Source organism: Prosopis cineraria, unplaced genomic scaffold, assembly GCF_029017545.1.
Source record: "Prosopis cineraria cultivar Desert tree isolate PC_DT_omini unplaced genomic scaffold, ASM2901754v1 PC11, whole genome shotgun sequence".
Taxonomy (NCBI): domain Eukaryota; kingdom Viridiplantae; phylum Streptophyta; class Magnoliopsida; order Fabales; family Fabaceae; genus Prosopis; species Prosopis cineraria.
Window position 1 is genome coordinate 4161809 of NW_026555342.1, and position 113413 is coordinate 4275221.

The following is a 113413-nucleotide window of genomic DNA, read 5'->3' on the forward strand; positions in this document are numbered from 1 at the left end:
CTATTGAAAGTTTCGCTCATCCCATAAAATTAAACCTACATCATCATCATAATAATCCAAAAGCAATTAGTGGGATCAACATTTAATATTAATTAATATAAAATGTGTAACACATTCAATGTTTTAAGAGCTGGACCAAACATTGAATTCTCAATTTAGTGGGATCAACATTTAATATTAATTAATATAAAATGTGTAACACATCCAATGTTTTAAAAGCTGGACCAAACATTGAATTCTCGGTTTTTATATTCTAACCAATTATATCGGCAATTGAACTAATAATGTAATAACTAAATAAATATAACATTAAATATATATTATATATATAAAAATTAAATCTATATACCGTATGTCCAATTGTTAATTAAATAACACAATTTGATTATAAATCAACAATATTCCAAATTATAATTTATAACTTGTCAAATATAGGTAGAGCCGGTAATTCAAACCAAGCTTGATGGACGAGCCTGAACCCGCACAAAAAAGTTAAGGGTGAGCTTAGCTATATGGACTTTTTTAAGAAGGTAAGATACTTTAAATCCGATCCAAATAAGCTCAACCCAATAATTTTTGTCTCTATGTAAATGTAGAGTAGATAATTTTGGCCACCCGATGAGCCAGCTCGAACATGGCGGAAAAAAGTTAAGGCTAGGCTTGGCTATATAGCTTTTTTAAGAGGGTAGAATACTTTAATCTCGATCCAAATAAGCTGGCCCAAATTGAGCTCAACTTGAATAAGCCTAACCTGCTCGAATTACCGGCTTTAGATATAGTTAGATTTTAGTTAATTTATATTAGTAGACTCAAAAGTATATACATTTACATTTATAGTTGTCAACATCTTACTAAAAAATGATCTCAAATCATGTTATATACACATGAATGACCCAAAATTGAAGTTGGCTTCTAATAGAGATCTAGTTTTTTTTAAATAAAAAATTGAGCTTTTTTTAATGTCAAGTTTAAAATGTTCACTTTTTTAAAATCATTTTAGTTTTTGACTCAATAGTAACTCAATTTCAATCAAATCCAACTCAACCATCAAATAGATTTCTTGGTCCAAACTAAACTATTAGTGACTTCAACCGACGGTCTAACCATTCAATTAAGTATTATTTTTAAAACAATGAACATGTCACATTATTTTTAAGTCCTAAATTAAATATGGACAAATGTAAAGAAGTTCTTACGTAAACACGATGCACCATATCATTCATGCTTTAAGCAAAAAAACCATATCACATCAGATTATTTTAAATATAAATTGATTCCACCATTAATGATAATAAAATGAGAGAAGACAAAAAATTAAATTGAAAATACTATTTAAAAAAATAAAATCAATGAAAATAATAATATATTTTATTTTTTTTATTGAATTAGTGCACCATGAGATGCTCTAATTTTATTAAATTTAAATAGAGCATGGACGACATGTTGAACTGATTCAATATAAGAATTTCTCACAAATGTAATCCTTCTAGCAAATGAGTTGAGACATTGGCCACAACGTATAGATAATATGGGCAATAATCCTTAGTTAGCATGTCTAATTAAAGAGGGAATTAATTAAAATGAAAAGAGTTATGAGTTAACTATCAAAGCCGTGGTCAAAGTTTGTGCCGTAGCAAATATTCTTCTTGTTGTATGAGTTGTAGCTATTTGACTTATCTTTTTCCCGATAATTCCAAATGTAAATAAATTATAGCAATTATATAATATATTTTTCCATTTTAATAATGGCAAGTTGGCAATCAATCAGCATATCATCCATAGAAAATTTGTATAAAAAGCCTTACTTTTTATAAGCCATAAATAATGCAACCCATATTGAATCAATTAAAAAAATTAGAAGGTACTGAAAACCAAACTTATTATTGAATCATTTAAGACACTAATTCAAGGCCGGGTTAATGGTCAAAGTTGTTAATGAATAAAACATTTCATTAAACCAAATTAAAAGGTACTAAAAATTAGACTAGCTGGTTATTATATCATTTAAAGTAGTGATTAAAAAATTGAATTGAATGGTCGAATCAGTCCAGATTTCATCTCAGTCAGTATGTAAAAATTATTTTTGAGGTTAAGCCAGGTTGGCCCATTTTGGACCAGCGCGCAGTCGGATTGAGAACCAAAATCAAGCAGGAAATTTTTCAAAAACTAAAGTTAAATAGTAATTTCATATTTATTTCTTATATTTAGATTATTATATACACAAATAATTTTTTTAATTTAATTATTATATTACCAGTTTGACCATTAGTCTAATCTGGTGAAACTATATGAATTGTAAGCCGCTGACCTTCCTGATTCAGTATCTGATTCAGTTCTAAAAACATTGATTTGAAGCACTAATTCAAAGGTAATGGTTAAAACTATAATTAAATTATAGTGAAATCAATTACAAATAAGATATTTTATTAAATCAGTTAAGAGATACTGGTTTAATAATTATTTTTAATATAATGAAAACTAGTCTTTATGGCCGCCAGTGTAATTAAGTGTGGAACAATGATGAGGATTGAACCAACACACAAGAAGCTCCTCACAAACCGATAACATATAGGCCACAATGATATAGGCTGAATCAAGTCGAAGTTACTATATATGATAATCATATGGTCAACTCACAGCTCGCTGTTTTCTTTGAAGATTCGTCATATCACATATTGTGACCATCTCTTTTGAATCTCATCTCAACCTTCAATCTAGCATTGATACCATGTGATTTCTTCTTCTCAAATATAAAGTCACGAAAAGTTGGGTAAAGGTAACAATCAGTGCATGTTAGAACATATAAAGCCTCTGCATTCTAATAGCAGTTCTATAAAAATCATAGTATCTAGATTGTCATTTGACACATAACGAGCAAGCTAATCTTCATATCAATTTACTTTTCTAAGAGCATAGTGGAAAGTAATAATCTATTCTCTCATGATCCATGTGTTTTCTTGATTCCATTCCACCATGTTTTTCATGAATGGCACCACAGTGCATTTTGTTGACCATTCAATTGCTGAGGATTCAATATGCATATATAGCATGCGAAGTGCTGAAGAAAACTGAAAGGAATCAAGGTGGAGTCCTCCTTCAGTTTTCCTTCTACCATGATTCATAATTAAAACATTGACCAGTGCAAACCATTTCATCTTCCTGCGTGATTCATGTTATTCTTATGCTAGACTAGCTTCTTTGTGTCTGATGAGGGTCTTAAGCAACATTTATTGCCCATAATAGTATGATTTTCGATATTATTTTATATTTATATTTTATATTAATTATTTTTAGTTTATCATTTTTCTTCTTTTCTTAATAAGGAATAAACGTGATAATTTAGGCTAAACTCAATGGGTCAACTCAAATAAACCTAAAAATTCTTATGCCAAGTTTAAGAGCTTAAAAGATTTGTTACTTTGGACTTATTCAAGTCACTTGGATAAGCCTAAATCTAAACGAGTTTAACCTAAATACTAGAATTCTTTATTTATTAGTAGTAAAATAATATTAAAATAAGATAAAAAATTGAAAATATTTAATTTTTTAAAAATATATAAATATTGAAATTAGCTAAAAAAATAAAAATAAAATAAATAATTAAAAATTTGTGTATTCAAGCCAACCAAAAAGCTAGAAGTGTTAAGGTCAAACTTGGATATATGAGCTTTTTCATATATCCAGACATTATAAGTCTGACTTACCCAAATTATCAGCTATTCAAGATATCATTTACAAATAGTAGAGTCTACTGTCACGGGGTTATTATTCTCTCCCCAAAAGGCTAACCTATTAGGACGTGCGGCGCACCTGCTTATATAGCCAGGACCCTCCTCAAGTCCCTCCAATGTAGGACCTGACAACTCCCTCGGCCAATCCGTGATGCCCCCATCACGGGTGGCCTATCAAAGGGGCCCACCGACTGGGCAAACTCGAGTTTGGCTCTGATATCATTTTGTCACAGGGCCATTGCTCTCTCCCCAAAAGGCTAACCTATTAGGGTGTGCAGCACACCCGCTTATATAGTCAGGACCCTCCCCAAGTCCCTCTGATGTAGGACTTGACACTACTCTCTCTTCTTTTCCACATATAAGCATTGGGAACTTTAGTATTTTTTAAATTTTTTAAAAGTTATGTAAATTCTGAAACATCTTTAATTTTTACTTCCTTCATTTAAAAATGAGAGATATTTTTAACTGAATCTTACATTTAATAAAATAGTTATCTTTTTTTAAACTAACACTATCTTTTCATTAAACAATAGAGGCACTTTAAAAAAAAAAAGGTAATGATTACACTTCAAAAGATAAAAAATACTTAAAAATACCTTACATTTTTTAACGGAGGAAGTATTCCAAAATAGTGAATTAATGATAGTTAAGTTTTTGATAAAAGTTAAAAAAAAGAGTTGTAAATACCATATTCAAACAATTGCAAATAAGATATTTAAGCTTTAAATGTAACTCTTATGTTGTATATAACTATTTGAATTGATATTTGTAACTCATTTTTTCAAAATTTTATCAAAACCATAACTATCAGTAATTTATTATTTTGGAGATTTAACTAATTCTCTCTCTGTTTTTTAACATGTTGGTAATGCTTTTACCCTTCATTTAGATGGAAAGAAAAGTTAAGAGGAAAGAAAATAAAAGGAAAGAGAAAACTAAAAAGAAAATGTTATTATTTACTGTGTTTGAATGAATAAGAGAAAATAGAGAGGAAAGAAAATGAATAAATATCATCATAACTATAATACTTTTATATCAATATATATATATCATTTCTAATGTAATTATCTTTGTAAAAATAAATTGAGAGAATAAATTATATTAAAATTAACATTATTAAATTAATTTAAAATCAAATAAGTTGTTAAAAAATGTAGAAAGCTAAGGACGCAAATTCTGTTTCTATTCCTTAAAATCAAATTAATTATATTAAAATCAACATCATTAAATCAAAATATATTAAAATTAGTGGTTAAAATTAAACTAGTTCTAGAAAGCTAAAGACACAAATTTTTATGGAAATTAAATTTTGATTATTTGTGAGGAATTAATGTGATTGAAGTGGGCAAAAGAGGCAGAGAGAGAAGAAGGTAGGTAATGAAGATAAAAATTTACTCTCAAAATCTTTTCACCTTTAAGGAGAAAAGTTGGGAGGAAAATGTGGTGAGTTCTACATCTCATTTTCTTCCCAACTTTTCTTTTCTCTCACTTTTTTTCCTTCATCCAAATAGAAAAAAATGTATTTTTTTCTCATGTTTTGCTCTCATATTTTATTTCCTCTCATTTTTTTTCTAACCAAACAAAGTATTAGTTACATTGGCCATCTCAGCAAAAAATTTAAAAGTTGCCACCATATCAATCCGGAGACTTGAACCCACGTCAATGTCAACACTGAAACCAGTCGTCTTTTTTTTTTTTTTTAATACCAACGAACCAGCCTTTACTTTACTGACCAGATTAACCTTGGATTTTTAGCTTTCTTTGCACAGCAAGGTTGAGAAAAATCAAATTGTACAGTGAATATGTCCAGAATTATATAAAATATATTTGTAATTAATCAGTGTTTTTATGCATGAAAAGCTATGCAAGCAGAGGAAAACTTTCAAGCCAAATGGGCAATAGTGAATCACAAACTAGCTTAAACAATGGGATCAAAACTGTTGACAGCAACCACTTCAAGCTCTTTCCCGAGTGAATCAAAGCAAGATTTAAGTTGGAGTAAGAGCATATGATCTCTGTCTCATGAAGATAGGCTTTTTTGTCACTTCTCTGCATGCTCTCCTTGTTGAAGCATGTGATCTTGCCACATTCATTGCCCGTCATTTTCTTCCTCAGAAGAGCCTGAAGTGAACTTGTTCATGAGCTGTGTCAGTTCCTTTTCAAACTCCTCCTCCAGCTCAAGCTCTTCCTGCCACAGCTTCTTCTTGAGAGCCAACTTTTTTTCTTCATAAATCTTTACCAATTTATCTCTCTCGGCCTCAAATTGCCTCATCTCCTTGTCTTGGAGCCTTATGAAACTAGAGATTCTCTTCACACTGTTGATTGAAGATAATGGAAAACGACAAGAGTCATTAACTAAGTTCACAAGATCAAGAACTGGATCTTGTTTACTAACCAACAAAGAGTGTTGTTATATTATATGCATTTTGAATGTGTTTGTTCTGCATTATGGTTATGAGAGTCTTTGAACATTGTACAAAATTAAAGTTCCTCACCAAAATGTTGCCATCTTCTCTAGGAGAAGCTTATAATGAACATGGGAGTTCTTACCTTTGCTTGTGGTCCTCATGCTCAGAAAAACCTTCAAAACACTGTTTTACTTTTTCTCGCTTATCCTGCTGCAGTTTCTCAAAGTCATCTTCCTTTGCATCTATAGCTTGTCGAATGACCTGAATTTGTTCTCGAAAAAAACTGTTCTTGTGCATCCATCTAAATAATATATTTCAACTATCAGCCATATGCAATGAGGATTTATTGCACCATCATTCAGAAGGTATCTGCCAGACTACCACTAACCAATAAAAAAGAGAATTGGAATGCATGCCCTTTTACTAACAGCAGATTCTGGTCAGTATACTTTGAATGCTTGCCATCATAATTATTAATATATACATGACGTGATGGAAATTTCTTGAAAAGCCCAATCATGTGGGGTGATTTGAAAAAAAAAGAAGAAAAATACTAAAGGCTGTTGTTAAGTTTCCTCCTTCAATTAGATATATTAAATAACATTAAACTCATTGCAACATTCAGATGCTGACAAAAAAGGTAGAGGTACATCTCCTTAAAATCATGCTCAGGAGGAGGAAAAATAAGAAGCATTTGAATGATTTGAGTCCTTTAAGACAAATACATCATGGCCTCTGCAGAGAATGTTTCCCCAGAATTTTGCTAATCTAGGAATAACTAAGCTGTAAATGCATGACAATCCATCTGAAGAAACATGAAATCCAAAAAATATCAAGTGAGAAAGGGCCAAGAAACCCCCCAAAATATGAAAACGATAAAACCATAAGCAGATTAAGTGAACTGCAGTACTAAGATAAAAAGATAATTTACAGGTTTCAACTAGCAACCATTACTTTCATAAACGTTAACCAACATTCACCAGCAAAAATAGCTGCTATAAAACATCCTCACCAGTATTATTTGTAACGCTTTGTATTATCTTAGAGCCACCAAAGCATCTTCATGGACAATGCAAGCAGCATTCTAAGGGCAAGAATAATCTAATTTTAGCTGCAGAACATTATTTTACCTCTTCCTTGTTCTCTTCATGCTGCATTTTAGTACGCTGTCGTACAACACGGTTTTCTTGTACGGTTCGGCGTAACTTCTCACTGACTTTACACAAAGAGGCTTCAAGGGCTTGTGATTTAATTTGCTCTTTAGTTGCCTTTCTCTTGAAATAGTCAGCCTGCTGTACATCATCATTGATTTGCTTTATCTTGGTCTCAACCATCTCTTGGTACGATCTCATTTCAAACTTCAGTTTTGACTTCCCTAAAAATTCAAAATTGTATAAAGAAAACAGATTGAGAAAAAGCAATCACGGATATAACAAGAACAACAAGAAGCACCTCAATCAAATTGAAACAGATGTATAGAGTTTTCATCTTCATGATTATAATAAATGTCAAAATAAGATGAACGAATTGACGTGTAAGATAGAAAGTGGCTGATTAAGGAGAGGGAAAAAGGACCTCCAGAGTGCCAGTTGAAAACACTTAAATCTTCCATAGAAGCCAAGTAACCAAAAAGCTGGCGCTTTCCACCTGGGACAAATGGACTCTGACAACGATTCCAAGCTTCCCTATCTCTTCCCTGCTCTTTAAAATGCTTATGGAGCCGCACAGCTTCTAAATAACCTGCTACCGATGGCTCAAAAATCAAAACACTCATCCCCCGATGCCCTTGTGGACCGTATGAATGACGAGCCTTCAATGCAGCATATTCGCTGAAGCAATCAAGAAGCTCTTGATTCCCCATTCCAATCCACTACAAGTCATTTCAATAGGGTGACAGAAGATATAGCAATATTTTAAAAAACAGAACAAAAGAACGCTTGCAGAATATTTGAAAATTCGTAGTTAAACAACATATAACTTCACCTGATTGCTTTATATTTGATTAAAAATAAAAAGAAATAAACCAAGACTACAGACTCCTCTCAATTAGCAAACAAACCAATATTCTTTTACCTTGTTGTTTTCATCCTGATCATATCTTGTATTCATGACGACAACCATCGGGGGCCAAACTATTTCGTGATCTTTGACCTGCTTATCTAGACCTTCCCATCTGCCATAGACTTCACCACCCATTGTTATTGAAGCTTTTCGGCTGAGCAACTCCCCTCCAAAGTTTCAGCAAACAGTCGGTGCAGTCTTACCCTCCTTGCTTTTATTGTCCTGGCATGATTCATTAGGGGCTGTAGCCCTTGGTACCAATCAATAGCACCGATACCCCCATAGCATGCAGGGCAATGCCATTGCCTTGCCGATGAATTTATCTTCTCATTGGCGAGGGCATTTAAGTCATCAAAGAATGCCCTGAACCACTTGCTTTTCTTGCGTACTTCATGGCTCTCATCATCAGCATCGTCTAAAGAAAGATCATCATCACTATCAAACATAATATTAGAATCACTGTCATCCCTTTCATCATCATCATTTTCATATTCAACAGTATGGTGGGGTTCCGGGATTCTTTCATCCTTGTATTGATCACTCTTTCCATTCATAGGAGTTGTATCTACTCTGACAGACGAATATGATCCCTTTCCAATTGGAAAACTGCTGTTAGCCCGCTGGCCTTTGCCTTCAGCCCCTCCTAATTCACCATTTCCCCATTTTCCCAGCTTGAAAATTACATTTGGATGTCCCCAAACATTGGAACTAGGATTTTGAGAATACCAAGCTCTTGGACCTCTATCACCAGAGATGTTAGTGGACTGCGTTGAGTTCACCCGGGAATCACCAGTCCCTGACGAATTCAGTTTGATTTTGGCTAAATTCTGGCTCACCTGCTTGATATTGGAACCTTGCACTCTATAAACACTTCCCAACATTGGAAATGAATCGGTATCCTCAGCCATGATACCAGTCTTACCACCTATTCCAGGAATGCCAGTACAGTTATTCCAAAGTCCGTCTACGAATCAAATGATTTAATGTTATAAGAAGCAAATTCCAGAGATTTCAAAATAATGCCTTTTCGTTGGTTTAAAAAAAAATTCCTTCTCTTTTTACCATTGCTAACGTCATCGTTTTCCTCCTTAACGAAAGAACGAATTCAGAAAGGGAAAATTTCTACCGGGAGTTCTCTCTCTTAAGAAATTGATCTTTTAACTCTGGAATCTGTTTTTTGGTATTATATCTATCTTTCTGGGGACAAAGTTGAAACCACATCAAACCGTGTGAGTATTGAAGTAATATGAACAATCTTTTGATGATCAAATAGATATTGAAGCCACTTTTTTAATTGCTAATGTCAGAACCCAATATTGCTTTAATGGGGAAAAAATTCTATCTCTTGAGACCGTAGAACTATAACAACAAAAAAACACGGACAGCCTCCACAATAGGAAACAACGGAAAATATCAGAAGAGAATTCAGTATAGGCATTTGAACAGGCAACTTGAAGTGGAAAGGGGAAAAGGAAAAACAGCGATCAATGCTAACGCATCGATTCAAGATGATCGATGAGCAGAGCAATGCGTAAATTGAAACCATTTGAACCGTTGCATGCAATGCCATATATATAAATGCTGTGAGCATTCAGAGAAGGAAGAGAGATCAGAAAGACAAAGAATGAGAGGCTGAAATGCAGTACCTGATGATACCAAACCAATTGGTGACCACAAGCTGCCTAAAGGCAGTGAAAGAGAAGAAAGGGACTGTGTGATTGATTACGTGAAAGATTCGAACGTCAAATAGCTGAGCTGGAGACTAAAGTATACGCGCCCTTGCAGCGAGTAGCTTTCTATTTGCAGGTTTCAATAGATAAGTCGGTCCACCTCGCAGCTTGAACGCCTTTGTTTGTTGAATTGCTGTCCCCTTCAGATTTCCTTTCTTTCTTTAAAACAAAAATAAATTTCTTTTAAAATTATAACTTTCCGGTTTCCCTTCACTATAAATAAATCTATAATAATCCGGTTAAAAAAATGAATGAGTTATTATAAGTTTTTTATTATATCAACAAGTTTTTTAGCGTGTTGTTTGTAAATTAGAAAATAAAAATAATTAATCATAAGACTTATTATTAAGTATAAATAGGCGTTCCGTTATATTCGCATGAAAAATAAAAAAAATTATTAATATGTGAATAGTATGGTTAATTATGTACTTTTTTCATAATGACAAGAGTAAAATAGGGTTAAGTTTCCATTTTTGTATAGGATTTATTTCCTTAAATTAGTTATGTTATTATAATCTTTCAAATGAGTATATTTTTCTCTATCTTCTTTCTCTCTTCTTTATTTCACCCTTTTTATACTCTTTCTTTCCCCTCCCCTCCTTGTTTCACATTATATATCATATATTATAATAAAATCAGTATTTGATTGAACAAATTAATAATTATATGATAACTGATTGAAACGTAAGCTAACAAGCTTGCTAAATAATAATTATCATATCAAGGTAGAGCATGCCTAACGTGAAGCTAAGAGCACGTTTAACATGAAACTAATGAAACTAACTGCCTTGCCAGATTAGCATGTCCTGGTAGAACATGCCTAACATATGTGAAGCTAAGAGCATATCCAATATGAAGCTAATAATGAAGCCAATTGCCTTGCTAGATCAACATGACATGGCAGAGCATGCCTCACATGAAGCTAATGAAACTAACTACCTTGCTAGATCAGCATATCCTCGTAAAACATGCCTAACATATGTGAAGCTAATAATGAAGCCAACTGCCTTGCTAGATCAGCATGACAAGGCAAAGCATGCCTAACATGAAGCTGATGAAACTAACTGCCTTGCTAGATCAGCATGTCCTGCTACATAAAACATGCCTAATGAACGTGAAGCTAATAATAAAGCTCACTGCCTTACTAGATTAGCATGTCATGGCAAAGTATGCCTAATATGAAGCTAATGAAACCAATCGCCTTGTTAGATCAACATGTCATGGAGCATGCTTAACATGAAACAAAGAGAGCATGTCCAATGTGAAGCTAATAAAACTAATTGCCTTACCAAATCAGCATGTTATGGTAAAGGATATCTCATGTGAAGCTGATAAAACTAATTAACTGCATATTGCTAGATCAGCATGCTATGACAGAACATGTCTAATATGGAGCTAATAAAGCCAATTGGCTTACTAAATTGATCAATATGCCATGCCAGAGCATGTCTTACACGAAGCTAATAAAATTAATTGGCTTGTTAGATCAACATAAGATGGATACTCATGCATTTGTTTCTACTAATCGTCCTAAAAAATTTTAGGAGCGAATTGGATGGGATTAGTATATTCCTCATTAGTTATACATGTCCCTCTTTTCATTCCCAAATTTAAAACAAAAGTAATGAAATAAAAAAAAACCTATACATATTCACAAATTAGAGGAGGGTCCATCTCCAAATTTTTCCAATCTAACCCTATCATTAATTTTGATCATGCCTCTATTCTTTTGAAAAATACATACTTTAATTTGGACAAAAATGGCTTTCTAGGCTCTTCCTTTTTTAATTAAAAAAAATTAAGTGAGTTGGGTCTTGAGGACTTACTAAAATCAAGGCATGACTTAAGGCTTAAAAAAATATTTACATATCACTCACCAATAAAATCATCATATTTGACAGTAAAATTTAATCTCACAACCTTTTGAGTTATGGGTCAAATAATCCTTACCAATTAGATTAATCTTTGTTGGTTAGGCTTTTGTTTTATATCTATGAAAATCCTACTATTTCTCTCCATCTATGTTTACATGAATTGTTTTTTTTTTGCCCGAATTGTTTACTTATTTATGAAATGTGCATATTGTTATAAATAATTTTATATTTTTTTTTAGGCATGATAGATACTATAGTTTATATATTGAATGATTATTGATATTAATTATATAGATTTATTTATAACAAATGGATACAATTTTTTTTCCTGGTTGTATCAAATAGGATTTCAATCCTATCCTCCTTACCATATGAGCCAGCTTGTGTGGCATGGCATGATAAGGGAAAGTGTATATTCATTTACAAATATATATATATATATATATATTGGTATCTATATATCTATATTCTTTGTATTGTTGGCAAAAAAAGTAAAGAAAATAATAATAATAATAATAATAATAATAATTAACATAATAACAATGACCATGACCACAGACATGTATATATTCCAAAATTCAAATAATAAAATCCAAAGTTTGAACATTCAAGCAATTTATGATTGAATATTAAATATAAGCACATCTTTTAAATTTTAATTTATCATACTAATTCAAGTTTTATAGGGCCATATTGGTGATAACTTTTTTGAAGATATTTTTTGTATTAACACAAATTTAAACTCGACCTCCTGTTTAAATAGGCAAGACACATTCCTTTAAGACCAACACGTGTTGGTGCTCTTAGATCAATGGTTTAAATACTTTGGGCCAATACTCAAGCCCAATTAATTTAATCCATTGTAACAATTGCATCTATACTTGTGAGTTGTGATCAAACTTGTTAAGTTCATGGTTTACTCTTTTATGACTGACGTTTTAATTCTAATTATATTTTGAATAACCTCTAAAGGCGCACGTATAATGTTATATTTGGATCTGAAATAGACGGCAAGTGTTGAGTTAATAAACACTACAAAATACGACTGAAAATAGAACGATGCTACACTTTTTATTGATCTATTTATTGTTATAGATTATACAATACTGTCTAATCTCTGTGTTATTTTTTTCATATCCAATATATACTGTCTAATTTCTTAATTTGAAACAAATCACTGTTTATATAGATCAAATAAAGATCAATAAATATGTTTGAGATTTATTTTTTTCTCTCTTCAAAATGGCTTATTGATTGTTTGACATGACAACTGTATATTTAATAATGTTAACTTAACAAAAGTAAAAAAGAAATTTTTTAATAAATGCTAGAGATAGTTTTTTTGTTTTTTTCCCAAACAAGGGATAGCAAGCATTCGCTGCTTATATTTATACCCCAAAAAAAATCTCATTTGCATAATATGAAAATTTGGATTAATCCTTTCAATTAAACCGATAAACTGTTAAATCATTGTCTTCATAAGTTTAAAAAATATATTATTTATAACTAATTTAATTATAATTTGACTACATTTTTAACTATTGTCCTTTAAACAATGTCTTCATTGATTTAATTTTCAGTAGCTTACTTATTTATTTCTTATAAAAAGAATTGGAGTAAGTGTTTGCTTTTGACTATTAATTTATATATTCGAATTAAATTGGTCCTAAGCAAGTGCAATCCTAAGTCTAGGAACATAATCAAGTAATTGAGCCATTTAAATACAATTTTTTGGGATTTAAATGGTTGCAACCAAAAGATTGACGAAATTGATCTGTGTAACCTTATCACCTGTTTCTTGTAAAATCGTTAACAATGGCATAGCAAATATAACATCTTAATTACAAAAAATATATAAAAAGTTTTAATTGAAAATTTGTTCAAAGCACCCAAGCTAAAATGTGCAATTCAAGAGCCTATCAGTGAAAAAGCATGGCTTTCATAGTTTATGTTTGGATGAATATTTTTGAAAAAATCAGTTTAGTGGAACAACTTTCTTATATTTAATATTTTAATCTAACTAAAATCTTTTTTTTTTAAATCTTAAACAAACTAACCCTAAACAAGGGAAATATATTTGAAATTGTAATAGGCCAAACACATACCTAAACTTGTTGAGAAATCTTGTGAGCACAAATTGAACCTTAGTGAAGAGGACTGACTTCAATTCCTTGCCCTTTTACATCAATCAATATTTCAATATCTCATGAAGTGGCCAGAGATACTGTGGGACTGGGCAGTGACAATAGCGTGGGGAACACAAAAAAAAAAAAAAAAAAAAAGATCATGACAATGCCACGTAATTTTAGAAATATGTGATGATATTTATCCATATTAGTATTATTATTGAAAATATGATGAAAACCTATAGTACATATGATTTTTCATTTTTAGAAAAATATAAATTTTTCATAGTACGAATTTAAAGTTTATATAAATTAAGTAAATATATTTAAAATTTATATTTATAATATTACAATAAACTGTTTATGACTGATTTTTTATGAATATAAACTAGATATTTTCTCCGACAATACATGGAGATAATAATTTGATATTTTTTTCCAAAATTCAAACCCACTTTTTTTACTCCATTTAAATCTAATCAAAACAAGCAAAGAAAAAGTCAGCTAAAGCTAGTTCATTTAATAAGAGCAGTATAGGGATAACAATTAAAGATTCAAATTCTTCTTAGATATAAAAAAACTTAAAAAAATATTACTCATAACTCTAGAATGTTATTGTATAAGTTTTTTATATTTTGTATTGATTACATTGTTTGAAATATTAGAAAACAAAAATACTCTTTTAAGAAAAAGAAAAAGAAAAAGAAAAAACAGGAGGTGGCTAAGCTCATGAGCAGCCTCCAGTCACGCGCCTAAATTGGGCGTGAAGCTACAATCCCTTGCTTAACTCTTCAACGAGAAATTTGTCTAATTCCTTACCTTCCACTCTCCCTGGTCCCTTGTACGGACCCGACTTTCTTTCTCTCTCTCCTTCCTCCATTTTCGCTGATCCAATCTCACGGCCTCTTTCTCTATCCTTCCCTGCATTTTGTCGGCATGGATTTAGCATTTGAAAGACAAATATCTCTAGTGCGTGCCCTCTTAGTCGTCTTTGTAGCTTCCCTACTCTTTTTCACCGCCAATGCTTCCATCCACATCTACGATAAGGAGCCCTTCAAAGAAGTGGGCAATGCTTACCTTCTCTCCGGTGGCAGTGAAGGTATCGTTGCTTCCCTCAATGCCGCTCCTCCGTCGGACCCGTTGTCCATCAATGACGGCCATTCTTACATCCGGTAATCTCTAAATCTTAGTTCATTCCTACTCTTAGTCTCTGCTTGTGATTTCGATTTGTCAAAATATGCCCTCATTTCTCCACAAAAGCTTAAGTTGCTATGCGTCAATTGTGGCAGCCAAGGATTAACTGAATACTTTGTCATAAAGGTTCTGATAGTATGTTATAGACGGTTTTAACTGAATCTTAAGCTGTGAACTGAAGGGGTTATGCGTAGTTTCATTATAATCTCTCACAGGGTTGGATCGAAAACAGGGTGTTATGCGATTTTTCCCCAAAGCTTACTTTCGTGATTTAAGTGGATTCATTGTATCTGGCATTGATACATGGCTGAAGCTGTTAGGCTTGCACCAATATTCAAAATTTTCGCTCTTTGCTTAATTTTGAAGGCTACAAGGCTACACTTTCAAAATGAACTAAATGAAACCGATTCCTGATCATGAGCATAACGAGTCACGAAAAAGTAAGGACAGAAAGAAACTACTCACATGGATCAATGGAGGGAGTTTTTAAACTTATTTTCGAAAGACACTTTTTCTCTTCATTGCTCTGGAAGTTACTATGCGCATGATTGGGGGTAGCGCTCAATAGAGGATTAAGACTAAATCCTCATACTTCCTCTTATTTCATCCTGTCCTAATAATTTAGTCTGCTATAATTTCCCAATATTGGGGATGCTGCCATGCTAATTAGGGCAACTTTTTGGTGAGTTCCTCTCAGCTTTGCTCAAATTATTTCTGGAATCATTACAAAGAACTCAGAACACATGGATGTTCAAAAAAGTAAGGACAGATATTAATGCATGAATAACACTGATGTACATGTATTCTTGGAAAATTTGCCAACGGGATAATTTTTATTTTTTACCTCTTTGAATTTGGTATCAAACGTGAGGGAAAACACTAACTTTTTTCTGTTGGATATTAGATTTGAGGATATCACCTTTAGGAGAAGCAAAACTGCTGCCAAACGCATGAAGCATATTACTGGGCTTGTACAGATTATAATTTTTGAGGCTGCTGATCGTAATGATATTGGCGGTTCTGCATATGGTGGACAACGGGCAATATGTTGCACCCCTGATTTAGCTAAGATGGAAGGCTGTAAGCAAGGGGAGGTTATCAGGAGACCTTCTGCAACAGACATTAATTGGCCTGTCATTTTAAATGTATACTTTATTGGAAAATCCTTAACTACAAGTATAAATTATACTGTAGTTCCCATCACGAAGACTGGAATGTATAATTTGTTTTTTGTAGCATGCAACCCAAAGCTCAAGGACATGGTAATGAGTGGGAAGACAATCTGGAAAAACCCTGATGGGTTCTTACCTGGTAGGATGGCCCCTTTAAAGAAGTTCTATGTGTTTATGACAATTGCTTATGTATGCCTTAGCCTTGTTTGGTTTCTTCAGTACACAAGGTTTTGGGATGACATACTGCAGCTTCAGCACTGTATCTCAGCTGTTATCGCTCTTGGTCTGCTTGAGACGGTTTTTTGGTATTTTGAATATGTCAATTTCAATAATTCTGGAACGAGACCTGTTGTACTCACGACATGGGTTGTCACAATTGGAGCTATAAGAAAAACAATATCACGGCTTCTTATTCTCATTGTTTCAATGGGTTATGGTGTTGTGCGACCCACTCTTGGTGGTCTTACCTCAAAGGTTATGTTACTTGGAATAACTTACTTCCTAGCATCTGAGTTACTGAATATTGCTGAATATGTGGGAACCATCAATGATGTATCAGGAAGAGCAAGGCTTCTTCTAGTCCTCCCTGACGCTTTCCTGGATGCTTTTTTGATATTGTGGATTTTTACATCTCTTTCAAGAACTTTGGAACAGTTACAGGTTTCCTTCCCTCCTATTCCTATTATTTAGCAGTGTTCTACCTCTAAGATTTGACTTTCTTACTTCTTTTTTGGCTATCATTTTTTAGGCAAAAAGGAGTTCTGTTAAGTTGGATTTATATAGAAAGTTCTCTAATGCATTGGCAGTAACAGTGATCTCCTCAGTTGTTTGGATAGGATATGAGGTAAGAGTTATTATCAGCATATGTTAATCTTACAAAAGAAAATTGACACCAGGTAATCAATAATTGATTTTCATGTTTTTTGTTTACACTTTGAATTATTGCAAAAGAAGAAACGAAAGCAGTCTAATCCTTACTCTGATATGAATTTACCATTACTTTTCATATTTTATTTTCCTTCCATAACCTTCAAATTCCTGTGGATGAAGTAAAATTTTTCTAAAAATTGTGATAAACTACGATCTCTTGTTTTATCCTCCTGTTTGCTTGATTACAATAGCCTCTAAATAATTGTACAGTTAATTGGCCCTATGTGTTGGATGAGTATGCAGTTGCTATACATCTGATGGGAGCATTGTCATTTGTCTGGCAAGGCTCCAGATAGCAACTTTAACTGTCTCGGGATTCACATGGGGTATAGTTGTGGTTAGATAGTTAGATGCCCTTGTCAATGTTATCAAATGCATAAGGTGAAAGCAGTCTTTTTCTGGGATATACTAGCCAGTTTCTGGAAGCAACATTGCACCTTAACTGATTTGCATTGAACTAGGTTGGATCATGACCAACCAGTTTTTGAAAGCCATTTTGGGCCCCAACTAATTTGGATTGAACTAAGTTGGATCATGTGAGTGTAAAGCAGTCCTTGGAGCAGTTTTCTTTATTCCCAAGCCTCCAACTCAAAGGCTTTGTTTAGGAGAATCAAATGCCGATCTACTTGAGCTGATTGCTGTCTGTAGGTGAAAATAGTCTTTTAGCATCATAAAAAACACTCTTCATTTTTTCAACCAATAAATACTTTTCCTTTATCAAAATGGAAATAGTCTTTGAACATTTATGAAAAAAGATAGTCGGCTATGGGAATGGGAATAGGGGTTTTGTGGGAGTGGTGATATTTGTTAAGCCCCGTACGAAATGTGATTTGTTCCCAGGAATCCAAAGATTCTGCTAACTTCCTGAAGAACTTATCTCCAGTCCCTATATTGCATTGTATAGTTGCTAGCATTTTGTACTGCCATTGATTATGAAATTTTAGTTGATAAAACTACCTTTGACCATGTATCACATTTTCATTGGACAACACACACACACACACAAAAAAAAGGTTCACTAACTGCATGGAAGCTGAAAAGATCAATATCAAAGGATTACTAATAATTAGCAACCATACTAGTAGGCTCCTCAACCTAGCAGAGGAAACCACAAGAGCACATACATTAGGAGTAAAAGTGATCAAATGGGGCAAGAATTCAACAAAACCAGACTCAACCGGCCAACCTTGAACATGACAGATTTTCTTTTGAGTGAAGGTACAATGGGATCCCCATATATGCTGGGAAACATGAGCAAGGAGTGAAGGGTAAGATATGCCATGAGTGGCCATGTAATTAACATGGATAGCACAGCATGAGAACTATCAGGTCTTTGGAGGATTGAAGGACATGTGTTGGCTATTTGTGGGTTTTTCTAGTAGTTTGTTAGGGAATGCTTAAATGTGAAGGAGTAGCGAACAGAAAGTCTTGGGAAAAATATGGAGTGGATGTGGAGATAGCTGGCGTCTCAAAGGCCTTGTACTGTTTTTTCTTTCCTGCATATTTTCATGCCTTCTGTCTGGTAGCATCCCTGCCATGATGGTGATGTGAAACAGTGAAAGGAGGGGGTGGGGGAACGAGCAAGGAGGGAGATGAAGAAGAATAAGAGAGAACTTGATGGAGACAGTAGCTGAAATACTCAATAACTTCATTCAATAGACTAAAAGAGAATACAAACGAATAGTTGTGGGGCTTATTTGTGCAGCTCTATTCAAAATCCTAGTTAAACTGCCACAATCCTAAGTTATCCTTATTCAAAATATATCTGAAAGATAATCAAGATAAAATATTCTCATTAAAAGAAAACAAAGCATTTTAATTATCTTAGAGTGTGTTTGGATTAGCGTTGGGTAACAGAGTTTGGATAAAATTGATTTGAGTTTGATTTTAGGCAAAATTGATTATTTCTCTATATTACTTCGCTAAGGATGATTGTAATGTCATCTCTATCTCCTGCAATGTGGTATTCTTCTTAGAATTCTTTTGAAAGAAACATTCCAGGAGTGCGTTATGCCTGCTTTCAATTCTCTTTGGCTTCTATTTATTGATGTGTTTTCCATTTTGTTACATGAGGTATCTCTTTATATAGTGATAGCTTCTTATGAAGTATTCTTTTTCGTATGGAGTTTATTTGTGTAAGCACGCAACGTTTGATTTATTATTTGAAGTGCCATTACCGTTTGTTACATTTCACTTCTACAGCTATACTTCAAGGCCACAGATCCTTTCAATGAGCGGTGGCAGAGTGCTTGGATCATAACTGCTTTCTGGGACATTCTAGCATTTTCATTGCTCTTTGTTATTTGCTATCTCTGGGCCCCATCTCAAAGCTCTCAAAGGTTCATTCTTTTTTCAAACTCTAAGTAGTTATTATATTATTTCTTTCCCGCTTTTATCATTGACTATATTCTGTATAGAAATGAATCAATGATTTTTTAAATGGATTCTTGCAAATTGGCTGCATGTTGTCCCCATTTACTTCTCTTCTGCTAAGCATAAAAGAGTGCCTTGTGCTAGGAGAAAACCATGCTTGGGATCCAGAGCATTCTTCTCTAAAAAGATTGTGATTCTATACTTTGAAATTTGATGAACTAGACATATTACTGAGTTAGCCAGACTGTGATGGATCTGTCTGGCTACAAGTTGGACTTTGTACAAGCATCACATCTTGAAAAATGTTAATGATTATTTGTGTGATGCTTAGACTATATTGGATCTATTTGGCTACAAGTTGAACTTGGGCATGCAGTTCTATGGATGGTCTATAAAATTTTCCCTGTTCTTTCGCTTTTGGGGCTGGTGAATTTTAAAAAAGGAGCGTGGGGACCAGTGAGGATTTGAAGCAATAGGACTGTAGCGTTGGGTTTCTTTTTATTTCTTGTTACTTCGCTCATATAGTAATTAAAATTTTGCATTCCTTCCATGATATTAATGTTTGAGTAGTGATCAGTGTGTGCAAGTGTAAAATCAAATGAAAGCTACCCCAGTTTTGGATTATCCCAAGCAAAGGATATTTCTCCTGCTAATTTCTCACTTCTTAACTTGCCTATCTTGAAATAATTAATGAGGCTTCAAATTCACTTGAAAAGATGACATTTGGCTTTTTCTTGTTGAAATGCTGAGGCATATTGTAGTAGCAAGACTGGAAAGCATAAAACGTGGTGTGCCTATTGATGTTGGAATTTCTAATTCAAGTGGCCTAAGGAAGAGTCTTCCATATTCTTTTGAGCTGATATACTCGTGTCCAACCATGCACAGGTATGCATATTCTGAGGAAGTGGGAGATGAATCTGATGACGAAGAAGCTCGATCCCTAACAAAGCACGAAACTGAGCTAAGCTCAGTCAAGCTAGAGAAGAATGTTGGAAATGATGAATCTTTTGATCAAGAAGACGAAGTAGAGGAAGATAAAAGGGAATAGAATCTCCCAACAACTTCACTGTTTTGCCAACTAGGTTAAGTCTCGCATTTGTGCCACACCACAACACACGAGCCAAAAGGTGTAGTAAAATTGTTTTTCCCCTGTCGGATTAGAGAGATGGAACAGCTCTGATATGCTTATTATTATTATTATTATTTAAAGCATTTCATTGTACCATTATGTTTGCAAATAATGCACAGCATGCATTCCAAATGGTGGTGATGAATCTGTAATGTCAGGCCCTCTTCTCACCTCGGACATGGTTGTCGCTGTCCCAGATTGTTGAGATCCGAGTTAAACAAGAAGGAACAGGGTCAATGAAGGTTGACCAAATTAATTAGATCAGGTTACATCTAGCACGTAGGGTCTGGTCTTGTGGTTTGATTATTGTTGTTGTTTTGTTAGTAGCTATCCCACTAATTATGGTGAGCCCTTTTTATTGTGAAAACTAGAATAATTCTTCTAACTTGCTCCTTTTCTTTCCTGACAACAAAACAAGAATTGCTTTTTTATTCTCTTGTTTTCGGCCTGGACCAGTAGCTCACAAATGAAAAAAATAATAATAATAACAGATATCCCAGAATCATCAGGTTATGCATCTGATCTTTTTTTTTTTTTTATTTAAATGTTACATAATGTATTCAATTTCATTTCGAAAGTGTTGAAAAATAGAGGCAGTCATTTTCTATATTATTTTAATCACTCGTTTAATAAAAAATTGTCATTTATTTTCAGGGGCATTATGGTCATTTCATGAAAATATTTAATGTCAGATAAAAATTTAAGAACTTCAAAATAATTGTGGTCTTCTTTGGTTATTTGCCTATTTTGCTTCTCTATCAAATCGTTGTTAGAAAACATTACTCTGCCATCAAATTGGAATAGGAGGTTACTGTGTTGGACAGCCAAGAAATTGATGGAAAGAAAAACCATTTTCTTTTCCTACCATGTCAATAAAGAACAATCAGACAAAATTGCATCGGAGGTTTTATTATTATTATTATTATTATTATTATTATTATGTATCTGACTATTTTTCATAAACTTGACCGAGCATAAAGTAGCGTTGAACCAAAGGTGCCCGGGGAACAATTTAAATTCTAGCTGGAAATTTTTTTTTTTTAACAGATATGAAGCATTGTGCACGGTAACTAAATCCCTAAAGTGCAAAGCCCCTTCTCTGCTGACAGAAATTATACATCACAAATGTTTTAAAATTTGATTGCAAGTTAATTTTATTCTTTAATTTTAAATATTTTTTTTATTATTATTTTAACGTTAAATTAGTTATCAATAAATTTTACTATATTTTAATATATTTTTTTTGTTAAAAATCATTTTTATTCCTTAAACTCTATTCAAATGATCATTTTTACCTTTCAATTTAAACATTTTATAATAAAAAACATTTTAAAAAAATAGAAGGCTCACTAACAATCAATTATTAGTGAAAAAATGATACGGTGGTGAGGAAAGAAATTTTTAAAGTAAAAATAAAAATTAACTCATAATTAAATTTAAAAAAGCATTTGACCTTTCATGTACAATTCATAAATAAAAATAACTCTTAAAAAAAAATAATGCTAGTACCATTTTTTCCCATCCACTATAAAGATAATGTGATTGACTACAGAATAACTGGGATTATATTAGAAGAAAAACAGCTCAATAGTCGATACAAGATCCAAAGATTCAGAAGCAAACAAAATTGAAGCAAAATAAAGCCATATCTAGCTACTCATGACTCAGCTTTGATGACATATTCAAGATTAAAGAACTTGGGGCTGAGGAAGTGATGGACTAATTCTAGAAATTAGGCCTAGGAATACATGTATAGGTTACAAAAATATGCTCACGCCAAAACCCCAGGACACCAGAAGAGAAGACCACACAAGTTACGTTGCCATTTAATCAAACAGCAGATAATCTTCGCCAACTTGAAATTCTAATTGGTTTCAACATCTGAATCATCTGGTCCTTGTATGTACAGTTCAAAATCGTCAGGACTCCATCTGCATATCAGATGGAGCTTAAATGTAGCCATCTGAATCCCCAGTAAACGCTGCCAAGAAAATCAATCACATGTTAGAACGTGCAGAAAACATCCAAAAATATCAAAATTACAATGCGTTATTCTATTAGCAATGAAAATCATACTGTTAGGACCTAAGTTGCAAATGAATTCACACGCATCAGCTTTGGCAATGTTGGGCATGCAGAACCGACAGAAAGGGAAAGAGGAAGGAAATGTGATAGGAAATGACCCTTGCCCACATGGACCCAAAAAAATCCACAAACCAGCAATGAAATCCATCATTGATATGTAAAATCCTCTTTTTTTTTTTTTTAATAAACACGCAGAATAGGTTTCGCCTACAGTAGAGATACCTCCCTCAAGGCACTGAGAACAATAAATAGACCTCTCCCAATTAAATTACTACATATACAAGGGCTGGGGTTTAAAACTCCAACCACTTGTTTAAATGACAAGAATCTCTAACATTCATGCTAACTTCAGTTGATTATACAATCACCATTTACCAGAGATGGCTATGAGGAGGGGAAAAGAAAGTAAAAATGATGGCATCAGAGTTAGATAAAATCCGAGAAACTACATGCTTCCATGATGCACCTATAATGATGATAACCCCGGACAATCAAGTTGTTGAATGTCAGGTAACAAAACAGCAAAACTAACCAATATGCGAGATGCCTCAGGTGACAATGGCTTCCCCTCCTCACAAACAACAAAATCTGAGATAAGTTCCACCACTCCTGCAATTTATAACATTGATCATTGATAAATCCACATTTACATGTGCTTTTGATTCATGTTTGGGGAAAAAAGGAAAAAGGGTAAAAAAAAATTACACTAATAAGTACCTTTATTTAACCGTACAGGCATGCCTTGCTTCCGTAGAAATGGCTCCATCTCATGTGTGAACTGCTCCAAAGGACCTTCTTTGAGTTCCACCTAAAACATTTTAATGATTGAATATCATTTTGTAAACAAATTACACGGACATTTTGCACTATCCTGTAGCCAAGGACATGCACATTCTGCTTTCTATGGAGTATCACCAAACAAATATAGCACTGGTAAGATGTAACCACCATAACCTTGTCACGTGGAGACTCTAATCAAATGATATTCATCAAAATCAAAGTGTGCAACTTGTGGCACGACTTAATGGATGAATAGAGCACACAAACTAGATTTTCTCACTGACCCAGCACAACTGAAACAAATATCTAAAGCCACTTCCCTACACTAGCCAATGCACCTTTAAAATGAAAGCCTATAGCATGAGAAATAACCTTTTCAGTTGCAGTGCTTCCCGTTCTTGCAAAGTCATATTCCTCAAACTCATTAAATAACCTGCAAAACACAATTGGAAATGTTTGGATTAGTTCTGTTTCTACCAAAAGGTGGATCAAACTGGAGTCTTGTGGATCAAAAGTTATCTCTTTGTTAGTTTCATGACATTGAGAAGAGCAAAATTTTACCTTTCGACTTCTTCTTTTGGCAAGTTTGTGAAAAACATTCCAGCATCTCCTCGTAGAAGCTAAAGTAAACATAAACCAAGAAAGATAGCATCAAAATAAACTAAGTGAAAGACCACCAAATGAGAAATTGGCCTATAAATAATGACTACCTTGGAAACCTTATGAAGACCAGGTCTAATCTCATCAGCAGCAGAATGACCAAGGGCAACCTGCATGACTTTGTTTGATCCCAAGAAAAACCTGAAAGTTAAGCGACAAATAGCAATAGAAAAAAATTATTCACCGTTGTATGATAAGCCTAGATATTTCACAAAAACACATACTTCCCTAAGTTGTGGGTGCCTTAAAATTCCACAGAAAGATAGTATGCAATGGAAGTCTAGAACCACTCAAAGAGGTAGAAGAGGCAACTCATAAGACAGTTTCACAGCCAACATTATCATGAGGCTTCTTTTTAGACTATAACTTGAGAACTAAGGAATGGCTTTTCACTCAATTTTCTAAGAAATTAATGAGGTGTCTCAATCAATAAGTAACTAGTCCAACTCTAAGGTTTAAATTAGTTTGCGGCAATGAAAAGTACAATAACCATAAACGTTTTTGGCCTCTTCCAAAGCTTCAAATAAAAAATATGAAGAAATCAAAATTACCTGCTGGTAGATTTCAGCTGCTCCCTGAACTCCTTGAATTTTTTATTTCTCATGTTTTCAAAAGAAAACACATACACTGAACTGTATTTTTCAGCAGCCTCTTTTATCGCATTCATTATTGCTTCTTTATGTTCCCTCCCCTTTTTCTTTGTCTTTGAGAGTGTGACTGCAGTTTTTTAAACCAACAAACAAACAAATTTAGTAAGACACCATCAATCACAACACACACCTGTAAACCACTTGATTTTAAATTCCCATGTCTGCTTTTATAAAACTGGTGGATCGTTATAGTTCTGGTAGGTAACTGCCAAGTTTAGCCCATGACAAGTTAAAGCGAAAACAAAATCGTCTCACCAAGAAGCCACAAAAACGTGGATTGTTGATGCGAGGCTCAGAACCAAATTTACAGTCCAGTTGATAATGTTGAGAACAATTTATATTAAACTTAAGATTTCACGGAAGGAGGCTTCTAAACTACACTCATTGCAGCCAAAAGTAAAATAAGTTTATAAATTTCAAATATCTTTGCTGTTTCAACCTTGTGTTCAGATAAACCTTTTGGTTCACTAAAAGGTGGTTGCTCCTATGAAAGCAGCCGGGAAAAAAAGCATAAATCTCATGCGGGTTGTTGGCCTCGTTTAATCTCTCACATATCTCAGTAAAGAAATGATTCGAATTTTATCAATGAAACCAAAAAAAAAATTAATAGCGTTAACAAGACTCCCAATTCCCGCGTCAACCGAAGGAACAAGAACATTAAGCATAGAAAACCAAAAAGAAGCTCAACAGAAACAAAACCTGCTTTATTGCGTTTAGACTTCGGCATTTTTGGCAGCGGCGACCTTTGGGTTCTCAGCTAGGGCTGATATTCACTGCACTTCAGTCTCAGAGGCTAAGAAGATGGTTTATTTGTATTGTATGGCAGACAGCTTCGTAGGGTTTTGCAGGCGGCTCCCGTCTAGACGATGGCTTGAGGTTAATAAATATAATAAACAATTTATATCCTTAATTTTTTAATTTAATTTTATTTTTATTTTCAATTTTCCAATTTTTTTTAATTATCAGAGTTACATTTTGTTAAATTATTTTTAATTAAAAATAAGAATAATTTACATCATTAATGAAAAATAATTATTGACATGTCAAATTTAGACACAATCAATCAACGTTCATGTTTGGATTAACTTCTAACCTCAATTAGAGTGGGTCAAACTGAGATTAGAATATAAAAAGGTTAAAAAATATTGTTTGGATTATAAAAAATCATCAATCTCAGTTAGAGTTAAATGGGTGTTATTTGAGAAGCCATCAGCGTTGGCTTTTTCCTCCTCAGCATTGTGTTGATCAATGGCCGTTGTAAGCATTGATTACCTTTTAAATTTTTATGCTTTCTCTCTCTTCTCATTTATCTACCCTATGAGCTCTGCTTTTCATCCTTACTATGCATGTTTTCTTTCTCCTGTGACCTCGCAAGCAAAACTTTCTAGATCTATTTCACCTTCATTGCTCATAGGTGGCTAATCTCCACCATGTTGAAGCAAGTAACCTTCGGTCGATCTCCAGCTTTTTGTCATCCCTTCTTACATCCAACGTGTCCCTGCTCGAAAGTGGTTTTTCTCCCTGTTCTCTCGATCTCTACCATGGTCCACTAAATCTGCACTTTTAGTCGCCAAATCTACTCCTCGTCGCTTGTCTTTGCCATGTAAGCTTCTTATTTTCGCCTCCTTCCTTGTCTTCCTTGTCGTCATGCTTTACCAAGCCTTCATTATCTCTTTTTCATTGCCTACTTCTTGTTGACTAAAACAAGGGTCATTTTTTGGTCTGCATTTTTTGGTCTGTTGCATTTCCTGGTCTCTTGCATTATGCATGAGTGAATGGACAACTATGCTCGACTCCTTGAATGAATGGTCTCTTTCCTTTTTCAAATGCTTGGTGATGATCCTTGGTGGAAGTTTCTATCATCCTTGGCAAAAGGAGAAGCTTATCATTTCTATTTTTATTTTTGGCCTGTTTTTTTTTTTTTTTTGCTTGTTCTATGTTTCTGATGATCACTAGTGATTCTTGTTTTTTTTCCTTGATTGAAAGCTTGGTGTATATCTCATGACTGAATGCTTGGTATTGCTTCATTTTCATGTATGCTTGATGATTCTTCTTATTTTCATATGAATTATTGTGGAGGAAAAAAATCTAGTAAACTGATACTTATATGCAAATATATTTATTGATTTTATAAGTTTGTGATGGCTAGCTAGTCTATAGAACAATGAAAAGCTATGTGAAATTCAACCTCGATATTCAAGGATGTCCTGGAAATTGGGGAGATATTGTTTGTACCATTTGCTACCCAGACCCAAATAGAGGATGATGATGATGAAGATGTATACCATCCCACCATTGATCTTCAAGAAGAATTTGGTAATAGTAAAAAGGAGCTGAATTTATCTAACATTGCAACACCTATGGGGCTCACTGATGAACTATTGGGATTGAATGTAACCACAAATACTAGTGGAATTAGTGGTGATGGAAGTCAAGGCAAAAGAGGGTTGGAAGAGTTGGTGGGAGGAAAAGCAAAAAATCTTACCTCAATAAAAATAGCAAATGTTATGAGTGAAATAGATAAGGAAAATAAAGCTAGAATAAAGATAGTGAACAAGATTTTGATAAATGACATAAGCGTTTTTAAGGCTGTGGCTCACCTAAATGAACTTTCAGAAGTTTTTGGTGATAAAGATTTGCATCGAAGATGTGTCAATCTTGTTCTGTATAAGCCTATATGGGATGCTCATTGGCAACTTAAAACTCATTCTGATCACTTGGTCAATTGGTTGAAGCATCAAGTCCACAATCCACCAATTTTATTTCAAAAAATACATTTGGATGAATATTTATATAGGTTTATGATGACTTGACTTGTATTTGACTTGTAGTTGCTTTATTTTGACTTGTAGTTTGCTATGTTTATAATGACTTGGTTTATAATGAATATTTAACTCTTATCTAATACTTATCTTATGCTTTATTTTTCCTATTGTTGAGTGATAGTTATATACTATTTATTTTATATTACATATGAATGATACTTACATACTATTTATTTTATATTTATATAAATAATATTTACATACTATTTTACCTCAAGTTGAAAAATCATAGAAGATTTGAATGAATATATATTAGGTTGGAATGAAGGTTGGGATGAAGATGTGGTGCATCAACTACTTCCCTCATTACAACAAGATATAACTGAGCAAGAAGAAATATGCCAATTAGTTAGTGAATATGTGATGCCATATGTGCGTAAAGAGCCACGAAAAACTAGCAGGCAAACAGGGCACATGTGAGTCAATGAGATTTTGCAAGGTCATCATGCTCATTGTTATGAAACGTTTCGAATGAAAAAACAATTGTTTAGGCAACTGTGCGCGACACTAATTGATTTTGGTCTAAAAAAAATGAGAGTTGAAGAAATGGTTGGAATGTTTTTAAACACTGTTGGACATGGAGTTACTAATAGAATGATACTGGAACAATTTCAACTAGGGGTGTTTAGCTTGGATCCGTCCTGATTGACCTGGCATTGTCTCGACCCAAAAATAATCGAGACGAGACTTTATGGGATGAAATAGGAAAGGGCTTCGGGACGGGACGGGACACGAGATTACCATTGGGACTTCCCATCTCGTCCCGAATATTATATATATATCTATATTATTTTTTATTTTACATATATTAATTATATTAATATAATTTATACTTATATTAATTATAATTTCAATACTTACAAATTTTTATTTAAAACTAAAGTTTTTTATATTGATAATTTCAATGACATGGAGTAAACATAGTGATATCTTTTTTTATAATATATTAATTATATTAATATAATTTATTATATATATATATTTATTTAATAACTTTTATTTATAAAGTATTTCTTGTTTTATTTTCAGAAGAGTAATTAGCTTAGTATATCTCCACTAAAGTAGAAGAATAATTATTTGATATTGTACTTGACTTGCTGTTGTTGCCACTCTTATAGCCTAAACATCACTTGTATTTGCTATTACAATGTATAGTTGTGATTAATATAATTCAATAATTGACTTTAAATTGTTGTGATTTATGTACTTATGTTGTTTTGATTTTAAACTTAACAAATTGTATGATTTAAAATTTGAATGAATGTTATTATCTAGATCTTTCTCCAATATTATCTGATTTATCAGGATGGCGGCACGTCCCGATTTTATCCCAATTCCATCTTAACTCCTAATAGGATGGGATGACTTTTAAGACGGAACGGGATATGAGATCAAAACTCAATCTCGATCCTTTTTTCAAGATGGGACACGGGATAAAGGTGTCTCGGTTCCATCCCATCAACACCCCTAATTTCAACAAGGAAAAACTGTCTACAAAAATTTTCACAAAGTATTAACTGCGTGCCTTAACCTAGCCAAAGCAAATATAAAGCTGCTTTATCCTTTGTTTCAATGATGCCATTTGAAAATTCAAAATGATCCACAATATTGGCCATTCTTTAATGAGCTATAGAAGCAATTGATGGCACTCATGTGCCATGCGTGGTTAGTATTATTGATCAAATCAAATTTATTGAAAGAAAAGGATATACAATACAGAATGTCATGGCTGTATGTGATTGAAATATGTGTTTTACTTTTGTGATTGTGAGATAGGAAGGTAAGGCTCATGATGCCCAAGTATTTGATAATGCTATATCAACTCTTTCAATAAATTTTTCACATCCACCTCCAAGTATATTTTATTAAAATTACTATAATTATTATTGAATTAATTTAATATTAGTCAAATTTACAATACTTTTTTTTATTTAATAGGTAAATATTATTTGGTTGATTCTGGTTATATTGTGGTATGAAATGTTTCAATAAAGTAAGGCTTTTAAAAAATGCTTTATATTGTGGTCTAAAAGAAATATATATAATTGAAAATATCAAATATGTGAAAATTTTTAAGAAATTAAAATTTTAACCAATTTTTTTAAAAATATAAATTAATTAACAATAACCTATATTATTATCTAAAGAAAGTATATATTAAAAATAAAAAATTACATTAAATCCAAAATTTATTATCTTAGTACTGATTTTATTTTAAAAAATAATACCCTATTACATATTTTAATAAAAAATGATTTTAAAAAAATAAATATTATTAATTTTTTTAAAAAATAGAATTTGTTTAATGTTGTTACTGACACGGTCTCTGCAGGCAACATCATTTATTTTGCTTTTTTTTTTTTCAAAAATTTGATTATAAAAGGAATATTTTTCTGTTCATCTATAATATATTTTCACCTCTAATTACAAAGAATTAAGATAAGATAAAAAGACTAAGATAAGGTAATTTTAAAAACACTAAATTGGAATAAATATAATTTTTAATTCCCATCAAGTGCATCACCTAATCCTATGCCAAACCAAATAAGAACCAAGCAGGCTTAGGCCAACGCTCAATACCATATTTGTTCACCTCTAAAACCAACTTTAATTATATTAAATTTCTGAGTTAATATCATGTGATAAGAATTTCGAATGTTAAAATGCTAACACGTTTGAAACATTGCATTGCATCCCTTGGAACTTCGCAAGGCATTTTCTTTCCCCAACGAATTTCGGTAGACATACAATATCACTATTTTGAGTTGTTTCACACATCACTGGGATTATTGGGATCAACTTGTGAGAAACAAACACCAAATGAGCTCATTCAATGGACATTTTCTACTAGGAGAAAGGAATGTACAACAAAATAAATTACAGAAGGAAAATAATAATAATGACAATCAAACTTTTCCTATTTCTTGAAAGTAATATATGTAAATGTTACTGAATCAATCATTTTCTGTCACTAAGCTCCACTATAAACCTAACAGACACTTCCATCTCCAACCTCCTTCCTTTTGTTGTGCACGGTTTCTTTCCCCACATCCTCTCTTATGTGTGTGCTTCTCTCCTCCTTCGCCTCCTGCTCGAGCGGCCAAATAAGAATCTGCCACGGCCATGGCGACTGAATCGGCTAACCTGCGAACCACCAACACCTTCACTATACCTATTATTGGCATCACCTTGATCAGAGAAATAAGCTCTACCAGCAGGAGTTGCATGGTAACCACTGGCCTGATTGGATCTTCCATGGGATACCAGCTCAGGCCTCAGTTGTCTGCCAACGTTAGGTTCATTCCGTTGCCGAACCGCATGATATAGCAAAAGGAAATTCATTGCCTCCATGCCCATATCAAACCTTCCACTTCTTTCAGCAGCACCAGCATTAGAATCCCCATCTTCATCTTCTGAAGTGAGACTATTATGATTTCCTTCAATGACATAATCTCCAAAAACCATTGCCCCAGGCATGCTTGATGTTACCGTGCTGATAACATCTTCTCGCTCACGCTCCCACTCGAGCAATCGCCATTTCTGTTCATGATCAGGATCTACTGCACGTGGATGTGCTGAGGGATGCTCCATCCGCACATGTTTCTTCAATTCCTTGTAGTTCCCAACAAATGTGCAGTTATCCTGCATGCAGCTTCTCTTCTTTGCATTAAGGTACTCTCGTGCATGTTCCACAACAGTCCAACCTTTTACCTGACCCCTACATAGAGGGCAAGCCAGCTCTGTGATGTCACTCTTGTCAAGAGGCAAATTTGACGACACAACTTTAGTATAAGCTTTCTTGTACTGCTCAAGGCAGTTAGAATGACGAAGACTGGTTCCACACATATAGGGACGACAACCCTTGTCATGGGAGGAGCAGAGTAGAAGTACAGCGTTGTGTGGATATTCCATGCACACAGAACATGTCACATTTTCCCAATCATTGGTATCCATGTCAGTGGAGCACTTCTTTGAGCATAAAGTCTCACAAAAGTTCTTTTTGCACGCAGGCAGAGGGTATGGAGTAGGCCGAAACTGACGGGAAGCAATTGTGTGTCGACCCCTGCTTCCTCCTGCCATTTCCAAATTTACAGAAGTTGCAGAACCTGAAATTTTTAACGAACAGTGATGGGGGACAATAAGTAGATACTTCTGGTTACATATTTCTGATGTAAATTGTGAAAGGATCAATGATTTGATGCATGAATTTTAAGGGTTTGTCAGCTGTATGAAAGTATTCAAAAATTCAAATATGTAAATGCAGCAACACCAGAATATAGGACCGCAATACAAAGCTTAGGGTTAACTATCTCAAATTCATGCTGCCCACAGACAGCAATCATATCAATAGTAACTAACTCAAGCATTTATCCAGTTCTGTTTCGGAATCAGCATCATGAAAACATAATATCTTTCAGTAGTGAATCCAAAATCTTGTGAAGTAGATCCAGAGAAAGGAAGTCCAACCCCATAGAAGCAAAACAAGAAAGAGGAGGGGAAAAAGACCATTTCCCCCCACATTCTACAACCACGTGTACAGTTTCTATGCTAAACCTCAAGCAAAAGATCCATTGTTAGAATTGATGCCTCTTATCCCCAAATGAAGACCCGCCTCACAGATGAAAGTGTGCTATCCAAATATACGCGAGTTTTCAAAGAAGACTGTTCAAGTTAGGACACCTCTCTTTTTGGCCTTTTTTTTTTTTTTGGAGTAATCGTTAAGAAGTGCATCAGCAATAAGTTAGGTGCATACGGACACAGAAACAGGTAAGAAGCAAGACAGTGGAAACAAAAGACAACAGATACAAACCAATGGTATGGAAGAATTTCACACTCTAAATCTACAAGGTAATTTTTCAACTAGGATGAATTTAAGCTTGATTGTAAAGAGTCACGTCGTAAGTGTAACAAAACATCCTGTAGAGATATTACCAAAAAAATTAAGTCCTGAATGATAACTTCTAGTGTTTTAAAGTGTATCTTCTTTCAGGCATACCAAGCTACGCAATAAGGCAAAGTGCACCAATCAAGAACTTTCAAAAAACCATCAAAGCCTTCCAAAATAGCATTAAAATGTGCAGTTTATCCCAAATGATGAAAGAAACAGGCTCAGTTGTTGTGCAGTTCAGAAAAAGGTGATCAATAGTTTTACGTGTTTGTCTTTCTATGCATATATCTGCCTAGCACCTACCAATAGTCGATCCATCTATTCTTCCATTCATCCAATTTGACTTTCCATCTACTAATACGGTAACAACAATAAAGTCAGACGTTATATCCTAATCACAGATGCTAAACGAAACTTAATCTACTAGTGTTAAACAAAATTTCTTAAATGCATTTCCCATTGGTCATGATACAAAATAGTAGATGACTTCTACAGTCATAACATTCATGCTAAAGTTCCATTTTTTTAGCCATATTTAGGCACCCCTCTCAAACACAGCAGTATTCAAATTGACCTTTTTTTTTTTTTTGGCATCAAAAGAAGGGCAAAACGAAAGTAGGCCAGGAAACTCCTCACTCCAAGAAGAAAAATCAGTTGTCTTTGCAAAGAAAAACTTGCCAGTCTATTTGTCGGAGTATTTGATGTCTGAAAGCAGCAAGTTACTTTAAGCGACCATGCTGTATCTGGATTGAATAGAAAGAAAAGAGAAAAATAGAGAATCATATATATTGCCCAAAAGGAAGTAGCGTGCTAATGAGAGAAACTTGCAAGCAAAGACAACCAGCAAGACCAATAAAATATAAACTAGAACATGAAGGCTGAGTATGAAGCACATGTCGCTAACTTCATCCATTTTGAATCCAATCAGAAATTTATAATTAAATGCAAAATCTATGACCGAGCTTATCATGGTAAATCAAATGCCGATTAAATAAAAAATGCCCATCTGCTTGAAAGCCGAGAAAACCGCTAACATTTGATAAATGCACTTCAAGCTAATTTCACAACCGATTTTTCCAGCAACCCCACTTAGATAGATGAATCATTTCCTCAATAAGCCTTTAAATAAGTACATAAAACAAAAAAGATAAAACTTGAGATGAATTGGATATGACAATCAGTTCAGCACCAAAACTCAATAACCAGTAACCAAGCGAAACGCTAAGAGAATCTTTCTGGAGGAAAAAAAAATGAAGAAAGAGACGGTAGATAAAAGGTCGTACCACCAGGCAAGTATGGAAGAAAAGAAACGAAAATTGAAAACGGAGGGAAATCAAGCGAATTTGAAGCGAGGTTTTGGAGATAGAGAGGAGATTTCTAGCACGAATCGAAAGGTAAGGCGATGGAATCGAGGGGCAAGAGTATAATTGGGCGAGAAGAAGGAGAGCGCTAAATCTCAGGTCCTTCTTCAGTTCGCGGAAGTTGGGAGGGAAATGAAATGAAAAGATTTTCGACAATCGCGAGTTCGAGCCATTTCTATACGTCTCTCTCTCTCAATCGAGCGAGTGCCAGATCACGTGCTGATATAGGTAGTGGAAGCTACGCTCTCATCTGCTGATTTCTTATTGGTCGCTGCACGCAATCATAGCACGTCACCGGAAGGAAATGCGGAACTTGAGCGACACGTGGTCTGTCTCTGTCCAGTTTCGCTCACATGATGCCATCCTTACCTTAGAATGGACCATCTTCAATGTATCACTTTTGAATGCTTTAATAATAATTTTTATGTTTTGCGTTGAATTTTCCAAATTTTAATGTTTTAAGTTGAATTTAAAAAAATATTACCCTTATTTTTTATAGTTTTATCAGATTTTATTTATTTTCAGTATTTTCAACTATTATAATTTCTATAATTTAATATTATTAACAATTTAAAAAACAAACATCACCTAATCTTACTTAAATTATATAGATTCAAAATTCTGCAAAAAAAATACAGAGATTAAAATCAAGCTTGATGAAATTATAAAAATTAATGGTTATATTTTGCCATCTAATTTTATGAAAAAATTTAGTTTGATTCCTTAATTTTTTATAAGATATATTTTCAACACTCCTATGCTAACGTGATAGGCTTTATTAATGAAAATTAATATTAAACTTTTTTATGTCGACAAAACAATGAAACCTCTTTTGTAAGTTGATGTGGCTGATCACGAAAAGTTTGAAAAAGTATGTATCATATAGTTGAGGCTTGGTTTGGTGAAGGAAGGGACGTCCTGCGTAAAAGAGAGATTGGAGGGGTATTCTAATGAGAACAAAAATTTTGTTAATTACAAAAAAAAAAAATCGTGAATTCGTAATCTTAAAATTCAATTGGAAAATTGTGATACCCAATAGAGATAGAAATATGAACCAATTTGGACAATATGAGTATCATATAAGTTGGGAAAAATATGAATTAAATTGTGTTTAACTCATTTTTTTATGAATTATCAATATTATAATTCAACTCTTGAGGTTGGTGTATTAAATGGACAAACCTACCAATTCACTTTCTTCTTAATTTATTTTTTCATTAATTTAAAAAATACACCTAAGTCATGATGAGTTCTATTCCTTCATGATTCATATACAAAAATATTAACTTATAATATTTACGCAAAATATTAATTACGCTTTGTCCATCAATTTATCAAAGTGGTTCAAACTTTTTTCTTTTAATTTTTAATTTTTTTAAAAATAATATGAGTTGAACAATCCAATAAGTTAGCTCAAGTCAGAAAAATATTTTTTTTGGGTCAAATATTTTTAACCCAACTCTCATGAGCGATTATTTAAGTTGATTCGTATAACCTAACCCATAATGATTATTTGTGATTTTTAGAAGTCTCTATTTGTGTGTGTGCTGCGTGCGTGCGTGCGTGCATTTTTTGGGTTTAATTATTTGTGACTTTCGCTATTAGAGGCATTAAAAAAAAAAAAAAGAATAGTGATGCAAAGCTGTTTCAGGGCCCAAGCCGCGCGAATTAATCTCGCAAGTGGCCCGTCAAGTGTAAGCGGGAAAACGAAAATCAGGTCGAAAATTAAAACACACTGCGAAGCTCTGTGTTGCCGGAGATGAGGCCTGCCGGTCGCCATCAACCCAAAGAATCGCTTAAGCCACCGTCGACGCCAGTGGACTTCTATCACCGCCAATTTCCCGGCCGAGATTCCGATGCCAGTTTTGCTAGCAGCCGGCCATCTTCCGCAGGCGTTGGCGTCCGCGCCACCACCGTCGACCTCTACAAAGAACGGTCGTTCCAACAATCCGCAGTCTCCACCATCAATTCCTACCTTGCCTCTCTCTCCTTCCCCATTTCCTTCAAATCCACCTGCCCGTCCGCTAAAGACATCACTGAAACCCTCAAATTCCTCATGTCCCGTCTCGATTTTCCCGCGACGAAGATGGAGGATGGCTTGCCGGTTTTGCTCAAGTTCCTCAATTACCCTTTCAAGCTCAACAAATCGTTTCTTAAATCTCCCGCTGCTCCTCACCAGTGGCCTGCCTTGTTGGCTCTCATTCACTGGCTTGTACAGATTGCGAGTTTCAATGATCACCTCTCGTCGTTGCGCGAGGCGTCATCTTATGCTGAAGAAAATGTTTTGAACATGTATGCGCTGAATAGCTATTTGCACTACATTAGGGGGGATGATGATGCTGTGGATGAATTGGACCGTCAATGTAAAGAGAAGTTGGAGAAAGAGAAAGGGTATGCGGTGGAGAAAGTTAAAGCAACGGAGGAAGAGATGGCGAAACTTGCAGTAGAATGTGAAGAGTTGAGGACAAGGCCATCTCAGAAGGAAGTGCTTGAGAAGGAGAAGAGTATGTTGGAAGATGATGTGAACAAGTTCCATAAGATGATTGAGGAATTCACAGTGAGGATAAAGGAGGTGGAGAGGGTTTTGTCAGACAAAGAGAAGCAGCTGGATGCCAAGGTACAAGAGAACAAGAAGATTTGTGAGGAAAATGAAGAGTTAAAGAAGAGGGTTGAGTTGCAGACGTTTAATGCAAGGGATATGGAGAGGATGAGGAAGGAATTGCAGGCTGTTGAGAGGGACATTGCAGAGGCAGAGCTTGCTAGGAATGCTTGGGAGGAGAAGTCGTGGGATCTTGAGACTTCTCTCGGGCACAAGGTTAATGACCTAGAGGCACTAGTATTGGACTGCAACCAGGCCTTAAGGAGGTTAATTCTGTTATTATTAAGTTAGATATTCATTTTCTAAGGTTATTTTTTATTTCAATGCTATCTAAAACAAAAGAACAACGGGGCTTTGTAGCCATAACATCCAATGACAGTTTTACTAAAATGAAACGCTTTTGCTGTTTTTATAGTGTGAATGTTATTTCTAGCATCTTGATGTTAGATATATCTAAAATCAGCTCAAAATGCCCTCACGCACTTGCATTTCTAGGTTGAAGATTGATAATGGTATTCAGTATCAGTTGAATGCCAAGGGATCTACACCTGCTGAGATCATGGGTTTAGATCCCAAGTTGACACTAAAGCGTTCACTAAACTCCTTGGCCGATGACATAAAGAAAAGTTCTATGAAAAAGCTGGAAGAGTCAATCTCCCTTCAACAAAATTGCAGCGAAAATGCTGCTAGGATTGAGAGGAAAAGAAAGTTAGATGACGAGCTGCTGTCCAAAATCAATGAAGTAAGTGGATCATTTTTAAAACTTTAGACAGTGATATTAATATTTAATTTCTTCTTAATGTCTACTCTATTGTACTCCATTCATCCCAATTTATAATAATACACTTTTAGACAAAAACACACACACCAATAAAACTCACTAAATAAACTTTAAAACATTACATTTTCAGAACAAAAATATAAATTTCTACAAATGTCCTTCATTTAATGTTCTATTTGTGGAAGAATACTAAAGAGAGAGAATATAATTAGAAGGGTAATATTGGAAAAGCATCATTAATGAACCTCTTCCAATTTTATCTTCTAATTTGAAATTGAGGTAGTATTATAGAGTGTGCAAGTTTTTTTTTTTTTTTTTATGTGGCCATGTATATAGTATTCTAGTATTGCAAGTTAAGATTCCAACTTATGGAAGTATAGGCATGATTGCTATAACAGATAGACTATTTGAGCTGGATGGATGATACTTAACATAAAACTGTGAAGTCCTTGAGATTAGATTGGTTTGCATGTGATGGCATCCCTAATAGGTATAGTGAGTAAGGTAGAGAGATAAATATTATGTTTGCTGTTCTTTTATTAGAATTTCAGAACATTTAAAAACAATATATATAATATAAAATGCCAGATTTAAATTAGGTTGGTAGTGCTGGCAGGCAGTAAAGGTCATTTTGGAGATTAGTGGAAGGGTAGGGTTGTTGCATTCTGTATATAGGTGGCTTTGTGGTCTAAGTTGGTGGCTTTGTTGTCTAAGTCGTAACTCAAGTAGAGGTCAATACCTGCACGTAGAGATGTAAAGTTGCCTGCCAATTTATACTCATTCTTCTTAGCAAGCATTATAATGGTTGGGAGAAAACGCGAACTTTTCAAAGTGGAATACTGTATAGTATTAGATAACTAATTCAATTGATGCTCAATGCTGATCTTCCCTTTTTTGGCAAAATTTTTGTTGTGCTCTTGTGTTCTTCGTTGGTATTAGAATGGTACTACAAAAAATCTTGCTGTGCAAAGACTGTAGTTTGACCTGCTGCTGCTGTTGCATGATGATGTATCCATCAGATGGAAGCTCAACTGTACAAGTTAAAGAAAGAAACAGAGGAATACATATCTAGATGCGCGGCTGAAGCAAAGAAAATGTTGGAGGATGTTGATCGAGAGGCTCTTGACCTGGACATGGTGGAACGGGAGGCAGCTGAGGTTCTTAAGGTAATGCCTTGTTTGCTGTCTATATTTTTAAAATCAAGTGAAAGGTCAAGAATTCATATCGCCTTCCTAGACCAGGGTCTCTGTCACTGTTGTGTTTTAAACTTTCAGTCAATTTAAAGTGGCAAGCAATGCTCACTATTAATAAAGTCCACAGTGTGAATGGAGAAATATTATTGAAAAGAACCTCCCTCAACCAACAGTGTACTTGTTCTCCTCACCCCTTGGTACAACGGTATATGTAAATAGAAAGTGGTTAGCGATGCCATTTAGATGGAAATAATCTTCATTGATCAACGTACTTTGTTCTCTTCACCCCTCTTGGTATGTTGCTATATAGAGAAGATGGTTAGCCCCGCAACTCGCCTCCAACTAACTACCCTCGTAACTTTCTAGCTAAATTCTCTTATGATCTATTATTCATACCACATTCTCTTCTTTTGGACAAGTTTTGGATTAATCTTATTGAATTGAATACGGAATTCTAATGTTGTAATGTTTTTCAACTAATTTCTTTTCTTAGTTTTAAATCATAGGGAGTGAACATATGATTGAGTGTTAATAGTTTTGGATTAGCTCTAGTTTTTGTTTTTGCTGTTTCTGCGCTATGCCTATTTTGTTGTCCATGTGGTTTTACTTTTGGGAGAGTATCTGGGCAATTAGCTTTTATCCTGATTGAGTATATTCCATGCCATTTTCAGTTTTTTGGCAAATGGTGTAGGAGCACGAAAATAGGTAGAAAAAACATAAAAGCTGTTTAAGGCTTAAGCGGGAGATTTTGACCATATGGTTGCCTAAGGACAAGGAACATGAAATGAATTATCAGCAACAGTTTCTAAATTCAATTCTCAGCCACCTTGTGTTTGTGCCAAGCTTTGGGGGCCAAAAAATAAAAGGTTGCACCCACTGTAATGTCTACCGGTTGACCCGCATTTAAATCACAAATATATATATTTATATATATATATCCAAATGCGTGTAGATTATGGATCTGTAGTTCGATCAGATTCATTGAAGTGCCATCAAGCCATTGTAGAATTTTGTTTAGCTTACAACAGGGCAAATTCAAGTTCAAACAACTTATGTGATACTTTTTCATTGCATCTAATAAACACTCTTGTCTGTCAAGGCCTCGAAATTGAAGTTGCAAGAAGCGAATAAAGAAAATGAAGAAGAAATGCAGAGGTGCGCTCAGGAACTTTTTATGCTGGTTGATTCAGTCTCGAAGTTCAAAGAATATATGGGATCCAAAATTTCAGAGATGAAGAGTGATCTTTCAGATACAGCAGTTGCTGTCTCAGATGCATACAGGGGCTCGTTCCCAGCACAGTTTGGTAATATATTCGACTTAAACCGTGTCAAGTGACTTCAGAAAACAAGTGAACCATTATTGTGTTAATACGATGCTTAGCAAGATTCTTTCTGCAAACTAAAAACGATGCTCTGTTGATTGATACCTTGTTAAATCAAGATTCACTTTTAAAGTCTGTACTATAGTTTCTGGGTATGTTTTCAGAGGAAAACGACTGCAATGATTGTACTATTGTTATCCTTGCATGTTTGAATGTAATCGTTTATGACATATTAAAATGACAACATTTGCAAAATATTAAATTGATAGCAATAATCTATCAATAATCAGAGTAGAGCTCAAGCGACTCCTATTTAACTAAAGTGCTGAGAAAACTTTTTATCTGATCCAAAATCATTTGTCAGCCATACTCCAATTTTTTAACCCAAAAAACCAAAAAAAGACAACTGTCGTTCCCGTCAACAACATGAACTTTTGATCGATTGGTTAAAATTTAGGTGAGGATTTCTTGATCTATTTAATTTTAGTCAAAGCTTTTGAAATTTTAAAATTTTATTGTCCATATGAGAGATTGAAATAAAATTAAAGAATCAGCTGAAATGATTTTATTATTCTTGGTGAAATTAGATGTGTGAATAATTTGTGTGAAAAAAATGAACAACTAATGTATGGACACGAAATAATTTTATTATTTTTAATGAAATTAGGTGTATAAATGACGTGTGTGGAAAAAGTGAACAATTGATACATTAAAAATAAATAATTGATATAAATAAAATTTGTAATTGTCATTAAAAACACAACAATATTATGAATTTATGCTTTTATTTTACTGATATCAATTGTTCATTTTTTTTTTATATAAGCTGTTCATGCTTTTAGATTTACTTATTTATATTTATTAGTGTTACATTGTTAATTAGAGTTGTAAATTTCACCTACATCAATTATTTATTTTTCATATGTCAATTTTTTATTTTTCATATATCAAGTATTCATTTCATTAATAACAATAAAGTCATTTCAATTAACTCTTTAATTTCATTTTATTCTTTCACATGTACATTGAAATTTCAAAATTTGAGAAGGTTTGACTGAAATTAAGTTGGATCAAGAGATCTTCACTAAAATTTTCCTTTGGTTTTGTGATTTAAATTTGACAAGTTATAATGGCCAAAATGAAAAGGAAAATAAACTTCAATCTACTCTCTCCGTCCTATTATAAGGTATTTTTTAAAAATATTTTTTCAGTTCTAAATAATGCAAGACATTTGATGAGGAATTTATTACATTTTTTAATATTATTCATATTAAAATTTTCAACTATGAAACATAATATAATATAAATTTGTAAACCTTTTATTTAAATAAAGATAAAATTAACAATTTATTATAATTTCTAATGAAATTAATAACTAAACTATCATTTTTTATTCTTAATGAGGCCGTCATCGCAAATAATTGGATCAGTACCAGCCCGCCTCTTTCTCAAAACTTATCATCACTTGGGTGTGTTTTGTTTGAGCCTTGTGGGATTTGTGAACTGCCATTTCTTTTTTATTTCTTTACTTTAAAAAAAAAAAAAACTTTTTTCCCTCCAACGTGCGAGGGATTAAATAGGGTTTTATTTATTTTATAGAAATTTTATTAAAAAAAACTAAAAACTGCCCTCTACAATACACGGGATTAAATAAAAAAAATAACAAAAAGTTATAAAGAAACAATTGAATTGAAAAAAAAAAAGCAATTGTGGATATGGCATTGTTATATTCATTGTTATTAATTTTTTAAAAAATTTGAGTGTTATTTAAAGGTTACTCTTTCCAAAATAATGCACCTTATGCATTAAATAATCTTTTATTATCATAACTAAATATAAAATAATCTTATCCTCTTATCTATAGTAAAATTTACTGGTCATGGAACAGTGAATATAACAATGCCATATCCCCAATTGTTTTTTTTAATTCAATTGTTTCTTTATAACTTTTTATAATATTTTTTTAATTTAATTTCATGCGTTGTACAGGGCAGTTTTTAGTTTTTTTTTATAAAATTTTTATAAAATAAATATTTTCTTATAAAATTTGAGTGTTATCTAAAGGTTACCCTTTCCAAAATAACGCACTTTATGTATTAAAAAATCTTTTATTATTATAACCAAATATAAAATAATCTTATCCTCTAATCTATAGTAAAAGTTACTGTTCATGGAACAGTGAATATAACAATGCCATATCCACAATTGCTTTTTTTTTTTTTTTCAATTCAATTGTTTCTTTATAACTTTTTGTTATTTTTTTTATTTAATCCCGTGTATTGTAGAGGGCAGTTTTTAGTTTTTTTTAATAAAATTTCTATAAAATAAATAAAACCCTATTTAATCCCGTGTATTTTTTAGTTTTTTTAACAATGCCTTATCATCACTTTTTTTTTAACTTTTTGAGCCAATTTTTTTTTTTTCCTAGTTCACCCTATTTAATTTTGCTACGCTCCACAATGAAACCCTCGATCGCTTCACTCTGCATGGTCCAGCCTCTTGCTCTCGCTTTGCCTCTCTCACCGTGCGTCGTCTGAGCGTCCTCATTCCGCCGCTGTGTTTCCGTCAGGCATTTTCCGGTCAGTTTCCCTCTGCTGTTCTCGCAATCGTCATTCTTCACAAATCCATTTCTTTTCTTACTCGGTTTTCCGTCGATCTTGGCTCCTTTATTTCTCAAGTTGAATGGTGTCTATGGTTCTGATTTCTAGTCATGGCTTTGATTTCGCTGATGGTGCTGATTTACAGAAGATTCAATGCAATATATATCTGATTTACTGAATATTTGCTGATTCTTATGCTGGTCCTGCATCTTCTGGGAGCATTTGCTTTAGGTTTATACTATGTGCAGTTGTCTGTTCCGCGTTTTTTTTCTTTTGCTGAATCGAAAAAAGAAAAGATCAAGTTTAATGCACATGAAACAACATTGGATAGAGAATTCAAATGTGCGTATGTGCAGTTGGGCACAAGACGCGTATAAAATAATAAAAAAGAAGCAAAACAAAAGACTGTAGCAAATGTTGGATGCTGCAAGTCTTCCAACTTAATCGAATATGATTTCACAACTATTGTCTCTCTATGTTTTCATGTCCTAATGTTCATTTTTCACATTGGATTTATTTTATTCTGTATTGTGACTAGACGGGGCAATGAATCTAATAATTATGGCTTTTATATATATGAAGATTGTTTTATATTATTTTATTTTGTATATATATATGTGTGTGCAAATTGTTTTTGTGTTATTGTGTTTATGCTTGTATTTGTGATTATTGTTGCTCATTTATTGATCTGTTTTATGCTTTTTCACTTGCTTTATTAGATGGATTTGGAAACTGAATATCTTTCAGTGGTGCAATAATGGCTTAAATTGTGTCGAAAGCAATAGCTCTACTTAGGTGTGTTATTGCACAAGTATATGAAAGTGAGATTTATCCTAAAAAGAAGTTACAATTTGAGTAACAAGAGAAAGAAGATGCATGGAGAAATAATGAGTCGAATAAGTAGTTGTCTATCTGTTTAAAATATCATTAGAATCTGGTCTACTTGAGTGATATCCACATGAATTCTCACTTTTTTTTCAGGGTAAATCTAAAATAGCACTGCAGAGAACTATTCCTTTCCCAAACTATGAGAAGATGATATTATATGGAATAGATAGAGCCTATGGAAATGAGGCGGAGACAACACGTGAGTGGAGAAAGAGACGTCGTTCTATAGAAGAGGTCCCTAAAACTGTCAATGATATTGATAACCTCATCTCACAAAACAAAGTTAAAATTCCTAAACAAGAGCACTCATCCACCACTATTAATGGTGCTTGCATCAAGAGGATAAAGAAGGTGGCTAAAGAGAAGGATAATAATATTAAGGAGCTAATAGGGGCAATACGTGCTGTGACTCAGGCAATTGAACAAGGAAATATGATACTAGCAAAAATTTGCAAGCCTGTGCCACAATTGTCAAGTGAAGAGCTTTGGAAAATGCTTGAAGAATGTGGGTGTGATGCTAAAAGAATACCTGACATATATTGCTTTCTTATGTGTGATGTTGATAGGTTAAGGGCAGCAATTCAATGTCCAATTTCAGCACGAAAGCAAGTAATAATGATGATGTTCTCTGGTTCTAATTAGATGGTCCTTCAATAATTCATGATGACATTAGTTATATGGTTTGTTACTCGCCCAAAATGCGGCTCCTAAGCATTGAATGATGAGTTTTGTTGAATGTACTAAATATGACTTGCTATATGATTTTTGTTTAGATGGTAATTTTATTTCATTTTTTAGAAAAAAAGATATTCTTTTTGTTAAAAAGTATAGAATATTTTTAATTGAATTACACTCTCAATGAAGTAGTTAGTTTTCTTTTAATTAATATTATTTTTTTTTTATATTTATTCTTAAATGTAAAGCGACTTATTGATTAGAAGCATTTTTGGTAAAAGTTTATTAATGTCTCAAAACATTAAAAATATTTTATATTTTATAATTTTTAAAAAATATTTTATATTTTATATTTTTTAATGGGATAACTACTACATTAAAATTTAGTTGTGACAATGTGTTTTAATTGCACATATTGCTCATCGTCTTTATTGCACGAACAATCACTTCAGCCTCAGGTTAGTGTTTGATTTTATTTTTGCTCTGGCATATGGATTTTTATTTAGGTTTCATTATTTGATTCTGTTCATCTAATTTACATATATTAAAAGGAAAGAAACATTATTATTATTCTCAAGCTACTGGAATGATAAAAGGAGAGACAAACGTTAAATAAAAGGAAAAAAATAATGACAAATGGATATTTAATTGTCTGTACATACATTTTAATAAAAATTTATATCAATTTTTTAATACACATATGAACTATTTTTAGAGTGATTTCTTAAAAATGATGCAATTTGAACAACTGAGCTTAATGTAAAATTGATTTACATGCAAAAAAGGTAAAAAATAAAAGAAAAACTTTTACACAAGGATATAATGGTAATTCAGTTATTCCATTCATTCCTCTCCCCTCCTGATCCACACCTTGGAAGTCTTGAACCAAAGTCTGGGTTTTCAATTCATAATCACGGCAAATCCACATTAAACTAGGCCACTTGCTTAATGGTAATAGAATAATTTTAAGGCTTAAATTCCAAATTAATTTTTTTCAATTAGAAACATTACATACCCACAGCTGTGAATGACATCTATAAAACAAATGCCTTGAAAGAAATATCCAAATGCTTTAGTTTTACGAATAACAAAACTAGAAATCAAGAATCAGATTAGAAACATTACAAGTGTTATTATACACACGTCTTAATTGCAAGTAAGTGATGAATTCCCACCAATGCTCTAATTACAGAAATAGTCCACATAGGTACATAGAATACACACACGTGAAGTGACCGCTTTTCCTTTGGCCAACTCTTTTTTTTTCCTTGAATATTAAGCCAAGCCTAAGCTTGATAACTAGAGTACAAAGAGAAATCTAGTTCGCCAAACGATTGGCAGGTACTTCAGAATAAAAGATATTAAAACAATCAATAGGGACTGTCTGCATAACTTGCAACTCAAAGCTACCATGATGGGCACTCCTAGCCAGTTGGTCCACACACGGCCAACTCTTTCTTTTGGCTAACAAGTTTGCTTTGACAGCTGAGATCACAGATTGTAATTTAAATACAGTTCACAACCTGAACCACACCTTCTGAGACTGCATAACTTGTATGCAAAAGCAATCACACACACAAGTTCTTGATCTGACCTTTGGGCAAATTGATCTACAAAGGCAAATAAACCAAGTCAACTATGAGATCATCAGTGACCTAGTTTACAGATTGAAGTTACTTGAAAATTTCCCGGTGAAAAAGATGTTTTCTCCATTGCTTTGGAAAATGAACTTCAAAAGAAAAAGTGTTTGAAACCTGCAGGCTGAAAATTACGCACAAGATAGCCATAATTCTCATTGTGTAGTAAACTGCCACAGAGCATTCGGTCGAGGATGAACAAGTCTTTCATCTCCTTGATGAGTGTCTAGTCCCCACACTGATATGAAGTCGCTGCTTTTCATTCTGCAGCGAGCTGACGTCAATGTTGAACATTGAACTCTTAATCTCACACCCCCCCCCCTTTTTTTTTAATTCTACCTTCACTAGAGGCAAGCACGGTGGGTAAGAATGTAACCAAACTAGCTGAATATTGAAAGGCCCAGCTCAGTAGACATCTGCATACCTTCTATTGTATTCATCTTTCATCTGTATTCCACTGGCCTAATGGCTAATGGTATGCTCTAAGAGAATGGAGGAGAATAGACGACAGAAGGTGAAGGAAGGATTGATTTAGAATAAAATCAAGGGGAAGGTCTGAGTTATCCTTCTATTTCTATCCTCTTCCATAATCCTCTCCATTCAATATAAGTAATTCTGGCATGTACTTGTCACACAACCAGTTAGAGCTGGGAATCAATGGAGACTTACCAAAATGGGTGTGCTAAGGGATACCTCCACCTGAACACCCCACTTTGACAAGCTCTCATTGGCTTCTAGCCTGTAGATTAATTTCTCAGTCAACCCAGTAAGGCAGTAACCGTATCCCTTCATGCTCCATTTAGTGAAAATGGTGGACGTGTAGACCTTCTTGGTGGCAATACACAAATGCCAGATTGCTAACCCACAGATAGAGCACCCTCAAGACCGTAAATTGTTAATATGCGGAGAAGCAGGACTCATAGGAGATAGAAATGGCCTTTTTACAAATGAATGATCCAATAACTGGACTGCAGTTGGCCTTTCATTAGGGTTAACTTGCAGGCACTTGAGAATAAAATCTCGGGCATCTTTTGATAAAGATGCTGGAACAGGAGGAGGTTCACCTCTACCAATCCGAAATAAAGCTTGCATCTGATGTGACAAAGAAAAAATATATCTATCACTAGTCATCCAAGGTTAAAGAGAAGCATAGCCTATCTAACTTAAAGGTCTGAAATCCGAATAGCCAAGTCAACTAAAATTCTGAAGGAAATTTGTAAGAGTAGGAAAGTAGAGGCAAAGGAGGAGAAAATCCAGCCAGTAATAGATCAATCAAGGAGAAAGGGTAAAATAACCAAGCTTCAGGATAAATAAGGGGACATATTGAGAAATGTTAGACATACTCCTTCCAGATGAGAGTAAGGAGGCTGGCGTGTCAACATCTCCAAAACTGTGCATCCCAAGCCCCATATATCAGCTGCTAGGCCATAACCACGGCTTTTCAGATTTACAACCTACAATCAAACAATTTAATTCATAACAATCACATTTAAGCTCGTGTAGTGTGAAAATTTATGTAACAGTTATAAAAAAATTCCAGTAAATTACAAAGGAGACGAAATAAAATCATTTGAAGATTGCGAATGTGAACTCTGGCATGAGAAAAATAATGGAGCCATATGATTAAGTTGAATAGTTTAGAGATTTTCTACTTACTTTTTCTCAGCAAATCAGAACATTTTATAAAATGCAGACCAAGGCTAACAACTGAGCTAGACGGCTATGTCATCTCATTCTAGTTCATCCATTTGCACGAATTAAATTTTAAATTATAATAACAAACAAATTGTGCAAGGGCAGCAGCTAACCTCAGGGGCCATCCAATACGGGGAGCCTTTGCTTGATTTAACATCATTCATAGTGGTTGCCTGTTAATATAGAATGATCAATATAATGTATATTCAAAGCAGCATTTTGATTTGCATCGATAAGACCATCCTTTTTAGCTCAAGTTAAAAAAAGCAGGGAGCTGAATGGAAAATTTGTTTCCATGATAAAGGGTACCTTGGCTAGCCCAAAATCAGCAAGCTTTACTGACCCATTTGCATCAACCAGTATATTAGCACACTTGATGTCCCTAAAAGTCATTCACCATAAAAACTATCACTTGTTATCCAGTTCCATCCAAATATGAAATTCCACAATTTGATATACCAACATGTGCACGCAAGGAGCCACCTCAGTTCCCCCCAAAACTTTTAAGAGTATCTCTCCCTAGAACATTAAGCGCCAAATAAAATTCACTTGAACCTTTCATGCATCAATGAAATATCAATAGCCAAGCCAGCTACACTTCCTACCTAACCTAACCTTTTATCATATTGCTCACAGGCATCAATATAGTATGCTCAGTTGGCCGTAAAAAAAAAAAAAAATCAACATAGTATGTTCACTCCTTACCTGTGAACCACATTGCGATCATGAAGATACTTTAACCCACTTAAAATCTGCCTTGTGTATGAAGAAACTTGAGAGTCCCTCAGACGATACTTTTGATAGAGTTTTGCCAATGATCCTTTGGTTACAAGCTCTAGGAAGATGTATAGCGTATTTTTATTCTAAGAAAGGAAAGTTATCTCATTAGTAACAAAAAAAGGAGAGAAATAACGACACTTGAAATGCAAATGCTATCGAATAATAGAGCTAGGCATAAAATAATTCAGGGAGCAGACCACTGAAAAGGGTACAAGAATTCACACATCACTGAAAGCAATTCCCAGATGTGGGCCAACAAACATCATTTTGAGGTAAAAATTAGAGGAACAAAGGCATCAAATAGCCAGTCAGTTTATTGATATAAATCACGAAGCTGTAAACCCAAACAGAAAAAATGAAGCTAATGAAAAGGAGGACCATAAGGGGAGTTCAAAACTTTAGATAAAGCCAGCTCATACTACTTCAAGAGTCCTACAAAACATGGATAAAGGTAAGTTTATGTCACTTCTTGGGCCAAACATGAGGAAGTTTGTTTTGAATTTGGTTTATTAGAGTTAAGGTCCAAAATGAAAAGTAGGTTAATATTTTAAAATTGAAATGCCAAAAGGAAGAAGTTATGTCCTTGAAGCAGCCCAACAGCGATCAAGAAGACCCTTGGAGATTTACAAATAGTTTCTTATTTAAATTGGCTCATTCATGAACATGAATATATTTTCATCCAAGAATATCATACTACAGGGGAATAAAAGAGACTTTCCAGTTAGCGAGCAGCATACCCTGTCTGTGCCAAGATATCGAACAATGTTCTCATGTTCAAATTGACTCAAAAGATATATTTCCTGAAAGACAGGCCGTAAAAATATTCCATTTAATCAAATTTTCCCATGAAAAGATGGAATAAATAAATAAAGAATAAGCCATCGAAACCAGGAAGAATGAATAACCAGCCTTTACACCTGCTGAAGTTGGAAAATGCTCTGTTTTCCTTGGGTTCCCTGATCCAGCAAAGAAACTTCCTTTACAGCAAAAAAGAATCCATCACTGCAGGAAAAGAAAATGCACGTGTTACTTCTGTCAAAACAAAGTAAAATATAAATCAGGAAGAATGAATACCCAACCAAATGGTTTCTTGAGATATCTTCTGTCTAATGTCTTTAGCAGGTCTTTGGTAATAGAGATTTCAGATGTATAGAGTTTTCGACGGACAGGCAAGTCACTATCTTTTAAAATGTGTATTCATTATGTAACTTGCAACAGTACTCACTACCATGATTTGGTTACTTTCCTCAAACGGACATATGATTACAACAAGAAGCCTTATACGACGCCATTGTGGACAAATGATTAAAAAAAAAAAAGTTCCTAAATCATCGGTTTAGGTTTATTAAAGTGATAATCAAGTTTGCTTGAACATCAAGTTATTTCCAACTATTCATTAGTGTGAGTGTGAGTCGGCTACATGCATGATGCCATTGTGAAACTAGTGAAGGCAAGAATGAAAAACAAGGAAACAAAGGAACTCACTCTGTGAAGCCTTCATACACCGTTCCAAATGATCCTTTCCCTAAAATCTCCCCCTTTTGCCAAGATTTGAAAATGCGTCTAAATGAACCATTTGGAGAGACATTGTAAACCGATTCGTCAGCACCACCAAAAACCTTGTGAACAACGCCATCACTTTCTTCGTCATCACGGGACGTAGATGAAGAAGAATCCGAAATAAGATTTCTTTCCCCATGTCTCCGACTATGCGACTCTTCCCCACCATCAATTCCTCGGTCACCAACCTCATTTGCTCCGACGCGCATTTCATCTTCCTCCCCCGAAGAAATGATTCCCTCATCACGAATCGGTGAATCATTATCAACAACACCGTCTGACAAAGACCTCACTAAATCCCAAGTAGATATCCCGTCATCCACGACCGGCGGCAGCATTACTGGGGGCGTTGAAAGGACGGGAGGCCTAGCACCCTTGATTCCCCCACCCCCAAGAGGCTTAGAATCAGATGGAACGTCACTCTTCCCGAGCTGCCCTTCATCAAGAGGCACTTCAATACCACGATTAATCGAAACCCTAGATTCAAGTTTCACCGATTTCTCATCCTCTACCTTCTTATCCGGTAATTTAGCACTTAAATTATAGCGAGACCTTTGGGCTTTCCAGGCATCAACTGGAATGGCAAAGTCGTCCGGGCCAGAAAGCCCAAGGCTGCGGAAAATCAATTCGAACTCGCCGTCGATTCCCTGGACACGGATGCTGGTTTGTCTCTGAAGAGAAGGGGAAAGATCGAGGGATGAGGGAGATTGAAAATCTGGGGACGAGGAATCGTCGAAGGAGGAAGCTAAGGAGGCGGGAACTTGGTAATCGATGTTCTTCATGGCATTTCGGCGCTCAAGCCTGGGCTTCAGGCGCTTGCGCTTGGCAGCGTCCATGTCTTGAAGGTGTGGATGATTTCTGGGGCGGAAATGTCAGTATCAGAGTCAGGAAGCGAAAACCAGGAACAGCACCGGAGAGACGGCTGAACTGAGAGTGTACAGCATCTTATTTGGCAGATTGCATGAAGTGATTGGGCTGAAAGGTGGAGGAAGAAGAAGAAAGAGAAGTGAGAGGAGAGCGATGGATTGCCACGTGGCGACAGGCGCAGACACCGAGATGATGAGGAAGAGTTGTTGGGAGTTCTATGGTCAGGGTCTGTCACCCTCCCTTCCACTTCCGCCATTCGTATTCTTATAATACTCCTTCTCTTGCAACTCAATTTTGCCGGTCTGACTATAATTAAAGTCGGGAATAAAAATTAAATTTGACGGACCGTTCGTTTAAATTTATTTTAATAAAAATTTGGATTTACAATTTTAATATTTTTTAAAATAATTAGGCTTCAAAGTCCAGCCCTTTTAAACCCTAAGAAAATAAACTCGGGCCCAGGTAATTCGTGAAGCCCATTTTACTATTCACAAAGTATTGTTTTCGTCTCTTTTCAGATAATGTGCAAACATTGATTTATACCTGCAATTGGTTGAATTTTTTTGTGCCATTTTATAGTAATTTTTATATTTTATCTTGTGATATATGTGTAGATATATATTTGATAATAAAAAATTTTAATTAATAATTATTGTAGGTGATGATGATGAAGCTACAGAAATAATTGATATTGTGCCTCCGCCTCCGTCTTTCACAAGTGAATCTACATTTGAGGGTTTTAATATTTTATTTATGGATGATAATGAGGGAGATCTTGATTAAGATTGATGATATTTGCCTTCATCTTATTTACTTTTGTTCATTTTTTAGATTATATAAGACTTTGATTTGATATATGTTAAATTTTAAAATATTCTAAATAAATGTTAATGTTGAATTTTATTTTATTTTATTCTTATTTGGGTTTACGGGCCCGGCCCTGAACCCTATGAATAAGGTTCGAGTTTTAATTTTAAAATAAAATTAAGGTAACCGAATTTTAGGACCTAGGTCCACTCATTTACCAACTCTAACTATAACTTAAAATGGTTAACTTATTACATTTTATTTTAAAATTAAAAATATTACAGTATTTGAGATATATAGAAACAATAAATTAAAATAAATTTTTTAATAATTTATAATAGAAGTAAAATTAAAAATTATTAATTAATAATTTTTATGTGACTCATATTAAAAATTATAAAATTATTATAAAAAAAAAACTTGTAATAAGGACCAAAGGAAATAATAAACAAAGCTCATATCCTTACAAAATTCAAAGCTAAAGGCAAACAAATTGCTGGAAGTGTTTAATAATTAATAATCTCTTTATCATAAAATGTATACAATAGACTCATGTTTATTTCACTTATTATACTTTCTCCATATAAAAATATAAAATATTTTTTAAAAAATTAAATATTAAAAAAATGTAAAGTATTTTTAGTCTTTTAAGATGTAATCATTGTTTTTTTTTTTAAATACCCCTATTGATGAATAACTTTATATTTATTATAGGGTATTTAATAAGGTAAATATGAAAAAATAGAATTAGTTTAAAAATAAAAAATCACTTCATTAAAAGATAAAATTTAATTAAAAATATCTTATATTTTTAAATGAAAGAAGTTACATTGAGAATGCGTAGCCTAATTAGGAGGACAAAGCTACACCAAATTGAAGAGAAAAACAAATAGGCAAATAGCCAACTCTCTCCAGAGAGTATACATCTATCTCATTTTGTAAGTAAATTTCTCATTTCTTTATCATAAAATATTTTTTTGATATGTCAAACATACAGTTAGTATTTATACAAAAAATTCTAGCATACCTATCAACAAGTATTTGATTTGACTGGTAAAGAAACTGTACCACCTTAACTTTAAATTTTAAGTTTGAGTCATGAAAATATCTCAACATCTAAAAGTAAAACTTTGAAAGACCTCAACATGTCTCTATCTGAATTAATTGGAAACGGTTGGCCTTCGAACAGTGGATATTTTATTTGAAAAATTTCAATAAACCTTCCTTTTCTGAGAAACAATTAGAGTTATACTAAGTTCAATATGAAATGCAGTGCATGTGCGTGGCATGTCAATAAATACAGTATTACATTTATGTTACTTAAAATTAAAATATTGACCAAAAAAATTAAAACAAAATGAAAAGTCAAGGTGTCACATGGTTTTCTGACTAGAGAAGAGCAATCATCCTCGTTCGTGATTTTCCATACTTCATTAGCCAATTAAACTTTGTTGACGTGTCCCATGGATCTCAATCTTAGGACTCTCTTCCGTTCGATTTTTTTTTTTTTTTTGCCTTTGGGCCTTGGAGGCAAAGATTTTCCAGGCTCATTAAATCATAGTATTAAAAATCAAACCAAATCAGCTGGGTCAATTCAAAAACTAGTGACCCGATCTCTTGTTCGATTTGAGTTTACTCTTAACCCAGTGAGAGAGTAAATCAATATAACCCGATTAACCCAGGTTCAACCCGGTATAACCCGGTGGGTTGATTGGGTTAACCAGGTTATTATTTTTTCAAACTTTTACCCCCAAAATGATGTTGTTTTTGTTTTTTTTTTTTTTATTTTTCAGAGCTCTGAGTTCGGAAATAAGATAACAAAAAAAAATAAAATTGAAGTCAAAAAATAAAAAATTAAAGGCAGAGCATGCTAAGTCCAAAAAATTTAGTATTTTATTATTATTAGACTTTTGAGTGGTTGGATTTGGTTGAATGTTTTTATAATTAATATTTTTTTATTTAAATTATATTATTTTAATCATGACCGGTTTGCCACCGATTCAACCCCGATTGAACCACTAACCCGTGACCCAATATCATGACCGGTTTAATGACTGATTTGGTTTTACGTACCTTGCATTAAACAATTCAATGCAGAGACTGGTAAACATGTGTAAACGTAAACTAATATTTTAATTTTTAAAGAGAGTTATCTCTAATTGAATCTAATAATGTAAATTTAAAATAATCCTTGAATCTGATCTAATCTAAAATCTAAAAAAAATAATTAAATGTTGTTGTGCTTGCTATATGATGTTGAAAGTTTATCGTATTGTTGTTGCCGCGTGATCACTATTACAACTGTAAAAGGTCCATTTTTTTCAAAAAAAAAAAAAACGCGTTTTCAATTTTAGGGAGAATCATACAATAAACAATTTCACTCTAGGCTCACTACATTTTAATATTACACTATAGGCCCAACAGTTTTTGTTGCAATTTTTTTAAAAAACGAAAGTACAATCTTCAAACATCATGTTGTGCAAGAAAAATTGTACTTTCCTCTTCAAAAAAAATTACAACCAAAGTTCTTGAACCTGCAGTAGAATAATAGAATATATTGAGTTTATAGTGTAATTTTTTAATCTTTTAAAGTCTGCAGTGCAATTCTCCCCTTTTTAAAGTGTTGCTGTATTGCCTTGTTGATGGCGATATCCCATCGTGAATTTCACTTTAGACGACGCTGTAGGGACAGCGAACATATCTTTTTTTTTTTTTTTCCTTCTTTTCCCTTTTATTTTTCTTTTTTTGATCCGAGAATAATGGAGATATTTTTTTAAAATAAAACGAAACATATGACCTCCTTTTTTCTTGTGCGATTGACCAGCTGTAATTTTTTTCTTTTTTACTGTTCACACATGGGAAACGTTAACTCATACAGGACAATTTTGGTATTTATTTTAAGGAAAATACAATTAAGGAATTGAAAGATTTAATTAAATTTAAATGAAATAAAGACTAAATGTTTCCGAAATTTGAAATAATGACCAATGCTTTTTTAATGAATTGGTCTAAAATTAAAGTTTGCTATTTTTGTTTAGGTTAAAAAGTAATTTTATCTTTAAATTATAAATCAAAAAGCGTATGGTATTTTGAACATATTTTTTACATAATGTTCTCCTTTAATTTTTAAAAACATTGTAATATCGCTCCTGATATTAACAAAAATTAAATTTAAGCATTAGTTGATAAAAAATATTACAAAAAAGGATAAAGAAATTATTTCTGTTCTTTTCTATATTTTTTGGATCATTTTTTGTAATTTTTATCAACTAATAACAATCAAAATTAATATTTATTAGTGGTAGAGCCAATATTATATCATTTTTAAAAATTAAAAAAATATTGTATAAAAAATGAATTCAAGGTTCCAAATGCTCCTACATCTATATTTTAACCATTGTTATTTCATAATTTGCAACTATCAAAATAAGAATTTTGCATGTGAAATTCACTAATGTGTGAAGGAGAAACTTGTCAAACATAGTGTCACCATATTTTCATTAATTTTCTTTTCTCATACCCTTATTTGCAAACCTCAAAATAAGAGTTTACAAATAAAATTCATTAATTTGTGAAGGAAAATTTTGCTCAAGTAACTATGTATTTGATAAGTTTTTTATTCACAAATTAGCATTTTTGGTTTAAAAGTTGCAAGAATGAGAGTAGCAAATATTTAGATTAATTTATTATATTGAAGAAGCTTTAGTCTTTGTTTTAAATTTTCAAATCTTTATATTCTTGTTTATAAGTTTAATTCAATCTATTAGTTTAATATGTCATCCCCTTTGTTTTATTTGGCTGTCTTTGGAAGTCTTAATTTTTTTTTATTTGAGTAAATAAATATAAATAATTTGTGAAACTTGTGTTGTTTTGTTTGTCTTATCTGCTTGTAAAAGTTATGTCATTGGGAATCCAGAGGCAGAAAAAGAAAATCGGGAAATAATAGCAGGCCTGCATTTTAAATGTATTTAGGTATGAGAAGATCTTGACTTAACTGACTATACATTATATATTTTTTGCGAAAACAATAACCGTTGCTTTCATGTATATTTTTTAATAAAATTATAAATTTTTTTAAAATTTTATGTTTTATCCAAAATATCCAAATAATTATTCGATGTTCACTGTGGATTTTTTTTAAAAAAAAATTGAAGACGCTAAATTTTGAGCAAGATAAACTTTTGTTACTGATTAGTTTCTTATTTTACTTGTGAAACACGCTTGTAACAAACTAACAATGACATTTTTAAAGTTCAACTTTTTCACAAACAAATTTCCCTAAATGTTGTGCTGTCTATATGTAGCATTTTTGAATTCTTTTTTATAAGAATAATAATTTTGAATTCTTAATTATATATATATATATATAACTTTTTTAACGTGGTAGTGAAATAATTAACTCATAATTTCGGCAAAAAAAAATATTAACTTATAATTAACTGTTGGATTTACATGTAAAATAAAAAAGTTTGGAAAAAGATAACTCTAAGTTCCTACACTTTACTCGCATTTTGCTATTAATCTCTACATTTTTTTGATATTCTAAATCTCTACACTTTATTTATAAAAAAACCTAAAACACTAAAAAATAAAATGTAGAAATTTAGAACATCAAAAAAAAATGTGCAGAGATCGGTAACAAAACACAAGCAAGGTGCAAAATACAAAGTTATACTTTTCCAAAAAAGGTTCAAAATGGATTTATCGTCCTTGGCAAGAACAGGGTTTGTTGTCAAATTCTAAGATGACGACGATAATAAATTACCTAATATAATTTATTAAATTAAAAAGATATGTAATCTATCTAATTTTAAATTTTTAAATTTAAAACTTCAATTTATAAACAAAGAGGAAAAAATGATTCTTTGTGTGCCACAACTACCATTGATTTATGGCTTTTTTTTTTCCTTACCTGAATACCATTGATTCATGGCTTTAACTCCATGCAATTCTCTCAATCCTTAAATTTGATTATCAATTGGGATAATGAAACTTTTATTCTTTTAAGTTTGTGTTAGTTATCAATTTAATCTCTCAAATTTAATTTTTATTAATTTAATTGTTAAGTTTGTCTTAGTTATCATTTGATTGTTTTTTAAAAATATAAAATTATTAAAATTTATTGACATGGATTATGGAATATTATTGGTAGCTATGTAGATCAATGAAATGAAGTATGATTATTTATGTAGTAAAAAACATGCTAAGAAATTTTTAAAAGCAAAAGAATAAAATGCAGTATAATGGATTAGATTAATAAAAAATCAAACTGATTTGAAAGCTAAATTGTTCTCATTTAGCTACATATACGTACTAAATTATCAATATATATACACACACTTTAGACATTAGATTAATTCATGCTTTAATTTGTGTTTTAAATTACTTAAAAGACAAACATGATAATTTATAAAAATATAAAGGATGAAATCGATAAAATTAAACTTAAAGGATTAAATTAATAATTGAGATGAACTTGACCGATCAAAAGTTTCATTATCCCTCTATCAATTCATGCAACTTTAATTTGTTCTTTCTCGTATAAAAATGAAACGGAGTTTCTCTTAATGATATTATATATGTGTGTGTATTTTGTTGTGCAATCAACCATAGTTTGGATATATTTGGATTCATCGCCCTTTAGTTAGTTAAGGTTAATTAGTTTGAACTTGTTGCTGTTGGTTAATGATTTTGTATGAGCATGTTGCTCTTGGTTGTATGAATATAATATTGATTCTCTCTTTACTTTCTTAACATATTCTTTTACAACAATCATTTCACATCTGAATAATTAATGTAACATTTTATGTGGCTCCAATACTCTAAATTTATGGACAACTGAAACTTTGTTTAACTCAATTCCATTAATATTTAGGACAAATCTCAGAGTAATACAGCAGTCAAATTTTTGCATTTTAAATTAGAATAGAACTCGAATAAATCCACATATATACTCCCTCCGTTAAAAAATACAATGCATTTTTAATTGAATCTCACCCCCTAATAAAGCAGTTACCTACTTTTAAACTAATCCTATCTTTTCATATTTACTTCTATTAAATAAATAGGGATACTTAAAAAAAAGATAATAATTATACCTCAAAAGATTAAAAATGTCTAACATTTTTAAACACTAAATTCCTTAAAAAATGCTTTATATTTTAAGGAAATGAGTATATAATTGAGCAATTTAAAGTCACACGTTAATATGGAGATGTGTGTGTAAAATTGATTACAATAAAAAATAATACTGTTTGGACTAAAATTGAAATGTCACTCACCAAAGGTCATAACCTAAAGTGGGCTAAGTAATTAAAGAGTTATGCCCAATCAACAATCTAAATAAAAGGATTAGCCTAAATCTCAAAAGAATAACTCAGTCAAACTTGATATTAGTAAATCTTATTCGGGGACAACAACACTTATCCAAATATTGATATTTTTATGTTTGTAGTTCTTAAATTCATTAGATAGCTTTTACGTGTAGCTTTATTTTCATTTTCAATTCTATAATCCTTTAATATTAATCAAATATTTGTTCTACCAACTCTTGTATATCTTTTACATCCAGATAAACTATAGTAAGGGAGTTAGGGGACACTTTGTTATTATTTAAGATTCAATGTTTCTTGTACGCCTGATAATTTATTGGTCCCAATGAGCAAACATTTGTGCAGATTTTTCTTTTGCACCATGAATGCTGATATAGTTAACTATATCATGATGAGAAATCAAAACCCACAAATATTACAAGGGAAAGAAACAGAAAAGGAATATTATAAAAAATAATCAATCAATATATATGCGCGCGCGCGCGCGCACACATATATATAAAAACATTTACCAATATCAATCAATCCGGTCCTGCCAGTGCCACACTGGCGCATTGTGCTCTATATAATCCAAACTTTTACATACCATTTTACTGTATATTCTTTCTATATTCACTCAACTTTTTGTAAACCTATATAAGCTTAACTCCATGGTTGAGCTAGAGACGATTCATCCCTACTTCCTAGGACCAAAAGGAGGACGAAGATCCTAAGGTACTAAAAGGATGGCTCTCTTTATCAACCCTAGACATAGATCAGCTGACTCATCATCATCTTCTTCACCTCTCTCAACTACATACCCTAGGGCTGAGGAAACGTTTTCAAGACTGATCTGCTTGACATCCGAGAAAATGGTGACGGTTGATGGAAGGAAAACGCAGTTTATCATTAGCAGGGTTGTTGGTGAGATCGAACACAAGCCCTCCTTTAGAATTAGAATTAGGATGATGATGAAGATTAGGGTTTAGGGTTGTGAAGTTACTTGAAGAGACGAAAGTGTTACTATAATTAGGTTGTGATGATGATGAAGAGTCAAGTAACATGAAGGAAGCTGCTGTTGAAGCAGTAGACGCCATGGCTGTTGCACCTACAGGCAGAGGATGATTATGTGTCCCTTCGTACGTTGTAATCAGGATCGACATGTCCTCTATGCATCTTTGTACCTGCAAATATAATGTAGCAGACACATATGTAATTAATGTGATTATATTGGAATAATTAATAAAATTAATTTTGAACAAATAATCCTAAACACAAGGCTTAACTATGTGTTAATATACTGTCTTCACTTTTAATCAATTAATTTTCGATCTGTGTTAGTCTTTGTTTTTTTTTCCTTAAATGCATCCATTAAAGACTACTATATATATTTATATATAAACATGAGATACTAACAAAACTAATTAAAGATTTATTAAGACTATTCAAGAATTAATTATGTTAAAATAAATAAATAAATGATTGTGATTGCTTTGGTAATAAATATAATTGCCATACTGATAAAAATAACCGGATCCAGGAGTAAATCAAAACAAAAAAAAATTATGATTGCCAAAAATATTAAAACCAGCTATGTTTAATTAGGAAAAAAATTATCAAATACAAATGCACTCCCTTTGTTTTTATTTATAGAAAAAATTATTACTTTTAGTTTTTTTTATATATAAGCAAAATAAAATTTTTCAATTGACATTTATTACAGATTTCTTAAATTATCTCTCATAATTTCATCATTCATAATTATAAAAAATAATTAATGAAGGGTATTTTAGTTTATTTTTTTTATTTTGAACATAATTAATATAATTAATTAATTTTTTTAAACCGTGTAATGCGTTTTTTTCTCCTACACATATAAGCATATGTGTTAAAGCTTGAGAGATTCAATAATATGTTGGCAAAAAAATCAGAGAGATTCAATAATATGTTGTTGATTAATTTTAGAAAATCGAAATGTTATATTTTTATTATAAAATGATAACAAATAAATTCTATATCTTAATATAATTTTTATGAGAAATTAAAAATGTAAAATTATTTACCTGCTTCCTTACAGGGCATCCTGGAGCTACAGTGCATCGATAATAGGCACGGGGACATGGATTTCCTTTAGCAATTTTTTGCCCATATTTTCTCCATTGGCACCCATCATTCATCTACAAAAACAAATATAATGAAGCAAGAGATCAATTAATAAATTAATCATTTCGCAAAATAGTCATACAATTACTGATGTCAAATTAAGGACAGATTAATTACACACACACACACACGATTAGTATATTTTAATTAAAAAAACTCACAGTGGCTGTGTCACATCTTGCTCTAACACAAACCCTAGCCTTTCTATTTGGAGTAGACGACGTCGCAGCATGAGGATGATGAGAATTCGAAGAAGAATCAGGCAAGTGATGATGATGATGATGAATCTGATTGATGATGAACTGGTTTTGTTGCAGTGACGACGAAGAAGAAGAAGCCACTATTAATTGTTCTTTGTCTGGATCTTGATGAGGTGCATCACTTGGAGTACTTGACGTTGTGTGTAACCTTAGTGATAATCCCAAATCATCATTCTCACTAATACGATCCTTGATAGAGGCTTTGATGTAGTTTTTGTCGGTGCTGCTCCTGGTGGTGGTGGTGGTCCTTCTTCTTCACTTCTCATGGCAATATTATTATTATTCTTGTTGCCTTGAAGTGATGAGAGAGAGATTTGAGGATCCTGTATGTAGATGAGATCTATAATCATTAATCTTATACGCACGCACACACACATATATCACAATTCAAGGAAGAATATTCTGATTGAATAAACAATATATAATGAAATTAATCGTGTAATACACTCTCCCAAACCTATTTACATATCACTTGCAACAAGTTTCATGAAAATTTTAAAATTTATTAACTTTACCTAAAAATTTAAGGTAAAATGTAACTTTTGGTTCTTGATTTTTTTTTTCAATTATCCATTTAATCACTAAACTTTAATTTATAGCAATTCGATACTTATAGTTTATTGACATTAAATAATTCAATCCTTGTAGTTTCTTAAAATTTCGTCTCTATAGTTTTTTTCATTGATTATAGGTATCCTCCTATTGAAAATAATTCTACTCAATTTCTATAATTCTATAATTCAACAAATTATAAGAATTGAGATGTACATTGAATTAAAATTTAAGAACTAAATTGATAATTGAGAAAAAAATTTAATAACTAAAAGTTGTATTATACCAAAATTGATAAGTTTTTAACTTTGCCACCTCTAAATATGCATACTTTACTAATAGTTAATATGAATAAAACTGAAAGAAAAAATTGTGATAATTAAAAAGTCAACGACACATCTTGTAAATGGGATAAAATAATTCTTCTTTCTCTATCTTATAAATTAAATAGGATTAGAAGAAGTATTAATTAAGTAATTAATAATTACCTTGTTCTTGATATTGTTGAGCTGGATGACTGAGAATTTGATTTGGAGATCATAGTAATTGTTCATGGCTTGCTCCACTACTCTCCTCAACACTTTGTTTTCCTCTTTCATACGATCCATCTCCATTTTTAACATTCTTAGCTCCTGCAAAATTATTTCATTATATTCATCCTTTATAAAAGTGCACAATTAAACATGTACACTATAGCAATAATAAAAATAATAATTCATTCCTCCAAATTAACAAGAACTAACTAGATATGCAGCATGAGAAAATGATAAATCAAAGGGAGAATAATCATCATTATCTATGGCTTGGTTTGTTGACATGGAGGAATTCAGAAAATGATTAATTTGCAACAAAGATTTCTGCGTTTGCTATATATTGAGTGATTTCTATTTCTGTCGGTAATTCATGTTTTTACTGAAATTCTAGCTACACACACACACCAGCTGGTCTATCGTTAATTCACCGTTTTATTTTATTGTAGCGCGTGTTCATGAATAATAATGAAACTGTAAACATATCGCTAATTATACGTACTTATTTTGTGAATATATTGTAGATCTAAATCAAATCAATGAAAATCTGTACAAATTAAAGAGCTAAGATAATTTTGAGAGATAATAAAACTTTTGATCCTCAAGTTTGCTTCAATTATGATTTAGTCCCTGAGTTTTAATAATTATCAGTGAAGTTCTTAAAATTTCATAACTATATACAATCAATTTTTATGATTTGAAGAGAAAACAATGACAGAAGGAAATCACAATTCATAAGAACTGATTGTGTATGGTTATGAAACTCTAAATTAGTTTGATTAATAAAGATGAAATTTAGGGACCAAATCGATGGCAAAAATAAATTTAAGAGATAGAATTTTGTGATCCCTAATTTTGAAAGTATAATTGTACACGTACCTTAGTGGGAGCTAAGTTTTCATGGATAGAAATTTCTTCTTCTTCTTCATCTTCTATTTCACCTTCTGTGATCTGTTCATCAGCAGCTTCTTCTTCCGTATCATCCTCCTCCTCCTTCTGATCATCATCAACGATATTAATTCTCTCTCTCCCCCCTTCTTCTTCAATCTCTTTTTGTTTAGCATTTAGATCAATAATTCCCATCTCTGCAACAGCAAGTTCTTCTGCTTTCTCTCTTCTCATTAATCTGTGTTCTAATCCTTGATCTGATCTCTCTCTCTTGATATAAATACTACTTTTGAGGCACCAAAGTCAATCTCAAATTAAAAAAAAAAAAAGGACGTATATATTCTTGGTACACAAAATAAAGCTGGGAGACGCATCTAAACTTTGACTTTACTTCCCCATTCTTAATTAACCTCCTCTGAACTATATTTAATCAATTAACTAGTCTGTATATATATATACGCACACGAAGTTTCAATCTTCAACAAATATTATTATATCTAGGGCATGCATGTGGGCACACATACTATATATCTCATTTCAATTCAAAATAATAGCCCCTAGGTTTATTAACTGATGATGATTTCCTGTTATAATATAACTAGATCACCTTTTGTGATCTTGCTGTCTAGTTAGTCTAACAAAAATGTTTTGATTATTGATTATTAAACTAGAGGCTAGTTAACCTATACATTCATACATACATACATACATACATACATATATATATATAAAAATATAATAACCCTCTAAAATTTTCCTTGTTTGTATATAGCTTTGTGACTTTTAAAACTTATTAAAAAAAACCCCTAAAATTTTTAGATTTATACAGATAACTCATCTATACTCCCTTGGACTACAATTAGGACATATTTTAGAAGTCATGTTTGGTTAAAAAATATAGGGCATTTGATAGTTTTTATAATTGTTTTTCTATTTATGTATATCTCTACTTTTTTTATTACTCTTTTTTTTAAATGATGCATTTAAATTATTAAAGCACTTATATAGAATATTTAATAAAGGCATAATTAAAAAGATGTAAAATTTTCAAAAAGATTAAAGTTTCAACTAACTCATTTTAGAACCGTAAAGTAATTATAAATACCCTATATTATAATTCAGAGGTAGTACATGTATCTTTAATTTGCTTGTAATTTCACTAAAATAATATACCATAATAGAATTTAATTTAAGGGATTATATGCTTATATAATTTAAAGTTTGAAGGGGTTATTTGTAAAATATATATATATATATATATATAGTTTAAGTGTTCAGCAGGGCATATTTGATCAATAGCGCATATGATGCTGTACTTATGAAATAACGGAATAATTAGCGGCAATATTGTGTTATCTACATAAACTTAAAAGGATACAGGATGATTCTTTGTCAAGTTTTAAAGGTCAAGGGTTTATTTGCACATAAATCAAAATTTAGGAACGTTTTGTGTAATTTAACCTAAACTAAATTATATATATGTCTTTAAATTTTTGTTAGAAGCAAATTGTCAACGTGATTTTTTTTTTCATTCATAAAGTTTGATAATTATCGATCTTATTTAGAGAGATCACAATCCTTTTGTTTGCAACTTATATTCAAGTTTAATGGAGGTTATTTCAGGCAAAAATTTTTAAAATTAGATTATGCCAACAATAAATTTTATTTGGTAAGATATTTACTTATATTTTGAAGATAATTATGGCAAGTTTTGTATAACTTTAACAAAATAGAGATTAGGGAATGCAATTTACTCCAAATACAAAGCAACTAGACTCTAAAATAATTAAAAAGTGAATCACAAAAGTACTACTCCAACTGTTTGACATTATTATTATTATTAATTTATTTAATAATTTGCAAAAACGTATGCTATTTGATCCGTTAATTAAGCCGTCTTCGCGCTTATACAATAATGCCACTACTATTATTATAACATAATTTTTCATTTGATAATTAACATTAGGGTATGGACAACTTAGGAGCTTGCAATTAATCCTCATTAATCCTTGCAAGAGTGAACTTTTCATATCACACGTGTAGCCTCTTTGAAAATAATAAATAACTTAATTACATTTTTCCCAAAAAAGTTGTTATTCTAAACTTTTTTGTAGTTTTTGATAGCTACTTTTCTAAACATATCTTTAAGTGGTGGTTAGTAAAAGCAGTACTACAAGAGAGAGCTTGGCTAAGCTTTCTATTTTCATTTCCTTTTTTAATCATTTCTTGCTTATTTTTATGTATTTGTTTTTAACGTAAGGTAAATTTTCATAAGATTTGAAAAGGTTAAACAAACATAAATAACATTTATAATCACTTGTTCACTTACCCATATAATAGATAATATCATCAATATATCTATCAAAATTATAGAAAGCCGCATCTGCAAGTTGGATTTGGATTTTTGAACTAAGTACACTCACTCAAAGAAAATGTTAATTAGAGCTGTTAGATTTAATCAATACTTAAAAATTATTAAAATACAACATTTTTATGCAAAAATTCAAAACAATCCTCACAATTAAAATATTCCTTATATATATTGTCATATCAAAAAATTTGAAATTTGATAATTTTTGAATATTATATAATAATATCTCTGACAACTATTTGATTAAATTAAATGATTGTTAGCATGCCACGTAAGATGCTCATTGACTAAATATTCATCAAATCTAAATAAGTAAAATCCAAATAGATTATGATAACGTAACTTATCTTTGTACTTTACATAAATTCGTGGAGTTTAATTTTTCAGTTAATTACAAAATGAAATATAAATATCTTCTTTAATATTTTGATCATAAAATTTACTTTTTTAAAGCATTTGACAAATATAATAGATATATTGATAAAAATATTTATCAAAATTTTGAACATTTACTCTTAACTTTTTTCTACACTTAATTTTATGAAACTTACACAAGCATGCATTCAAGCATACGTCTAGCTAGCTAGGAGAACTTTGTGTATGCACTTAATTATATTCAATAAAGGTGAATATTTGATATAATTAAAATCTTAACATATTGAATGAAACACGTACGCATATTCATATCGCATGCATGTGTTTATATGTGTGTGTGTGTGTGTGTAAGAATTTGTTTTGATCTGTTTATTTAACATTGACATTTTAACTTTACACGGCAGATCATGAGAGGCGTGTATCATTCGATCGATGATGATTATATGCTTGACATAATCAAACTCTCTCTCTCTCTCTCTCTCTCTCTATATATATATATATATATATTAACCATGGAATATGAGCTTCACACAAAATCTCACATAACGACCTGGATAAATTATTAAATTTTATTATTCATGGGGATCAGATCTTGAATTTGTCAACTCCTATGTCCGTTCATTTATATTATTATTTTCTTATCATCCCGAGACTAATTATTAATTTAATCTTGTAGTACACTTTATCTGTCTTTTTAGGAAAAAAAATAATGCGCTTCATTGTTAGTATAACTAAAATTTTCAACAAGAATTTATTATATTTTTCTTAAATTTTTCATGACAAATAGATAGTATCATTAAATTAGTTATATGAGAAAAATATACATCAATTATAAGGACATTTTAATACAAAATTTCAATTTCTGACATGATTTTTTGAATTAACTAACTTTTTTTAACTGTATTAATTTATTAAAATTTATTTATATTTAAAAACAGAGAAAGTTCGTACTATTGTCCTCCTCATTATTATAAGACATTTTTTTGCAAATTAGATGAGTGTATTTTTTTAAAAAAAAAACTTGATTACACCTTAAAAACATTAAATGTCTCATATTTTTTAAGATTCGTGATACATTAAAAAAAGCGTTTGCAAGAAAATAAAGCAAAATAATGAGATATTTTTATTTAATAGATTTCTTAATCTATAGTAAGTGCATATTTTGAAATCTATAGTAAAAAGGAGTGCAATAAACATTAGTTTAATTTTCAAATTAATTATATTCTTTAAAATCGATCAATGAATAGATAAAGATATACTATATTTAGCGAATAAAATGATGACACCATTTTAAAATAAAATTAAAATATACTATTTATAGTTGAGTGAAAAAAATGATAGATAGACCAAGGTCCACACTAATGCTATAATTTAATTATTAATTAGAGTAGTAAAACGAGGTGAATTATTATTGAACTACCAAGGAAGAAAGGGAAACAGGACTACAGGAGATGGGATCCTTGGCTATCCATTGGATGTGCCCACGAGATTATATGTAAGATTACCGTGTGTAAAACTAAATCCTTGACAATTAACCATTTGCATTTTTTTAACCCTGGAAAATCAATCTTTTTTTTATTTTTGTACTTTTAATCAATTTGAACAGTAATTACTAAGAAGATTAATTTGGAAATTTTAAATAATGCAACTTTTAAGCCCTTGTATTTAGAAGAATTATCAATTTAGTCTCTCAACAAGTTTAATTTTTATTGTTTCAATTCTTAATGTTTCATAAAAAGTAGTCTTTAATTATGAGAGAAATTAATATCATTAAATTACACTGACATAACTAACGAAATGATAATAATGTGGCAGCTATATATATATATATATATATTAATAATATGGGAAACATGAATGAAAAAAAGCCACATAAACTAAATTAGGAGTTATAAAATAGTAAAATCAATAATACATCAGCAATCAGGACAAGGAAATATGGATTATGTGTATTAATTAATCCATGTGTATATTTCACATTAGCAACTTAAGTTACACGTGAACTTCTTTTTATGGCTAATTTATCTTGCAAAATTTAGAGGACTAATTTGATAAGTGAAGTAAAAGTTGGAAAGAGTGTGTCACACATTTATAAAGTTAACTTTTTAATGTTTAATATTTAAGATTGGAGAGAGTATATCACACACACACACAAGTTTTGATATCTTTTCTTCTAAAAAGATAATAGTTAGGGGTAGAGAGAGCAAAATAGGCATCAAAGTCTACACTATATAAAGCCGGCTTCAATTAAAAGGCTAATACCAATCTTATGTGAATTATAAAATGGAGGGCCATCGAAGAGCAGCCTCCTTGATCTCAATTAGACTTTCTCCTGCGAGAATTCAAATTTAAATCCTCACTGATGTTGAGAGATTTATTTATACTGCTATAACACTAATCTAAGTTAGCTTTATTTTTTTGCCAGGACAATTAATATTGTCAAACTTATAGTTAACAAAAAATAATTAAAGTTGCCAGCTTGAAAGGATCGTGATATATTATTTTTTGTTTCTTTATCTATTTTTATGGGTCTCAAAGGATATGTAAATTTTTTTAATGCTTCCACTTAAAATTTGATATTGTCAGGTCAAACTTCAACATTATCATATATTTGCTTGCAAATATAATTGTTTTCCATACAAGTTTTTTTTTTAATTCATAATATTTGAACTCTCAACTTTAAAAGACAGAAAAAATCTAGTTCTCACTAAAAGAGGTGCTTACATTTAAAACCTATTTTGTAACTTGAATAAGATTATTTTTAATAAAAAGATGCTTATACACAATCCAAAAAAGAAATTCAACTTCATTTTCGTCAACCCAAGCACTATTTATCTTAATGTGATTTTTTTTACGCACAAAGCTTAACAACATATTAAATTTATTACTCTTGAATAAAGAGTCATCTTGAAATTTAATAAATAATAATATATAAAGACATAAAATAAATGAAATCGTGTATGGTAATCAAGAAGTAGAGCTTTTAAAAATAAAATAAAAAAATCATAGTGATACGCGGCCCAAGTGAACACCAAGAGAAGTGGCCATGCACATGCAAGCTTACTTCCTCCAACCCAAGACTTTCCGCTTTTGATGGACTATCATAGTATCATATTCATTTGTACTCCCCCATCCTTTTTATAAATTACATTTGAGAAGATTTTTTTGGATCTTGTGTGTGTGTAACTCTTTTTTTTTATTCTTGTAATTTTAATGCATGATTTTAAAAATATCCTTCAACCACCACAAAAAAATAGCTGATCAATAATGAAAAAATTCATCACTAATCAGTAAAAATTTTCTCACTAAATGAATTAGCGACGAAATTGCAAATTCTGTCACTAATGAATTAGTGACGGTGTTTTTATCGACAGAAATATTTCATTGCTAATTTATTTAGTGACAAAATTTTTTAAATTGGCAACAAAATTGCATTCTGTCGCTAATTTTTGACAGAATAGTGATAGAATTTTTTCGTTATTAAATAAAGATAAGTTATTTTGATTTTGTGATGGAATGTATTCTATCTCTAATCTGTCACTAATTTTTCAACCAGCTTATTTCATCACTAATTCGATCGCTAATTTATTAGGTGGATGAAAATATCATTGCCATGTCATCCAGTGGACTAATGTCACCTCACCACTACCTAGTCACTCAGTGGACTAGTGTCACCTCACTACCGTGTCACCATCACGTCCTAGTCACCCAATGAACCAGTGCCATTTCACCACCACATCACTGCCATGTCAAATATTATTACCTTCAATTATGCCTTGGTTAGGTTTGAACTTGTAACCTCATACTTCAATATGTCTTTGCGTCCACCTTGTTGTCAGTTGAGCTAAATGATATCTTCAATTATGATTGATAAATTAAATATATAATACTTCACCACACACATATATATTAATAAATATATTATTTAAATTATTATTAAATATATTATTTAAATTTACTTATTTTTTTAACATTATATTTATTTATTAATATGGAAAATTTAATTTATACATAATAATTATTTCTATTATATTTTATTAAAAAATTATTTTTTAATAAATTTAATATTAAATTGAAAAATATTTTATTATCATTATATATGATATTGTAATTTATATCTATATAATTTATAATATTATAAATTTTTATTTTATAATTATTTTATTTTTGTTTTTATTTTTAAATAAGAATAATTAAGTATAGAATTTAAATTATTACTAATAATATACAAATGATTTAAAATAATAAATTATTTTAAATTAAAATTTTAAAATTATTTATTTATAGTATAATAAAAATTATTAAATAAATTATACATAAATATATATTATAAATAATAAAATTAAATTAAAATAATTGTAAAGGAATTATAACAGAAAGCTTTGTAATAGAATTTTCCATCACAAATTCTGTCATCAAATTGAAATAAGATATTTTAATCATTAGCGATGATTTTTTTTTGATAAATTATTTCGAACAGATTAGAGACGGAATATTGATAAAATTTTAGCTGTAAAAAATTTCATCACTAATTTAGCAATGAAAATTTATTTCATCACTAATTCGTTATTTTTTTGTAGTGAACAAATTCTTAAAAAAAGTGTAATATTTTAATTTTTAATAAAAATCTTTTCATAGATCAAATCATTTTTTAAAATGAAGGAATAAAATTAAAAAAATAATTTATTTTAAGACAATTTTATGATTCTAACTTACTTGATTATATTTTAGTGAGTTAGTTGAAAATGATTTATAAAAAAAATGGAGAAAGTACAAATTAGTGTTTTAGGACTTGGATCGATCAAGACTGTTAAACCATCACTAGGATACAAATTAAAAGTGTGGCTTGATTTGACTTGTTAATTCGTTTTGGTCTTTTGGAGAGTGATCATTTATGAACCATGCAGTTTTCACAGGTCCGAAACTAACCTCCAATGGTTGGACCATTTTGAATCATTTTTTTTTTTAACTTTTAAGCAATAACATTTTTTATTTAATTTAAAAATGTTAATGTCAACTTCCTTTTGTATTGTTATAATAAAATTTTAAATGCGTTATTTGTTTAATTTATTAGCATTATATAAATTAAATTGTTGAGAAAATTGAAAACTCATTTTCTTAAAGAAAACAAATAAGGTAAATAATATATATATATATATATATAAACAATGAGAAAATTAAAACTTCATATGTTATAATTGAACTATGAACTAGCTAGGAATGATATTGTGGATAATTTTAATGTTATATATATATATGTATATGTATATGTATATTTACGTATAAATATTTTTTTATTTAATTATTGTGACACCAATTCAATCGTCTAACCTGTTAAAAAAATGAGAAATGTGGTCAGCTCACCTTTTCAACTTGTTCTATACTATTCTTTTCTCCAACGCAAGTCGAATTGAAAAGCAGTGTGACTTTGGATTTTTTATATTTATTTAATCACTTCATCCTCGCACATATATATAAAAGGAAACAGTGGCAATGTAATTTTTTTTAATTCATGCGAGAGAAAATTTCTATATTCACAAAAGATTTTTTTTCTCTTTATTTTTATTGAAGATTTATTGTATATGACTTTTGTTTTGTGATGTTAACCATTTGAATTAGGGGGAGTGATATTAAAGGACTAAAAATTAGATAAACTTAAACAAGGACAAATAAAATATTTGGAAATCCAAAATAAGGGCAAAAATTATTTAGTAAATTAGTCTAAAAATTTACTACATCCTATGATTTGCAACCATCAAAACAAGAGTCTGTAAGTGAAATTCATTAATTTGTAAAGAAAAAAATTGCCAAACATACTTTTGCTTTCAGTGACTCGTTACTCATATACCTTTATTATTTGTAATATTTAAAACACGAATTTGCAAATAATATTCATTAATTTGTAAAGAAAAATGATTTTCAAGTAATAACGTATTTTTCAAGTTTTTCTTTGTTGATGAGAAGGATAATCGTTATTGATGAGAAGGTTTTTCAATTTTTTTTTTTACAAATTAGCAAATCTCAATTACAAATTTTTGTTTTGAGAATTACAAATAATTGAATGAGAGTAAGAAATTTTTAGACCAATTCCAAAAGACATTTGAATCTTTTAAGCTTCATTTAAGTTTAATTTAATCTTTCATTCCTTTAATGTCATTTTCCCTTTAAATGACTATGACTAATCATAATATTTTAATTAACAATAAAAATTTAAAAACAAAAAAATTCTATGAAGAAATGAAAAAAAATGTTACTATAAATACTTAATTTTATCACTCATATTTTTTAACGTTATAATTTAATTTGATCTTCTTGATGGTATAAAAAACAAAAGATTGTGTCTTGGATTTGTTACTACCTGTAATGAAAACACCATTGTAACAATCTTGAGAGTATCAAATTATAACCTCAAGGAATACAAATTGTAATTTTAAAAGGTGTCGATTGCAATTTTTCCTTTACGACGTGAAAGAGAGATTTACTTTTTTAAAAAAATTAAAAATAATCTCTATTATCTATTTTATACAAGTTATTAAAAATTAAACTGATCATAACATTGATTTAAGAGTTAATAATTAAAATTATAATTAAATTATAATTAAATAGGTCACAAACAAAATATCTTATTAAACTAGTAAAGGCATTAGTTTAGCGATTTGTCAGTTGGATTGAGTGAGCTCAACCACATATCCATGTTGTGATTTTATAAACTCTAGGGTCTTAAAGTGCCATTTTTCAAATTTGTGTGTAGTCATTTTACCTCTTAAAAAAATTTAAATATTTTTAATGATAACATTATCTAGTTGCTTCAAGTCACTTGTCATTTGATCCTTGTCTAGATAATCAATATATAATACAAAAATAAATGATACACTTAGTAAGATTAGGTTGATTAGAAATGAATGAATTAAAATAATGTCAAATGGGCTAGATAAGTGCAAATTATTTAAATTTCTAAGGAATTAGTGATACCATCAAATAAAGGAAGAATGACGCAAGGAAATAAAAGAGGCTGGCTGTCGTGGAATAAAATCTAATTTTCCAAATTTTCCTGAAGTTATAAAATAAGTTAACTATTTTGCCTCTTCATAATCTAACATATTTTAATTTTTAAATTTTTATTCAATATACTCCTTCCATTTTTTATTATTAGAGAAAGTATCACCTTTTATTTATTTTTTTATATAAGTAAAATTATCTATTTTAATAAATATTTATTACACATTTTTAAATTACCCTTTTTAATTTATATTAATAAGAAATAATTAATGCATGTATATGTTGATTAATATAGAGTATTATAATTCAATTTTTTTATTTTTAAATATAATTATTATAATTAATTGATTTTTTAAATTATATGATATAATTTTTTTTATATATAAAAATGAAGAGAGAATATAGTTAGACTTGCTGTCTCTTGCATCTCATTCAATCGTGTAGACTTAACCCCATCAGCAGTGTAAATATTTAGATTTATTGTATCTGTTCTTGCTTTTTTCTATTGTATGGATTTTTGTTTCATCTGTGGGCTTAGCCCACTAATTTATTGGGCTTTGTTTTAGTCATTTTTTGTCAATACAAGTGGATCTTTATTAAAAGATTCCAATAAACTGTTTTTTCTTTTTGTTTATCAAACAGGTTTGACTAAAGAGCCACTCTTCCATGAAAAAAAGTCTCCCTCCTTCTCCCTATTTCCTCCGGTCTAAGATATATGCAATTTTTTCTTGCTAATCTTAATTAAAAATATAAATATTGTGAAATTTTTTTTAATTTTATCCCTTGTATTTATTAACTTAAATTTTCATGTCTATTAATTTATGATTTTCTTTTTATTCATTGTAAGTTGAAAAATAACAATTTTATTGCTATACGAATTATTATTAAAAGCCGTTTATATTTGGAACCATTAGTTATACAAGTTCAGAGGTTATAAAACAATAAGGTTTATACTTCTCATAGAGAGAAAGACAAGATTGTATAGAAGGTAATTCTTTCTTTCACTTTCTTAAAAAACTAGTGCTTCTTAAAACAGTGAATCTTGATGCATTATACAACATCTTTTATAATTAACTTAGAATGGTTTATTGTTGTGAGCAGTAGGAATTATATTCCTTAAACGAGTAATTGAGATTTTAATTTCTAATACTTTAATTAAGGTTATAAATAAGAGTTGTGATTTTCATATATTCAACACATGCACAGATATTCACAAGAATATTTTCTCATGGCATCCACAAGTTTTATAATTTTACCAAATGAAGGATTTAGTTCGACTTACTGAAATTTACCACTCATAGCCAATGGCCTTATAGTCTAATGGCATATAAATGTTTCTGTAAGTTAGAGATCATGAATTTAATCCTACACATAATCCAAACTTTTAATGTTTGCCCCTCTAATTTAAAAAAAATGGTATCACTGAACTGGATTGGAGAATTTTTGTACAAAGACAGTCCACCAACAATGTTATCTATGATTCCATAATTTTGGGCTTCGGCCCACTTCATCACAAAAAAAAAATTATTTATTCTGAACAAATCAACAATATGCTCTATTCTACACTCACTACAAACACACATGATGCACTTGTATAAAAGCTAAGGGCTTGTGTAAAAACTGTTTTAAAAACAGTTTTCTATTCTTCAGAAAATAAAAAAATTTATTTAATAACGTATTTTTAAAAAGTATTTTAAAAAATAAAAAGATAAAATATTATTTTGAAGAACAGAAAAATTAAAATAATTTTTAAATGTTCTGTGATTATTGCTTTGAAGAATAAAAAAATAAAAAAAATTTATTTTTATTATTTTTATTTTTCAAAACATATTTTATGGAACATCAATTCTCAAAATAATAAAATAAAAATAGCTTTAAACAATGTCTAGAACTTTGACGTAACAGATCATAATAAAGGATTTAGTTTCCCCCAACAAAACAAAAATTAATATAATAAAAAGAAGGAAGACTACAGTTAGGTTCCAGATAATAAAATTAAATATTTTCTTCGTTTATGTACATGTCAAATTTTATACACAAGAATGAATGGAATCTGTGGGTAATTAATTTTGTTATATAGGGCTTATATGTATTTCTCCCTGAAAAATCAAGCTGGGAAAATCTTCTCAATTGAGGATAAAATTGTTTCATATCCAGATTAGTTCATAGATGTTTGTTAACAAAGAAAAATTATCTATTATTATGAATATTAAATAATATCTATTAAATTAAAATTAAATTAAAATCTATAAAAGGTCAAAATGACTATTGTAACTTACAACCAAAACTCACCATGAAAGGACATGTCTATGATTTAGTAGTCTTTTGTAGAGAAATTTACTGCATTTTTATATTTTTCAAATATTTATTTTCATTATCATAGTCATATATTATAAAAGATTTAAACACTTAATATATTTTTATTCAATAAAATTAAAATATATACTTTAAAGTTTTAATAATATTAATAGTAAAAATTTATCATAAAATAAATTCTTTGAATATATAAAATTAATTATACAATTTATTTTTTTTTCTTTTGATTTGATTTGGTAACATTCTTGGTTCCGATTCCCACCAAATGCCTCTGGGTGAGAACCCTCAATGCTCTAGCTAGCCCTTTCAAGGGTTTATAACACACGCTTCGTCCGTTGTTGATAGTCTGTCACTGCTTCAGTGCTTCCTTAGATTCCTCGAATCGGCCTCAATGGGAAGCACAGCCGTGGAGAAGACGGAGGACGAGCTCCGTAAAGAGATCGATGAGCTTCAACGCCAGCAGCGAGAGGTTATTTCTCTTCATTTCTCTATATCTCTCTGTATGGTCAATTCTGGGCTTGTTGTTATCTACTGTTTGCGATTTTTGCAGATTACAGAGCGGCTTCGAGATCCTCGAGGGATTCGCCGAGGTGGGTTAGCAGGTGCTGGCCCCCGCAACCTCGCCGCTAATGGGGTTCGGCAGCGAGGCTTTGTTCGACCTGTATGGAATCTCTCATTCATTTGTTCTTTTCCCTCTCTCCGCTGTCTAGGGTTCTATGAACATGGTTCCAATTCCTTGTTCGTGGATTTTAGCTTTGTTTCCTTGGCCGTGCAAAATTTGTCAGCCCTTTTGGTGGAAAAACTTTTGGAATGATAACAACGCTAGACTTGATGATTGGAAAGTGGACTTTAGGATATTAATTACTTCATTATATGTTTCAGAGTGACCGGAATGAATCAGAAGATCAACCTCCTGCAAAGCGCCGACTTTCGTCAGCCGTTGTTAAGGTGAACCTATTCTTGTTATTTTATTTTAAAATTTGATACTGTAATTTAGTCTCTGTTCTTTATGTTATTAATTTGGTTTCTATCTGGCATATGTGCTGATAATTTAGTCAGAAGTCGATGGAGTATTGGTTGAGTCTTGAGTTTATGTGAATTATCTCTAATAACCAAAAAACAAAAGCGTCATTACCCATAAACACCCCAAGAAAGAAGCTGGAGATAGGAGCATAATCAAATGTCTTTGTTTGAAAATGAAGGTGGAAGATGGAGAGCTGCTTGAGGATGCTGATGCTGGACAGGAAGTTAAGACGGATTATTCAGCCAGCGATGATGTTAATGGGACCGATGAAGCCATTCAGGGTGATAGGAAGCCATCCAATTTCCAGAAAAGTGGGTGGTCTAGAAGAGATAGCAATCAAAGAACTTCAAAAACGGTAAATGCACATGTGTTTCCTTTCAAATGAGGGTTTATTTGGGGTTATGCATCTAATGCTGTGGACCTTTCCTTTTCCTTAAGGATTCTGAGATTCCTGCTGCAGAACCTGTTCCAAGGGTATTGCAAAAGGATGAGGATCCCCGATTGGTTAATAGAAATAAAAGAATGCTGGGTCAGCTCTTGGGGACTTTGGAGGTATGAAAGACCAATCGCTTGCTTACTTTCCAAATGCATTCATACTGCTATATCATGAGCTTGATTCGGAAGTTGATTTATGGCTGTCTTTCTGTCGTCTCTTTGCATTCGACACATACCTAGCTCATATGCACTTAATTGACCAACATCCAAGTGATATTTGTTGGAAATTGGTGGTCCCGGTTTGCGGATTTATTGAGTGTATTTTATCCATTTTCTAGTGTTTATATATGAGCGCAATTGCAATGATGCCTATTGCATCCAACACAATTTTCTGCATCATTCATCATTTTTATATTGTTGTTGTCTCTGTTTTTTGGTAGGTTTATCTGATCCTTTTATCATCAACATATTGACTAGGTTAATTCATATTGTTTTCCTTTTGCTTTTATCCTGAACTTCCCAGAAATTCAGAAAGGAAGACATGCAACTTTCAGGAACAGAAGCATACATGAGAAGATCTACCTCTCTACAAAGAGTAAGTCAAGTACATGCTTATTACTGTGTGTAGTTTCTCTCATTTAACTGGTTTAGAAGATGAAGCACTTATGTCCTCCTCTATCTTAAACCTATAGATACATTTTAAGATGAATTGAATCAATTCACTATCATAAGCTAAGGTAATGTAGTATTATGGACTATAGAACAATTGTTAATGGGTTTATGCCAGGTCCCTATGGTAATTATTATGATCACACAAGACTAGTGGTGAAGATTTCACTTGGGAGAATCACATCCAAGGACCACTAGAGCAAATTATTCACAGACAAGGATTAACAAGAAGTCCCATTCGAGAAAAAACAAGTCACGTTCCTATTTTAACAACAATCCATTCTGAATTGGTCCTTGTTTGTGAATAATTTCCTTAAGTGGTCCTTGGATGTGAATCTCCGATTTCACTTAAACAACTTGACCAATTTATTAATGGGTTTTGCTCGGATTCTCATAGAAATACCCACTTCTTATGTCTAATTATGCATTGGATATAAACATAAAGGAGTCCCACATTTCATTATTTGTCAGCGATGGCGAATGGACCATAATTCCATCTTTTCCGTAGTCATCCTGTTGCATTGATGGCCATGGCATTTCATGTTAGTGAGATAATATGTGCATGAGTTTGCTGAACAAGTTCACTTGTTATATTTCCTATGATTCTCATAATTGATGTAAATATGCATGGAATAATTATGCAGTACCATTGTCAAGTTGTTGACGCACCTTAATATCCAGTACCAAGCAGCTGAATCTCTCTTGCTCTTTGTCATCTCTCTCTCATGACAACATCTAGACATTTGTAACTATCTCAAATATTTTTAAACTTTTTTCCTAGGCTGAGCAAAGAGCACGTGAAGAAAGTGAAAGGCTTAGGAAAGAAGAGCGCGAACAGATTGCTGAAAAGCGACGGAGAGACTTGGTAGGCTTTCAAATAAAATTTTTTTGCTCTCCATGTTGAATTCATGAGCCGGCTGACAATACTTCTTAACATTGTGTTTCTGTTTGACCTATTTCCTGTCAGACTCTTAGAGCACGTGTGGCTGCTAAGACAGAAGAAAAGAAATTGGAGTTGCTGTTTCTTCGGTGGAGTGACCATCATAAAAGGCTATGCAATTTTATAAGGTCTGTACCTTCAAACTGTTGACTTGCAAGGCAGGAATCTTACAACAAATCTTCTGCATGTCACTTTAACAACTGGACACCTCTTACCTGACATTATGCTATTATCTATTTATCTGCAGGTTATTTTTAATTTTCGTCCAAAAGTGTCCATATTCACATTTTATTGAGACGAAGATAAGTTTCTTAAGTTTCTTTTCATGTGCATTGTAGTGTTGAAACAACTTGATGGCTATATTTTTCCTGCTAATCACAGGATTTTGGGTAGACATGGAAACTTTATCTCCTTCTTTTTTGACTTGTGTTTAAGGCATGTTTTCTATTTACTTTTCAGGACTAAGACAGAACCTCCAATTTATTATTTGCCCAACAAGCCCTTGGATGAAGATGAGGCATCCTCAGAGAAGCGCAAAGAAGAGGTTGGACGATTGAGAGTTTATGATTTTCAATTTTAATTTTATGCACACCCTTAAATGTTTTGGTCTTTAATCTTATACATGATGTTGTTAACTAATGAAAATCATCCCAAATTGGCCCGTTCATATTTTAAAAACTTGTACTGGGTCTAGTCCCAAGCCTACATGTAATCTATGGCTCAGCTTAAGTGTAGCACTGTACTAGAGATGCATGTAAGCAATGATTCAGAGCTATGCAACTTGGGAATTTATTCTTTACCTCTTAATTTACAGGCATTTCTTGAATGGAAGAACGCAAGAAGAGAGGAGCTATCTGAGTATCAGAAACAGATTGGGGAACAGTATATTGCTAATGTTGAGAAGGAGTTGGAGAGATGGCAGAATGCAAGAAAAACAAGAAAAGTAAATAATGACCAGGATTTACAGGAAACCATGGACAAAGAATTGGATACTCATAGGCTGGAGCATGGTCCCAAGAAGAGAAAGATTCCTGGGGGAGGCAACAACGAAGTGGACGATGATGATGTGGAGGATATAAATGTTGGAGAGGATGATATCATGGATGATGTCCTAGTTGATGATGATTCTGGTAGAAGGGTTGATGAAACAAGCAAGGCTGAAGCTGATAATTTCAGTGCAGATCCAGTGGCAGATGCTGGTAACGTGGACCAGAAGTGATGGGTCGGCAGATTCCAGAATTTGCAATGATTCCTTAAAAAAATATTGGGCTGATGTGGTTGTTTTGTTGGTTGTTTCTGGTGGGCCCTAGTGATATATATTTCTTTTTTATACCTTCATCCATTATTACCTCAGTAGCTTCTGTATTAGAGCGTAGTATCTATAAGTTGTTGTAATTTGGAGAATTAGAGCAATGCACAACATGCCTGTGGGTTTGTGCCCTTAATCAGCATTGATATTTCTAGCATATTGCCATTCCATCTGATCTTTTACAAGAATTTGTGGTTAAATTGTGTCAAGGGAAAGTTTCGGTCCCTCTGGCCCTGTATGGTATGAGGCATTGGGAGCCTGGAATTGTTTTTGGGATTGGCCAACTTTTGCATGTTTGGTCTGGGTGATTGATCAGTTCAATCCCTACCCCAATCTCATTTATGTGGGATTATTCAATACTAGCACTCCCTTGTATTGAAAAAACGATTCCAGGATTGATTTATTTAGACATAGATGCCCTTGCCTTCAACGTCTCTTGTTCTTCTAAATCTACCTTTGTCCTTCCTTCTTAGTGATGACGAGTCTCCCGCAATCGATGGTGTAGAGCCATAAACCAGACGAAGTGAGAGTGGAATGAGGAGGTGCGGGGTTGATCTATGAGTGGAGAAGGAGAGCCATTAACCCATTGACGGTAGTAAGTAGAAACCCTATTAACCAGACAAAAGTGAGGGGGAGTGGAAGGTGTGAATTTGTCAGTTCGATCTATGCAATGGAGGAGGGGAACCATTAACCTATCGACAGCAAAGAAAAAAGACTCATTGATGGCCATGTATTGTTAACCATCGACGTCCATTGATCGGTAGCCAGATTTGTCTCTGCCTTTGTCTTCTAGATCTTCGATGTATCTATCTTTGCCTTTGCCTTTCAAATCTTCAACATCACAACTACATATATCCAAAATGTTTCGCCGTGAATGAGTTTTAAGGGGCAGGGGTATTATGGTCTATCGAAATTATGATTGCATGTATTAAATAATTTTTGTTCAAGTATTCCCCTATGGCATGCCGTATGCCAAACATGATTTTTAAATTTTAATCTCAATCACAATCTCTTAAAACTTAATCTTCTATACCAAACAATGCCTTTGGGCTCGTTATATGCAAACCAAGTCTAGTGTTATCCTCCCACTTTGTGGTGATGAATTTAAAGTGATTTGGTTTTACAAAGAGATAAATAACACCAAAAATTTGATTCAATTGGTAAGAAAGTTATACATGTTTAATTAGAGATATTGATTTTGATTTCTGATAATACATTAGCATTGATAATAGAGTTTTTATTCGAAAGGGTCATATCTTAGCTTAATTTGAATTAGTTTGAATTTTGTTAAAATTCTCTTAGCTTGACGCGAGGCAGGTTTAAGATAGTGTTCTATGTTTAAAACAAATAATTTTTTGTTTGTTTTTGTTTGCTGGGTGGGAGTGGCGGGATTCCTTTTGTTTTCATAAATCTTGAGATGGCTTGCCAGTCAACTTGGTGCATGAGACAGCCATTTTGCGCTGGTCAGTGCTAGTGCATGTGCTTATGGGGCTAAACTCTATCTCAGAATACCAACATTTTTGAAATTAACTAAGACAAGGATAAAAATAAAAAAAAATATTTTTTAAAATTGTAAAATGTCTTGCATCTCCAACTAATAATACTTCATTTGGTCTCTATTATAAATCATTTTTAACCATTTTATTGGAATTAAGGAGAGAGAGTTAAATAATTAACATTGTCTGAAAATAATATAACTTTCAATTTTACCCCTATTTAAATAAAAATTAAATTGCATAACATTTTCTCTTATAGAGTCATAGTTAATAAGTTTAAATAAAAGTAATGTTTAAAAAATATAATTAATATTACATCGAGTGCTTTATATTAAAGATCAAATAATTATTCTAAAACGCGCCCTATGATAGAAATAGTATGGAGTAACTTTATTTTTATTTTTTTACTCAAGTTATTTCTACAGTTGACAATTATCAAACTAATCTCTCAAATGACACTTTTCCATACAAACTTTCAAAAATGGAGTTTTGAAATAATGCAATCCAAACCGTTATTGTTTCTGTCACATCCACTTGGTGGTTAGAGTAGCTTCTTAAGTATCGTATTTTATATTCAAAGGTTGGGCTAGCATCTTCCATTTCAATCAAATTATTTAATGGCTCGTTGGGCACGTTGTTGCTGTTGTCTTTTTTTGGGCTATAATATGAAGACCGATAATATAAAGCCTAAGACTTTAATACACCTAAATTTACTCATTTAAAAATATAATAAATTTACTTTAATACTCTCGTCACTCACAGAATAAATTTCAATCTTCTTGTTAAAAATTTGTTAAAATATACTTTTAATTCTTCAATTTTATACTAGAGTTTAATTTAATCCTTTCATTTTGTAAAGTATCTTTTCAATTTTTTAATATTAATACGGTTAGTTTTAAATAATTATTTTTATGCCAGTCATTGTTATTTAAAAAAAACTAAACTTAATATATTAACATCTAACAATGTTTTGTTATTATTTAAAAGTTTAATATAATATTTTTTTAAGATAAAATTAGTAATATTAGGATTAAAAGACTTAAAAGGCACTTTATAAATTTGAAGGGTCAAAATAAAAATTTATATAAAATTAAAAATTAAAACTATACTTAAAAAAGAAAAGGTGGTTAGCGGGAAAGCCACAGAATGGAGAGAGAGCATAATAATCGCAGATCATTTAGTGTAATTAAGTTTAACTCATTAGTGTAATTAACTTTTAGCGGGTCAAGCAAGCAAGAATGGCCGTCACACCCGATGACCACCTTCGTTTTATCATTGCTCGGGAAATTACTCTGGAATCTCATAAAAAAATTAAACATATAAAAAAGTCTTATAAATTTTTCTTTTTTTATTTCTCAAGATATTGTCACAGACAACCGTAAAACTAAAGCACCATCAAGAGACTATCTTCTCCTAGCTAATACTTTTTATACACACTTTTAAAAATTAAATTCACAAATTATATTTAAGGGGTCCGGATCATTATCATTCATGTCACACTTACTTAATAAAGTTTTATAAAATTATTCTTCAAATCTTATATTGTTTATTTAAGTTACCAATTACTATCAAATACCCTTTTCAATAGAAAATATAAAGCATCTTTTTAAGGTTAGATATTAAAAAATATAATATATTTTTAATTTTTTAATGTATAATTATTACTTTTTTTTAAAACTACCTTTAATAAATAAATAAATAAATCTTTTACTTTTATGTGAGATACCTTATTAAATAAAAGAAAAAAATAATTAACTAACTTATAAAAAAAATAGTTAACTAACTTATAATTAACTTTTTGAAACATTAACTGTAAATTTATAAAAAGTTAGTTATGAATGAATATTCACAAACATAAAAAAATCTTTAAATTATTGATTAACAATTGAGATTATTTATATTTATAAACTCATAAGATTATCAATTAATTTATAATTTATAATTGAATTTGAATAAATTCAATCGTAGCCTTCTTAAAATTCATTAAACTATCTATTTACATTTAATTTTTAATAAATTTATAACTAATATTACTTAAATTTATAAGTTACATTTCATTAATTATTTTAATAATTAATTATTTTTAATTTCTAATAAAGATGATGATCTTTCATGATATTTTGAATAATTTGGTGTTTTCAATTATAATAAATGCCTTGATAAGATGTGTAATTAATTGTCATTTTCGCTTGAATCAATTTTTATTAATGGAAATCCAAGCACACTCTTAATAGTGATTTTCTCATATCTGTTCTCACTCGTCTTCCCAGTCTCTCCGACCCCACACTCCGCCAGTCCCTCTCAGTCCCGCTCACGCACTCTCTCTCCCCCCCTCTGAGACTGCAAATACACTGTAATGGTAGATTCGAAGTAGTTAGCCTTAGCCCAGACATTGATTAGAGAGAGAGAGAGAGAAAGAGCGAGACCAAGCGGAAGAGCGAGAGGTGGTAGAGGAAGAGAGAGGAACAGCTCCAAAAATGACTACAAACTCAGACCAAAGAGCTTCTTCTTCAGGTAATCACCGCTACTATTATCCCACGCCGTCGTATCGCTCCTCCTCCTCTTCCGCCTCCTTCAGAGGCTGCTGCTGCTGCCTCTTCCTTCTCTTCTCCTTCCTTGCTCTCCTCGTCCTCGCCGTCGTTCTCGTCATCATCCTCGCCGTCAAGCCCAAGAAGCCCCAGTTCGAGCTTCAACAGGTCGCCGTCCAATCCATGGGCATCACAACTAACCCTCCCTCCTTCGCCACCGCCAACGTCGGCTCCGCCGCCGCCGCCGCCACAAGTGCCTCACTCTCTCTCACCATTATGCTGCTCTTCACCGCCGTGAACCCTAACAAGGTGGGGATCAAGTACGGCGAGTCCAGGTTCACAGTGATGTACAGGGGAATCCCGCTGGGCAAAGCTTCTGTGCCTGGATTCTACCAGGAAGCGCACAGTGTGAGGCAAGTACAGGCCACAATCGCCGTCGATCGGGTCAATCTTCTTCAGGCCGACGCTGCCGATTTAATCCGAGACGCTTCGGTCAATGACCGGGTGGAGTTACGGATATTTGGCGATGTCGGAGCTAAGATCCGGATCATGAACTTCGATTCTCCTGGTGTTCAGGTTCTTTTTCTTTCTCCCTCTCGTCTTTCATATTCAAGCATTCAAAATGTGATATGATTCACTGAGTTTTTCCTGGGCATTTCGGTTTCCTTCCAATTTACTCTATCTTCCTGGAATATTGGCATTTTTAGAATTGAACTTGCCTGATTAAGCTTCTTCTCACATCCTGCTTGCAAATCAAGCATATCATTCTCGTGGATTTCTTGTGGATTCTAGCTATTGTCTGCATCTAAATCTGCGAATTCCGCTACCTTCCATGAACAAAATCGGAGAACAAAGAGTGCATAAAATACAATTAATATATCAATATGTTCTATTTAAACGAAAAATAATGCTAGCATCCACAACATTGCCTTCTTCCATTGAAAATCTTCCTACCTTCATATTGTTTCAGAAAAATTATACGCAAAGATTCATATGTAAAATTATAATTGTAATGAATTTATAATGACTATCACTATTTAAAATATGGTAATTTTAATCTTTGACATTAAATTAATCATAATTTTTAACATTTTCAATTTAAATGATTTTTTGAAATTCAGATTAGAATACAATTTTTCCAAACGTTTTCCCTTTAAATAATTAAATAATTTGCGGATAAAAAGTTGTACAGAAAGGCTCTCTGTAAAGAATAATAGAATGGAAAGAGTGCTTGATTTTTACGCGCTCTCATGCATTTTTCTATTATAGCATGGAGCGACATTCCAATTTCCAGGAGCCTCGTTTCTATGCTTTGATATTTTCTAAGCCTTGTTCTGCGGACTTTACCCTTTTTCAGTTGTATTTCTACGGTGAAACAATTAAAAAAAGAATCCAGATATTAACATTTTGATGTCTGGAATAATTAAATTAAGATCGGTCTTGAACTCTGGTTTGACTGTTTGAGATCAGTTTTGTGGCTTTTATAAAGTTGTTTACCGTTTTGAGAGAAATGAAAAATAAATCTTTTACATTATAAAGTAAAATTGGAGCTTATGTGAAAACTACTGTGGGTGTTCTGAACAACAAAATAATTAATTGAAATCAAATAAACAATATTGACATTAGCATGGCATACAAGTTAAAATTTTCGTCTGTCATATTATTGACAATTTCGAAGGTCCCAAAAGTTTCTATGGGTGCTTGTTTTAAAACATAGATCATGTCAAAATGTCACAGGAAAAGTATTATTAGAAAGCGACTTAACAAATTAAAAAGTATTAGAAGGAAAAGTTGTATTATTCCCAAACTAAGCTTTATCTACTCATCCGAGAAGGGGGAAACAGCTTTAACTATTTAAAGTGTCCTAGAATATGTCTATTTTAAATCATTTAAATTAAATGCAACCAAGAATGTCTAGGAAGACGATAGGAAGATCATGCTAATAGTGTAAACACAAAAACAAAAGAAAGACATGAATTTTAGTCATTATTGGTTGGCCTATGTTTAATGTCCTTGAACAATCTCACTCCATAAACAGCTAAGAGGCTCTGGGATGGAATGGAATGATGGTGCAGACCTAGAAAGAAAATGACAAACCGTTTGGACCCACCTAGTGCCCGTAGCTGGATTCAATAACCTAGTGAATGATAGATCAAAAGTAAAATCTACTCCATGGAATCCACTCTTATGTCAATATTATTTTTATTTTAATTTCTTTACTCTAACCTTTGTTTATCGGGTTGAGTCATTAGTTAGTTTTTTTAAACTTTGCAATGTTTTCATTTCCTTTTTGTCTATTTCTTTTAACTTTTCATTTTTTTTTTGCATATTGCAATCACTTTAATATTTTACCACCCCCATTATCATGTGAAAAATTGTAAGCTAGAACAATTAACCTAAAGAAAGACTTTGTCAAATAATGCTGCTATCTCTTTTATTGTTTTGGGCTTAGGCCTACAAAAAGTCTTCACCATGTGATTTTCCCGCTTGTGGGGCACATGGGTCATCCTCCTGTCCTGTGTCCTTATCTTATTGATAGTGATCTCCTTTCGTCTCAATCCAGAAATATATATATATATATATATATATATTTATTTAAAGATTCATTCATATCTTCAGAACTGTAAGTTGAAAGTTGTTAAAAATCATAATTATTTTTGAAGTTTAAAACCATTACCAAAAGTTCACCGAGTTTTAGAAATTTTTTTTCCTAGTTTTATGGAATAAAAAATTACTCACAATGATGATCAATATAAATAAATATACATAGTACAATTCATAGTGAATCGTACTATTCCTAATCTACACATAATACAACTTATTTCGTCCATTTCATATAATAAATGTGGAAATGTATTTATTTTGCTTAAATATTACAGTAATCTCATTAGATTTAGTAGCATTTTGTATACTTAAATATAGCTGTAACTATATTTGCTTAGATTTCTTAACATAGATTTATAAACATCCAGTTCCTTGTGTAAGTTTCCCCTCAATAACACTCCGTTTCTCCCTTTTTTGATACCCTCCTGTTTCTTTTAATTGCTCTATTCCTTCACAATTTTTTTCTTTATGTTTAAGTTCACTTTTTTAAGTTTTTATCAAAGGATATAATTTCTTAAGTTTTTAAGTAGATAAAAATGACCAAAAATAGATCAATAAGTCTTCAAAAATTCAATGTATGATCGGTGATATTATTACAATAACACTGATCGATTAGCTGTGTTGCAACAACAGATGAATGATCATATGAACTCAACTGTGTTGCAGGTATCTGTGAACTGTGCTATAGTGATAAGTCCAAGGAAGCAATCTCTGACTAACAAGCAGTGTGGTTTTGATGGACTCAGCGTTTGATGAGTGGCCATCATTTTCCTTTCTTCTTTTCTCTGTTCACTCACATTCTCACTTGCACTCTGATGGCTTTAATTAATTGGAGGAAAAAGAGATCAGAAGAAAACACAGATTATAATTTTGGATGAGGGGGTTTGGAGCGATTCACCGGAAATTCTTGAACTGCAAATTGTAACGAGGAAGATTTTAGATCACATTAAATTAGGATTTTTCAAAACACTGTAATTTTTTCTCCCCAATTGGTTATTAGCCGGGAAAACAAAAATCTAATGGTATATTGGAAAATGTGAAATTGAATCTGTGGACTCACTTTTGAAATTCTTATGTGCACTTCTGGCATATTTGAGATAAAGCTTGAGGGGAGAAGAGAACGTTTAACTTAAAATACTTGATGAATCTTTTACAATTATTTCTGCTTCAGGAAATTTTTGCCAGTTAAATTGTTGAATTTATGTAGGAACCCACATGGAAATTTCTTGTACTTTAGAAAAGGTGAGAGGAACTTTCTTAATGTCATTGTTGATCTCACGCAGGATATAATATGGATTTTTCTTTATTTTTTGGCCACAAAAGTAAAGATCTCATTCGGAAAAGGCTAGTTTTCCTTTTTCTTTTTGTTTCCTTTCCATTTTCTAAAGAGGTGGATTTATTCGAAACTAGTATCATATTATAGAGATTTCAGCTAGAGACAGTATATAAATTGGCTTGGCTTTCAATCAAATCAAATAATTATTGTAGTAATGATACTTGAAAATTTTTTGAGACATAATTACAATCAGATTCTAAGTAAGAAAATTAATTATTTTTTCAATCTATTTATAAGGCAAACTTTTATATTTACACGTTAATTTAGATTTGAAAGTAACTGATTTTTTTATTTGAGTTATTTGTAATTTTTCCATTCTTTTAATGAGTATATACAAAAAAAAGTGAGTATAACATTTATTGAAAAAAATAATAAAAAATTGATTGAAATGTTTTGAGAAAAGTGGAATAAATAATCTTTTGTTTGGTTACGAGGAATAGGAAAAAATTAAAAAAATAATTATAAAAATTGTGAAAATAATCTTTTAATTAGCAATATTTTTAAAAACTTAGTTAATGACATAGCATAATAATATTATATAATTCAGTTAATGACATAGCATAATAATATTATATAATTCATGTAATTCAAATAACATTTTGATATTTGTCGATCAACGAAATAGTTAATCCGCTCACCTTCGTTAAAAACCATCGCATTGCATGCTATTTCCTTTCCTTTTAAAGCTCAGTTCAGTCTTTAGTTCTTTTGAACATGTCATATTTTTCTATAATTTATAGTAGCGAAATAATTGGTATTAAGATTATTTGGAAATCAATTTTTTCTTGAATGAAGAAGTTGGTCGGAAACTGTTAGATATAGTACTTGGGGCTTTATATTGGGTTGACTCCACTCAACAAAACCTATTATATATACAGCATCGGGGTGAAATAGTTAAAAATAAAGCATCCTCATGTGACATGTTCTTGTTTAAAAGGGGGGCAAAAAGAGAAAAAAAACCCAATAATATACGAGAGAAGTCTTAAAAGTTTTTATATGAAACAGGATAGACAGCGTATATAAATTAGAAAGGATTGGAAAGAGGATTAAAGTTTTTAAAGGTGACAACTTTTTTAACAGTCATATATGAGAGAGGAGTCTTGTATCCACACTGAAGCGTAATTGAGGGTTATGGCAAATAATTATGGTCTGACTATTCAATATTCATTATATAAGGGAGCACAGATGATTCATGAATCATGTAAATTGCACCACTTCCATTGTAACTTTTGTTGACATGTATTGTTGAAAAGTTCACTACGACACTCTTTTCCCTCTCGTGTGTTTGTATATTAGTGACAAAATATTGAGGGCGAAAAAGTTCAAGATAATTTTCATTCTTAGGTTAAATGAGTATATATATATATATATATATAAAAGAGAGGAGAATAGTGCAAGTAAATGCTAATATATCAACTCCTAATTATCACATCCTACTCATCCCTAATAATGTTTAAGATAATCACATTCTATTTGGTCAAAAAAAAAAAGAGATAATCACATCCTAGTCATCACTGTCGGAGAAATGGAGTCGCCATGGACTGAAAGCGACGCAAGGCAGGCTTACACGCGGCAGACTGACCAACGCCGAAGGCGTGGACGGAGAAACGTGAGAAGGAAGATGCGGAGATCCTTAGACATATATGAAATGGAATAAAGATGGACCAAGCTATTCCATTAACATCGTTACGGTCGGCTATATTGAACATGGAGTAATAAGTGAATTACACGTTGGACCAATTTGTGAACTGAGTGAGCTCTCCTAACAACATAAGAGAAGGAATGATCCTCAACTTCAAAAGAACGATAATTTATTTGTTTCGGCTCTCCCTACTATTGTGAGACGAGATGAGTCCCCATTCTTTGTATTGTCATCCCTCTAATTAATTAAGCATGGTCCGGGTTAGTTCTGTCCAAACTTTCTAGTAGTGATAGAAGTTTCAGGTCATTGAGGGTTGAGAGAGAGAGAGAGAGAGGAAGGCCTCCTGTGACGTGAATGAGTGACTGAATGGAGAAGAAGATTGAATGAACCTCAGGTGGCTCCCCGCTATGCTTAAACTAAAAACATTAGTTCCAATTTAAGGGTAGGTGGAATTGCCCCAGGTTTAATTATTCTGGATTAAAAACTATTATACAAGTTCAAGGTTTAAATCTCCTTATTTGAGCTTATAATTTAGGGCTCAAATTATTATTTAACCCTTTTTGTTCTCTATGTTAATTCATTGGTTATTTCATTCCTCTTCCATAGCATGCAGTCATACATATATGCTAATTAATCAACCTTAAAAATTTTGGATGATTAGCTTTGTCTTTCTATATACCAAAACTAAAAGAGGTATTTGTAAGATATATCGCGCCAAAAAGAAATCAATAGTAAAAACCCAAAGAAACAAATATCTTCTACCATTAATCAATGAGAATTGGTATTTGAAGCTGTTTGGGATTTCAGGTAAAAATTAAGCTCGGATATATCCATCATCACACACACACACACACACACACACACACACCTCACCAGGAAGAAAGATCTGTTCTCTCTCACACACACACACACACATTTAGCATTAAAGCTTTTGACCTCACCAGGAAGAAAGATCTGCTCTCTTGTTATATTTATATTGATTCTTTCATTCATCTTCCTGTTGCTCTTACTTATAGCAGCAGTCACACACGCCCTAATCAAACCTTGAAAATTTTGGATAACTATATATAGCTTTGTCTTTCTATACACCAAAATAAAAGACATCAGTACCCCGCTAAGCTCCTCTCTCTCTCTCTCTCTCTCTCTCTCTCTCTCTCTCTCTCTCTCACACACACACACACACACACACACACGCCCCACCAAAAGAAGTCAATAGTAAAAAGAAACACACAGTACCAAAAAGAAATCAATAGTAAAAAGAAACGAATTACCCTTAATGGGATCTGATATTTGAAACTGCTGGAATTGCGGATAAAGCTTTTGGGTCGATCGTAACCAAAAGAAAAAACTATTAGCATACTGTCTGCACTATGCTTTCTGGTTTCAAACACAATGTGTTGTTGGGCCTAAGAACTGTGTTCATATACTGTGAGGGTGTGTATTGCATGTACATTGACTCTTCATTGTCGTTTATGCTATGTACCTTTCTACTTATAATTATGAGACCCACCTCACAGTTTTCTATTAATTATATTCTGCTTACACTCATCACATTTGAATTCACACACCACCATGACTATATCAAAAGTCATTCTTTCAGATCGTTAAATAATCAGACAGCGACATGCATGTTTCCTTTACTGGATACAATTAAAAACTCGTTAAGAGCATGAAATTCATATTTTATAAACTCAAAATTATTTTTATTTTCACTTTCATTTTTCATATCATTTTTTTATAATAATTTCATTTTACATTACAATATATATTTGAATTTTATACGTTGATAACAATCCTTTAAAGGTGAAGAAAAGAAAGGTAGGTGCGTGTGCCATTCATGAATCACAATCAACTCTTCTTCGTTACAAAAACGAATAACTTGATCCTTTGGTTTACTGAAATATTGAATTTGGGAATTTGAATTTATTATCTTGTGATTTATTCATGCATGCGTATTTACTATTGAGAGGTATTTCGAACATGAAGTTGGTAATTTTTCAAATATCATCTGAAACAAGCTAAGAGTGGATTAAATACTTCTAGTTTTTAAAACTAAATCAGTTCTCACGTGAACATAGATATGTCTCCAAATTTAAATACTAGTTACTGAGATACTTATAATTAAATTGTCTACGCTAACAAGATACTCAGATCAAGAGTGCATCATACTTGGTGGAGAGTTGAATTTCCAAATGTGACTGTACAAACAAAATTCCATTTTATTAATTACCCTTGTTTTGATTCGATTCTAGCCTAAGATTCATGCCTTAATTAATTAACTTTTTCTCCTTCAAAATAAGTTATAAATAATGGGGGACGATGAGACCCAGAAAAACTTTGTTAAGGATCGAATTCAAGGGAGACAGTTGCCCACCTCTATACCGAGTTTCCAGATCCTATAGTTCTTAAACAAAAACAAGTTCCAGTTTGCGGAATTCAAAGATTACGTACATATCAGACACAGTTTTAACTAGTTATAGTTTCACATTTAAAACAAGCCAAATCATATAGGTTTGATGAAAGTGGCTGGTTTCCACCAAAATTTTGGATTTTGATAGTTTTCGATATGAAACTGACTAGCACGCAATTGCTCTAAGTCAGTCTGATCACTTTTCCAGTTCAAACCAAGGAATTCTGAATACAAACAGCTCTAAATATTATGTCTAAAATGTCAGTTTGGAAGAGACATAAAAGAACGCGATATTCATAAAACTCACATCAAATATTCACATATTTGATCATTAACTGAGATGAAGGGCTGAGATTCTAGGCATTGGAAGCATGGCCGATACCCCAAATCTGAGAAATTTGAAGCATGTCGGCGTTTCCGATCAGTAACCGCGCAGTTGCGTCTCCTCCTTCATCTTCTTGCTCTTGTTCGATTCAACAACGGCGGACATCAACACAGTCTCGTCAGTAACCCTATACAACTCTACAATGGATCGGTACCTCTTTTTCCTTGTAGCTCCAATAAAATTGCTCCGATCATCGTCATCGCCGTCGCGTTCTTCATCCTCTTCTGCGCCTAATTCTCCTGCTTCTGCTTCCATTAACAATACTGCAGCTACCGAGGACGAAGACGTCAACGTCGACGAGGAGTTGGAGGAAGATGCTGCATCAATTGATTTGACGCTATCACCAACCTTGCTGAAGCTAAAGAAGCTGTTATTGTTATTATTACTGGTATCGTCATCCTCCTGGTGACTTGTATGATGAAGATCGGAAAAACAATCGGCGCTGCTGCTGAGTTGAATGAGTTGCATAGCCGCGTTTATCTCCGATTCAGAGAGCGCTGCTGTGAACGGCTGTTTCCGGCTATTACCGTGACTTGCGCATGCAGGTATGGGTTTCGCCATTGTCTTCTTGATCGGTTTTGTCTCCAAGAAGAGACGATTAATTGTGAATAACGATCTCAAAAGCCAAGGCGCTTCCTCTATATATATAGAGAGCCAGATACTTCACCCCACACGCACCAATATATATATATATATATAAGAATAAGAATGAGGGTTTTAGCCCAAAAAAAAAAAAAAAGAATGAAGGTCGGTGACTGACGTGTCAACACTCAGCAGGTAGGTCTTAATTTATTTATGTTTATGAGCACTTTATTATTAGAGGAAAAAAAAAAAAGATTGTCATATAGACTGAACGGTTTTAAAATAAATACCATATATGTATTTAGCGTATTATAATTTATATCTTTCCGTTGGTTATTTAAATAGAACTAATAATTAAAATTAAATTAAAAATGTATTTTTAATTAAAAGTCATCAATTAAAGACATGTCCATATAACAACACATGTTTGATTGAAATAAGGTAAAGATTAGAGTTCAAATTTTAAATCACATATAAATTAGAAGAGTTATTTTTAATTAAACTCGGCAATAACTTGATATATTTAAATATAACTCGATAGCATTCATTATGTACCATATATCTATATAAAAAAATCTTAAAATTACACTATTTGCAAAATTGTAAACAATTTAGCTTTTAGCTATTAATAAATATATGAGATGGTTAAATAATTCATATGGATTAAGGAAGTTATTTATAAAAAAAATAAATGTGTTGTTTTCTAAAATATGATCACTTTTAATTATTTATAAAAGAAATTAACTCTATTAATTGCACACATTAAATTGGGATAGTTAAGGAAATAAATAATAAATGAGAGAAACAAATTTCGAGGACCGAAACAAATTTCTTGCTAGTTATAGAAGGGACTACGCAGTAACACACACACACACACACACACACTAAATAAACATTTTATTCCTTTCAATATTACGTCCAAACATGCCAAGGATAAATCCATATAAAAGCGCTGAGTTGGCAAAGGATCTCAAATCTCAATGGATTTACCTTTCATTAACTACATTGATGGACTAATAAAGCAATAAGAAGAGATTAGTTAAGTTAATAAGATCAAGGGATCTAAATTATATTAAGTCTGAAAAAAAAGAAATTTACATATTAGGGATAAAAAAGTTGATTTTGCTTTTAAATTATATATATTATTTGCAACTAGACATGTTTTTTCCAACATTGCATGAAGCTTGAAATAAGGTATACAGTTGTACTGTCATGTTTATAGTTTATGAGTAGTATTGCATTTTATAAATTTATAATATATATATATATATAGATTGATTTCAATGGAAAACTTGATGAACAAAATGGAGGAAAGAAAGATGATGTTGGATAAACAAAAGCGTAGGAAAATTGTGTTTCGTGGGGAGAAGTTTTTTTTTTTTTTTTTGGCCAAGTTTAAGTGTAATAATGTTCAAGGCACAGGGTAACGTGCTGGCTTGGAGAATAAGAGTGCAAGACTGAGGAAGTAATCTGAAGCAAAGGTACTTGTTCATTAAGGATTCCAATGATCTCACTCTTCATTCTTCCACAGGGACTTTACCATAATTAATTGTATTTATTAATCAAATGTTTTCCTATTGGGATCGATCCTGTTTGAGGTACAGTCAATATTAAATATCGGTATCTTTCCTAAAAAAATTCAAATCTTGGTCCATCATATTATAAAAGGGTTAGTCCCTTCTAGTAGATCAAAGTATTGTTGGCTACCTTGATTTAGGGCTGTGCAAAAGTCTCCCAGTCCTGTCTGGTCCAGTCCAACCCGAGATGGTCTCAGTCTTGTTCGGTCTGTATAGTCACTGGTCCTTCAGGACCAAAAGGACTAAAAAGACCAGACTATTTTTTCGGGTTGGACTGGACAAGAGACCAAGCATCCGGACCACTTGGTCCAGTCCAGTCCTATTAATTTTTTTTATTATAATTATAATTAATTTATTTTTGACAAATGTTTAAAGTGTAATTGATGCTAAGGAGATGATTGCATAAAGATTTATTAAGTTTGTTTCTAAATTGTTATTGTAATATAGTGTTGTTGAATTTTTTGAGTACTGTTTTTATTAAAGTTTATAAATTTAAATAATTTAGACTATAACAAAAATTTTTTTTTCTTATTGTTAGAAATTATTATGGATTTATTATTATTATAAGTATTTTTACTATCTTAATTGAGTTTATTATGTTGGAATGGATTATTGCCTCTCATAGAATAAAAAGAGGGAAAAAAAGCTAAGTGAGTACTGGACTGACAGGACCAGTCTCCCAGTCCTATGGACCAAGTCCGGTCCTGTTAATCTTCGGGTTATTACTGGACAAGACTGGACTACGGGTTGCCTAACCCAGTCTTTTTCATGAAAGAGACCGGACTTCGGGTTAGGGTGAAGTCCAGTGCCGTCCAGTCTTTTGTGCAGCCCTACCTTGATTAATTATCAACTAATGCACTAGGGATTATATTTTTTTTTTATTACTCATGCATTTTTATTAGAGGCAATCTTGTTCGAGATATAATTGAAATACTAAATGCAGTACCTCTCCCAACAAGAATCTCATTTCACAACAAAGGAATTAAAAACATACAAAATTCAACCTATGTCCAAAACTCTTAATCATATCAATTAAAAGAATGGTTCACCCATTTACTAGTCCAACTTGGGTTGGCTTTTAATAGCATGCAATAGATGAAATTATTTAGGGAGAATTTCAATATAGGACATCGGTAACAATTTAATTAAAATTCAAGAAAAAAAATATGATAATACATTGCAAGCATTTAAGACAAAAATGAAAATAAATTTATATAGTAAATGATTGAATTTCCCTTAACATTAAATGGAAGGAAGAGCATATGAAAAAAAAAACCAACTTCTACAAATGATTCTCATAATCATCATCTCCATTTTCTTCAGCTCTTGACAACATGATATTTAATAATCATCATCTCCATTTTTTTAGCATCTCCTCACCTGATTGAGCTAATGATGAATTCAGGTTCTTGCTCATCAATTGGAGTGCTTGTGATGCTTTTAGTAACAATAGTGCATTAATACATTTCTTCAAACTTATCCCAAAAATCTTTTGCACTAATATAATGTTTGACTGTGGCAAAATCAAATTCTATTAAAGCATAATGCAAATTTTTTTTAATACAACGCTACAGGAAAAAATTGTAGTATTTGGAAAAATTTAACCCCAAACTAACTAAATAAATGAAAGTAATTAGGTAAATTTATGTGATGTGTAGTTACAGAGAGCTAATGGGTGTTATAGGTTGTGTTTTTAGCCTTAAGATTGAGTCCGGAGTGAAGTCGAGCTGCCTAAGTATGAAAAAGTGAGAGAAACAAAAAAAAATGGCCCTTTGCCACATGCCACAGCACATGGGCCATCATAATACAAAATAGCCTTCTCTGTACCACATGCCACGACACATGGGGCTAGGCGCAGCAACGCACAATACACTTTCTGCAAAAATAAGATGTGAATTGATGCAAAAATCAGAAGAGGAAAGAGAAGGTGCTCGCCTTTTCTTTGCTAGGGTTTCAATTCCATGAAAGTTAGAGGCATTTTGAAGTTACTAAACCTTAGGAGTAAGTCTCCTAACTTGTTCTTCTCCCTTCGCAACCCATTTTCTTAAAGTTTTTTTGTTAAGGTTATGATAATGGGAGATGATTTTTGGTCCACATAAGCTATGAATCTAAATCTATTAATTCAAATAGAGTTAATGGAAGTTGTTTGAGATATTTAAACTTAAAGATAGAGGATTTATACGTTTTGGTGGTTATGGGGTGCATTAATGGCTAAAAATGCCATTTAATATGGTTGTTAGAATTGGTTAGGAGGCCATTAATGACAATAATAGAGTTTAATAAAGCTATTGGAAACTTAAGAAAGTTATTAATAAACCCAATGGGTAAGCCTAAATGTGAGAAATAAGAGTATTAGTTAAAGAAAATGAGAGTTGGAAATGTGTTTTCGATAATGTTAATTGAGTTTGGACTTAATTAATTGTACATTAATCATCTGGGAGCCACATTTGGCTTGAAAAGTTAGCTTGAAAGTAAGTTGTTAAGGGGTAAACTTTTGACCTCTCAAAGGTTTGAGGTAATTAGAGGAGTTTTATCTTGAGTAGTTGTTTATTAATTGCATTATAATGTGAAATGTGTCTATTTGCATGTATTATTGTGATTGTGAATGTGAAAACATGCTATGAACCATGTGATGATGTATTAGCTTTGATTTGAACTAAAATGTGAAGATGAATTTGAAATGAATTTCAAACTACAAAGTTGCATTAGAATGAGGAGTTGATGATTGGTATAATGAATTCAATTTATGATTAAGTATAGAGGGATGAAGATAATTGTGTTGAGATTGAAAATGGTAAGTATATGTGATATGTGTGATATGTGTGAAAATAATATTAATGCTCACATGGACAGCATATTATTGTAAACCTAGTATGTTAATATTGAATGAATGAATTTATAAAATGAGTGAGTATTGTACATTGCATAATTAGTTGGCAAAAGTTTTTCTAGGGAGAGAAATAGATAAAATTTATATCGTATTATTGGCTGCCTTTCGGTGCACGAAGGCTAAGCCTCATCTTGTAGTTTGTCAAAGGACTAGAATTTAATTATCTCTACTTATTTATCGTAGAGGTTAGTTTAGGGTATACGACACCTTAGAGATTCGAGAGTAGGGAAAACTGTGATCTAAGAGTGATTGTTATCTTTGGCTGGGTTACACCTCACAATTGGTGAGCTTGGATAGTCCAGTCACACCGACAGTGCCCTGATTTATTTAATAGCCCACAATTTCAGTCGAATGATATAAGGAGGATATAAGGAGAAATTGATCATGCATATGTGTTTATTTGACATGTCATATGATCGTTAAGTCTATGGCAAGTTGTGATAATGAATTATGTCATTGTCACAGGTCTGTGTGTCTTGTGGTAATGTGCTATGTGATTTGAGATGAGAATTATGAAAATGAATTAAATTGAGATGTGATAATTTGTGTTGCATGTAATAGTATATTTTGAGTAGTTAACTCCCTTTATGTATGCTTAATCAATTAATATATAACTGCATAAGGTAGGTGTACATTGGTTACTGAGTGATTAGACTCACTCCTCTCGCTTAATATTTATAGGTTTTAGCTTTGATGTGGAAAGAAAAAAAGTTTCATAGGCTTGGGAATTTGGGATTCTTACATAAGGCCTCTTACCTAGATTTATTTGGTTTAATAGATGATATTGCCAATTAGGATGCATTTTTATTTACACTTACACTATATTATTGTTAAAGAACTTGAAATGTATTTTGGGTCTTAGAATGCTGTATGTAAGTTGTTAAAGAGTTAATAAGGCCAAAATATTAGTGCAAAACTATTATCATGTTGTTGAAATTGATAATGATTGGATTATGTAATGCTAAAACCTCCCCCTTTTGTTTTTTATATGAAAGGGATTGAGTAGTAAAAATTGAATATTGTGGTGTATATGTGCATGTGATGTGTTGTACAAATAGTTTTAAATCCACTGAATCTGGTTTGGATGTTAGGTATTTGGCATATATGTGGGGTTTTAGACACCCTTGAGTAGTGAAAATTGTGAAAATAGTTTGAAAATATGTTTGAATGTTGAACTTTCTTGTGTGACTTAATTTGAAAAAAAAAACTATGCCATTAGCTAGTTGATGAAAAGAGTTTTTTATAGACACCTAAATCATCTCATTTAGACATCGAATAGAGAAATGAAGTATGTCAAAAGTTGTCTCGAGTTATTGTAAAAAATGACAATAAAGTTGCCATCAAACATGCAACACACCGTGGTCTATGATACTTGCACTTCAGCTCATGGTATAGAAAAGGGGTAGCCGTGGCACACATGCATAAGCCAAGATGCATTGCCTTGTTTTTTATGAATTGTTATTTTTTATTTGTTTTTGAGTCTTTTTACTCTTTTGAGATGTCTTATGATTTTGAAATATTATTTTACTCTAATTGAAAGTTTAATAAATGATTTTAATTTATTTTTTTAAAGTATAAAAATTTGAGATCCCATTTCTATAAACTACAAACTTGGTAATCCTTATTAGGGTTAAACATTTGATATTAGTAGCAAATTGTGATTAGGTAAAGGAGATATTTCAAAAACCATACAAAAAGACTAGGGTCTAATGATATTAGAAGCCATAAGGCTTATACAATTAGGGGCGGGTTAGCAAATATAAAAATATCAAAATCTTCATAAGATATCTTGTGAGCTAGTAGGTCAACGCAATTGTTAGCTTCCTTGCAGACATCATTGTAGGATATTTACAGCTTTAATATTTAAAGAGAAATATTTCTTTTCTCTTACAGATAAGTCTCTCTTGGGTTTAATTTTGAAATCATTTAAAAAAAACATCCCATAAATCTAAATCAAGAGATTCAACAAATAATTTCATTCTAAATATCCAAAAATCAAAACCAATATCTTTTAAAATAGGTAGAGATAGAATATCAAAACATTTCTAAAAATGTCTTGTTGCCATTTTTACTCAAGACTGTTAAGTTTTTTCAACAAGTGACTTGCTATGATACCAAATATTAGATTAGGCAACAATACCCAAGAGGAGAGTGAATTGGGTGTTTATGAAATTTTAAAACTGAACAAAAACTTTTGCAGAGTTTGGCACAAGTTGAAGGTGCAATAAGAAGTTTAACAAAACAAAACTGTGTAAAACTTAAATGCTTCTGTTGCTTTGGTTTAACAAAACACTTGTAAGAAGCAACAAGACAAGTTCACAAAATTCAAGTGTATGAGAAGAAATGCATTAGGAAGTACTTGAAATACTAATTAGAAGATAAGAAACAAAACATAAGATTGTACAATTTCTTTTGAAATTGAGAAACTAAATCAGTTTATATGAAATACAAAGTTTTTTAAATAAACAAACACTTTAAATGCAAGAATCAAGAGAGAGTTAAATAGATGAGCTAAATGTAAGAGTTTAGGTATAGAGATATTGCAAAAATAATTTATTCTGGTTCAGCCTAACTATTTGGCTTACGTCCAATCCTCAAAATTACCCTTAATATTTTTCATTATAACACAAGTTTCAATTAGTGCTTGTCATCACAGCACAAGCCACAAGTTTACTTTAGGCACCTATAAACCACTAAAAATATCTCAATATACCAGTAAGTCTCTTGTATAAGAGAACACTTCTCTTGACATCAAGAAATCTCTCCATACACTTCATAGAAAAAATTTCTTTTTTGTACAAACACAAGGGAATACTTCCCTTAATTCACTTAAGAATAAGCAGAAGGTTTTTCCAATAAATTATCTCTTAAAGAGATTACAAGAACTATTTAGGCACACTCAACAATAACTCTCAAAAGAGTATATAATACAATTATGGCCTATGAACTAACTAAGAGCACATTTTACATAAATTGAGTGCAAAGTGGTAAGAATTCAATATTATGATATTTAATGCACTTCCATAATTGCTCACAAACTTAAATGAGGTCCTGTTTATACTTTGAGATTGTTAAGACTATTAGGAATCTTAAGGAACAAGATATAGTTGTTGGAGATTATTTATAAAGATAGAAAGCAGAAAAACCATATTTTTCATGAAACATTCAATGCATTTGTCAAAGTACAAAACACGTATGGTTTGGAAGGGTGTCATGGGTGGATTGGCTTTTTGGTACAAGGGTCTAGTTTACTTCAATATAAATCAAGCATGAGATTATAATGAATCAGGTGTGTTTTGGACGATAGAAGCACCAAGCTTCTTTATAATTTGAAACACGCATAGGTAAGAATAGGATCAAGTATGAATTGGAAGGCATACATATTGTAAGGAGAAACATGCTTGGCTTACTTTTTGAAACAAACTTGAATTAGCTTGTTCAGGCTTTATGCTCTCTAAGTTAATCTTGAAAAGTTTTAAGTATTCGAACCCATTCAAGTGTGAATCAATCTTGAGTCATCCGTGGATTACATCTTAAGCACATTTCAAGCTGACACTAAGGACAATTTAAGCATGTAAGTTTAAGTTACGCAAATGTGAATTAGATCACAGAAGCATGTCTAAAACACTTGCCTCTGTTATCAGCCAAAACAAGTTTGAACCTAGTTTGGATCAAGTATAAATTACGTCATAGTGTTGAGCTTCACCTCTAGAGTTTAATTCAAGCAAATTTCCATTTTGACTCAAGCTTGAATTAGATCCTCTGAGTTTTAAGATGCACAAAGAGTAGCCAAAGCACACGTGAGTTTATTCCAAAACTTGCATGAATTGGACAGGTTAACAAAGATGCATTCTAAGAGTTTGATATTTATGTTCAATAGACTTGTGAGCCTAATGCAAGTTCCAATATGATGCATTCTTACTATTTTTAAAACATATGATAGCTCTCACTTGTGAGCTTGATGAATCTAAGAAAAGAACAAAATAAATAAATTTATAATACTGAGCTTTTTTTTTATCTTCATACTCTTAGAGGTTTTATTACTTTGTTAGTATGTATATGATATGCACAAGTAACAAACAACTTTCTTTTAGTTTTATCATCATCAAAATACATGGTTCAACATAAGTGATATTGACATGTGAGTTTGTTGGTTTGTAAATTGTATAAAGCATAATAACAAGTAAATCAAAAAATTAACAAGTTTGATACACAAAATTAACAAGTGGTATTAAATAAATAACTAAAGTGTAAATCTTTGCAGGGATCTAATTTGAGGATCTATTTCAGTATCATACAATTAATGTTATTTGGTTAACAAGTAATATTATATAGTTTACAATTTAATATAATTTCACAAGTAATGGGTCTGTTATAGGTTTGATGTTGAAAAAGTAAGATATCAAGCATCATTTAACAAATAATGATCAGCAATTAACAAATACTGTTAAAGAATTAACGAATAAGATTATGCAATTAGTAAGTAATTTAGTTGCCTTTTAGATCAACGGATTGAACTAGTCTTGTCATGGTATTAATAAATCAAGTTACAAAATTAACAAGTTCTGTTATAGAATTAATAAATAAAGTTGAAAAATTAATAAATAATGTAGTTGAGTTTATATATATCCAATATAGTTGAGTTTATGAAGTCATGGATTAACAAGTAAAATTAAGTAGTTAATAAGTCATATTAGGAAATTAACAAATAAAGTTATGTAATTAACAGGTAATGTAATTTAGTTGAAAGATTTAGGGATATAACAAGTTAGATAATTAGCAATTTTCATTGAGAAGTTAACAAATAAAGTTATACAATTAATAACAAATAATTTGGCTGCATTTTTTTTTGTAGAAGGGCATTTTAGTCATTTTGGGTGAGACATTTATTTCATTTCAGACCAAAATTCTTGCATAGCATTTTCAGATTTTTTTTTTTGGATCTCATCTGTAAATATTCTCTCCTCGATGCTATATTAAAATTCTTTCAATTGTATTAATTATTGGTCACAAGTCAGAGGTTCCTAGTTCTCATCCACTTATTACTTTTACTGTTACTATTATTAATATGAATTGCAAAAGTATCTATTATCAATTAATCTATTAATTACTTAATACGGGAACCAATTGTACAACTTGAGATCAACTTTAGAAAGCAGAAAATGCAGAAAAAGGAGGGAAACAAAAGCAAGAGCAACAAGCTTTCAACATCTCCTATTTAGATTTGGATTGTATGAATAGCTTAAATTTATTTACCTAATGAGTGTTTCAATTATAACCATTAAATTTTATCAATATTTAAAAATTATTAAAATATATGTTCTTTTAAAAATTTAAAACAATTATCATGATCAAAATGCTCTCAATCTCCTCCAAAATTTTGAGATTTGATATTCTTTAAATATTATATGACAATTTTTTTATAGTATTTGATTAAATTCAACAAATACTATCGTCTTGTCCTACACGAAATACACATTGAGTGAACGAATTTATGTCACTCACCATATCCAAATCCTCTCCAATCTTGGCCTTACCTCTAATCAAAGGCAATGGTTGATCAAGAGCATAAAAGGCATCATCAAAAAAAAAAAATGAAACAAATTAATTAAGTTATCAACACAAACTAATTTTTTCTCTATTGGCCAGTTGAATATCATTACCATCGATAATCTCTTAACAATAATGATGGAACATTTAGTGCATGTTTGGTCTATAAAAAAAAATTTCTAAAAGAAAAAAAGTATCTAAAAAATGAGATACGTGTATCTCTAATTTTGTTTCTAAAAAATACTTTTCTGTCTACCAAATGGTGTATTAACCTCTTGGTAACCTAATCATAGTTTCAGCCCATATTAGAGTCTGCCCTTTCTAATTCCCTAGTCCAAGCAAGCTTAAAATCCGTAACTAATTGCCGTCATTGAGCAGTGTAAGTTGACATTTGCACTATTGCAGTTGTAAATCATTAGATTAAACTTGATAGTGTAAATTTAATAGTTTTTAAAAATACAAATACCAATTAACATCTTCAAAATTTTATATGAATGATTTAGAAGTTAGAACTATAGCAAAGATGCAATAGAAAGGAACATAGTTTCACCAAAAAAAAAGAAAAGAAAAGAAAGGAACATAGTGGGAAGAAATCCAAGCCCTGATTTTAAGGTTTCACAATTGAATCCCCTTTAGCTCTTTGAGACTAAAAACCTGAATCTCATTTATTTAGAAGTTGAATAAAGGCGATTTGTCTAAATATAATATAGGGCAGCAAATTCAATAACAAATCATTTTTTATAATTATTTGACTAGATTCGATTAGAGCATTGTTAGGTCTAAGCATGGTAGCTTTTAGTAAGGGATATTTTGGTTAAAAGAATTATTGTTTCCAATAAAAATTGATCTGATTAGTAATGTGTAACATCTTAAATTTTTAGCTTTGAAATTTATAAGTGTTTGAAAAGGTAAACTAGTCCAAATAAGAAAATTTTGAGTTGATGATATTTTTAGATAACTAATATGGTTTTTGGATCATTGAACAGCTTTGGAAGAAGCTAGGATAGAGTTCGAGCAAACTAAGGTATAGAAGGAAGCCTAAAATAGTGATGAGTCTTTTTGTGCCATCTGCCACCGTGAAGGACAAGCTAAACGCTGTGGCAGATGGACAAAAATCTACATAAATTAGAGGCAGAGAAGAGAGAAAACGCGAGAGGGCGACGGAGGTGAAGCTTGGGGCTATTAGGGTTTAACTCTTGGAGCATTTTAGAGGTATTTAGAGTTTGTTACTCCCTTGGGTAAGTTTCCTCTCCCTCTTCCCTCTCATTTAGGTGAATTTTGGTAGATTTTGGTATAGTTGGTGCTTGATTTTATGCTTTCTTAAGTTTTGACTGAACCCATTGCTTTAATTAAAGTCTTGAAGGGTTAAATCAAGCTTCTAAATCTAGGTTTATAGATTGATTAGTGATTTAGAATTTAAGTTAGGGTTTGGACGAACCCTAAGTGAAAATTGAGAGTTTAGGAGCAATGTGGGTGAAAGAATTGGTGTTATTTATGTGTTTGGGTATTAAATGGAATTAAAGGTGTGTTAGGAGAGTTAATGGTGTTAAAGTGAAATTTTAGGTATAGTGAGTATCCAAAATTATGCAAAAATGGATTAATTAAAGTGAGAATTGATGACTAAATATTTAATATGGTAGATTAAATATTGATCAGGCTTATTAAACTTATGGACACTTGTGGAGCTAAGTTTTGACCACGACAATCCTTTTATGACAAAAGGGTTGCGGTAACCGAATTGTCTAAATTTTTTATTTGTATGTTTGGATGGTTGTGTAGCAATTGCCAAAGCTACTATTGCTTTGAACTAGTATAGTATTAGCATGAAAAATGATCATGTTTTAGAAATTTTATGTGAAGTGGGATGGATAACTATATCTTGTACAATTGAGGCTTTAAAGGTTTTATGCTAAATCCTATGTTTATATATATTTACTTGCGAAATTGTATGATTTATGATGGAAATGATGATTCAAGTGTAAACTTACATGTTTATGGCTATGTATGGAATTATTAAGTATATGTTTGGCATGATTATTGTGAAAGGGTAGAGTTCACCCTTGTGTTGTTATTCGGGAACATAATTTGAAAATTCATAAGGTACACTAGCATCGTGGAGGCTCTAGTACGCAATTCTATATTTGTTTAGAAAGCCTAGTACTATTTAAGATAGATTAGGCATACGACACCCTGAGTATTCGTAGGAAGGGGAAATTTGTGGCCCATAGTGGGTGAAGGCATCTTTGGCTGAGCCAGCCTCTTACAATAGGTGAGCTTAAGCCTATCCAGTCATATAAATTTAGATATATCAAATTGTCAACCCACAGATTCAGTCGAGGGAAATAAGAAGGATATAAGGTGGTGTGTTGATCATGCATATCTCTAATATATAGCCATGTGTGTGTGTAACATGATATGTATGGAATATGTATATTAAATGCCACTTCACATACTCACTAACTGTTCTCACACATGAATATTTTGTTTAGGTTATTTGATTACTAAGTCCTCGACTCGTCCTATGATTATATTTTACAGGTGAAGGCTCCGATAGGGGTAAGGAGAAGGAATGGGCTATTGAGTCCTAAAGAGCTTTAATTTGTATAGCTTTGACTCTTTCTTTTTGTAATGTAACGAATTTGTATTGATTATGGCCAACTTAGGGTTATATGCCATTAAGTAGTCACTTGTATGAAAATTTATGTAAATATGTGTATTTCGGAGTAGAATTTTATTTTTGTGTTGAATGGGTTGTGAAAAGTCAAGATATTAATGTAAGTGATATTTTTATGCTGTTTACGTATTAGAATGGCCAAGATGATGTTTATTGTGAATTGTTGCCACCCTTTGAATTCATTATGGAATTAGGGTTTTAGAGGCCAATTTGTGTTTGGATTGTTTTGGTTATTGTATAAATGTTATTGGTACTAAGTTTGTGGGTTTAGACACCCTTTATGGTTGTTTTGAAAGGAAAATGGACCAATTTATGTTTGAGTATCTAACTTTTAAATGATAAAGTATATGGGTGTAAGGCCAGTACTAATAGTTAAGTGGCTCAAAGAGCTACATATGGACACTTGAATCGCTCAAATCGGACGTCAGATGGTGAAATGTTACACTCTAAAAATTAGTCCTAGAGTACTATCATGACAGCAGGGGTACACAGCAGTGCGAGGCAGATGCGCTACGATGCACTGCACAAAGAGAGATGTGGTCCCTCTATGCCATCTACCATAGCAGGTGATGCTTGCATCGCAGTAGATGGAGTAATTTTTGAAATTTTTTGATTGTTCCTTTTGTTCTTTTTTAAGGATTGTAATTGATGTTTATGCTTTCGCTACCTTATTTAATTGTTTTAAATAAGAGTTTAAACTCAAATGTCTTTTCAAAAAAGGATTTCTTGAGATCTCAATCTTATAAACTAATTTTCTAAACCCTTATGTTATGATAACCTTATATAAGAGATCTAATAAATCCTGATTATTATAATGATGTCTTGTGCCTTGTGTTTGGTAATGTCAGAGAGGATATTACAGAATGATTTAGCCCATAACCTATAAAGTTGGTTTAAACCTCGCTATCAACATGAAGACTTTGTTGGTGGCAAAGTGCAAGTTCCTTCGTAAGAGTTTTTGAACTTGAAGACATGCTTTGATCTTAGTGAGCCTTTGGGGCTGACTAACCTATATTTTTGTTTACCAAAAAGAGAATTATTTTTTATCCTATCCAATATTATATCATGTATTTTTTTTATCTTGTTAGACTTCAAAATTAATACTAAATTACTAATGATCACCTTCATTCGATAAAGTGTTAAACGACAAATTGGTCTTTAAATTATAAATCTAAGATCGTCTAGGATTTTAAACTTGTTTTTGGTGTATTATTCCCTTTTAGCTTTTAGAAATGGTGTAATATCGCCCCTACTATTAATTAGAGCTATGAAAACGAGCTTAACCTAATGGGCTACCCATTAGCCTTCCAATTTTGCTGGATTGAAGCTAGAAAAATGAGCCCGTTTTCAAAAATAAGTTGGGTTAGCTCGAATCGTAGTGCTTTGCAAGCATGTCCTTTTGCCTCTCCTGATCTCCTCTCTAGTTTTTGTTGTGGTCCGTGAAGTTTCTCTCATTTGTCACCTCTTACCCTCACCTATTGAAGTTTAATTCTCACCGTCATCTAGTCTGAGTCATCCTTGTTGCCTCTTGCCCATGCCTTCATCTTCTTGCTATATGCTCTATATGAAGTCCAAATCTAACTATCTACTCTTAGTCCCTCAGCTTCTCCCTCTTTGTCTAATCTATGCCTTTGATTTTGATTTTTAAATATGTTTTTTTATTGGAATTGGAATTTTTTTTTTAATTAGTGAAGCATAGATGAATGATTGATGGTGATTTCTGATTTAATTTGAATGTATATATATATAAATTTTAAATTGTTCTAGTTAAAAAAAAATAATTCAAGGGCTTTCCACGAGTTGGCTAGCCCCCAACCAATAAGCTAGATTATGTTTTTTTTAATCTATTTATCTAACAAATTGGCTATAACCCAATCTATCAAATGTCAGGTTACATGAATTTTATGAACTTTAACTATTAACTGAGAAGAAAATGATTTCAAGATTTTTTTTTGATTATTTTCTATAACTTTTCTGTCCTTTTCTGTTATTTAATATTTATTATTTATTTACTTTACGTTGCTAAATGTATATAGCACATTTTGATACAGTTGTTACTTATATTTTGCGTACTCGAGGTTGACGCTCTGCTCTGTGTGGACGCTCTTAAAACCCCGTCTCCCCAAAATCTTCACTGCGCCAAAGCCCCTCTTCCTCTCTCTATATGGCGTTGGACAGAGAAAAGCTTGAGGAAGAATCTGTAATACGCCGCTTCTATCAGATTATTCTTAGTTGGGACTACTTTCGTCTCCTCAAGGAATCCAAGGTAGTTACTCAATTACACCTTTTCTTCTGCAAAAACCTGTCTTTCTGTCCGATTCTTCATCGTGGAAAGTTTTGACTTTTGGGTCTTTTCAGAAGCAGAAGAACAATGGGGGAGAGTCTGGGGATGGAGATGCATTGAGACTGCCCAAAGTGAAGTCTCAGTATAAAGACGTTGATGAATATGTCTCTACTTACGAGCCTCTTATTTTTGAAGAAGCAAAATCTCAGATTATTAAGCAGAACGAGGACGAAGAGGGTATCTTTTGTTTATTTATCTAGTTATACTGATTTATCTCTTCTTTGTTGATTCGAAAGAACTCTCTTTTTTGTTGGATTTGCAATGTTTTTGGTCTATTTAAGCATGATATTGACTTCTGAATGTCAACAAACTTTCATCTCGTTAACATTTAAATATGATAAGTTCTCCCTCTAATGTATTTTTTGATAGTAAACTGTGCTAGAATTATTTTTCCCGCCAATTCCTTGATAGCTTCAATGTAAATTCCTTGTCTTATATTCATGCTGAGAAGACAAGGAAGATTTCTCTAGGCTCCCCTTAGAAGTTTTTTACCCTTTTCTCTGCGCATTATTATCAAAGTTGCACAAGAAAGTCTTAAATTTGATTACGAGCATTGATTTCCATTTAAAGTTTTGAGTGTTGATAAATGAATTTCTCTCAATGGTGCTGAAGAACTCTGTTTAAACTGCAGTCACTGAATGGAAGTTAGGTGTAGTAAAGAGTTGCACAGAGGCAGATGGGTTTCATTTTATTGAACTTCCTTGTGAGATCAAGGAGGGTGAGTCAGTATCGCAGAATGATCTTCTACTACTTTCAAAAGAAAAGGTACTATTGATCAGAAAATGTACCCTTTCAAACTTTAGGTCCAATTATGTTGTGTTCTTCTAGATGTTGCATTATGAGTTGTCATTGTTGTCATTTTGCCTTCTACATCTTGGATTAAGTTTATTGTTTTTTGTTCAAAGCAGTATATTTTTGTTTCTAATTGTTAAGATTTCTCCTTGTGAATTTGTAAATATCCAATTCTTATGTCTCTCCAGAATATTTTGCAACCAGAAGCACTTTGTTTGTTGTTAAGCTAATTGTCAATCAGGAAGGATCTAGGAAACCATTGGCATTGTCCTGGACATGGGACGCAAAATTGACATGGACATTGCAGCACAACAAATCTGAAGTAACATGTATTGTATATGTGTCATGTCGTGTCTAATGAGTGTTTTATATGTATCAATTACAACATATAATTACGAAAATCAACATGTCAATATTTTGTTGTCTACTTTTTTTGGGAGGGAAACAGTGCTCTACTTGCTTTGAATTTGAAGAAACCAAAAAGCACTGTTGTCATTGTCTTTTGTCTTTCCTTTATTTGCTTTTTTCTCTGATAGCTCCACTTCAAATGGCTGAATTTATTTTATCGTTGTCATGGTGCAGTTTCTGAATGGTAAAAAATTTCCTACTGTGTATGCATTTGCTTGGTGGAGCACATACGTAGATTTTCTGAGGCCAGACTTCTACGAGTCAGACTCTATCTGGCTGGAGAGTTTTCACATTTTAATACAAATGATGCAAAGTCTTGCCCAAGACTGTTGAATATGCGTTCTCATATTTCCGAGGCAGAAAGGCAGCTGTTTTCTGAAGGTATATTATTTTAACATGTTTTCTGTTATCCTTGTTTAGTCTGGTAGATCAACTTTGATTCTTGAACATGCATCCTGCCATCCTCTCTGGATTTCATTCTCATGAAGCGGACCTAATAAGTTCAATTCCAGGGATGAAATGTGGGTTGGAAACTCTTAAACTGAGTTTTTTTAAAATTTTCATTTCCTTTGCATTTAATTGATAGAGTATTCTAATTGTAGGGATAAGGCTTGTCATCATTGTCATTGTTGTTGTAATATTCTAATTATTATTTTCTGCTTATGAAAATGCTTTTTTTTTTTTCTTTTTATCATGGAGGCTCTATGTTGAAACAGCTAGTCCTGTTGTTTGCAATGGAGTTAATAGATTTTATATTGAGTTCTCTCACAGGAAATTCATATATTTGATATCTTTAACAAAGCTATAATATTTTAATTATGTGATACAAATATGTTGGATCTGCTATAAAATATTAGATGGCATGCACTTCATTTTGTCATTTATGCATGTTCATAATAGATGGTTCCAAGTATATATTGAGTATTCTTAATGTTTATATGCTTTCATCTTTTACACATATCTGGTATACTTTAAGACTCTTTTTCTCTTTTCCTTACCTTTGCCTTTCTAGAAGTTTCTGATTTCAGGCTCTTTTCCCGGCAAGCTTTTAGGTCTTCAGGAATTTGTATATCCCTCTCTTGCTTATTTTTCTAAAAAATGGCAAAGGAACCCTAACTTCTAAATTATATATTAAAGTATTTTGTTAAATCATAGCCATTTTATTAGGAGAATCACGCTTCTGTGCTTTGTGTGCGGGAAATTTCCAAAAGGTTCTGTTATTCATTGAAAAGGGTAGGGATGCTTAATTTTTGTTTTCCAAGATAAAGGTTATTATATTTTCTGAAATTAATTTGGCATTTTGCAGATATGCAGCTTATCCACCATTGCACGTGAGTATTTGGCAATCCGATCTATAAACTCTCTTCCTTACAAGGATTTGATATTATCAGCTGGTAGACAGCATTCTGGTGCCACAGATCAGAGTTGGAAATCCCATTACCTTTGAAGGAATATGTTGAAAGCACTTTCAATCAATATCAACGTGAGGCCATAACAGTGAGTCTCTTTTCAAAAGATGTGGATATCAAATATCTGTATCTTTATGTTTATATGCCATCAGACATTGTATTATTTAATTAGCATTCATATCTTTGCATTTTCCTCAAACTTTTATGTTCTGTTGCAGGCTGGTCTTTTACCTAAAGCCTTTGTCTTGATACAGGTGTGTCTTGATATGTGCCTTATTTTGATGCAAAATTAATTTTGATGTTCTTACATGCTTGAAACTTCTTTTTTTTTTTTTTGCTAATATTTTGATGCCATGAATGCATTGGAATATTTCTGATCCTTTGCTGAAAAGGAAGACGACTATTTTTTATGTCAAAGAGATGCTAGTTTTAACGAGATAATTTTTGTTGAAACGGTAAAATTTGCTTGCCAGCTTGTAAGTCGTCTCTTCTCTCTATTCATATTGATGACAACTTCACCTTTTTTTTTATTGGGTACATCTTTTTTTTACTTGGCGCACATGGCATTGGGGTTTGGCTGTTCAGGCCGGGGTCTAGGCCTGCTGGCACAAAAATGCACTTGATGGGCAGGGAGGGGTTGGGGCACTGAGGCACCTTTGGTCTCTCTGCTTGAGACTTGTCAGCTGATTCATGGGTTGCAGCTTCACTTTCTTTTCTGTGAGGGATCTTGTTCCTCCTATATTTTTTTGTAAAAACTTTTCTCATCATCCAAAGCTGGGCTGGGCCATTTAATTGATTACTTCTGGACTTGGCTATGAACTTGCGTTCTTTTTACTTTTGTCACTAGGTTCTGCTTTTGTACAATGAAACTTGTTTCTGTAATTCTTTCTGACATTCGTTATCTTTTTGTAATCTTTTTGCAGCATCTGTTTGGATTACTAATGATGTAATTTTGTCTTTTGGTTTCTGGCCCTCTTTAAATGCTTTAATTGATTCTAACCAAAATTCTTTTAGGGGCCCCCAGGGACTGGGAAGACTCAGACCATACTTGGACTTCTTAGTACCATTTTGCATGCAACTCCAGCAAGAGTGCATTCTAAGTATGGTTCTCTCTAGATTTTTTTGGCATCTTTTATAAATAATTTTTATGTTGCTGGTTTCTATTTGTAAAAATTTGTTGAATCTATCATGAACATGGACAATAGACGTTATAATGTTAATGCTAGGTCGTTGCCCGTAAGTAACGCGCTGCATGGCTCGAGTACAGTGATAAGTGAGTTAGAGCCGCTGCAATCGGCGCCCGGATGTAGTGTTAAATGAGCAAGGGCTACCGCGTCATTCTGGACGCACGCGGCTAAAGAAGTTAGTCCATAAGAGCAAAATTAGATTTGGTACTTGGAATGTTGGGACATTAAATTGTAAATCTGTAGAGGTTGTAGGGGTTATGATTCAAAGGAAAATCAATATCCTTTGCTTGCAAGAAACAAAATGGCGTGGAGAAGAAGCTAAGGATATTCAAGGTTTCAAACTTTGGTATACAGGAAAAGTAAGTGCACGCAATGGAGTAGGCATCATTATAGATAAGGAGTGGAAGAAGAACGTTGTAGAAGTTAGCAGAATTGGAGACAGAATTATTTCTTTAAAAATGATAATTGGACGTGAGACTGTTAATATTGTTAGCGCTTATGCGCCGCAAGTCGGGACAGAAGCCAGTCTTAAGGAATTATTTTGGGAGGATCTGGAGGGGTTGATTCGACACATACCACAGAGTGAAAAGATTTTTATTGGAGGAGACTTTAATGGGCATGTCGGGAGGGAAGCTGGTCAGTATGCGAGGGTGCATGGTGGTTTTGGTTTTGGAGAGCTAAACAATGAAGGGCAAACTCTTCTTGATTTCTCATTGGCGTATGATTTTAAGATTGCCAACACTTGTTTCAAGAAGAGAGATGAGCATCTCATCACCTACAAAAGTGGAGCCTCAAGGTCGCAGATTGATTTTCTTTTGGTTAGGAACACAGATAGAAAACTTTGTAAAAATTGTAAGGTGATCCCTGGAGATGCTGTAACGACACAACATAGGGTCCTAGTCCTTGATGTGTGTATTATGAGTAAAATCCAAAAACGTCGACAAGTAGTAACACCAAGGATTAGGTGGTGGCAATTAAAAGGTGAGAAGCAAGATATTTTCAAGCGAAATCTTTTGGATAAAGGAATTTGGGATTCTCAGGGAAGTGCTAACATCATATGGGAGGATATGGCTAAAAAGATACGGGAGGTTGCAAAAGTAGTTTTGGGAGAATCGAAAGGTTCTGGTCCGAGAGATAAGGAGTCTTGGTGGTGGAATAATAGTGTACAGGACAAAATCAAGTATAAGAAGAACTGTTTTAAAGCCATACATTTGTGTAACAATGAGGAAAATTGGGAGAGGTACCGTATGGCTAAGAAGGAAACTAAGAGAGCTGTGGGTGAAGCTCGTTCTAAAGCTTTTGAAGAATTTTATAAGAACCTTGAGACGAAGGAAGGAGAGCAAAATATTTATAAGATTGCCAAGAGTAGGGAAAGAAAATCAAGAGATCTAGAACAGGTAAGGTGTATTAAGGATGAAGAGGGAAGAATTTTAGTTACAGATGATGAAATTAAAATAGATGGGAGACTTATTTTTCTAAACTTTTCAATGATGGAGAGGATTCATCTAGTAACTTGGAGGATTTAGTAACTGGTGAAGGAGAACAAAATTTGTCATTCTATCGAAAAATACGTGATAAGGAGGTAAAGGAAGCTCTTAAGAAAATGGCAAATGGTAGAGCTAAACGGACCTGATTGTATATCTATCGAAGCGTGGAAATGTTTAGGTGAAGAAGGGGTGAGATGGTTAACTAAGTTATTTAATGTGATTTTACGGTCCAAGAAAATGCCTGATGAGTGGAGGAGAAGTACATTAATTCCTATTTATAAAAATAAAGGAGATATTCAGAATTGTACTAACTATAGAGGGATTAAACTCATGAGCCACACAATGAAATTGTGGGAGAAAGTAATTGAGCACAGGTTGAGATTGGAGACAAGTATTTCTGAGAATCAATTTGGTTTTATGCCAGGTAGATCAACTACAGAGGCGATTTATCTACTAAGGGGATTAATGGAAAAGTATCGTTGTAAAGATAAAGATCTACACATGGTTTTTATTGATTTGGAAAAAGCTTATGACCGTATACCAAGAGAAGTGCTTTGGAAAGCGTTGGAAAAAAAGGGAGTACGGATTGCTTATATTAAGCCATACAAGATATGTATGAGGGGGTAAAAACTAGTATAAGAACGCCTAGTGGTCAAACAAAGGATTTTCCTATAAAGATTGGCTACATCAGGGATCATCTCTGAGTCCTTATTTGTTCAACTTGATTTTAAATGTTTTGACGGAACATATTCAAGAGGAAATCCCGAAATGTATGCTCTTCGCGGATGATATAGTTCTTATAGCAGAGACAAGAGAAGAGGTTAATTGCAAACTTGAGTTATGGAGGAGGACATTGGAGTCGAAAGGTTTTCGTCTGAGTAGAAGTAAGACGGAATATTTATATTGTAAATTTGGTAAAGGACTATTCGAAAATAATTTGGAAGTGAAATTGGGAGATCAAATTATACCTCAAGTGGAAAAGTTTAGATATTTGGGAGCCATTATCCAAAATGATGGCGAAATCAGTGGAGATATTTCACATAGAATTCAAGCTGGGTGGTTTAATTGGAGAAAAGCTAAAAGAGTTATTTGTGACCGTAAGGTGCCTAATAAACTTAAAGGAAAGTTTTATCGTACTGCTATCAGACCGGCAATGTTATATAGTAGTGAATGCTGGGCTCTAACGGGACAGCAAGAGCATAAAGTTGGAGTAGCAGAGATGAGAATGTTACGATGGATGTGCGGACATACACGTAAGATAAAATTCGAAATGAGCACATACGTGAAAAAGTGAGGGTGGCACCTATTGAGGAAAAAATGGTAGAAAATCGGTTGAGATGGTTTGGGCATGTACAAAGAAGACCAAGGGAGGCACCAGTGAGAAGAGTGGAACATATAACTTTGAGTCCGATTAAGAGAGGTAGAGGAAGGCCTAAGAGAACACTCTTGGAAGTTGTTGAACGTGATCTCTTAATTAATAATATTTCTAAAAGCTTAATAAATGATAGAGCACAATGGCGTCTTGCAATCCATGTAGCCGACCCCACCTAGTGGGATAAAGGCTTGTTGTTGTTGTTGTTGTTGTTGTA

General features: G+C 32.2%; 9 protein-coding genes, 2 long non-coding RNA genes and 1 pseudogene across 16 annotated transcripts; 7 read left to right on the forward strand and 5 right to left on the reverse strand.

Moving 5' to 3' along the window:
* Nucleotides 1–5533: 5533 nt before the first annotated feature.
* Nucleotides 5534–14857, reverse strand: LOC129285657 (protein SUPPRESSOR OF GENE SILENCING 3-like; annotated as a pseudogene).
* Nucleotides 14747–21113, forward strand: LOC129287096 (uncharacterized). Its single transcript, XM_054923249.1, has 5 exons — nucleotides 14747–15102; nucleotides 16029–16956; nucleotides 17045–17140; nucleotides 19429–19565; nucleotides 20485–21113. Exons 1-5 carry the CDS (start codon nucleotides 14867–14869, stop codon nucleotides 20645–20647), a joined length of 1560 nt encoding a protein of 519 aa, XP_054779224.1. The 5' UTR covers nucleotides 14747–14866; the 3' UTR covers nucleotides 20648–21113.
* Nucleotides 21114–22270: 1157 nt separating this feature from the next.
* LOC129286023 (uncharacterized) lies at nucleotides 22271–25760 on the reverse strand. Its single transcript, XM_054922062.1, has 8 exons — nucleotides 25603–25760; nucleotides 24805–24970; nucleotides 24304–24394; nucleotides 24155–24213; nucleotides 23966–24026; nucleotides 23531–23621; nucleotides 23346–23422; nucleotides 22271–22709 (listed from the first exon to the last, which is right to left on the reverse strand). Exons 1-8 carry the CDS (start codon nucleotides 25628–25630, stop codon nucleotides 22593–22595), a joined length of 690 nt encoding a protein of 229 aa, XP_054778037.1. The 5' UTR covers nucleotides 25631–25760; the 3' UTR covers nucleotides 22271–22592.
* Nucleotides 25761–30549: 4789 nt separating this feature from the next.
* Nucleotides 30550–34153, reverse strand: LOC129286740 (uncharacterized). 2 transcript variants are annotated; one of them, XM_054922747.1, is made up of 3 exons: nucleotides 33900–34153; nucleotides 33295–33359; nucleotides 30550–31834 (listed from the first exon to the last, which is right to left on the reverse strand). In XM_054922747.1, the coding sequence occupies exon 3, from the start codon at nucleotides 31806–31808 to the stop codon at nucleotides 30786–30788; it is 1023 nt and encodes a 340-aa protein (XP_054778722.1). In that variant the 5' UTR covers nucleotides 31809–31834; nucleotides 33295–33359; nucleotides 33900–34153; the 3' UTR covers nucleotides 30550–30785. The 2 variants fall into 2 exon arrangements, with proteins under 2 accessions (XP_054778722.1, XP_054778723.1); XM_054922748.1 differs by lacking the exon at nucleotides 33295–33359.
* A 1449-nt stretch (nucleotides 34154–35602) lies between these two features.
* On the forward strand, nucleotides 35603–40116 carry LOC129285081 (kinetochore protein NDC80 homolog). Of its 2 annotated transcripts, XM_054920626.1 has the most exons (4): nucleotides 35609–36842; nucleotides 37072–37318; nucleotides 38377–38523; nucleotides 39650–40116. In XM_054920626.1, the coding sequence occupies exons 1-4, from the start codon at nucleotides 35737–35739 to the stop codon at nucleotides 39884–39886; spliced, it is 1737 nt and encodes a 578-aa protein (XP_054776601.1). In that variant the 5' UTR covers nucleotides 35609–35736; the 3' UTR covers nucleotides 39887–40116. The 2 variants fall into 2 exon arrangements, with proteins under 2 accessions (XP_054776602.1, XP_054776601.1); XM_054920627.1 differs by lacking the exon at nucleotides 39650–40116 and having other exon boundaries at nucleotides 35603–36842; nucleotides 38297–38436.
* A 2195-nt stretch (nucleotides 40117–42311) lies between these two features.
* LOC129287059 (uncharacterized) lies at nucleotides 42312–44119 on the forward strand. Its single transcript, XR_008587584.1, has 2 exons — nucleotides 42312–42451; nucleotides 43454–44119. It is a non-coding gene; the product is annotated as an uncharacterized LOC129287059 (long non-coding RNA).
* A 1006-nt stretch (nucleotides 44120–45125) lies between these two features.
* LOC129285892 (mitogen-activated protein kinase kinase kinase 1-like) lies at nucleotides 45126–50799 on the reverse strand. Of its 4 annotated transcripts, none has more exons than XR_008587412.1 (9): nucleotides 49633–50799; nucleotides 49065–49149; nucleotides 48885–48947; nucleotides 48073–48230; nucleotides 47677–47749; nucleotides 47481–47540; nucleotides 47016–47126; nucleotides 45812–46764; nucleotides 45126–45645 (listed from the first exon to the last, which is right to left on the reverse strand). XR_008587412.1 is itself a non-coding variant. In XM_054921854.1 (8 exons), exons 1-8 carry the CDS (start codon nucleotides 50541–50543, stop codon nucleotides 45604–45606), a joined length of 1503 nt encoding a protein of 500 aa, XP_054777829.1. In that variant the 5' UTR covers nucleotides 50544–50799; the 3' UTR covers nucleotides 45126–45603. The 4 variants fall into 4 exon arrangements, 2 of the variants coding, with proteins under 2 accessions (XP_054777829.1, XP_054777828.1); XR_008587413.1 differs by having other exon boundaries at nucleotides 45790–46764; XM_054921854.1 differs by lacking the exon at nucleotides 45812–46764.
* A 7343-nt stretch (nucleotides 50800–58142) lies between these two features.
* LOC129285658 (probable WRKY transcription factor 9) lies at nucleotides 58143–61208 on the reverse strand. Its single transcript, XM_054921426.1, has 4 exons — nucleotides 61156–61208; nucleotides 60017–60368; nucleotides 59756–59869; nucleotides 58143–58876 (listed from the first exon to the last, which is right to left on the reverse strand). Exons 1-4 carry the CDS (start codon nucleotides 61206–61208, stop codon nucleotides 58535–58537), a joined length of 861 nt encoding a protein of 286 aa, XP_054777401.1. The 3' UTR covers nucleotides 58143–58534.
* A 13209-nt stretch (nucleotides 61209–74417) lies between these two features.
* On the forward strand, nucleotides 74418–78680 carry LOC129286016 (uncharacterized). Its single transcript, XM_054922053.1, has 10 exons — nucleotides 74418–74615; nucleotides 74697–74807; nucleotides 75029–75094; nucleotides 75349–75525; nucleotides 75609–75722; nucleotides 76129–76200; nucleotides 77056–77139; nucleotides 77242–77342; nucleotides 77674–77758; nucleotides 78029–78680. The coding sequence occupies exons 1-10, from the start codon at nucleotides 74538–74540 to the stop codon at nucleotides 78431–78433; spliced, it is 1293 nt and encodes a 430-aa protein (XP_054778028.1). The 5' UTR covers nucleotides 74418–74537; the 3' UTR covers nucleotides 78434–78680.
* Nucleotides 78681–82291: 3611 nt separating this feature from the next.
* LOC129286719 (uncharacterized) lies at nucleotides 82292–86219 on the forward strand. The gene is made up of 2 exons (XM_054922723.1): nucleotides 82292–83123; nucleotides 85818–86219. Exons 1-2 carry the CDS (start codon nucleotides 82497–82499, stop codon nucleotides 85902–85904), a joined length of 714 nt encoding a protein of 237 aa, XP_054778698.1. The 5' UTR covers nucleotides 82292–82496; the 3' UTR covers nucleotides 85905–86219.
* Nucleotides 86220–106277: 20058 nt separating this feature from the next.
* On the forward strand, nucleotides 106278–108074 carry LOC129285659 (probable helicase MAGATAMA 3). The gene is made up of 5 exons (XM_054921427.1): nucleotides 106278–106463; nucleotides 106556–106718; nucleotides 107173–107306; nucleotides 107575–107655; nucleotides 107916–108074. The coding sequence occupies exons 1-5, from the start codon at nucleotides 106362–106364 to the stop codon at nucleotides 108072–108074; spliced, it is 639 nt and encodes a 212-aa protein (XP_054777402.1). The 5' UTR covers nucleotides 106278–106361.
* Nucleotides 108075–109145: 1071 nt separating this feature from the next.
* LOC129285447 (uncharacterized) lies at nucleotides 109146–110266 on the forward strand. Its single transcript, XR_008587214.1, has 3 exons — nucleotides 109146–109238; nucleotides 109369–109404; nucleotides 110165–110266. It is a non-coding gene; the product is annotated as an uncharacterized LOC129285447 (long non-coding RNA).
* Nucleotides 110267–113413: the final 3147 nt, after the last annotated feature.

Bases quoted from the DNA above. Each gene is read 5' to 3' on its own strand.
- LOC129287096 (XM_054923249.1), top strand. From the start codon at position 14,867: ATGGATTTAGCATTTGAAAGACAAATATCTCTAGTGCGTGCCCTCTTA. The intron at 15,103-16,028 runs GTAATCTCTAAA...GTTGGATATTAG, and splicing joins GACGGCCATTCTTACATCCG to ATTTGAGGATATCACCTTTA. The intron at 17,141-19,428 runs GTAAGAGTTATT...TCACTTCTACAG, and splicing joins TTGTTTGGATAGGATATGAG to CTATACTTCAAGGCCACAGA.
- LOC129286023 (XM_054922062.1), bottom strand. From the start codon at position 25,630: ATGCCGAAGTCTAAACGCAATAAAGCAG. The intron at 24,971-25,602 runs GTTTTGTTTCTG...AAAAAACTGCAG, and splicing joins GTCTAAACGCAATAAAGCAG to TCACACTCTCAAAGACAAAG. The intron at 24,027-24,154 runs GTAAAATTTTGC...TGTGTTTTGCAG, and splicing joins CCAAAAGAAGAAGTCGAAAG to GTTATTTAATGAGTTTGAGG.
- LOC129286740 (XM_054922748.1), bottom strand. From the start codon at position 31,808: ATGGCAGGAGGAAGCAGGGGTCGACACACAATTGCTTCCCGTCAGTTT.
- LOC129285081 (XM_054920626.1), top strand. From the start codon at position 35,737: ATGAGGCCTGCCGGTCGCCATCAACCCAAAGAATCGCTTAAGCCACCG. The intron at 37,319-38,376 runs GTAAGTGGATCA...TGTATCCATCAG, and splicing joins TGCTGTCCAAAATCAATGAA to ATGGAAGCTCAACTGTACAA. The intron at 38,524-39,649 runs GTAATGCCTTGT...TTGTCTGTCAAG, and splicing joins AGGCAGCTGAGGTTCTTAAG to GCCTCGAAATTGAAGTTGCA.
- LOC129285892 (XM_054921853.1), bottom strand. From the start codon at position 50,543: ATGGACGCTGCCAAGCGCAAGCGCCTGAAGCCCAGGCTTGAGCGCCGA. The intron at 47,750-48,072 runs GTAAGGAGTGAA...AATGACTTTTAG, and splicing joins GATCGCAATGTGGTTCACAG to GGACATCAAGTGTGCTAATA. The intron at 47,127-47,480 runs GTTAGCTGCTGC...GTTTGATTGTAG, and splicing joins CGTATTGGATGGCCCCTGAG to GTTGTAAATCTGAAAAGCCG.
- LOC129285658 (XM_054921426.1), bottom strand. From the start codon at position 61,208: ATGATCTCCAAATCAAATTCTCAGTCATCCAGCTCAACAATATCAAGA. The intron at 60,369-61,155 runs GTAATTATTAAT...TGAGAAGTGAAG, and splicing joins TCAACAATATCAAGAACAAG to AAGAAGGACCACCACCACCA. The intron at 58,877-59,755 runs GTAAATAATTTT...TTATATTTGCAG, and splicing joins GATGCCCTGTAAGGAAGCAG to GTACAAAGATGCATAGAGGA.
- LOC129286016 (XM_054922053.1), top strand. From the start codon at position 74,538: ATGGGAAGCACAGCCGTGGAGAAGACGGAGGACGAGCTCCGTAAAGAG. The intron at 75,095-75,348 runs GTGAACCTATTC...TTGAAAATGAAG, and splicing joins TTTCGTCAGCCGTTGTTAAG to GTGGAAGATGGAGAGCTGCT. The intron at 77,140-77,241 runs GTAGGCTTTCAA...ATTTCCTGTCAG, and splicing joins AAAAGCGACGGAGAGACTTG to ACTCTTAGAGCACGTGTGGC.
- LOC129286719 (XM_054922723.1), top strand. From the start codon at position 82,497: ATGACTACAAACTCAGACCAAAGAGCTTCTTCTTCAGGTAATCACCGC. The intron at 83,124-85,817 runs GTTCTTTTTCTT...ACTGTGTTGCAG, and splicing joins TCGATTCTCCTGGTGTTCAG to GTATCTGTGAACTGTGCTAT.
- LOC129285659 (XM_054921427.1), top strand. From the start codon at position 106,362: ATGGCGTTGGACAGAGAAAAGCTTGAGGAAGAATCTGTAATACGCCGC. The intron at 107,307-107,574 runs GTACTATTGATC...ATTGTCAATCAG, and splicing joins TACTACTTTCAAAAGAAAAG to GAAGGATCTAGGAAACCATT. The intron at 107,656-107,915 runs GTAACATGTATT...GTCATGGTGCAG, and splicing joins TGCAGCACAACAAATCTGAA to TTTCTGAATGGTAAAAAATT.